We start from the raw sequence: 101,779 nt of genomic DNA on the forward strand, positions 1-101,779 counted from the left end.
CACAACTTGTTCAGTTCATTACTGGTCCAATCAGTGGTGGAGCGGCAAGAAGACGGGGGGTGCGCTGTGCACCGGGTGCATGCCGGGGGACGGGAAATTGCCCCTGGCCCCTCCCCTTTTCCTTGCGACCCCCGTGACCGTCCCCCGCGCAGCCCCCTCCACCCCTTCTCACATTTACCTTAGTTCCTTTTCTTTTTCTAGTACTTTTTCAGGCTGAAAAAAGCGGCCTATTTACAGTTCAGGCTCAAAAATGGCCTGAGGAACTACAGTTCCCAGGAGACCTTGAGGCTCACAAGGTCTCCTGGGAAGTATAGTTCCTCAGGCAGTTTTTAGCCTGAACTGTGAAGAGGCCACTTTTTTCAGCGTGAAAAAGTACTAGAAAATGAAAGGGAACTAAGGTAAGTGTGGGAAGGGGGGGGGCGGGGGATGCCATTATGTGGTGGTGGAAAAAACACACTGCGCAATGGGCATCCAGTAAATCCAGTAAAAAACCCTCCCCTTCCTTGCATGCCACCCTCCCTTCCTCCCCTCCCTCACTCCCCTTTCTTTGCATGACACCCCTCCCCTTCCCTCCACTAGGGCGAGTGGGCCATGTCCAGATGCTTCAAAGTGCATTGAAAGTGGATTGGAAGTGCATTATTCTGCATGTGTAGAAGGGACCTCTGTCCTGATTTTCTTAGTAGTTGATCTGTAAGCATTCGAATTGGTTTGGATGCGGTTCTTCTGCACATCTGCTCTCCCTCTGTAATACAGTCGTGGCATTAGTTTCTTTTCTTCCACATGTGCCTTAAATAATCAGGATTTTCAAGTGAGTTCTGTCATCATCATTGGCATGACTGCATGCCCCCCTGTTTTGCATGTTTATAGCGTTAACAAGTCTGCATTTTTTTAAAAATTGTAATTTTCAGCTATAATTAAAAAACCCACCTATTTGATGGAGATATAAGGAAAATTACATACAGTATATACTCGCATATAAGTTGACTTTTTAAGCACATTTTTTGTGCTGAAAAAGCCCCCCTCGACTTATACGTGAGTGAAGTGTATTTTAAAAAATATTTTAGGGTTTTTACTTTGTCAATCTCCAGGGGGCGCAGTTTTAAAGCTAGTGGCACCATAATTTCAGGCTATCATCAGGTGACACTCCTGATGATACCAGCCAGGTTTGGTAAAGTTTGGTTTAGGGGGTCCAAAGTTATGGACCCCCAAAGGGGATGCCCCCATCCCCATTGTTTCCAATGGGAGCTAATAGTAGATGGGGCTACATTTTGAGGGTCCATAACTTTGGAACCCTTGAACCAAACTTCACTAAACCTGGGTGGTATCATCAGGATAATCTCTTGCTGATACCAGCCAGGTTTGGTGATGTTTGGTTCAGGGGGTCCAAAGTTATGGATCTGCAAAATGGGTGCTCCCATCCCCCATTGTTTCCAATGGAAACTAATAGTAGATGGGGCTACCCTTTTGAGAGTCCATAACTTGGACCCCCTGAACCAACCTTCAACAAGCCTGGATGGTATCATCAGGGGGGTCTCCTAAAGATACTCTGAAATGTTGGTACTGCTAACACAAAGGCACCCTCAAATTTTCCCCAGATTCTCCCTTTAAATCACCCCCCCCCCTTCTGAGTGGATTTAAAGGGAGAATCAGGGCTTACCAGTAGCTGCTGCATTTCCCACCCTTGACTTATACGCGAGTCAATAAGTTTTCCCAGTTTTTTGTGGTAAAATTAGGTGCCTTGACTTATATGTGGGTCGACTTATACCCGAGTATATACAGTATCTCTCCAAGATAAAAGGGCTACTGACTTTTTAATTTAGTTGGGAATTCAGAGAACTTGCTTGGTCTGTCGTTACAATACTACATCAATTTTGAGTGAAGAGACCTGGGTTCAAATCTTCACTCCGTCCAAAGCTCGCTGGGTAACCTGGAGCCTGTTACTGTCTCTCCGCCTAACCTGTCTCGCAGACTTGATGGGAGGATGAGATTGTCAGGAGAAAAGCCCCGCTGTCTATGCTGCCTTGAGCTCTTTAAAGGTGGGATAAGAATCTCGTCATGACTGGATGGAAGTGGCTCACTGTCAGACTGTCACAGCCGATTGCATAACAGGCTGCTTAATCATATCTTCTTCTTGTTTTGCTCTCTGGCGAAGCGCTGAAGGAGCTGCGCATCGTTTTCCTCTCTTCCATTTTATCCTTACAGCAGCTCTGAAATAGTTTGAACAGAGAGAAAACGAGAAAGCAGCCCAAGGGAGTCCACTGAGTTTTACAGCCGAGTGGGGACTGAAGGCTCTGCCTGGCGCATAATCACAGCACCATGCTGGCACTAGCGTGGATGCCGTGCCACAGTTCCGAGGGCGTAAGGCAAGCATCCCCAACATGATGCTGGTGAGCACCATGGTGCCCGCCAAACTTTTTCTGCACCCACCAAGTGTTTTTAGTAGGTGGGTGGGGCCATGTAAGGCTGGCTCCACCTCCTGTGGCAGCCATTTTGTCGCTGTGCCCACCAAAATTCCAAATGTGCCCGTGGGCTCAGAAAGATTTGGAGACCCCTGGCATAAGGACAGGTTCCGTAAGACTTTTTGCAGCTCTCCTGGCTGAAGCAGCCTGAAATAGCCCTTAAAATCCTAATCCTAGAGTTTATTCCTTTTCTCTCAAGGCAGCATTTTGGGGGGTATTTTGGGGTGTGAAGTGCAGTGTTGGATCCACCCCACTGTCCTGCAGAGTGTGGATTTGCTAGCAATGGGTTGTTTCTGCTCTGCCAGTGGTCATGGATCAGAAGAGACTCACACGGTTTTGCTTTGGACTTCTTAGTCGAGGTTTCGTGTCAGCATGCAGTGTAGCTGCGTCTGATACGTGGACCTAAATTAATTACGTGATTTGGCTTAAGGCAGGGGTGTCCAACTCTGGCGCCTCAGATGTTCATGGACTATAATTCCCATTATTCCCATGCTGGCAGGGGCTGATGGGAATCATAGTCCATGAACATCTGGGGCGCCAGAGTTGGACACTCCTGCCTTAAGGCATATGACTGTCCAGGAGCCCTGTGGCACAGACTGGTAAGCTGCAGCACTGCAGTCAAAACTCCGCTCACGACTTGAGATTGATCTCGACAGAAATCGATTCCACGTAGTCGTCTCAAGGTTGACTCAGCCTCCCATCCATCCGAGGTCAATAAAATGAGTACCCAGCTTGCTGGGGGTAAATGGCAGACTATCCTGTAAACATAGCCTGCCTAGTAAACGCCGTGATGCGATGCCACCCCATGGGTCAGTAATCCCCCGGTGCTCGCACGGGGGAATACCTTTACTCTTATACAACTGTCTGATCATTTGCGATCTGACTCCATTTTGCAGCCAGAAGCTTCAGGCCTGCCACAGGTGAGCAGAGAACGTAGCACGCAATGGAAAGATCCCCTTGCAGAGTGACTGGGTGAATAATTGAGTTTTTAGCGAGCTATCTGTGAGCTGGAGATGCCGCAGCATTTTTCTCACGAATCTTACCGTGTTGTGGTCTTGGCTTCCTCAGAGACCGCTTTGAGGGCATTTTCAGCCAAAGTGGTCAAAGCCCCGCTCTGAGCGGGGGGGGGGGGGGGGCGCACAAATTCCTCTCTTTGAATCCCTACTGCCAGGAGAACTGGAGCGATCCTGTAGCATGAATCGAACCATCTTTGATCCGACATTACCGGGAGCCATGAAATTTCTCTCGAGAAAAAGGGATTCATGCTGTTAGCTGCTCCGTGGGACAGCAAGGTCTGTGAATGGGACGCTTTCACAAGGAAAAACAAAAACTGTTGCCTCGGCAACGGCATGCTGGAAAAACAAGCGCAGCGGAAATTTCCTCCCCAGCTCTATCCAGGAGCTGAGGCTGCAGGTGCTGCAAAGGGGGTGGAAATCCCAGAAGACACTTAACTGCCCTAGAAGGTTCACTGTGACTGATTTCCACCACGTGCCACATTTTGGAAGTACCGGTGTACCTACTGGATGTACAAAAGTGAAAGGCTACATTCACCAGCAGATTATGCGTATTGTAGGGTTGGTTTTCAGTCCGTATGAGAGAGAGTCCTATCCCAAAGTGGTGGAACCCTTTGAAATTGCTTTGTGTCTCAGTTATTTTTGGCAGGAAAGCAGGACCCAATTAATTTTTTTTTCATTAGGCTGTTGTGGGTTTTCCGGGTGGTTTGGCTTTGTTCCAATAGCATTTTCTCCTGACATTTCACCTGTATCTGTGGCTGACATCTTCAGAGGATGCCAGCCACAGATGCAGGCGAAACATCAGAAGAAAAGGCTCCTGGAACACGGCCATACAACCCAGAAAACCCACAACGTCCTAGTGATTCCGGCCATGAAACCCTTCGACAGTACATTATTTTTACTATTTTGTTTTTGCTGGTCTTCCGATCATTGGTATGCACATTAAATTGTGTGTCCTCACCCCTTCTGGTTTTTCTATTTTCCCCATTCTCTGACAACACCTTGATAGAAGGACTTTGTGGAGATGGAGGAAAGTGTCTAGTGTAGGCTTGAGTGTTGTTTCTTGCTCACCATCTGTGGACGTTTTTAAGTTTAGGGTTTAGCACTTGTCATTGGATTCATTGTAAAGTTTTGCTGTACTATCTCAGGTTTTAATTTATTTGTCAGCTGCCCTGAGCCCGACTCCAGTTGGGGAATGGGTTTACATTTAATAAAATAAATAAACAAATAAACAAAATAATAATAATAATAATACTTGGATTTATATCCCCCTTTCCTATAGGAGACTCAAAGGGGCTTACAACTCCTTACCGCCCCCCCCCCCCCCACAACACCTTGTGAGGTAGGTGGGGCTGAGAGAGCTCCGAAGAACTGTGACTAGCCCAAGGTCACCCAGCTGGCATGTGTGGGAGTGCACAGGCTAATCTGAATTCCCCAGAGAAGCCTCCACAGCTCAGGCGGCAGAGCAGGGAATCAATCCCGGTTCCTCCAGATTAGAGTACGCTTGCTCTTAACCACTATGCCACTGCTGCGGTATATACTGCATTTAAAGTGTAATAACCCTCAGAGCAGTTTGTAACAATAAAAATCCGCAGAAGGGTAGCAAGTAGAGCTCTGATGCCTGACGTGGATGGCCCAGACTGACCCAGTTTTATCAGCTCTTGTTTAGCCAAGAAATTCGGCCGGTTAAGCTAAGTGCTTGGATGGGAGACTGCAAGGGAAGTTCAGGGTTGCTACACAGAGGCAGGCGATGGCAAACCACCCCGTTCATCTCATACCTGGAACTCAATGGCGCTTTCCACCACTATTGCTCTGATCATGATGGAAACCTCTGGAATGTTTCTGAGCATGGGGGAAATTACCTTCTGTAATCACACTTGCTGAGTGGAGTAAGCTTTTATCTCAGTGTCACGGCGATTAGACAAGCCATCTCCTTATGGGATACAGGCACTCATGGCGGTACCATGTTGGGAAGCGCTAGTCTACAGATTATTTTATTTATTATTTTATTGAATTTGTATCCCGCCCTTTTCCCACAGGGCTTAGGGTGGGTCCCAACATAAAACTTAACAATCAATTAAATTAAAAATATGACTTCGCTATAAAACCAATTAAAACAGTTTCAATAATATTAAGTGCCCAACTCATGTGAAAAACATCTGTCCGTCGGTCTGTCTCTCCCATCTATCCATCTGTCCATCCTTCCATCATCCTTCCATCATCCTTCCATCTTCTATCTTTCTATCTTCTATCATCTTCCTTCCTTCCTTCCTTCCTTCCTTCCTTCCTTCCTTCCTTCCTTCCCTTTTCCTTTCTCCCTTTCCTTCCCTCTTCCCTCTTCCTTCCTTCCTTCCTTCCTTCCTTCCTTCCTTCCTTCCTTCCTTCCTTCCTTCCTTCCTTCCTTCCTTCCTTCCTTCCTTCCTTCCTTCCTTCCTTCCTTCCTTCCTTCCTTCCTTCCTTCCTTCCTTCCTTCCTTCCTTCCTTCCTTCCTTCCTTCCTTCCTTCCTTCCTTCCTTCCTTCCTTCCTTCCTTCCTTCCATCCTTCCATCCTTCCATCCTTCCTTCCATCCATCCATCATCCTTCCATCTTCTATCTTTCTATCTTCTATCATCTACCTATCACCCACCCATCCACCCACCCACCCACCCATCCATCCATCCATCCATCCATCCATCCATCCATCCATCCATCCATCCATCCATCCATCCATCCATCCATCCATCCATCCATCCATCCATCCATCCATCCATCCTCCATCCATCCATCCATCCATCCATCCATCCATCCATCCATCCATCCCCCTCCCCTCCCCTCCCCCAAGGCTGAAAGAGATGGTCTATAACTCTCAATCCGGTTTGGGCTGATATTAGTCATTTTGACTCTTTTAATCAAGACTTCTCCTTTGAGGAAATTCATCTGGGAGTTCAGAGAGTGTTTAGGGGGTGTTCTGAGAGATGTCTTACAGAGGTCCTTGTCCTCCTTTCATTAACAGCCTTTTAATTTATTTTATTCATTCAGGTTTGATTCTTCATGCCTTCCTCTTCCTCCTCCAGCCCTCCATTTCCAAAACACTCCAGAGGGGACAAAGGAGCCCTGCCTGCTCTAGGAAGCTGAACAGCTTTTGCAAGACAAGCACGCCTGCACCAAAATTATTTATCGGAACTGTTTGTTCAGATCAGACCTTGGGGAGCTTTGCATCACCCCATGGAGGAAGCTGGTAGAGGCGATATCCGCAACCCAGTTAAGGCTGTCTTCCTGGAAAGCTGAGCATCTGGAAGCAGAGCGATGGAATCCAGGTATCACAGCTGTTTGCCAGAGAAGTCTTGGGGAGGACGTTGCATTTGCAGGAGAGGGGAAAGGTTGGGAAACTCCCGGGAGGAGACAAACAGAAATGTCTGTAGCACTAAGTGTGGGATGCCCTTGCGAGGAATGCCAGTAACACATTTCACTTGTTTTAATGATGTGTCGAATGGTTCTTATTTCTGTCAAGGGGTGAAACCAGGGTGTAAAGGGATTCTATCTCTGCCTCTGTGACCTGGGAGGACCAGAATTAGAACATAAGACACCCCCCCTCCCTACGGGCACATCAGTGGATTTTGCCTATGAACATGTTGTAAATTACTGCAGTTGTGATGTTCAGTCCCACACTTGGGGATAGCTAGATTCAAGTCCAGAAGCACCTCCGAGACCAATGAGATAAACAAGATAATCTTGAGGGTCTCTAAGGTGTGCCACTGGACTTGAATCTAGCTGCTCTACTTCAGAGCAACACAGCTATCCTCTGAAACTAACTTGCTTGGGGACATCACAGTGTGCCACAGCCTCTCTTCTTAGGGCATGGATTCCAGACCTTTTACCATTTTGGTTGCCCTCCTCTGGACACGTTCCAGCTTGTCAGTATCCTGTGAGCAGGGATGCTGTTTTTGTAGTGAAAGATAAAAATGAAGCCCGTGGGTATTTTTTAATAGTCTCATGTTCTGCTGTTTCCCTGTAAATGGAAGAAGAATGTGTACTTTCATAGTGGCAGACCTTAAATACAAAGCCCTGATAGTTTTAATTTTTAGACGTTCTGTACAGCAGCTGGGGAGAAGAGCCTGGAATTCTGCTACCCATCGAGTACTGGACTAGGCAAACTTTACGATCTGCTTTGAGATCACTCCTGGTATCTGACTGCTGCATCACAAAAGTTACAGGCTTACCACCAAACTCTGTTCTGAATTTCCCTGCCACAGCTGAGCTGTGTTTCCCTTTCATTCCTCTACAGTGCTGCAAACAAGCCCCTTCTACAGGGATATATTTCTCAATACTTAGAGCCCAAGTGTCTACCTTCTTAGCAATGTGCGAAGGGTATAAATATTTTAAATAGATAATTGGTGGAGCTCTTGTGACTTAGAACAATAAGCAAAGGATCAGCTTTCTGGGGCAGGGTGGGTTTACAGATCCCCTTGAGCTTTCCAGCTGAAGACACCCCTGCCCTCCCCTGACGAGAAGGGGCTAAACTAATGGAGCAACCGAAGCCATGTTAGCATGGATGCCTTGTCTCTCCCGATGCAGGCCTGTGTTCTCCAACCTGGGGAGCCCCTTTTTGGAGGCATCCGTCTCCCAGAGCCGTTACCACCCCTCCAAGGCACAGCAGTTGGGAGCCAGGAGAGGAAGGCGATTGCCTGGTGAGGATGGGCAGGGGGAGACAGTGGTAGGGCAAGGGGATCGGCTTTGGAGAGGGAGAACAGAAATGTTGTGGCAGAAGCGTCGGGAATTAATCTGATCTGGTTGGATCTCCTGGTTCTGTGGGGATCCAATTGCCTTGAGGCCATGTGAAGCTGGCAGCTTTGCCTGACAGATTACGGATGCTGAGCAGCCGACTTTTATTCTTCTTTACTTATTTAAAACATCCATCAGCCCCCTTTCTTCTGTACGACGCTGAAGGCAGCTTACAAAATAAAGGACAATATATAAAAATACACCGAACCAAAATTTGAAATCACAATTTAGGACTGCTTTAATCAAATGCAATCCTAAATAAAGCGGTCTTCACTTGCATCCTGAAGATTGAAAGCTGTGTACCTGTGGATTGTGAGCAGCAGTGGCGTAGTGGTTAAGAGCAGGTGCACTCTAATCTGGAGAACTGAGTTTGATTCCCTGCTCTGTCACTTGAGCTGTGGAGGCTTATCTGGGGAACTAGATTAGCCTGTGCACTCCAACACACGCCAGCTGGGTGACCTTGGGCTAGTCACAGCTCTATGGAACTCTCTCAGCTCCACCCACCTCACAGTGTTCTTGTTAGGGGGCGAGGAGCGGGAAGGGAAAGAAGATTGTAAGCCCTTACAGGAGTCTCCTTACAGGAGAGAAAGGGGGGTATAAATCCAAACTCCTCCTCCTAGTCAAGGGCTGATGGGAATTGTAGTCCATGAACGTCTGAAGCACCGGAGTTGGACACCTTCTTCTTTTTCTCCTCCTCCTCCTCAGCCCCACCCACCTCCTAGATGAGAAGAGGCATCCCTGGTGCAATAGGGATATGCGGTTGTATCCTGGCCAGCTTTGCAGGGTGCTTGAGAGTCTGCACCAATCCTTTGGGTCAGGGAAGGTGCTCATTTCTCCCCTCCTTTCTCTTAGGCTCTGAGCCCATCTCGTCTGCAACAGAGAAACCGCCCCACCTCCTCCAAGGAGGAAGAAATTACCAGCCCCCCGCTTCCGAGTTTCCTACCCGACTCCAGTTGTCAAGAGGTAAAACCTCCCGACTCGGACTCTGCAAGCCCCTACAACGAGTCATGGCCTTCAACTGAGCGCAGTTCATCCTCCCTGACCCCGGAGGGAGCAACGGCCCTTCCCTTGGAACAAACCTCTGGAACCAAGGCACTGGCCTCTCCAAAGCTCCAGGGCTCCATCGCCTCTATTTCAGAGGAGTGACTCAATTATTGGCAGGAGTGAGATCAGGCTGAGCAGAGGTCCTCTTTGAATTGAGAGGGACAGGAAGCCTGCTCCTGAGAGCTTCAGGGGAAGGTCCAACCCATTCAGTGGCCGCTTCAGGATCAGTGCACCACACCTCAGGAATTCAGTGCTTGGTTTTCATGAGTCGCTTTGCACTGGTTCAGACTCTCAAGACGAGCCCTGCATCCGGGGCAAGAGCATTGTCCGTGCATGTGATGTGACAGCACGTTTCCGTTGGCAGGTACATCGAACGGTTCCGTTACGGGCAGCCCACTAACCGCAGAGAGCGCTGGGCACCTGGTGGCCATTCTACTCCGTTTTGGTGGCTGGGCCATTCCTCTTCCTCTGAAGGTGACATCTCCAAGACGGAGGCCTCATCATCTTTGAGAGCCAACAGGAAGGATGTAGACAGCGTGAATGCTGGGACAGGTTGAATCCAGCTGGGCTCAGGGAGGGTTTTGGTTGGCCACGGTGTGAGACAAGGTGCTAAACCACATGGGCCACGGATCTGATCCAGCAGCGATCTCCTTATGTGAAAAACATTATCTTAACTCATACATACCCCCAGTTTTCTAGCATATTTTATTCGCCCGGGTTCTAAAAAATGGCAGTCCTTTGATGCGTTAAGTTTTAGTGATGGGGTGAGATTTGCATTTGACTGCAGCGAGGTTGTCGAGGCGTTAAGCTCTGAAGGCAGAAGCGTTCAGCTACTAAATCAACGCGTTAGTTCTGGGAAATACTTCTCAGAATATCCCAAAAGAATGAATGATCGTCGAAGTGGTAGCGGCTTCAAAAGCGAAGGGAGCAACCAGAAGTGTATTTGCAGCAACCGAGACGTCGTGCTCGGGTGAATGCTGAACTTGATTAAAAACCCATAACCCAGGCAGCTCCTTTTCCGAAGCCCTGGGAGAAAGCGCAAAGCATGTGCTTTGTACATGATAACTGCTTTACCACTGTTCATGCGTTCTGTGAACGTGATGAGCTGCAGATAAGAATATTGGAAATAGATGCTATTCCTGGCACCAGCCGGCTTTCCAGCCAGGAAAACTGGAATTTAATGTTGTGTGGTCTATAGAGGGCTTTGTGGCGTGCCATGGTTTTTGTGGGATCATAGGAAAAGCGTAAGATGTGATAGCAGGTGCAGAATTTAGCTTCCTGGGAATCTTGGCTGCCATTTACTCAAAAAAAAAGAGCACGTTGCTAGTTTTCTGCTTGCCGGAATATGATTGCAGAAGTTGAACAGTGTCTGCCAAAGTCTTGCAAGTCAGAGGGGTTGGCTGAGTAAGATTTTCTGTCCCTAGGGACAAGGCTTCAGTGCCCTTACCTCTCTTTTGATTAAAAAAATCAGAGCAAGTTACTAAAACAAGAGACATCTGCTTGGCTTTTATGAAGGCTGCGGAGGTGTGTTTGGATTGTAACCTAGTCAGCTGTTCCAAAGGTAACTGTGACTAGTTTATTTTTCTGTACTGCACTGAAGGTGTTCATGATACTGCTGAAACAGTGTAGATTACATCTCGCCATAAAGACACAAGCAAACAAATCGCCAAAGGGCCAGCGTAGTGTAGTGGTTAAGAGAGGTGGGCTCAGATCTGATGAATCGGGCTTGATTCCCCACTGCTCCACATGACTCTAATCTAGTGAACTGGACTTGTGTTTCTGGTCCACCACATGTAGCCTGCTGGGTGACTTTGGGCTACTCACAGTTCTCTTCGAACTCTCTCAGCACCACCTACCTCGCAAGGTGTGGGGAGAGGAAGGGAAAGGAGTTTGTAAGCCCCTTTGAGTCTCCTTGCGGTTGAGAAGAGTGGGGTATAACTCTTCTTCTTCTAAGAAAACAAGCCAAACTTCAGAAAAATAAAACAATAAGCCTTCTGACCACCAAGGTATGGGAGAGGCCCAGGGCATCGCTCCATATACCGATCCTGGTAACACAGCAACAGATGCTTAGACCTTAAAAGAACACAGTAAAAATGACAGCCTAGTTACCGACTGAAGGAGGCAAAACTAACTGGTGGCCATTCTGCACCCGTGCTGGCTAGTCTTTCCAAATCTATATACTGTCTTCAACGAGATGTCCGGGAGGTGCTAACGCCTCCAAAGACCCCGGCTGGGGCATTAAGAATTGTGATTACTTAAGCATTATATTTTAAGAAGATATTGTACTTAATTTGACGAATTGGAGCAATTAATGCGACTGGGAGATACCAGTATTGAAAATTTATTTGTGTACTCGAAAATGGTCAATTGTTTGGGTTTATTAATATGCATGAATATATAGTATACTTATATTACATGAAGAAAGATTATATGACACAATACTATTAGCTATGTTACATATGTGAATAAGGAATATCTGGAGCAGTGGGGTGCATGTGTGGTTTTCCGGGCTGTATGGCCCGTGTTCTGTAACTGATCTCTCCTGACGTTTAGCCTGCATCTGTGGCTTGGTAGCATCTTCCAGAGGATCTGAATCCAGATCCTCTGGAAGGTTACCAGCAACAGATACAGCAGCAACGTCAGAGGCGAATACTATTTAAGAACACCACTTACAGCCCGAGCTACACATACCAGCTAGTGATCCCGACGTGGAAAGCCCAACCCGACAATACAGAAATATTGGAGTTTAATTATAAAGAGCATTTAAGAAGTTGCCAGCCAGTGTATTACGCGTGTCTAGTTGTATATATTTCAGTACGTAGTACACGACCCTTTTTTTGTGTTGCTTGAAAACCCTACAGCCATGGTGGCCAACCTATATTCCAGACATGGATTCATAATCCTTCTCGCGCCAGCATGTTCATGGACTTTCGGGGACTGCCAGGAATCCCATGTGTAGCCCCATGAACATGCTGGCAGGATGGCCATATCCGCGGGTATCTGGAAGCCACCACTGTCCTATGGGATCACCATCAGCCAGCTGTGAATTAACTACGCTTTTCACCACCACCCCTCCACTCCCAGGAAGCTGAGCAGACATTTCTTGAGAAGGGAGGGGAGAAACAAAGGAAGCCAACTGACCACTGGGAACTGCTCAGCCCTCTACTGACTGTCTCTTGCACAAGCTGTCTGTGGAGAGTTTTAACAATATCTGGCCATGCCCATACATGCCACTTTGGCAGAAAGGGATGAGAAGAAGAAGAGTTTGGCTTTATACCCCACCTTTCTCTCCTGTAAGGAGACTCAAGGTGGCTTACAAGCTCCTTTCCCTTCCTCTCCCCAAACAAACACCTTGTGAGGCAGGTGGGGCTGAGAGAGTTCCAAAGAACTGTGACTAGCCCAAGGTCACCCAGCAGGAATGTCGGAGTTTGGAAACACACCTGGTTCACCAGATCAGCGTCTGCCACTCAGGTGGAGGAGTGGGGAATCAAACCCAGTTCTCCAGATCAGAATCCAACTGCTCTTAACCACTACACCCTGCTGGCTCTCACCACCACGCTGGATGCACTTGGTCGGGTTTCTGGGCTGGGTAGTGGACAGAAGCTGCCTGCGCACATGTGCCAAACTTTCTGTTTAAACCTGGTATTTCCTGTGTCTCTTGCTTTGCCGCTAAGTGGGCTTGTGCTTTAGAACATTTTTTCCCTTAAAGCAGCACAGCACGGGAAGAGGGTTCTAACAGGCCCTTTGTTAACTGCAGTGCAATCCTTTACGGAGCTACTCTGATGCAAACTAACGGGCTCTGACTGGAGTAGCTCTGCCTAGGTTTGCACGATCAGGGTCACAGGTGGCCTCGGCACTCACCTCCTGGCTGCAGGTTTGCGCTGACCTGCTGGGAACTCCTGCCCCACATGTTAGGAAGAGGCTGATTTGTGCTGGGGAGTGGAGCTTTACAGACCCACAGATGTTGTAGGAGGGAGTAAAAAACTTCCCGGACTGTGAGAACATCTTGGGTGAAGGCTAGTTTCTTTTCAAAGCTGGCAAAACTGTCAGCCACATTTCATGAAGATGTCTCCTTGCAGACTCTGGCCGGCGTGAAGGGGAGCCGTGTTCCTTCAGTCCCATGCTGGAACATTCTGCTTCAGTGAGTACATCAATGCTGCTTGGGAGTTTGAGGGGGCTCACTTCCGTTTTCCTGGGGAGGCTGTGATCTAACCTTATTCCATCCATTGTGGTTTCAGGTTCTGGACTGTTACATCCCTCACACTTGAGGACTGTTGGACCTGGGCCCAGGTGGTCTGGGTCCAAGTCTCTGCCCAACCACAAAGCTCACTAGGTGATCTTGGGACAGTTCCGATGTCTGGGTCTAACCTTATAAGGCCATAACCTTATGAACGTTGCCTTACATGCCTTTTGAGTAAGAACAAGATATATATGCCACAACACTGGGGAGATACCCTTTATGAGCTCTCTGGCCTCGTGGGTTCACTCAGCCCTGGGTGGCAAAAGTGTGAGACTTCCTGGGACCTTTTCCACTTGGTGGGTCACTGGGTATCTGTCCTCAGGAAGAGCTTTGCTGTGCCTTGACTTCCGATTTTACAGACATGAAAAACCTGATTTGGTCGTACAGCAGATGTCAGCAGGCCTGGCTTTGAGCGCCCAGCAAGCTGTCCTTGATTTTCCCAGTCACAAGAGTTCTCAAAAAAAAACCACTTTAAAAAATCACAGTGGATCTGGTTGGCGTAGTGGTTAAGAGCAGGTGTAATCTAATCTGGAGGAACCGGGTTTGATTCCCTGCTCTGCCGCTTGAGCTGTGGAGGCTTATCCGGGGAATTCAGATTAGCCTGTACACTCCCACAAACACCAGCTGGGTGACTTTGGGCTAGTCACAGCTTCTCAGAGCTCTCTCAGCCCCACCTACCTCACAGGGTGTTTGTTGGGGGGGCGGGGGGGGAAGGGAAAGGAGATTGTAAGCCCCTTTGAGTCTCCTTACAGGAGAGAAAGGGGGGATATAAAGCCAAACTCCTCCTCCTTTTCATTTGCTGTCACCCAATTCTCCTCCTTATTACAACCCTCATCCCATGTGGCTTTTGTCCACGCAGGCCCCGTGATCCCCAGCGCAGTCTTTTTGGGCAGACTAAGAGAGCCCTTTCCTTTCTTTTTACATGAGCAGAAAAGCTGGATGGATCCGACCCATTCATCTCAGCATGTCTGTCCCACCTTCCTCCAAGGAAAGGCGGCTTGCAAAGGTCGCTCTAGATGGCAGAGGGAAAATATCAAATCCAGCAGTCTCCGCCTCCAACTTGATCTCATTGATGGAATCCTCACATTTACTCCTCTCTTGGGCAGGTGGGAGAATATCCCCATTTAGAAGAGAAGAGTAGAAGAGTTTGGATGTATGTCCCCCCTTTCTCTCCTGTAGGAGACTCAAAGGGGCTGACAATCTCCTTTCCCTCCCCCCCCCCAACACCCTGTGAGGTAGGTGGGGCTGAGAGAGCTCCAAAGAACTGTGACTAGCCCAAGGGCACCCAGCTGGCATGGAGTCTACAAGTTAGTCTGGTTCACCAGATAAGCCTCCACAGCTTAAGCGGCAGAGCAGGGAATCAAACCCGGGTCCTCCAGATTAGAGTGCCCCTGCTCTTAACCACTACACCACTGCTGCTTTATTCCTGTATTTAACCGTATGCATATTTTTTTGCAGGGAGAATCCCAGGACTCTTCCACAGTGGATCCCGACACAGCGAGTCTACAAGAGAGAGCAGCCAGGCTTTTGCACAGAAGGTAACTTGCTGCTGTGTCTTGACTCATCTCCTAGCCTGCCCCAGTTTCCAACGGCATTTCTAGCCCTGTGCTTCTGCTCAGCCTTCTTGGCCCGTTTTCTTCCCTTGTCACCAGTTTGCTAACACCCTGTCTTTCCCATTGTATCTTCCTGCATGCAGCGTGTCCCCTCTGAGCAGCTGCAGGCACATGAGTTCCGAGGGACTCGGCTCCACCCCCACAAATTCTGATGCAGATCTGATGGAGCAGGCCTCGAAGCCACTGGCGGGGCATTATCATAAAGGTAACACCCAGGATCCAGGGTCTGTTTTCTCTTGGGCATGTCTACACTTTCTTGAGGACATGACCGTGGCAGTAATTGGGATATAACACAGAGTCTTGCATTCTGGAAATGTCAGCTTTCTTTTTTTTTTTAAAGCAAGACTTAAATCCCTTAAGGCTGCAAAGCTAGACTTGGAAAATGTCTCACCAATGCCTGGCAAAATCTCTGAAATCTATGGGAGAACTGAGATGGATTTCCAGAATGTACGGCAGTGGCAGGAGGGGAATAGATTGGACAAATAATTTATACGAGCTACAAGATTCAACTGGGTGAGGGGGGAGCTGGGTTACAATTTGGACTATCTTAATGCAACACTGATTTACTGTTTTAAAGCGTACAGACATGTGATGGCTCGCCTTGTTCTGCGGTCTGTATCTACCATCCCAGGGATTTGTCCTTGCAGAACAACGTGTTTCAGGGTTGGGTTTCTACGTTCTGCGTCACTGTCTCCCAACTTTTTTCCGTTGAAATGAAAAGTTGAGAGGCGAGGCCCCACATCTTTCCCTGTGCAGGAAGAGGTTGCAGGATGTTGTGTGCAGTTAGTATGCTGTAGAGTAGTTGTGTAATATTAGTTGTGGGTCACACGACTATCTGTGATCCACTTGGAACTGTATGTGTGCGCGTGGTCTCAAGTCACAGCTGACTTGACGGGGACCCTGTCGGGTTTTCAAGACAAGATATGTTTACAGGTGGTTTGCCATTGCCTGTCTCCGCATGGGCTGAGAGAGTTCTGAGAGGACTGTGACTGGTCCAAGGTTACCTCCACAGGCTTCATGTAGAGGAGCGGGAAATCGAACCCAGTTCTCCAGATTGCAGTCTGTCCCTCTTAATCACTGCACCATGCTGGCTCTCCTGCATTAATGTTGCTGTTCCTGAGCATTAATGTCTCTTTCACCTCCAGCACACCTTGATGCTGTCTCTCGCCCCATCCTCCAAATATCACCATCCCGTTCCTCTTTGAGGCCAGAAGACGACATCCTGTTCCAGTGGCGCCTGCGTCGGAAGATGGAGGAAGCCAGCAAAACCATCGCTGTGCTGCCCTCTGTAGGCTGGAGGAGTCAATCTGCTGAGCCCGCCTACACACCTAGCATGGTAGGGGTTTGAGATGGATGAGCGAGCCGGAGTTCCAAGCTGGAATTCAGGAGCTCAAGGAAACCAATGTTGTGGCCTTCTGTTTTGGGTGTCATTCTGAGCAGCAGCAGTTCAGGTGCCAATGTGTGACAGAAGCAGCAGCAGCAAAGCTGTTGCATTTGTGGCGATCTCTTGGCTCTGCAGATGTCTTTTCCGCAGACTCCCGGCATGCACCACAATCTATTGCTGCTGACAGCCGAATGTGGTTCTTCGGGATCTGCGGAAGGCAAGCTTGCAAACACTGAGCACAGAGATGGGCCATTTCTGAGAAAAGCATATTCCTGCAGCCGTGGGTAACTTCTCAGTTTGCACCATACAGTTGCAAGGTGAAGACCTTCAAGGGGAAGCAGATCCATGGTTTTTAGGCCAGGGATGCCTGAGCGACTGGCAGAGTACAGGACGTAAGAAGGACAAGGTCTTGCTAAAGATGAGTCAAAAGAAATGCAGAAGCCACCCTGCTTTTTTGGAGCAGCCGAGTCTATTTCTCACCGCTGTGGCCTTCTTAAGGGCCAGATGAACAGCTTCCCCCTGCTGTTGTCAATGTTCCCATTGTCAAGTCTGCGCTCCTTTTTTCCCCAGTTTCCCCAGGAGAGAAAACAAAATGCCTTTTATAAAGGAGTGAGGAGATGCCGGGTGGGGGAAGCAGTTGCTAATTTATGTGTGCTGTGAATGTCTGTTCAGTTTTAAAAGCAGCCTGAATACTAAAGGATCACTCCGGTTTTCAGCAGTCCATATATTAACTGCGTGTTACGTGCCCACACCTCTGCATAAAAATAGCAGCCTTGATGGGAGTGGGCAAATATACGTGAAAAAGAGGGACAGTGATATTTCCTCCCTTCTCAATGCCAGAGATAACAACGCTGATTTGCTCCCCTGTCTTGCATATCCTTCAGCTGGGAATTCTAGTTCCGTTTAATAATTATTTAGTACATTTCCATTTTTCTTTAGTACATTTCAAGCTACTGAAAGTTCATTTATCATCTATTCTTTTAAAAATCTACTTTAAAAATGCAGCAGAACTGTTTTAGGAACAGCTGAGTTCTTCGTAACACAGGCGTCGGCCAGTCAGTGCTGTGCGCTTCCAGCCTCTGCTGTGAAAACTAGCCGCCCTGATTTCCCTAAAGCTCAATCCTGGAGATGGAAATGCACTTCCAGTGTTCAGCAGCTGGACAATTGGACTGTATGCTTTTCGTGGACTATTTGCTGCCCTTTTCTGTGTCCCCAAAAAGCTAGTTGTGAGTCTGACATAAGAACATAAGAAAGAGCCTGCTGGATCAGACCAGAGTCCATCTAGTCCAGCACTTCCAGATGCCTTTGGGAGCTCACATGCAGGATGTGAAAGCGATGGCCATCTGCTGCTGCTGCTGCTCCTGAGCACCTGGTCTGCTAAGGCATTTGCAATCTCAGATCAAGGAACAGCAGATCAAGGACATAAGATGCTCCATGCTTAATATGATCTGTTGCAAATTTCTTTTTGCCCCCCCCCCCCCCCCCCAAACCTTACTCTACACCATCAGGAAAAAGAGGGGCTGTTCTTTGTGATGGGATCGATACGTGGGGCTAGACCTGCATGGTAGACATGCCCACTACATGTCAGGAGGTCAAACCAGGTGCACACTGGGCTTTTCCACATTTTGTTATTGTTCACTTCAGATGGACGGAGCAGTTCTGAAGCCATCAGAGCCCACCAGCTGGAGGAACAAAGACAGAGAAGTGTTTTGGACATCTGAGGCCGAGAAAGGATTGACTCTAGAGAAGCCTCCCTGCTGCTGCACAAACCATACAAGAACTGGGCCAGCCTCCCAGCCGCTCCTAGAAGGCACTTCGTTCAGTGACCAGAAAGCGATGCTCGGAAATTCTGAGCCGAGCAGAGAACAGGGAGCGACAGAACTGATCCCAAGAGAGGATCCTGTTGTTGCCTGTCAGGATTTTCTTCCCCCACCAATGCCTGCAGGGGCTGCCAACCCGTTGGATCCGAGCCCATCAGACAGCTCCCAAAGGATAACCCCACCTGTACAGAAGGTGCAGTCTGAACCCAGAGGAAAGCAGAGGCCCTGTAGGTTTGAACATGGCAAGCTAAAAGCAGCCGGAGATGCTGCAAAGCCATCCGCCAGTCCTGGAAAACATGTTCAACGTGTCTTGGGAGAGGTATGGATGCAGAGTCTGGAACTCTGTGCAGCTTTCATCAGGCAGCATTCTTTTTTTAAAAAGAATTTTTATTGTATAGTCTGAAATTTCATTACACTTATACATTATCCATATACATTTTTATTACATATTCCAAACCATACTTTTCCCCCTTTCCCCCCTCCATCCCTAATGTTTTCTATCTCACTTATTTAAGTTAGCAGCAGTAAGTTCAGTCTTTGTACTCTCTTCTCCCATATTTCTTCTTTGACTCGCTTCTTTCATCCAATCCACGAACTGTGTCCAGATCTTCAAAATTTCTCTCTGTTTATCTTGCCATAAATTATTTCTTGCCATTAGATCGAAAATGTATTTGTTCCCAAATATACTCTAACCATTTCAAAATAGTCCATTTCTTATCCTTCCATCCCGATGCTATTACTGCATGTGCGGCTCTTATCATCATTTTATACATTAATCCATACCTCTTTTTCTACCTTATTCTCATCAATTATTCATCAGGCAGCATTCAGAGCGCTTTAAATCTGGCGGCGTTCTAGTCCTTCTGGTTAAATATAACTTTGGCTTGTTAAAGGCCTAGAAACAGGTCCTAGACCGGGTCTTCCTGTAATTCCCCCAAAGGCTGCTTTTCTCAGGAAAAGTCCCGCCTTAATTCTCCGGATGCCTTTTCTGCCCTAAACACACGTTTCCCACCAGTTGTTCATATGTTTCAAACCTTTTTCCACTGTCCCTGTTGATAAAAACAATTGAATTCTCTTTGACTTCAAAGAGGGCAACAGGGAGGCGAAAGAGGCTCAGTCGCTACCTCTTATAAATGTTTCCTGATTTCCCCTCCCTCCGGAGCACTTGGGTGGTGGGGGTTGGGTCTATGATAAGGGATTCATCAGCAGGCAAGTTGACACAGAAAGGGTTTCTTGGGAGGTGGCAAACTGGAACTCCCTCACTCTAGAACAGAGGTGTCCAACTCTGGTGCTTCAGACGTTCATGGACTACAATTCCCATCAGCCCCTGCTGGCATTGTAGTCCATGAATGTCTGAAATGCCAGAGTTGGACACCCCTGCTCTAGAATCTAAGTATGCAAATTCAGCCCTAGGTTGCTTCACTTCTGGTACTGCTTAGGGTGTGATACTGTAGTCCACAAATATTCTCTTCCAGGTGGTCGCTGAAAGGCTCTTCTCCTCACCTCAATCTCCAGCTCCCCAGAGGGCTAAACCGAAGAGAAGCTCAAAGAAACAAGGCCTGAAAGACTCTCTTCCGAACACTGTGGCCACTCCAACCTATCCTGAGCTCCTCAACATGGCTGCTCAGCTTCTGGAGCAGGCTGAAGGTGGGCTGGCTGGTAGCCTCAGTTTCCTTTTTCCCCCTTTTTGCTGTCCGATCACATTTGATTCATGGCCCCTGGTGGGCTGTTCAAGGCAAGGTGTTCATAGGTGGTTTGTCTTTGCCTGCGGCCATGTCACAGCCCTGGTATTCTGTGGAGGTCTCCCATCCAAATACTTTTGAGGGTTGACCCTGCTAAGCTTCTGAGATCAGACAAGATCAGGCTAGCTTGGGCTACCCAGGACAGGACCTTGACTTTCTTGGAAGTCCTTGAACATGAGAGTTGGTGGCGTTTACTCACTTTCTCTTGCCGGCTCCCCCACCAACATCTATTAGCTGGTGTGCTGTAAGCTGTGAATGGGAAATCTGGGTCCAGACTCCTGGTGCTCTGGGTGCCCATTCCACGAGGAGATTTCTGAGTCCTTATAGCCCAGTATGAAGGTGGGGATGCAAAGGAAAGGGGACATAGCAATTAGCTTGATCAGAGCTGTGGGGAAATGCTTGGAGGCAGAAGATTAGAATCTGTGGCGAGATGCAGCTTCAGCTCTGCCTTACGTTACATACGTTAGCTGAAAAAGAAAAGTGCTGGGAGCCCAGAGAGAACATGACGTACAGAGGTCTCAAGGCAGGGCCTTTCACTGGTGGATTAGCACAGGGTCCCCAAAATGCATGCAAGCTCTGAGTTGCACTGCAGAGCAAGCCTGGTCCACATCCACCTGCAGCATGGAGTGAGTGCCAGTCACAACTCGGAAGCTGCCAAAAGCCACATTAAAGAAGAAGAAGAAGAGTTGGATTTATATCCCCCCTTTCTCTTCTGTAGGAGACTCAAAGGGGCAGGTGAGGCTGTGAGGCAGGTGGGGCTGAGAGAGCTCCGAAGAACTGTGACTAGCCCTAGGTCGCCCAGCTGGCGTGTGTTGGAGTGCACAGGCTAATCTGAATTCCCCAGATAAGCCTCCACCGCTCAAGCGGCAGAGCGGGGAATCAAACCCGGTTCCTCCAGATTAGAGTACGCCTGCTCTTAACCACTGCGCCACTGCTGCTCCTTGAGGGGGTGATCATGTGCTATGCTATTCTGCCTGTAACAGGACTGGCTTGCGATGCCCCTCTCCCCATGCCTGAAATTTTGCTTCAACCCAAATGGGTGAACCACCAGTCCAGATGCATCCCCAAATGGAAGCAGAATCATTCAGCTTGTGTGGACCAGAGAGTGTGGACGAGGGAAAAGGCTTATGTCAGGGGTGTCCTGGCCCTCCAGATGTGCATGGACTACGATTCCCATCAGTTAGCGCTGATGGGAATTGTAGCCCATGAGAATCTGGAGGGCCAGACATCCCTTGCTTAGGCAAAAAGGGAGAGAAGCATGAGGGTGGATTGAGCCCAGATGAGCGCATGGGAGGCGATATCGAGTGACCCTGATGGGAAGATTCACTGATCCAATAAGGGAGCCCTCTGGCTTGGGGCTGCATGGAAAGCTGGCAGCACTCAAGTAGAGCCAATTCTGTTTTGCAGAGTCAGATGGCACCGATTTTGAGGAGGATCCACTGCTGCAGGTGCTCAGGAGCCAGAGGGACCTGTTGCGCAGACAGCTGAGGTCAGTGCTGTAGGGAAGAGACCGACGGCGTTAGACCAGAGAGTCCTGGGTTTGAGTGCCTACTCAGCCTTGGAACTTCCAGGATGACCTTGCGCCAATCCATATGCATCTCTCACGCTAACCTCCTTTGCAGTATAAACTGAGAGAATTAAAAAGATGGAGGGGAGAGATGAATGCCACCATGAACCCTTTGGAGCAAGAGGGGATGAAACTAATGATCGCCCCTTCCAGCTTTTGCAAAGATAACGGGATTCTGACGTGCTTTATGTCAAGGGTTGTAAATCAGTGGGGTCTACAGCGGAGTAAAGCAGTCGGTGGTTAGAAAACCAGGCACAGGAATGCAGTAGCTTCACTTCCAAGAAGGGCTTTATTCCACTTGTACAAATCACGGTTCCAGCTGACAAAGTGCTTCGCAGTAACAGGTGTCCATAAGCACACTTTACAACTCACACCTTGTCTCGATATATACATATATATAACCAATAGCTAGGCAGCCTCTTATCAGTACAGTGGAACCTCAGTTTTCACTGCCTTCAGTTTTCATCAATTTTGGTTTTCATCGATTTTTTCAATGAAAAATTTGTCTCGGTTTTCATGGATTTGCCTTGGTTTTCATCAATTTGCAAAAGGTGCAGGAGTTTGTGGAGAAAAATCGCCTGGACAAAGCTGTTGCAGGCCGTGTCTGCAACATTATTATTATTATTATTATTATTATTATTATTATTATTATTATTATTATTATTATTATTATTATTATTATTATTATTATTATTATTATTATTATTATTATTAAATTGGGTTTATAGACCACTCTCCCCTGGAGGGCTCAGGGCGGTGAACAACATGTAGACAGAGCACAATATCGGTTAAAATACAATACATATAAATTAATGCGGCTCTAATAAAATAAACCCAACCCTATTAAAATGCAGCATTAGTTAAATTAAATTAAGTTAACTCAAGATGGCGCCTGCTATCAGTTCCCTCAAATAGACCCCAAACAGGAAGGGGCGATAGGATCCACATGATGTTCTAAGCAAAGAAGAAGGAGGGAGGGGGCCCCTATCAACGGCTAGTCTCCCCAAAAGCCCAGTGGAACAGCTCGGTCTTGCAGGCCCTGTGGAACTCAACAAGATCCCGTAGGGCCTGGACAGCTGGTGGGACAGCGTTCCAACTTTTTTAATAACAATGTCTTGCCCCATTTCAGACAAATCTTAAAGAGGCATCAGAAACAGACCTCTTTGGACAGCTTTCTGGTGTGACATTGGTCCACTGGCTCTGACGCTGGTCCTAGTGTTATTGCTTGTTACTGTTTTCAGCATTAAACACTATGTTTATTCACGAAAAATATGTTTTTGGTATGTTTTTTGGAGTGCCTAGAACGGATTAATTGGATTTACATTGATTCCTATGGAAAAGTTTGCCTCGGTTTTGATCGGTTTCGGTTTTCATTGATTCTTTTTGGACGGATTACCAACGAAAACCGAGGTTCCACTGTTCTTCCGAGCAACTGGTGGCCATGAGTCATACTCTGTGCTAATTGAAAGGTTTGGCCCACTGTTGGGGATGTTGCCTTTCACAGAGTGGGCTGGGTCACATATCTGTGGCCAACTCCACGGGGATGGGAAAATGTGTGTCTTCAGTGCTGCGATCCAGTCAGTCTGACTTTAACTCAGAACGTGGCATCGGGCAATAATTCAGCTTCTCGATGACGCGTTCTCGTTTGGAAAAACAAAAAGTCTCTGGTCCTTTTGACCGTGAAGACAGTCTTAAAAACATGGGAAGCGCGTGGCAATCTCACAAGTCTGGCAGAATGACTTTCCTTTTTTTTGTAGCCAGAGATATGCCTTGACACCCTGCTTACCCTTTTGGTCCATCTGGGAGGAGCTGAATAAATTAAGTAACACTTGCAAGATATGTAGACTTTTCCTAATTATAAGTGTAGAATTTAGGTTGCCTTGGTTCACTGCTGGGATTTTTTTTCTCTTCAGGGTACACAGCCCTGGCTATGGAATGTAATGCTCTCATGGGTGCCATTGTTGTCCGTCAATGGTGACCCACTGCTTTAAAGTACAGACAACTCTGTTACCCAGGCTTCTCTGTGCATTAGCTCTTAACCCCATGCTCTGTGTTGTTCTGGTGCCCTCTGGCCCTCAAAGGTGGTATGCATTTGTGCTTTGTGTTCTTGCAGGGCTGTGGATACTCGGGCGGCTCAGCTACAAGGCCACCATTCCGATCAGGACTTCTCCCATCCTTGACCGACTCTGATAGGGTCTTCCTTGCCTCTCCAATATGCTTTGGGGATCCCTTTCTCCAGGGAAAGGTGAACAGTGCTGGAGGCAAAGGGCTGAATACCTCGACAGCTTGCACACTTCAAGTGCAGTTGTATACTCTGCACCTACAGACCTGGTGTATATTCACAGAAGCAAACTGCACGTGCAGAGAAACCAGGCTTGGATATATAGCGATGTCCCTAGCACATAAATAGTGCCCTGTTTCCATGGTTTCCTTGTGTGTGGGGTTTTTTTTTTTGACAGAACTAAAATAAAAGTGTATTTTTGGATCAGAGGGAATTGTGATGATTTGTGAGAAGACAGCTGATTTGACATTTAACTGTCCAGTGGAGCAGTGGTCATTTGGGTCTAAATTATTACATCTGTAGCTTGGAATTCCTTCTCCACACAAGACCAAAAGAAGCCCCATTGCGGAAGATCGGTGGTTTGTGTGATGCAGCATCCTGTTTCACAGAGGCCAATTAATTGCTTTTGAGCAGGTGTCCTCAACCTTTTTGGGATTGCAGGCACTTTTTGGAATTTTGAGGCAGGGTGGCGGGTGCCACTACAAAATGGTTGTCAGAAGAGGCGGAGCTGAGCACAAAATGGCTGCCACAGAGGTGGAGCCAAGCATGAGGGGAAGATGGGTGGGGAAAACACACACACACCAAAGCCCAAGGGGGAATAACATGCATGCAGAAGATGACCAGTGGGGAAGAGAGAGGATAACACACACACACACGTTGACCCCTTCCGCACATGCAGAATAATCCACTTTCAATGCTTTTTGCAGCTGGATTTTACTGCGGAATAGCAAAATCCAGTTGCAAACAATTGTGAAAGTGGATTGAAAGTGCATTATTCTGCATGTGCGGAAGGGGCCATTGGGAAGATGACTAAAAGTGAAAAGGGATGTTCCGGTGCTTCCTAGCTTCCACCGCCTCCCAGCTGATTGGCAGGTCCTGTTTACAGGATCGTAGATCCTTTTCCAGTGTGGCACAGCCACGTGAAAAAGCCCCCTTATTTGTATGCAGGCAGTCAGGCATTAGTTCTGCCTTCCGAGTGGCTCCACCTACTTTCCAGAAGCACATGGTAGGTGCCTGGGAGCTACCTGCAGGAGCCATGTTGGGAGACCTGCCCTATAGTGCCAACAAAGCCCAGCCCTTTCCCTGATGCTGCCTCCCAGCACTGGTATTCAGAGGTTTGCTGCTTTTGGAGATGGAGGCTGTCTTCGGTCGCCCTGTCTGGGAGCCATCGATGGAATTCTCTTCCATAAATCCGTCTGATCCCTTCTAAAACCATCAGGATGATGGCGGGAAGGTAATAATCCCAAGAAAGCAGAAGATGCCCATTCCCTGCATTTTCTTTGCTTTAGCTGCAAATCAGACCAAAGATTCCCCCTGGCCCAGCATCCAGTGTCCAACAATGGGCAGCCAGATGTCCCTGGATATTTAGCGTCCGAACATGATGTAAGTGATGCTCTTTGCTTGTCTTGACCCCCACATCTGCTGTTGAGGGATTTTTTTTAAATTTCTGCACATGGGAGATTCAGTTCAGCCATCATGGCTAATATCCATGGTTGCACTTCTCCATATGTTGGTCTGAAACTTCTTTACAAAAATAAAAGCTATCCATCTGAGCTGGGAGTCATCACTCTGCGTGGCTGCTGATTCCAATATCCTTTTGTTGGCCCTGAATGCACTTTCAAGTCAGTTTCGCCAACAGTAGTATTATACAGTATTATGCAGAAAGGAGAAATTCCTTCTCTGGCACTCTGGAGTAGTTGCAAGTCATGAGAGGGATCAAGAAGCAGGTAACCGGTTCATAATTTGAACCTCAAGCAGAGCGAATTGAAGAAGAAGAAGAAGAGAAGAAGAAGAAGAGAAGAAGAGAAGGAGGAGTTTGGATTTATATCCCCCTTTCTCTCCTATAGGAGACTCAAAAGGGCTTACAATCTCCTTGCCCTTCCTCCCTCACAACAAACACCCTGTGAGGTGGGTGGGGCTGAGAGAGCTCCGAAGAGCTGTGACTAGCCCAAGGTCACCCAGCTGGCATGTGTAGGAGTGCACAGGCTAATCTGAATTCCCCAGATAAGCCTCCACAACTCAAGCGGCAGAGCTGGGAATAAAACCCGGTTCCTCCAGATCAGAGTGCACCTGCTCTTAGCCACTACGCCACTGCTGCTCCACAAGGAACAACTTGTGATGACAGTCCAGCCCTCACTCTGCTTTGACTGAAACGAACTGTTGCTTTAGAACAGGGGTAGCCAACCTATGGCACCTCAGATGTTCATGGACTACAATTCCCATCAGTCCCTGCCAGAGTTGGCCATGCCAGCGTTGTGCCAAAGTTGGACACCATTGCTCTAGAATCTTAAGTATGCAAATTCAGTGTAAATACGGTCACACGTGAGGGCCAATTCTGGACCTTCTGTCGGGCTGAGTAATTCCATCTGCGAGAAAAGGGAAGGAGTCTCCTTGTGGAGGAGCCCTCTCATAGCAGGGTAGCAGCAGTACGGGCTGCCTTGGAGCTCCAGGAAAAACAGCCCTAGGTTGCTCCACTTCTGGTACTGCTTAGGGTGTGATACTATAGTCCACAAATATTCTCTTCCAGGTGGTCGCTGAAAGGCTCTTCTCCTCACCTCAATCTCCAGCTCCCCAGAGGGCTGAACTGAAGAGAAGCACAAAGAAACAAGGCCTGACTCTCTTCCGAACACGCTGGCAGGGGGTGATGGGAATTGTAGTCCATGAACATCTGGGGTGCCATAGCTTGGCCGCCCCTGCTTTAGAATATAGGACCATGAATACATGAAGCTGCCTTACACGGAATCAGGCCGTTGTCCAATCCAAATCGGTATTGTCTGCTCCGACGGGCAGCATCAGGGTCTCAGGACTGCTGAGATCTTTCTCATGACTGTTTTGACTGGAGATGACGGGGGATTGGACCTGGGATCTTCTGCATGCCAAGCCGATGCTGTGCCACTGAGCCACAGGCCGTTCCCTGACGGCCTGTCTCCCTCCCCAAGAAGTATCTGCTCCTATCTCTGGGAAACCAGGCTGTTCCATTCACTCTCCTTCCCCCCCTCGGCTGAGTTTAATGTCTTGAAATTCTGTTTGGTTCCCCCTGCGCCTTTAAGGCACATGAGCCCATGTACGCCCGGACAAATCACCAGAGTTGCATGGGTGTATGCAATAAACCATGATTTTCTTTTACTCCACCCAGACCTACAGAATGACAACTGTAGGCGGGAGCCACAAAACGCTGGCAGCAGGGCAGAGAGAGTGGGTGCAAGCCCTCCATTCCCTTCCATATACCTGATAATGGGGATGATGCTTGAACTAGAAACACCTTAGTTGCCATTTCCCCCCCCCTCCCAATATTATGGAGAAATGTCCCTTGAAAACTGTTACGACTATTGGTTTTTGACAGGAAAGCTGCTCAAGTTGCAACATTCAAAAAGATAGGGATCGATGCCAGCGTGGTGTAGTGGTTAAGAGCAGGAGGATTCTAAGCTGCAGAACCAGGTTTGATTCCCCACATAAGTGGCAGAGGCTTATCTGGTGAACCAGATGTGTTTCTGCACTCCTGCATTCCTGCTGGGTGATCTTGGGCTAGTCACAGATCTCCGGAACTCTCTCAGCCCCACCAACCTCACAAGGTGTCTGTTGTGGGGAGAGGAAGGGAAGGGAGCTTGTAAGCCACCTTGAGTCTCCTTGCAGGAGAGAAAGATGAGGTATAAATCCAAACTCTTCTTCTTATCTTGTAAATTGAAGCTCATGCCTCTTGTTAAAGGCCCCTCATTTGTGCATGATGAAATCAGCGTTGGCTGCCTTGACGTGTTGGGAGGTGTAGCCAGATCTGTGGTAGGTGCCCAAACATCAACGGATTGGAACCGTGGAGGGTTCTCTGGTGTCTAGGGCAGAGTCCAGCCTGTGAGTTTGCTCGCACTACATTCGGTTGCTGGGCTGCAGCGGTTGTGTGAATTTCAGTGGCGCGGGCCTCTGTGGGAACAAGCTGGGCCGGAGGGATGGACAGTCACAGCTGTGAGCATTGCCTAGGTGGTGCCAGGCATTAGAGAGGGGTCATGTCTGGCAAAGAACAGGGTGCTTTTGTTGGCCAGACCCATTTGTCACTGTGTCTTCCCTTTCGCCATTGTCCTGCCTTCTGCACTTTTTTTCAAATGTCTTCCTGTCTTTCGGAGCAGCTAAGTTTCTGCTGATCTTCCCCAGACTGTGTCCCATTTCAGTCATTCTGAACTCCGGTGCCTTTGCATTTATAAGCTGGCCGCTGAACTCTGGCAACCTTCCTTCCTTGTCCGCATGCCAGGGTCTCGTTCCTTGTCACAATTAACCAAAGTGCTCCGCCAACTAAATTCCGCTTGCCCCTCTGAGAAGCCAGATGCCAACTGCTCAGGAGTTGCGTAACTAGTTAGCGCGCCCAGGGGATCAGCTTTGGAGAGGCAAAACTGACAAGGGAAATAGCGATGAAGGGATTCTGGATCCTGGAAATCTTGTGAGTCTTTAAGATGCCACTGGATTGGCTCTTCTAGTGCAGGCCAACATGGGTACCCAACCCATTAGGGTTGTGTGCATTCTCCCAAATTGGGGTGCTGTGTGGTTTCCGGGCTGTATGGCCGTGTTCTAGCAGCATTCTCTCCTGACGTTTCGCCTGCATCTGTGGCTGGCATCTTCACATGATCCTCTGAAGATGCCAGCCACAGATGCAGGCGAAACGTCAGGAGAGAATGCTGCTAGAACACGGCCATACACCCCGGAAACCACACAGCACCCCAGTGATTCCGGCCGTGAAAGCCTTCGACAATACATTCTCCCAAATTGTTTATTGTGGAATTTGTGCAGTGAAATTTGATGAGCTGAACTTTCTAAACAGAGATAAACTTGGCGTTCTCAGCTTGGAGCATGTGAAATGTTTTGCAATACGCTCTACCTGTGCATGCTTGGAAAAGAACATGGCGGGGAGGGGGGGCTTGAATTTCATCTCACCCTGGTCTTTTTCAGACTTCCTCACTTCTTTGAGCTTTTCATTGATACATACTCGCCAGCGTGGTGTAGTGGTTAAGAGCAGGTGGACTCTAATCTGGACGACTGGGTTTGATTCCCCACTCCTCCAAATGAGTGGTGGACACTTATCTGGTGAACTGGATTTGTTTCCTGGCTCCTCCACATGAAGCCTGCTGGGTAACCTTGGGCCAGTCATCGTTCTCTCAGAACTCTCTCAGTCCCTCCTACCTTACAAGGTATCTGTTGTGGGGAGATGAAGGGATTTTTGTTCTCTATATCGGATGGAATCAGGTAGAATTGATAGGACCTGCTCAACCGCCATCAGTTGACACATCAAGCAAGCGGCATTTAGTTGGCCATCAGTTGACACAAAGCCTCCGAGTTGACCCCTCAGTCCATAGATCAGTGATGGCGAACCTTTTCAAGACCAAGTGCCCAAATTGAAACCCCAAACCCACTTATTTATCGCAAAGTGCCAACATGGCAATTTAACCTGAATACTGAGGTTTTAGTTTAGAAAAACGGTTGGCTCTGAAGCATGCATTACTTGGGAGTAAGCTTCATGGTAATCAGTGGCTTTGCTTTGAAGCAACCGTGCAACTCTTCCAACAGGTGAATCACGACCTTAGCAAGCCCCATTGTCAGCAAACCAGATTACTCCCAGGTAAAGAATCGCGCTTTAGTTCTTCGCATGAAAACCAGTGGGGTTTAACACCACTTAACAGGGTTACCTACACTGCCTCCCCAAAACTAGGGCTGATTCTGCATGGGCCAAAAAACAGCAGTGTGAAAACGGTGTGAAAATGGTGTAAAAGGGTTTAAAATGGTGTAAAAGGGTTTATACTGTTTTCACACTATTTTCACACCGCTGTTTTTGGCCCATGCAGAATCAGCTTAGGTTTAATGCTAATAATCGAGCCCAGCGGCCCAGGCCAGCCTAGATATATGGGGGGGGGGGGGGACTCTGTTTGCGCGTGCCCACAGAGAGGGCTCTGAGTGCCACCTTTGGCACCGTGCCATAGGTTCGCCATCACTGCCATAGATGGAACTGTCAGTCCAAAGTATATGCACAGTTCCAATAAGTTTCCTGAGGATGTCTCCTCAAAGACTAAGATTTAAGCTGGTTGTGCTTGGGAGGTCAAGTCCAGCTGTCGTCTAGCGAGGGTTGTGAACTTCTTATAGGTGGATCGTTTCTCAGTGGGCATTCAAGATGTTAGTTCACTGAGAATCCCTGGCATCGGAGATTTGATGTACCTTAAACCGCTGGTGCCAGAGATTCTTCCTCTGGGATTTGAAAAGGCTCACGAGAACTTTCAACATTTATTTGAAAAGCTTCCAAATCCTCACTCAGCCTGTAGGAGGGGAATCTTATAGCCTGTCTGTAAGCAAGTTGCCAGCTCCCCATTGGCCTATACCAGTGGCTCTCAACCTTCCTAATGCCGCGACCCTTTAACACAGTTCCTCATGTTGTGGTGACCCCCAACCCTAACATTTATCCATTTTACAGATGGAGAACACTGATGCAGAGAGTCTTAGGCGACCCCTGTGAAAGGGTCGTTCGAGCCCCAAACGGGTTGCGACCTACAGGTTGAGAACCACTGGCCTATACCAGGGGTCTGCAACCTGCGGCTCTCCAGATGTTTATGGACTACAATTCCCATCAGCCCATGCCAATTTAATTGCAAAGGAGTTAAACCAAAACCAATAGGCCATGCTGGCAGGGGCTGATGGGATTTGTAGTTCATGAACATCTGGAGAGCCGCAGGTTGCAGACCCCTGGCCTATACCCTTCTTGTAGCATGGGCGGTTTGTGGTTCCTCTTTCCTTCCTCTGCTGGAATCCATGCCGGTTTGATCTGGAGCTGCAAGAACTCTGCAGTTAACTGGTGGTCTCCACCTCGTATTGCCAAGGTTCCTGGGGATGTGTCTCTACCTTCTGCCATGGCGACTTGTAACTTCTAGTTTTCTTGGACTGCTGGCTCTTCTCCAATCTAGCCTTAACTAGCCTAAAAACAATACAACTCTGCTTGGGTTGACACACTGCTGTATCAGTCACAGGAGAGAGAAAAACTCTTTTAAAAGCCCCTTCTTTATCCTTTAACTTTACTACTAGTTAGATCCCACAGTTCATGCCACCATGTGGTGAGCTTTGAGACTCTTATGGTTGAGGAAAGTGGCATTCAAATCCAAACTCTTCTTTTTCTTCTTTGGAGTATTTGACATTCTTCTTACATCAGGGGTCCCTCAACATCAATGGGACCCACCGTTCCTCCCCCTTAGGAGAGTTTTAAATTACAGGGTTTTTGCTGGACGCCGTTTTATTGCATTAATTGCTGTTTTAACGGATCTTATGTTTTTATAGCTATAGTTCGTGGAGCCTGTGCTATTTATTTTGTAATTGTGGGCCCTGATTTAATGCTTCATGTTTTATATTATGTTGTTCACAGCCTGGAGCCCTTCAGGGATCGGGCGGTATAGAAATTGAAATAATAAATAAATTAATAAAATAAATTTATTCACTTGTTTTATTTATTATTGGGTTTGGGTTTGGCTATATTTTGTGGGGAAATTCTGGCGTTGTACATCGCCCAGAGCCCTCAGGGGATAGGGCAGTATATAAATTTGAATTAAAATAATAAATAAATAAAATAGATTCATTGAAAATGTTTATGGTCTGTCTTTTCCTCCTGTAGCAGGATTTCCAAGGTAGTGAACATCATACAAAAATCAATGCAAAAGCACAAAATGATTCACTTTAATAGCTGACAATTGACACACACACCCCTCACCACAAACAGCCAGTTTTGCACATTAAAAAATCCTGTAAAACACACCAATACTGCACTTATTGGAGATGGGTCAAATCCACAGCATTTATTTTAAGAGATGTACATCAGAGGTGGGATCCAGCAGGTTCTCACAGGTTCCCGAGTAGGTTACTAATTATTTGTGTTTGCCGAGAAGGGGTTACTAATTGGTGATTTTGCCATGTGATTTTTGCCTTAGTTACGCCCCTCCTCTCAGCAGTAGCGCGCAGAACTTGAAGCAGTCTAGCAGGAGGTGCACCCGGCGGCGCGGGCAGCCTGTGCCCATGCGTGCATCTGTTTCCCACTCCAAGGACTGGTACAGCGAGCTGACTGTGTCCTTGCCACAGCCCCGCCCAGGAATGCCCCGCCCCCGTCATGCCCGGCCACGCCCCCGTCATGCCCTGCCCAGCCCCACTGGTGCTACGCCATAGTTTGAATCCCACCACCATGGGAACCTGTTACTAAAATTTTTGGATCCCATCACTGATGTACATCTCCTAAAATCTTCCATAAGAAGGCAACAGGCCAGAGCCATAGGCTTAGGAAGGATCTTCTTTAAAAGGATGGTTTTAAACCATCAGCAGGATAGCAATAAAGAGGAAGCCAGACAGACTCCCCTTAAAAGAATACAAAAGGCTGTCACCTGGTCCCGAAATTGTTTACGACTTTGCGTTAGATCACGCACAACGGTCTGGATTAGATCTGGAAGCTCACAACTGATGCAAGAGAGAGGAAATGGGAGTGAGATGCTCCTAGCACAGGGGTAGGGAACCTGCGGCTCTCCAGATGTTCAGGAACTACAATTCCCATCAGCCTCTATCAGCATGGCCAATTGACCATGCTGGTAGGGGCTGATGGGAATTGTAGTTCCTGAACATCTGGAGAGCCGCAGGTTCCCTACCTCTGTCCTAGCAGCTTGACCTTAGCAACAACTCAACCCCTTGGAGCAGCAATGGCGTAGGGGTTAAGAGCAGGTGTACTCTAATCTAGAGGTTTGATTCCCCGCTCTGCTGCTTGAGTTGTGGAGGCTTATCTGGGGAATTCAGATTAGCCTGTGCACTCCAACACACGCCAGCTGGGTGACCTTGGGCTGGTCACAGCTCTACAGAGCTCTCTCAGCCCCATGTACCTCACAGGGTGTTTGTTGTGTGGGGGGGAAGGGTAAAGAGTTTGTAAGCCCCTTTGAGTCTCCTATAGGAGAGAAAGGGGGAGGGATATAAACCCAACTCCTCCTCCTCTTCTTGATTGACCCAGCTGTGGTTTCCAAACACTCTTCATTGGCAGCTCTGTGTACCATGCGTTATAGTAATCTAATCTGGACACCACTCAAGTACTTGTAACCTGGGCCAGATCCCTCCTGTCTTGGAAGGGATGCTGCAAATGCGGGAGCCAAAACTGGTATCCCTAGCCATAGCTGCCCACCTTGACCACCCAGCAGCATCTCCAAGGTGTGGCTGTACAACTCTATCCACCTTGCACGCTTCACTGCCTTGTGGACCCTGATTTTTTTTTAGGAAAGGCGTCCTAAAAATGTTTTAAATAAGTAAATCCCCATCATTTTTGCCTGACAAAAAGCAGCTCCATCTTATTCAGTTGACTTTTACATAGATCACCTACAGCAGTGATGGCGAACCTTTGGCACTCTAGATGTTATGGACTACAATTCCCAGCATCCCCTGCCAGCATGGCCAATTGGCCATGCTGGCAGGGGATGCTGGGAATTGTAGTCCATAACATCTGGAGTGCCAAAGGTTTGCCACCACGGCCCTACATTCTTACAGATAGCTAGTCACAGTTCTCTCTAAGCTCTCTCAGCCCTACCTGGATGGCCACTAACCTGGATAGCTTTAAAAAGGACAGATTTATGGAGAAGTCGATTTATGGCTACCAATCTTGATCCTCTTTTATCTCAGATTGCAAATGCCTTAACAGACCAGGTGCTCAGGAGCAACAGCCGCAGAAGGCCATTGCTTTCACATCCTGCCTGTGAGCTCCCAAAGGCACCTGGTGGGCCACTGCGAGTAGCAGAGAGCTGGACTAGATGGACTCTGGTCTGATCCAGCAGGCTTGTTCTTATGTTCTTATCTCACAAGGTGTCTGTTGTGGGGAGAGGAAAGGATCTTGTAAGCCACCTTGAGTCTCCTTACAGGAGAGAGGTGGGGTATAAATCCAAACTCTTCTGCTCCTTATCAGGCCCTATAAGTGGAGAGCCCAGGGGTTGAACCCACGGCCTTCCTCTACCACTGAGCTGCGTCTCCCCTCCTAGTTAGCGAAGCAACTGCCTCATCTCGCCTGCAGGTTGGCTACCTGTAGGGGGTGATGGTAGAAGATGTCGTTGCCTATTAAAGAACGTCTGACATTATGTAACATCCCCCTCCCACCAAAGCCCAGCACTCCTTGGTATGTCATACTTGTGATGTTGGATTACGGGCGAGGCTTATTTTCAATTGCATGGACGCAAATCCCACTAGCTTATGCACAAAAAGCAGGGGGCTTCCATGCACCTTGTAATGGGGTGCACCTCTAGCTGTGGAGCACAGTCTCTTGTGGGGTCAGGCTGAATGAAGCACCTGCCTTTTTCATCCCAGCCCTACCTTGGCTCAGAGTGGAAAGGGGGGGGGGGAGGCTCCCCAGCCCCTAGATGCGCCTTCTGCTCACAGTAGTCCCCTGTAGGGTCTCTTCTGCCTTGCAGTTGTAGCAAAATGTACACAGGGCCAAAAGTCGGGGGTGGGGGGGCAGTTAGAAGAGAAGACCAGGCAGAGAGCACGGCCTGCCTCCACGGAGGGGGGGGGGGGATCTCCTCGAGGGGAAACAACACGCGGTCTTTCCTAACTCTCAGAAAAGGGAGGTGGTCGGTTCGCTTTGCAAGATTTCGGGGGGGGGAGGGGAGAAGAAAAGCCGACCTCCTGGGACTCCGGCGTGCTGTCTTCACGGGGGCGGGCGGGTGCCAAGAGCCACGAGGAGGCAGAGTGTCGCGCCCCCCTCCTCCATTGTTGGGAAGGAGATGGGAAGCCTCGATATAATAAATGGCTGGGTAGGGAGCCATCAATTGGGGGGGGGGGGCGAGATGGCCGGCTGCGCACACAGAAGCCTCTTTGTGCGCGCCTTTCCAGCTGCCCCTTTGTTTCCTGGCTTGGGCACATTCCCCCCCCCCCCCGTCTTGCACCCCTTTGCACCAAACCGAGGGGAAGCGGGTGTCTCTCCGACCGCCCCCGTGCACCCCCAAGCCCCGTGCACCCTCCTATTGTTGCAAAGCACCGATCGATCCCCATATTTCCCCCCCTCCCCCTCCGAGCGCGCCCCCGCCAGCCAACCAGCCGCCGCTGCCGCCCCCCCGCTCCCAGTTCCCGATCGGCTGGCTGGGGAGGAGGAGGAGGAGGAAGGAGGCCGGGCCGTCCTCGAAGGGGCCGGGCCGGAGCGGATCGGGTGGCGGCGGCGGCGGCGTCGGGCTCCCTCCCCTATTGTCCCCGCTCGGCCCGGGACTGGCTCGGGCGGCCGCCGGGGCGCGCTGGCATCGCGGCGCCATGGTGGTGAGTGCAGAGGGACCTCCGGGGTGGGGCGGGGGGGGAGGAGGATGGAGGGGGGGTTCTCCCTCTGATGATGCGGGGGGGGGGGGAATCTCCTCGCTTTGGAAAGGGGTGAGAGGAGCGGCTCGGGCGGGGCGGCTCCGGCGCCTCTCCCCAGGCATGCACCTGTTACCATCGAAACCCAGATCAGGCGCCCCATCAACAAAACCCCGCCCTGTGGGGGTGGGGAGCGGGAAAGGTGGCCTGGCCAGCACCCCCCTCCCCAACATTATTCTCCACCATGCTATCTATAAGCGTGGAGGGAGCACCATATGGGATTGCTTGAATTCCTATTGCTCTCACTCTAACCAGTTCCTCCTGTTAAGATCCCCCCCTCCCCGATTTGCAATTAGTACGGGGGGGGGGTCGAATAGGGAGCCGGTCCTTGAGCCCCCCGGTCGCTCTTTCAATTCCTGGTTCCTCCTTTCTGTGTTCCTGTTGTTGTTGTTCCTGGTTTGGGATTAGAGCCTGCTAAAGCCTGAAACTCAAAAGATCTGGTGGAACAAAACGCTTGGCTGCCCCAGAAACGCGCCCAGCGCTTTGGCACCGGACTCGGATTCCTCGACACTAAAGAGGGGTGGAAAGAAGGGACCGGTATCTCTCCCCCCAGCCCCATGGGGGGGGGGGGGTTATCCTTCCTCCATTGTAACGATCGGATCCCCCCCACTCTTCTCAGTCATCTTTCTGTAGATCAGTACCAAGCTGCTTCAGCAACCTCAGCTATGGGGGTAGCAGAATTCATGGCACAGATGGGTGGACAACCAAGAGAGGGGTGAAAACCCCATGTCAGGAAGAGAGCAGTAAAGAGTCTGGGGGCAAGGTCAGGAAGGATCTGGAGAAGAAGAGGTTTGGATTTATACGCCCCTTTCTCTCCTGTAAGGAGTCTCGAAGTGGCTTACAAACTCCTTCCCTTCCTCTCCTGGCAATTGACACCTGGTGAGGTAGGTGAGGCTGAGAGAGTTCTGAGAGAACTGGGACGGGCCCAAGGTCACCCAGCAGGCCTCGTGTGGAGGAGCGGGGAAACAAACCAGGTTCTCCAGATTAGAGTCCGCTTTCTCTTAACCGCTACACCAGGCAAGCTCTCCGCTCCTCCACATGATTATATCCATCCCTTGCCTGAGGCAAATGTTGTCTATTCTTCTCCATGGTGGCATCTCTTGTCAAAGCTAGGAATAAACTGTCCTTATTAATTCAAAGTAAATAGAGGCCCCTATAGGCTTTGTTGGGGCTGAGTTGCCCTTCCTGAGTCAGACCACAACTAGATTTGAAGAAGAGGAGGAATTTGGATTCATAACCCGCCTCTCTCTGCTGTAGGGAGAGCGGCCTACAGACTCCTTTCCCTTCCTCTCCCTACAACAGACGTCTTCTGAGCCAGGTGGGGCTGAGAGAGTCCTGAGAGAACTGTGACTGGCCCAGGTTCACCCAGCAGGCCTCAAGGTGGAGGAGTGGGGAAACAAATCCAGTTCACCGGATAAAAGTCTGCCGCTCATGTGGAGGAGTAGGGAATCGAACCGGTTCTCCAGATTAGCGTCCACCACTCTTAACCACTTCACCACACTGGCACCACATTCTACACCCCTTGCCTTAGCAAGGAGTACAGATCTAGTATCGTGTTCAGAAGTTACCTGGACGTGGACTTCTTGCCAGGATTTTAGTGTGAAGCTGTCTGTCAGGTGAATTAGAGCAGGGGTCTGCAACCTGTGGCTCTCCAGATGTTCATGGACTACAATTCCCATCAGTATGGCCAGTTGGCCATGCTGGCAGGGGCTGATGGGAATTGTAGTCCATGAACATCTGGAGAGCCACTGAATTAGAGGAACCAGGATGAGAAAACGGCTCTGCAGCCCCAGGGCAGTAGACAGAGAAAGCCTTGACCCCATCAGACTTTGAGGCCATGGTTTTGTGTACCAAGGGTTGTTCCCAATAGTTCTCCTTTACCAGTTGGTTTGCCCACCCAAATCAGCTTTCTCTGATGGCCAAAAGAGATGCAAAATACACAGTTTTAAAGAGAGGGGGTTTACTTCCTTTGGCAGGAACACATTTGTTCCGCCATCACCTCTGGTCAAATAGGTTTTGCAGGATTTTGAGACAGCGGGTTGGAACCAGATTACATTTTCCAGGGTCGAAAGGCAGCGGCCTCCCACCCTTCTGCAGCCTCCGGATCTCTCCGAAGTACTACTTCCGAGGAACAGGAGTGGGGCAGCAAGCGGGCAGTTGGGGGCGTGCAGAAGGAGAGAGGGTTATGGGTGGAAATCACACCTCTCCTTCTGCTAGCGGGAAATTTAGTCTGGATCCAACCCACTATGAAAACCTACCAGACCTGTTTGCCAGAGCAGGATGAGTGTATATGGCCGTCAGCAGAGAACTTTCTCTCTTCAACCTCCTTCCGTACTCTGGAGGGAACAAAAGAGTCTAGCTTTTAATTGGGAGTAGTATTTAAACCGCTGCAGGGCCTGGGCTGCCATGACGATTGTTCTTTCATTTTTGGGAACGGCAGAGTTTTCCTCAGCTAGTCTGCTGGCTTTGAATGCTTATAAGGTCACCCTTTTGAAACTAATGAGGCCTTTCTTCTTTAAATCTCATTGGGAAATGGGAGATTTATGGGAGAAAGGTCATGTTTCCCATTGGCTCCCAAGACAGAAATGAAAACCCAGAAATGCGAACGATGTGAACAGGTTTTCTAGCAATGTTTTCTTAAGGATGGCCTAATTACGTTCCTCCTTTTGCCTTCCCGACTTTCTTGTAAGGTGGGCTAGGCAGAGCGAGAGGTAGGGAGAGAGAGAATATGGCTGGCTCATCCAGAAAGGGTCTTTATTCAGGTCTTGGATGGGAGATTGTCAAGGGGAAGTCCCCAAAGGCCGGTGATGGCAAACCACTTCTGAACATCCCTTGCCTTGAAGTGCTGCAGGGTTGCTGTAAGTTGGTTGCAACTTGACAACACTTTCCAGGACAGCAGTGGCGTAATGGTTAAGAGCAGGTGCACTCTAATCTGGAGGAACCGGGTTTGATTTCCCGCTCTGCCGCTTGAGCTGTGGAGGCTTATCTGGGGAATTCAGATTAGCCTGTATACTCCAACACACGCCAGCTGGGTGACGTTGGGCTCGCCACAGTTCTTCTGAGCTCTCTCAGCCCCACCTACCTCACAGGGTGTTTGTTGTGAGGGGGGAAGGGAAAGGAGTTTGTAAGCTCCTTTGAGTCTCCTACAGGAGAGAAAGTGGGGATATAAATCCAACTCTTCCTCCTCCTCCTCCTCCTCCTCCTTCTCCTCCTCCTTCTCCTTCTCCTCCTCCTCCTCCTCCTCCTCCTCCTTCTTCTTCTTCTTCTTCTTCTTCTTCTTCTTCTTCTTCTTCTTCTTCTTCTTCTTCTTCTTCTTCTTCTTCTTCTTCTTCTTCTTCTTCTTCTCCTCCTCCTCCTCCTCCTCCTCCTCCTCCTCCTCCTCCTCCTCCTCCTCCTCCTCCTCCACCACCACCACCACATCTGGCAAAGAAACGGTCTCCCTTCCAGGACCCAAGGGGCCTAGTGATGCTACTCTATCTTATGGTAACCTCAAGGCTAGATGACTGTGACACACTCAACATAGGTCTGCCCTTGGAGACAGTGCAGAAGCTACGATTGGCTCAAAACACAACTGTTGTAGGAGGGGCGAAGCGTTAGGTGCGTGCAATCCCTCCCCCAAATCTTTGATCAGTTGCTGTTTCCAGTTCAAGGCATTTTAAACCTTGATTTAATTTAACGGTAATTTAAACCTTGAAAGCACTTCAGGACCCCTGGACGTTTGTATTTTAGGGTCCACCTTTTCCAGACACGTGGCAACTCCAGTTGCCTGCCAGGGTTCTGTTAATGGTCCCTACCTGTACAAGGCTGAGTTCTACTTTGGCCCCTGGCTTGGATCGTTTTCTGTTGCTGTGCTGGCGTTTTGGAGGAGTTTCCTGGAACAAGCAGGAGAGATTTCTCATTGAACAGAAGTTCAGGAAGTTGTGCAGAGCAGAGTGATGTCAATGAGCCTTGGACAATGTCTTGATTGTTCATCCCCTGGATGGTCTAAGTGCTTTGCTAGACGTAATGGTGAATTCTTAGGATGCTGGATCCCTCCTGTTTGTGTGGTCTTTTAACATGGGGGGACCACTTTTAAATGTTAAAAACCTTTGATTTTCAGAGGAAAGGAAGGTATGGATCCACAGGAACCTGCCTTATACTGAGTTAGATTGTTGGTCTATCAAGGGATCTATTGTTTACTTGGACTAGCCATGGCTTTCCAGAATTTCAGGATGAGATCTGTCACTTCACCACTTCTATGATCCTTTTAAGAACATAAGAAAGAGCCTGCTGGATCAGACCAGAGTCCATCTAGCCCAGCACTCTGCTACTCGCAGTGGCCCACCAGGTGCCTTTGGGAGCTCATATGCAGGATGTGAAAGCAACGGCCTCCTGCTGCTGCTGCTCCTGAGCACCTGGTCTGCTAAGGCATTTGCAATCTCAGATCAAGGAGGATCAAGATTGGTAGCCATGGAGAGTCAAAGCTCCCTTCATCAGATACAAGTGGGAATGGAGATCTTTGCGTACTCGTCTCCTAGTCAGAAAGTGGGAAGGGTGTTGTGAAGAAAGGAACCAGGATGCAAAGGGACAAAGCAAAATGTAACAAGCATGGTTAGAGGAGAAATGCTTCGGGGCAGAAAACTGCCATCTGTAGTGAGATCAGAAAGCCTCAGATTTTTTTTGCAAGATACTCAAGCTTGTACTGTGCACGTTTCCCAAATCAAGAATGACTGGCACAGCGTGAACAGAACTCCCATTACCCAAATTATATAGCTTATAACGCCGTGTACTGGCTCTTGTTATGATGAAAAGATTGTTTTGTTTTGACCATTATGTGCCAAACTATCCAATCCTTTGCAGAATTATACCAGTCTGAGCGTATTGTTTTAGCACTATGTTAGAAGGCTCTGAAAAGATCTCCTTTCATACTTTTCTGATAGCTGATGTGTTTGCTTACACAAGTAACAACTTTCAAGCTTACTGGGTGTGTGGGAGAACCGTAACCGTTTCCTTCTTCATAGTTGTTTTCCTGTTGAATTTTGGAAGAAAGATGCCTTTGTCCTTGCACATATTTTTCTGGAAAATGTTGGGTCATAGTTACATGGAATGGTAACTTTCCAGGTAGTGCAGAAGTAGTTGAACCATTTCAGCGTATGTTTTAAGTTACAAATTTGATGGCGAGATGTACCATATCCCAATTTCAGACTCGTCACTCTATTGCTCCTTATTTTACAATTGACAGTGTGCCCTGGGAAAAAATTCAGGTTTCTAGGTGGTTTGCAAGTTGGCCTGCATGTCTGTATGTTGTCATGTTGGAAGTGACTTTTGGTGACCCCACCAAAGAGCTTGCTGGGCAAGTGAGAAGGTGGTCTCCCTTCCCAATACTGATCCTGTTTAGCTTCTAAGATATGACAAAGCCAGGCTAAGCTATGCTGCTTTCCCGAGAGCCAGCGTGGTGTAGTGGTTAAGAGCAGGTGGATTCTAATCTGGAGAACCAGGTTTGATTTCCCACTCCTCCTCCTCAGTGACAGAGGCTTATCTGGTGAACCAGATGTGTTTCCATAATCCTACATTCCTGCTGGGTGACCGTGGGCTAGTAGTTACAGTTCTTTCAGAACTCTCTCAGCCCCACCTGCCTCACAAGGTGTCTGTTGTGGGGAGAGGAAAGGAAAGGAGCTTGTAAGCCACCTTGAGTCTCCTTACAGGAGAGAAAGGTGGGATATAAATCCAAACTCCTCCTCCTCTCTTCCTCCTGTGGTACCCCTTATCATCATGTGAGTTTTTGAGGAAAACCTAATACTTCATCCGATGTGAAGTCTTTCCTACTGTTGACAGTAGTAATGAACACCCAACATTTGGTCAATATTGCTGATCTCAGATGCATTTTTGCAAACGCCTGAAAATATCCATCTCCTTTTTGGACGAATGGAAGTGAAGGGTGACAGACCCATTTAGTGACTCCCCATTCCCTGTTGTATTTCTCTGTTTTTGGACAGTCACAACATTTGTCTGCCAACACCCACATGTAACTGTCAACAGTCTCCAAATTTCACTGTAATGCATAAAATAAACAGCTTTGTACTGGGTTAGTCCTCCCGCCCATCTGGTTGAACACAATCTGTGCTGGTTGACTCCATATCTGTCAACCAGCACCTTTGTGACATGGGATCCTTTTTACTTGGAAAAGCTGGGCACTGGAACTGCGCAGGATTCAGCCATATATATATATATATATACATTTTGGCAGTATATGATGAAAGGCTGCTTTTAAGTCAGCGATACTGCAAAGGTTTAGAAACTGCTGACAGAGCAAATGATGATATTAAGCGTCGTGCTAACTCAGAGGTACTTTGATGAAATGCACAGTGTGTGTGTGTGTGTGGGGGGGGATAAAGCAGAGAGTTAGTTTCTGGAGATGGCAGGCTTCTTGCCATCTTTTGCTGCTAATTTGATGGCATAAAAAAAGCAGTTGGGGGTGAAGTAGTGTCATCATCTGTTTGTGCAAACCTGGGGCTTTAATAGGGGAACCTCTCTGTGGTTGCTGTCATTCCGTGGACAGCAATGTATTTCCTCTTCCTGATTCTCTGGCAAGGTTGAAATTTGATCGGGAATGCAAGGTTTGCTTCAGTCCACGATGAATGAACTTGAGTAGTCTTGAGTAGTCTTGAGTAGTCAAGAGGTGGTCCGGAGTTCTGTGATCAGATGTAGAACTGGGTTCTTTAAAAAGAGAGAGAGAGAGAGACCTAAATTGTTATTGGAATCCATTAATCTGGCTACAGACATACCGTGTTTCCCCAAATATAAGACAGTGTCTTATATTAATTTTTGCTCCCAAAGATACGCTATGTCTTATTTTCAGGAGATGTCTTATTTTTCTGTGTTCTGTTCTTTGGGCATGCTTCCAAACAAAAACTTTGCTATGTCTCACTTTCGGGGGATGCCTAATATTTCGCACTTCAGCAAAACCTCTACTATGTCTTATTTTTCGGGGGATGTCTTATATTAGGGGAAACAGGGTATTTACATATGTGTATTTCAGGCAATTTGGGTCCCAAATTTATGCTTTCCAGACAGTACTGAAGTACTGTACCCACTTTGTTTCTATGCATTGTCCTAGCTGCAAAAGGCAGGGCTCCCGTTTTTTCCGAAGAACAGACTGCTTTGCTTCAATAGCGCATGCTACATGTGGAGACATAATAGATCTGCATGAGATCAATGGAGACTTGAGAGGAATAGTCCTGAAACTGCCTAAATGCAAAAAGATAGTTTCCCGAACTGTAAAATTCCAACCCAGAATCGTCGAGGTCTTAAAACCTTAGCAGAGGCATGTATTTGAATTTTAGACCTCTAAGAAGTTTAGATGCTCACCTCCTGTTTAATCAAAATCCTAAAGAGTTTTTACACAGTTTTCCATCAGTGGAACAGAACTTTGCTGCCTGCCCCATCCCATTGCATCCTGATTAAGTGCTGCCCCAAGGAATAGGGGATCTCAAAGAATGACATGTGAGTGTCCGGCAGCAGGAAGGCAGAATCGGCAGAAATGTCCAATTTAGTCTGGATCCAACCCTGGGTCAGAAGCTAGACCTCCTCCTTGTGAGCAGAATAACCACGGGGTTCTCAATCACCTGGAAAATTGGTCCGCAAGAGAGGCAACTTTTGACAGCATCCAAACAGAAAATCTAATTTCTCCTTTCCTAGAAACCTTGAGGGAAATCGGTAGCCCTTTTTAGTGTTTGATATTTGTCGGGAGGTTCAGGATGTGCTAACCACCGAAAAGAACGCCCAAGTAATCCAGGAAGCGAGAAACTTGATTAGAGCCTGCCAAAACCAAAATACTTTCATTTTGACCCTGATCCACAGATAGCCACGCTCTAGGTGTGTTGTACTCGACTGTGAATTACCTGACAGGTAATCATGTACCCAGAACAGTGGCTCCAGGTAGGAGTCTCGGAACAGTAATAAGCAGGGTTGCTCGAAAGAAAGTCAGTGGGGCTTACTCCCAGGAAACTGGATACAATTGCAGTCCTTGTCTATGCAAGGATGACAATATAGACCAGTGATGGCGAACCTATGGCACGGGTGCCAGAGGTGGCACTCGGAGCCCTCTCTGTGGGCACGCGCCCACAGAGTTCGTCATGTGGGGGGCGGAAAATCACACACACACACACATCTAGGTGGCGTAGGAGGTTAAGAGCTCGTGTATCTAATCTGGAGGAACCGGGTTTGATTCTCCGCTCTGCCGCCTGAGCTGTGGAGGCTTATCTGGGGAATTCAGATTAGCCTGTACACTCCCACACACGCCAGCTGGGTGACCTTGGGCTAGTCACAGCTTCTCGGAGCTCTCTCAGCCCCACCTACCTCACAGGGTGTTTGTTGTGAGGGGGGAAGGGCAAGGAGATTGTAAGCCCCTTTGAGTCTCCTGCAGGAGAGAAAGGGGGGATATAAATCCAAACTCTTCTTCTTCATCATCTAGGCTGGCCTGGGCCACTGAGCATGACATGCACACACCACAGTGAGCAGGGAGGACTTGGCTGGTGGGCCTGGTGCCTGTGCTCCGGGGGGCTGCTGCCCAAGGGGGGGGGGCGCAGAGGAGGCAGAGATGCTAGAGAGGCACAGACCGGTGTGTGCGGGAATTGGAGGCTAGAGCAGGCTGGCCCCTGCTCGAGCGGGTGGGGCGAAGAGGGAGCCAACCGTTTTTTTCTAAACTAAAACCTCAGCATTCAGGTTAAATTGGCGGGTTGGCACTTTGCGATAAATAAGTGGGATTTGGGTTGCAATTTGGGCACTCAGTCTCAAAAAGGTTCGCCATCACTGATATAGACTCTCACCTCTTCTCATTGTTGTCTAGCCAATGTGCTTTCCAGCTGTAGTTTGCGCCTCACCTGTTTCCTGCCACAACATAATTCCCACAGTACGTTAAGGTAGATGCCTTACAGAAAAGTTCAGGACCGGTGGTTCTCAAGTTTAAATAATTAGAAAATGGCTCTGCTACCTGTCTAGGGATCCCCGCTCTAGAGGGCTGATAAAACTAAAACGTAGGATTCCTAGCATTCATAACCCAGCCAGATCATGGAAACATAAAACACATTATAAAAATGCTGTTAAATCATCAACCCCTTTTTCAAAAGAAACGTTGTGGCACCTACAAAGACAGTCGTGTGGAAGTCGCTCGGCAGCCTTCGAAGGAAAGATTGTTTCATAAATGAAGTGCTGGTACAGAAAAACCCATCTCTGGTTGCTGTCCACTTTACTTCTGAGGGTAAGGGCACTGAGAGCCAGAACTCACCTGGCAGACTGGCCACTACAGCAGGTGGCAGCCCTTCCAGGCCCTCAGCCCTAAAAACGTTGAGCCGGGGGCTGGGGCCATCTGAAGATAGCCGGCATCAGACAAAACCTGAACTTCTGATATTTACCGTATATACTCATGTATAAGTCGAATTTTTCAGCACATTTTTAATGCTGAAAAAGCTCCCCTCGACTCATATGCGGGTCATTAAATTTTTTTGTATGTTTTTACTTTGCCGGCCAGCAGGGGGCGCAGTTTTTATGCTAGAGGCACCAAAATTTCAGGGTACCCTCAGAAGACTCTCCTGATGATACCAGCCAAGTTTGGTAAAGTTTGGTTCAGGGGGTCCAAAGTTATGGACCCCCAAAGGAGGTGCCCCCATTCCCCATTGTTTTCAATGGGAGCTGTTAGTAGATGGGGCTACCCTTTTGAGGGTCCATAACTTTGGACCCTCTGAACCAAACTTCACCAAACCTGGCTGGTCTCATCAGGAGAGTCTCTTTATGATACCAGCCAGGTTTGGTGAAGTTTGGGTCAGGGGATCCAAAGTTATTGACCCCCAAAGGGGATGCCCCATCCCCATTGTTTACAATGGAAGCTAATAGTAGATTTTTCATTTCTGATAATATCCCTCTTAAAATCTAAGTTGGGTTACATTTGGACATACAGATGATGATGAGGAATCCAGTTTTGAAGGATTTTAACTCTTGTGTTTTAGCTTGGTTGCTGGTTGAGCTAAGGTTTTTGTACTTTTAAAGTTATTGTTGATACCATATTGTTCTTGTTGACCCTCTTTTCCACTTACAGAGCCAGTTTACTGTTTTTCTTTGAAATAAATATTCAAAAACATTTAACCTACTGATGCCTCAATTGATGCTGCATTTCCCACCCTCGACTTATACGCGAGTCAATAAGTTTTCCCAGTTTTTTGTGGTAAAATTAGGTGCCTCGACTTATATGCGGGTCGACTTATACACGAGTATATATGGTAATTGAAAACAGCCATAAGCTATTGTATGCTCTGGACACCGAGTGGCGTCTCTCTGACTCTAGGGTAGAATCCTTTGCACTGGAAAATAGGTGAAAAACAGTTCACTTTTACATCCAGAAATGTCTATGATTGCTCTATGACTGGACCTTCTTGGTGCCCCTCATCCAATTAAAGTTCCTAAGGCTGAGCTGTTGGATCCTAGAAACTAATCAGGTCATATTCTGGTCCGTGCTGTGAGGTATTATGAATGCTGGCAGGACTAAAGGCAGTGGTGGCTAAAGATATAAAAGACTGCATGGGGAACATTCAAGGATTTTGTCTAAGGCTTTCATGGCCGGATTCAACCGGTTCCAGTGGGTTTTCCGGGCTGTGTAGCCGTGGCCTGGGGGACCCAACCACCAATTGGGCCACACAGTATACAGAAAACCAACACACACAGACCGGTATCTACATAAAAACTCTGATCACCGTCCACAACAGAAAAGGGGCATAATCAAAACTCTGACAGATTGTGCAAAACAAATTTGTGAACCTCACCTCCTCCCTGATGAAATCAATCATCTAGACTGGGCTCTGCAGGCTAATTGTTACTCCACAACAGAAGTCATAAGAGCTTTAAGACCAAGAGAAACCCAGAGGACTGAGGAGAAACAGCCCACCACAGGAAAAATATTTCTACCATACATCACGGGAATCACTGATCAAATAGGGAAGCTGATGAAGAAACATAACCTACAAACCATCTTCAAACCTACCAGGAAAATACAGCAGATGCTACACTCAGCTAAGGACAAGAGAGACCCCCACACTTCTGCAGGAGTCTATCGTATACCCTGCAGCTGTGGAAAGGTTACTACATAGGAACCACAAAACGCAGCATTCAGACTCGTATTAAGGAGCACGAAAGACATTGTCGGCTTAACCATCCTGAAAAATCTGCAGTTGCAGAACATGTCTTAAACAAAACTGGACATAACATTTTATTTGAAAACACTGAAATTCTGGACAATTCAGAAGGTTACTTTGTCAGACTGCACAGGGAGAACACTGACATTCACAAACACCAAGACAATGTCAACAGGCAAGAAGAGACTTTGAAAATTAGCAAAGCTTGGCTACCAGTACGTAAAAACACCAAAAGCAAACCCCAAGGGCATGCTAAGTTCATGAACAGTGGACTCCACCCAAACACAGGATTTGCATTCACCAATACTACTGCTGCTGCAGGACATGAAAATGAATCACTCCCTGGACTCATAAGCCCCACCTGCAATACAATATTATCAACCACATCTTTGCATAACAAGTTCTACCCAAACACTTACTGATTGGTTCCCCACCCTGGGACACGGACAATATATACCCCAAACATTTCCTTCTCTCTGGACACAGTGTGTAACAGACTTCCCTCTGTGATACACCTCTGAAGATGCCAGCCACAGATGCAGGCGCAACGTTAGGAACAAGATCCACCAGACCCCGGCCACACAGCCTGGAAAACCCACCACAACCAATTCAAGGATTTTCCTCTCTTTTTTCCAAAAGAAATACTGAAAATTTTAAGAAGCAATGAGAAATGTTTTTATTTATTTTTACATCGTTTATTCCGCACCTTTCCACTGCGCGGATCCAAAACAGCCTGTCTTGTCTTATTCTCTTCCATTTTGTTCTCCCAACAACCTTGTGAGGCGGGCTAGGCTGAGAATATGTGATTGGTCCAAGGTCATCCAGCAAACTTCCATGGCAGAAAGAGGAACTGAGAATGGATCTCCCAGATCCTAATCCAGTACTGTAATCGCTACACCGTACTGGCTCTACTAGGAAATATTTTCTGTCTTGGAAAGTCCCGCTCATTCAGAATGTGTAGTACTATTATTTTTATGTAAGACAATTTGCAGCCTTAGGTAATGATTCATATGTAAGTGCTCTCTCTAGGTCTTTTGTTCAACAGTGCAATAAAAAACCACAACTTGTAGAAAACCAAGCTGTTTGTACTCTTAAAAGTGCAAGCACCGGGTCATTACTAATCCATGATTCTGTATTTGCACTGTGAAAGGAGAGGGAAGATAATTGCACTTGCAACTGAATGAATTCCTACATGTTACACATTTTTTAAAGGTAGACAACTCACCTGAAGCATTCAGCAGGATAGCATTGGCAATCGGGCTAATGAAGGATTGTTCCGTTCATCTGCATGGCTGTGTGTATCCCCCAGTTGTTGATATTTGCATGTTTGTTTGCTTTTGCTCTCAAGTCACAGCTGACTTATGGCAATCCTGCAGGGCAGGGGTGTCCAACTCTGGTGCTTCAGATGTTCAAGGACTACGATTCCTTGAACTGAGAGAGTTCTGAGAGAATGGGAATCGTAGTCCATGAACATCTGAAGCACCAGAGTTGGACACCCCTGCTGTATGGTTTTCAAGAGAAGGGTAGAAGGTGGTTTGCCATTGCCTGCCTGCGTGTCATGCCCCTGGTATTCCTCAGAGGTCTCCTGTCCAAATACTAGATATGGTCAGGGCTGAGAAGTGTGACTGCCCCAAGCTCATCCAGCAAGCTTTAATGGAGTCAGTGGGGATTCGAACCTGCCTTTTCAGTTCCTAGTCTGGCACCTTAACTACTATACCACGCTGGCTCTCTATCCCCTTGTTAGCATGACAAAAATACAGGATTGGTCCAGAATATATAAAATCCAAAAGTCAGCGTTCAAGTAAGCCGTTCTATCCCAGACTCATTAGAGTGGCTGGCTGCGGCTCTGGCTACTTCTGGGTTATTTTAAAGGAGGAACAAAAGAAGAGCAGAATAAGAGTTTGGATTTATACCCCATTTTTTTTAATCCGTAAGGAGTCCCAAAATGGCTTATAATCACTTTCTCTTCCTCTCCCCACAACAGTCACCTTGCGAGACAGGTGGGGCTGAGGTCACCCAGCAGGCTTCATGTGGAAAAGTTCTCCAGATCTGAGTCAACTTCTCCAGATCTGAGTCCACTTCTCTTAACCAGGTTCTCCAGATCTGAGTCCACTTCTCTTAACCACTACTCCATAGGTGTCAAACTCGCGGCCCTCCAGATGTTATGGACTACAGTTCCCATCATCCCCTGCCAGCATCATGCTGGCAGGCGATGATGGGAACTGCAGTCCATAACATCTGGAGGGCCGCGAGTTTGATACCTGTGCACTACTCCATGTAAGCCCTTGAATTAGAGCCAACGTAACGCAAAGTGTTGCACAAGCTTTCAGGTTCTCCAGAACTTTCCATCAGGCTTAATGTTTAAATAAAGAAGTGAGGAGGTGAGAAAATATGTTTCAGGCCTTGATCGTGAGGCTTCTTGTCAGCATCTTGTATCAGTATGCCGGCTGATTTTGGTAGATAAAGCAGGGCTGGGTGGATCTGGTATCAGGTTGCACCTGGGAAAAAGGAACGAGAGAACAGGAGCCTCCAACTGAAAAACCAGTCATTAAACATTGTGAGCCGATTCTTTGTTTTGAGTCATGTGCTTATCCCCTTAGATCATGTTTGGGTTTTTCTGGCAATTCAAGCTCAGGCTGCCTGGCACAAAAAGGGTGTTTTTTTTTAATTTCCTGAGGACCTGAAGCTATGTCTAGAAATGTGGGTTGGATCCAGCTAGTTTTTCTGCAGAGCGAGAACCGGCATTATGTTGTCGCAGGTAAGAGTGGTGGTCTCTAATCTGGAGAACTGGGTTTGATTTCCCCACTCCTCCACGTGAGCGACCGACACTTATCTGGTGAACTGGACTTGTTTCCCCACACCTTTACGTGAAGCCTGCTGGGTGACCTCGGGCTAGTCACAGTTCTCTCAGAACTCTCTCAGCCACACCTGCCCAGTGGCGAAGGGGGGGGGGTGGCCCCCGGGGCAAAATGGCACCACTCGCGGGGCCCCACCCCCCTGCCCACTTTCCTTAGTTCAGCCAGCTGCAAAATCAGCCTGGCTGGGTGAGGCTGGCCTGGCAGGGTGGCGTGAGAAGGGAAGAGGGCGAGATGTAGGGGGCGATTTTCTGCCCCCAAATGACCCCAATGGCACGCACCTGGGGCAGGACGCCCCCCACCCTGCCCCGTGGTAGCTACACAACTGCACCTGCGTAGGAGGTTAAGAGCTTGTGTATCTAATCTGGAGGAACTGGGTTTGATTCCCAGCTCTGCTGCCTGAGCTGTGGAGGCTTATCTGGGGAATTCAGATTAGCCTGTACACTCCCACACACGCCAGCTGGGTGACCTTGGGCTAGTCACAGCTTCTCGGAGCTCTCTCAGCCCCACCTACCTTACAGGGTGTTTGTTGTGAGGGGGGAAGGGCAAGGAGATTATAAGCCCCTTTGAGTCTCCTGCAGGAGAGAAAGGGGGAGATATAAATCCAAACTCCTCCTCCTCCTCCTCCCTCCTCCCTCCTCCTCTTCTTCTTCTTCTTCTCCTCCTCCTCCTCCTCCTCCTCCTCTGCATAGTCTGCCTTGGTGGTCCCCCCTCCAAGTACAGGCCTTGCTTAGCTTCCAAAACCTGACAAGCTCGGACCGCTAGACCGTACCATTCCACATCCCAGCCTGCTTGTTAGATAATCACAAATTTGGGAAGGGTTTGAAAAGAGTCTAGAAAGGCGAAAATGGCATGTTAAAAATCTGCCAGTAATCTAGAGGGTCGTGCTGGATAGCATAGCAACCCAAGGGCAGAAAAAAGTCAGATGGGCTTCTCTGATTCATGTTTTTTGAACATGAGTGTGTCCTTACAAAGCTGGAAGATTATTGCGTGTGTCCTTAGCAATTTTGAGATACTTGCTGTGCAAGGCCGTGACCTGGAAGGGTCAGACTAGTCCAATTTTTGTCAGATCTTGGAAGCTTAGCAAGGCCAGCCCTGGTTAGGAGTTGGACGGGTGCCACCAAGGAAGTCGAGGGTTACTCGGCAGAGGCAGGTAATGGCAACCCACCTGTGTTCATCTGTAGCCTTGGTAACCCTACGTAGTACTTTGAAGAAGCCTTTATTGCCATAGACATATTACTAAAATACAATCCATAAAATACAAAAGGGCTAAAAACACGTTGCTTCATCTGTAAAAAAACCCTATAATAAAACATAAACCATCAAATAAATAGTGTTATAATATTACAAGCCAATTAATGAATTAATGTCTAACTAGAGATAAGTCTATAATACTTACCATATAAACTCGTGTATAAGCCGACCCGTGTATAAGCCGAGGCACCTAATTTTACTGCCCAAACCTGGGAAAACTTATTGACTGGGGTATAAGCTGAGGGTGGGAAGCCAGGAGGCAGAGGGAGCTCCTTATTTGGGCAGTGACGGAGCTCCCTCTGCGGGGTTTGAGGAAGCCCAGCCAGCCAGGGTGCCTCAGGGTTCCCCCTTCACTCTCAACAAGCAGCTTCCCAGTGCAGGGAGGTTGTCCCGGTCCCGCCTCCAGCCTCCTTGTGATGTATAGAAAATGGTAACTCGCCTATAAGCCGAGGGGGCTTTTCTCAGCCTTTAAACAGGGCTGAAAAACTCGGCTTATACGCGAGTATATACGGTAATAGGAAATTAGCTACATTTGCGCGAACGGTGGGGTCAGCGTTATCTAAAATTAGAGGGATCTTTAGAGTATCAGGTAGTTAGTTATATGAGAGTGAGATAAGGGAAGCCTGGTTCAACCTAACTTTGGCAAATCTTGCATAGTGGAAGAGAGTGTGATCAAGTGTCTCAATTTGGCCCGAGTTAACATAGTTGCCACAAGTCGGCTGTGACGTGATGGCGCTTTACACACTCAGCTGTGTAAAAACACTATGACATATTGCTGGCAAAGGGCCCAAAGGTACCTGGCTTGGATGTAGCATGGCAGGAGACCAGTCCTGAGCGAGAAGAATTTGGCTTTGGCTGATAAAGAATCAGCCACAAAGTGCTGGCTTCCGGTATAAGCAAGTATTAAGGGGAGGGGAGCGATATGTCCTATTTTGGAGGCACTCTTTTATTTTTTGGTGTTGGGCGGTATTTATATATTTTATCTTGCCCTTCCTCAAAGGTTCTCTGGTCAGAATACACTGACCTGAGGTAACCCAGTGAGATTTAATGGCTTCTGGGGGCGGTGTGGGGAGTTGAACCGAGCCCTGTCACCACCACACAATGCTGGGTCTCTGTATGACAGAATTGTCCATACCTTCCTTGTTTTGACCACACAGGCCCGGAGCACTGACAACATCAACACCTCTGGAGAGGGACAAGTGCGCTCGTTGGGGAATGCATCCAACCACGTTAAGGGGAAGCCAACCAAGAGGTAAAACCTGTGGAGAGGACCAAGGCCAGAGGCGGCCATGTTGCTCATTTAGGGTTGCCAACTTTTGAGCCAGCCCTTGCGACTGTGCCTTTAACGAGTGCTAGATCTGCAAATAGTTAGCAAGTGGTTGTATATATTGTTTTCCATGCTGGGGAAAGCTTTCCCGAGTCAGAGGCGAAAGAACAGACTGGGCCATTTCTTCTCTGGTCAGGGAGCAGCCCTAAAGTTCTGGGAGTGGGGAGGATGGATTGTAGCCTTGTTTGCAAGGGACGGGGTTAGCATTTTCAGGGTAGGGTGGGGGTGTTGTTTTATACAGCTGTGGGTTGCTGCTGGCCCCTGTTCTCCCTATGGGTAGGCACCCTCACCCAAAGGTGCCATTGTGGGAAGCTCCCAGATGAGGACAATTGTGGCCACCATGAGGACCTTCAGTCAGAGCTGGCCTGGGAATGCCCCCTCTGGGGACTCAATTCTTAGGTGAACGTGGGCCCAGTTTTCACTTGGATTATGATACCTGGGAGGATGCCTGAAGAAAATGGTTTCTTTGGAGGGAACACTCCATGGCAGCGATGGCGAGCCTTTTCGAGACCGAGTGTCCAAATTGCAACCCAAACCCCACTTATTTATCGCAAAGTGCCAACCTGATAATTTAACCTGAATGCTGAGGTTTTCGTTTAGAAAAAACGGTTGACTCCGAGGCGTGCGTTACTCAGGAGTAAGCTTGGTGGTAGTCGATGGCTTTGCTTTGAAGCGTGCAACTCTTCCAACGGGTGAATCACAACCCTTAGGAGGGTTTACTCAGAAGCAAGCTCCATTGCCAGTAACCAAGCTTATTCTCCGGTAAAGGATCGCACTTTAGTTTAACAGCGCTTAACAGGGGCCCCTTCCGCACATGCAGAATAATGCACTTTCAATCCGCTTTCACAATTGTTTGCAAGTGGATTTTGCTATTCCGCACAGTAAAATCCAGCTGTAAAGTGCATTGAAAGTGAATTGAAAGTGCATTATTCTGCATGTGTGGAAGGGGCCAGGGTTACCTACGCTACTTCCATAGGTCTTAGGTTTAATGCTAACAATTGAGTTCAGCGACCCAGGCCAGCCTAGATGTGTGTGTGTGGGGGGGGGGGGCACTCTGTTTGCGCGTGCCCACAGAGAGGGCTCTGAGTACCACCTCTGGCACCCATGCCATAGGTTCGCCATCACTGCTCTTTGGCATTATACCCTTCTGAGGTCCCTCCCCTTCCTAAAATCCACCCTGTCCAGACTCCCACAGTCTCCAGGAATTTCTCAACCCGGAGTTGGCAACCATAGGGAAGGAAGAGACTTAAGTCTTCATACCGTGTTGTTTTTCCCCAATCTGAAAAGGCCAGGCAGCTGTTATTTGCCCCATTGAGGAACTGTACATATTCTGAGAGGCTACATATCTGCTTCCCCAAGGAGGGCAAACAGCAGTGGATGTGGACCTTTTCAGGTCAGAAAAACAGCAGGCCGTGTGTCACTGAACGCTTAAGATGGCTGCCAGGCCTTGACGTGAGTGCGAGGTCTAAGCAAGCTGGGAGAATTGAGTCCCCTTGTGGGGGGGATTTAGAACATGTCACAGGGTTAAAACAGGGCCGAGGTTTGAGGAACGAGTCCTGTTCAGTCTAGTACGGTGGAGTTATTTATTTATTTATTTCTTGAATTTGTAGACCGCCCCATCCCCGGGGGGCTCTGGGCGGTGCACAACAATATTCATTACAATCAGTAAAGTTATTAAACCAATAAAATCTATTAAAATCTATTAAAAGCAGCGGTCAGTACAAAGATATCAGGCGCCCCAAAACCCAATTTAATTAGAGGCCTCCCTAAGGAAAGGGAACGGCCGGACTCCCCTCTAAGAGGGTAGCATATGGTGTTAATCGAATATAGAGAGGGGCGCACATTTCCAAGCCGCACTGGACACTCCAAAGGCCCGGTCCGGAACAACTCCAGTCTTACAGGCCCTCTAAGTGAACTCCCACCAAGGTCCACTTAGAATGAGACCCGGACAGCTGGAGGAAGAGTGTTCCACCAGGCCAGGGCTGTGAAAGTCCTGGCCCGTGTGGAGGCCAGCCGCATCATTGAGGGGCCAGGAACCACCAGCAAATTGGCCTCTGCTGAGCACAGAGGCCGAGTAGGGGCATACAACTTCGCAGTTGTAAAAGGCATTTTGTGGCATTAGATAGCAAGGGATTGGGGGCTACTGTTCCATATTTTGCTTGTATATTTGACTTGTGGGCAAGTTTCTGCCTCAGAATAACGCTGTGTCCCATTTCCTCTTCGTAGACTTTCCATCACGCGGGGGCACTTCCCCAAGCTGACCGAATGTGCCCATTTTCACTATGAAGCGGTGGACTTTGGACACATCCAGGTATGTCTCCTTCCTTCCCTAACCTGGGATATGGGGGTCAAACTGGGACACCTGGATTCCTGAGGCAGGCTGGGGGAGGGATCCTTATGTTCTGTGTCTCCCCACAGCTACAGTTTGTGCCTGAGCAGAATGACAACCTCAGCAACTTGGACGAGGGAGAGCTGCTTTTTGCCATTCAAGTTACCTGCCAGGTGAGAAAAAAAAAACCCCTAAATGTTAGTTGGCAGAATGAGGTTGGATTTACTGGCTTTGCTGCTTCTCCTGAAGGCAGCTGTTAACTGATTTAATAGCTCTTAACCAAGATGTTAATTTTCAGGTCACCAGAACTGGAGGATCTTGTACATTTCCTTGGGTTTTGTTCTGTTCTTCTCCAAAGGAGCTTAGCGTTGTAGATGTGATTCTCCTCCCTCCCTCCCTCCCTCCCTCCCTCCATTTTATCCTCACAACAACCCTGGGAGGTAGCATGATCTGAAAATAGTGACTGGCCCAAGGTCAGCTAGTGGTGGGCAGGGTTTGAACCCTAAATCCTACACCACATGGAAACTCAGTTCTGGGAGGGGCTTAGAAATGGATGGTTAGATTGGTGTCACAGTCATTCGCTCTTCTCAGGAGACTCTGGGATCTATAACTCTGGAATGGATTATGCTTAGGATCTCTTTTAAAGAATTCTTAACCTGTTCACTAAACTTCAATTCTTAGGATTCCTTGAGGAAAGCCACAGTTGTTAAACTGATATAAAACCATATAATGTTGCAGTGTAGGTATGCCCCTTATGTCTTGTTGAGGATACCCAGGGAAGAAATTGATTTCTAATTGTGGATTAATTTACAATTTCAGTGGTAAATTTACAATATCCATGGAGTTTTGGTGCCTAGGCAGAGAAAGACGTTAGTGCTTCCCCACATTTAATATACATACGCAAACATAATGAAATATCATGCAGCATATTCTAAGGGCCGAAATCCTAATCATGCTTATCTGAGTGAACAATGCTGTTCATTGCTATACTCCCACAGAAAGATGATACTTGGGTCAGTTGAGATGCAGGGGTTAAGAAAATGGTATGCTTCCGCAGTAGAATATAGTCCCAACCAAATATGAGAATTATCATTGATTTTTGCACACTGCCTTTGTCAAAACCATTGTTTTGTGCATTATTGAACATGGCGCTTTCATACAAGAGCATTTATACCAAAATGTATTTTTCCTCTCAAACGGAGGGGCAGAGCACGGTTAGGTGGGCACTAGGATCCAGGCGGAGCATTCTACAACAAAGAGGATCTGGCATGCTTTGTTCTGTGGTTGCAGGAATATACAACCCTACCATAATTTTTCTGTGAAACACAGTATACTAGAAAAGCCTCTTAATATTTCCCCCCCTTTTTTATGTGAGAACCTGAAAATCTGAGATTTCCTACCACAGAAACACAGCTGATCCAAATGGCTTTCAAAAATAAACAAACCAGGAATTCCAGCAATCTGGAACGTCAACTTTTTCTGTTTGACGCTATAGCCCTGTTCCTCCATGGTCAACCGATCTGGGCGTGCTTGGATCACACCCGGTTGTTCCCCTCACTATAACCTGCATGCATTCATTGGACTTTTTGCCTAGAATAACCACACGTTTGCAAGTTGTACTTCAGACATTACCACCATTCATGCCAGCAATATAGAAGTGGTGAATGCAGGCTGTTCGTGGTGCCTCTGACAGTTATGGTTGCCGCTTTGTATGAAGAGCAACACGGAAAACAGCACTCAGTACAACAAAAAGAATCATTTAAGAGGCTCAAGTGTGTAAAGGAATTATTCATAAGCATGTCATAAGCGTAAGCTTAGAAAGCCTGAGAAACAGCATTTTCTTGTGCATGATATTGTGTGATTCCAAAAGGCCTCGAGAACTGCATTTTTACTGCAACATGTTTAATTACGTCAATGGAACTTTGATAAACTTAGCCTAAGAAACTGCATTTTTTTGGCTTTTATGTTTATGTCCCTGTTCCTTTAAGATTCTCTCAAATTGTGTTCATGGACTGTGGACATAGTTGTATGTTAAGGTAGAATTGTAAGTTTGCTATGTTACAGATTGGATTCTACTTTAGTAATCGTATAAGTTTACGTTTGAGAATTTGTACGCTTGATGCGATTACGAGAGTTTACACTTGAGAATCCATTTTACGATGTTTGCTTTATGGCCACAGTTGCATGCTTATGGATAATTCTTTTACACGCTTGAGCCTCTACACGGTTCTTTTTGTTGTACTGATTATTTTGTATGAAGAGGTCAACAAACAGATTTTCTGTGTGCATACAGCTGGGGTACATACTATAATAGGCTTACCAAGTGCCCCCTTTCAGTGGACAACACCGCATCACTCCACTCTCCTTCCTGCCCCAGTGATGTTCATGGTGAAAGAACGAAGTGGGGATGGCATCTGTGTTAGAAGTGAGGCAGCTTTTGGGTTACACTCTAGGAACCCCACCAATCTCTATAATTTTTACCATCAAGATTTGCTGGGATTCCTAGAGCCTCATCCAGAAGTGACATCACTTCCATGTCACATGTGGCCTTCCCCAGGAGTCTTGGCCTCCTTACACTACACCAGGGGTAGGGAACCTGCGGCTCTCCAGATGTTCAGGAACTACAATTCCCATCAGCCTCTGTCAGCATGGCCAATTGGCCATGCTGGTAGGGGCTGATGGGAATTGTAGTTCCTGAACATCTGGAGAGCTGCAGGTTCCCTACCCCTGCACTACACTGAACCATGCAAGGCATGCTGACATAAAATGAAGACCCTGCATATTAAGAGTATTGTTGGTAGCGCATGTTCCCGTGACACTTGGTTGGTAGGTTCCCAGTACTTGTGGCTGTGACATCTGAAAAGTGCTCATGTGAAGCCTTATCCATCCATCCATCCATCCATCCATCCATCCATCCATCCATCCATCCATCCATCCATCCATCCATCCATCCATCCATCCATCCATCCATCCATCCTTCCATCCATCCTTCCATCCTTCCTTCCTTCCTTCCTTCCTTCCTTCCTTCCTTCCTTCCTTCCTTCCTTCCTTCCTTCCTTCCTTCCCTCCTTCCTTCCTTCCTTCCTTCCTTCCTTCCTTCCTTCCTTCCTTCCTTCCTTCCTTCCTTCCTTCCTTCCTTCCTTCCTTCCTTCCTTCCTTCCTTCCTTTCTTTCCCTCCCCCAAAGGGCTCTGGGCAGTGAACAACACCATAATAGCAATTCAACAATTCACATTAAAACCCCAATTAAAACAGCGGATTAAACAAATTTATCGGCATCCAGCATAAAACTTCATAAAACTTCATAGGCCCGCCCTGGAGAGAACCAACCCAGAGAGTTGAGCCCTGTAAAAGTTAAAGGTCCAGAGTGTACAGAGGTAGGAAGAGAGTGGCTGCAGACATCAGCGGGTCGGTCCCTCCAAACGCCCCGTTGAACAATTCGGTCTTACAGGCTCTATGGAACTCTCTTAAGATCCTCCAAGAGGCCCATTTAGCTGGTGGTAAAGTGTTCCACCAGGCAGGGGCCAGGGCTGTAAAGGCCCTGACCCAGGTAGAGGCCAGCTGCATCATTGAGGGGCTAGGGACAACCAGCAAGTTGGCCTCTGCCGAACGCAGAGGCCGCACGGGGACATATGGGGTAAGACGTTCCCAAAGGTACGAAGGTCCCAGGCCGTGTAAGGCCTTAAAGGTAAGTACCCACACCTTATGAATGATTCGGAACTCAACTGGGAGCCAATTCTGTACCCTGGGCATAGATCCTGAATGTGCTTTATTCACACGTGCATTTCTATGGAAAATGTTGAAAGAGCAAGAACGGGATCGGTTCTTTTGCCACTGATTGAGTCCGCTGAGCTTGACGTTTGCCTCTCCCTCGTTTTCTCACGTCGCTGCAGGGGAAGAGCTGGCAGGTGCATCGCAGCTATGAGGAATTCCGCACGCTGGATGCCCACTTGCACTGCTGCATCTTTGACAGGCGCTTCTCCCAGCTTCCCGAGCTGCCTCCCTTCAGCCACATGAGGGCCAACCCAGAGGTGAGTGTCCTGGAACCACGTCAGATCCTGACGAAGAGGCACATTTCCTTGTGAGTCTCCACATTTTGCCCTCAGCCAAAGGCGTCTTTTGTCTACCTGCCAAGATTCTTGCCATGCTGGGCTTGGTTCCAAAAGCTCACGAGAAGCACATTTTTTGGCAAGACTAGGGCACAGTTGCACGCACCAGAGTTGCTGCCGTGGGCAGGGTTGGGCTTTCGGCATGCATGGACAAGCGTTGAGACGTTAGGTGACACAGCGCAGGTGCACGACTCCCCTCCTTGTTCGCATGACAGGGTAGGAAGAGGTGAGACACCTGGTGATGATGTGACCTATATAATGGCATCTTTTTAAAAACAACCCTGCGAGGCTGGCTTCTGTGGGTTTTCTGGGCTGTGTGGCCAGGGCCATCTTAACAGCATTATAGGCCCCTGGGCCAGAGGCATATCTAGGGAAATTGTAGCCCGGTGCAAAACCTGAGGGGGCCCCCCCCCCACTGCTCGTATGGGCAGCTGCCCTCCCTCACCACGACCAAACAACTTTTTTTGCACCAGGTCTTGAAATCAGTATATGGACCTGTGGGGGAACAAGGAGGGGTGTGGGTGGCGATTTTACGCCCCCACGTGACTAAGTGGCTACAGCCCAGGGACATTTGACCCCATATGTCCCCCTGGGTGGTACGCCTCTGCCCCTGGCAAAGCAGCGTGTGAGATACCCTGTTTCCCCGAATATGAGACATCCCCGGAAAATAAGACATAGTAGAGATTTTGCTGAAGTGCGAAATATAAGGCATCCCCCAAAAGTAAGACGTAGCAAAGTTTTTGTTTGGAAGCATGCCCGACGAACAGAACACAGAAAAATAAGACATCCCCTGAAAATAAGACACAGCGCATCTTTGGGAGCAAAAATTAATATAAGACACTGTCTTATTTTCGGGGAAACACAGTATGTACACATACAAGCACATGTGGTTGCAGAGGTGACCCCAATACTAAATCAGAGGCAAATATAAATGTCCCCTTGTTATTGTAAAAATTAACATTCATATTGTTCATTATTTTTAGTAAAACACATGCCAAATGTGCATTTTCCAAGAAGAATATTTATAATTTAGTATAGTGTTTATTGTCTGCAAGTCACAACATTTTTATTCATTTTATTATGCATACCCCGCTCATTCCTGATCCTAGCCAAGCTCAGGGTGGCTTACAACATTGAAAACAATACGTATAAAATTGAGTTTTTCAATAAAATTAAAATAACCATCTAGGACCATGGTGACGAACCTTTGGCACTCCAGATGTTATGGACTACAATTCCCATCAGCCCCTTCCAGCATGGCCAATTGGCCATGCTGGCAGGGGCTGATGGGAATTGTAGTCCATAACATCTGGAGTGCCAAAGGTTCGCCACCACTGATCTAGGATTCCTCCGGAGATGGCGAAGATTATGACACCTCATTCAGCCTATGAACAACATCCTTGGTCTCCCTTTTCTCTTTCTAATGGCATTGTAGTGGTGAATGGGGGAACAGGAGTCAGGTGACACAGGAGTCAGGTGACATTGGCTGATTATCCACTGGTGCAGAGACACGCGATGGGACAGCTAGCGTGTTGGGGCAAGAAATCTTGTCCTGACACGCTTCCTGTTTGGGGCGCGCGGAGAGAGGAGGTGCGTTGGGGCAAGATTTCTTGTCCCGACGTGCTTCCTCTTGCCCTGCGTGTGCGTCTCACTGTCCACGGGGAAAGTGAGAGCACGTCTGGCGTGACTTTTTGAGCCAGAGCAGGGAACCCCAGCAGTGGGTAAGAACATAAGAACAAGCCAGCTGGATCAGACCAGAGTCCATCTAGTCCAGCTCTCTGCTACTCGCAGTGATCCACCAGGTGCCTTTGGGAGCTCACATGCAGGATGTGAAAGCAGTGGCCTTCTGTGGCTGTTGCTCCCGAGCACCTGGTCTGTTAAGGCATTTGCAATCTCAGATCAAAGAGGATCAAGATGGGTAACCTGCCAATGACATAAACCGAGGGGGGAGGCACACAAATTAAGGTAAATAACACCAAGTAATCAATAATATCTGATGGATGTTGGATTAGTGATTGGGAGGCCAGTAAGATGGTACGGGAACAATGAACGACCTCAACCAAAAGCCCAGCAGAGCATACCTAGGTTAGCATGGGCCCTCTATATTTGTGAGCCCCCCCCCCCCCCCCCCCCGGGTGTTAAGGTGGTCTTGGGTGTGGCTGTGGTCTGGTAATTTTTGCCCTGGACGACCTGCGGGAGTTATGTCATGGGAGAGGGAGCAGAGCTTAGCTATTTCCTCTTAGGTATTTACATTTCCAGAAGAAAAGGTACAGTGTACTGCTAAGGAAGGTATATACTGCAAGGGGGTATATTTTTCCTAGAGATTCTCTTGTTTTTCTTTCAGTGTCAACTTGGGAGTACTGAAGGCAAAACAGAGACAGGGTTGGGCACAGCCTGCTTTTTTTGCTGACGGAAAAGGAAAGAGCAGTCCTCTTTGGCCACCGGAAAAGGGCTGTGCTGAGAATTGCGGGACCTGCATTGACCAATCCCTGTTGGGACAGGGCCAGTAGTCGAGAGGAGAATTGGTTGCAATTAAGTGAAAAAAAGCTGGCCAGATCCAACCCATGAGATTATAGCTTATTACCAACAGAACAGGGACTTCCCACGGAGACTGGACATCCTGCCCAATCTCACGCTGTAAAGTCCATCTGCCGTTAAGTTTCCTATTATTTTCCTTCTTGCTTTAAAAGATAGGAGGGGCAGAACTTCCTAGAAGAGTGTAGTCAGATGCACAAAGATGCTCGTGCTGCTCTTGATGCCCTGCTCCAAAGAGTTTTGACTGGCCCTGGAATCAAAGTGCCAGAACTGAGGTTTCTTGATTGTCGAGGTCAGAGGAGCATCCGTCGAGTGTGGCTTGTGGAAGCATGGCCTAGAAACAGTAAGGAAATAACTACATTACATGATAGCCTTTTGCTGCGAATCCTGTGCTATCTCCCCATAAGACCAGGAGCTGGATCCCACAGTTGAGTTGGACTCTGTGACGCCCTTCCGTTGAGACATCCTTTCACAGAGAAAGATTTTTGCTTCCGACAGAGAAAATGTTTGTCTGTTGGAAGAAGGTTCTGTTTTTTGTTTTACTGAGAGAAGGTACAGTGGAAGGGAATCGTAGAGTCCAAGCCAAGGAGTACTCTCAGGCTGAACTCTGTCAGAGATTGAATATGGCCTGTCTTGAGGAGGGAAGACCCACTACGGCTCATTCCGCACATGCAGAATAATGCACTTTCAAACTGCTTTCAATTCTCTTTGAAGCTGTGTGGAATGGCAAAATCCACTTGCAAACAGTTGTGAAAGTGGTTTGAAAGCGCATTATTTTGCGCGTGCGAAAGGGGCCTATGTCAAAAATTGGAAACCTCCGCCGTTTGCTGTAACTGACCTACCTTGGCTTCTGAACCTGGAAGGTGGCAGGTCAACGACTTCATGGGTTTTTTTGCCGTAACTGACTTCCCTTGGCTTCTGAATCCGGGAGGGGGCAGGTTAAATAACGCCATGTTTTTCCCTTTTTTTTAAACCCACCAGCTGCTGGTGCCCATGCTTACACAGTACTTAGAAAAACTCTCAGCCATTGTGGACAGCAACATCAATTGTGGACCCATCCTTACCTGGATGGAGGTAAGAAATCGGAATGCGTTCATAGGGTGGGTTTTGCAGCTGTTCGTTGCGCGGTTTCAAAAAGGTGTACTTTCAATCAGGATCCGAAATGACGCGCACTGAGGGGTGGGAGGAGCGGCAGAATCGGGGTGACTGTGTTGTCGCTGCGTTGTCACTGTTGGTGTAGTGGGGAGTGCTGCAGGACCCCGGGGTATTTTCCGTGAGGAGCGCGCATCTAATGGTGGGTGGGGAATCGACCTGTGAGGAGTCTCAAAGTGGCTTGCAATCCTTCATTCCCCCCCTTGCACACAACAGACACCTTGTGAGGTAGATGAAGCTGAGGGAGTCCTGAGAGAACTGTGACTAGCTCAAGGTCACCCAGCAGGAATGTAGGAGTGCGGAAACACATTTAGTTCACCAGATCAGACTCTGCCACTCATGTGGAGGAGAGGGGAATCAAACCCTGTTCTTCAGATCAGAGTCCATTGCTCTTAACTTCTACACTACTCTGAAGTTGTCTGGTGTGACCTGGAGCAGTCCCATATTCCTTTTTGCATTTCAAGTCACCTGTTGGATTCCGACCTGTTAAAGGCACAAGGACCCTGCCAGGCAAAGAGTAGCCAGCCATGCATCAGGTCGCTTGCCTTCTCTCTACCCCCGCCCACCACCCCAGATACCAGTTACCACTTCTTCTTGCCCCTTTGTGGATGATATCTACAGGAAATTGTAGGGTTCTGTCTCTTGTAGGGTTCTGTGGGAGCAGCAGTGGCGTAGTGGTTAAGAGCAGGTGTACTCTGATCTGGAGGTTTGATTCCCCGCTCTGCTGCCTGAGCCGTGGAGGCTTATCTGGGGAATTCAGATTAGCCTGTACACTCCCACACACACCAGCTGGGTGACCTTGGGCTAGTGACAGTTCTTCGGAGCTCTCTCAGCCCCACCTACCTCACAGGGTGTTTGTTGTGAGGGGGGAAGGGAAAGGAGAGTGTAAGCCCCTTTGAGTCTCCTTGTAGGAGAGAAAGAGGGGATGTAAATCCAACTCCTCCTCCTCCTCCTCCTCCTCCTCCTCCTCATAAGAACATAAGAACATAAGAACAAGCCAGCTGGATCAGACCAAAGTCCATCTAGTCCAGCTCTCTGCTACTCGCAGTGGCCCACCAGGTGCCTTTGGGAGCTCACATGTAGGATGTGAACGCAATGGCCTTCTGTGGCTGTTGCTCCCCATCACCTGGTCTGTTAAGGCATTTGCAATCTCAGATCAAAGAGGATCAAGATTGGTAGCCATAAATTGACTTCTCCTCCATAAATCTGTCCAAGCCCCTTTTAAAGCTATCCAGGTTAGTGGCCATCACCACCTCCTGTGGCAGCATATTCCAAACACCAATCACACGTTGTGTGAAGAAGTGTGAAGAACTCCTCCTCCTCCTCCTCCTCCTCCTCCTCCTCCTCCTCCTCCTCCTCCTCCTCCTCCTCCTCCTCCTCCTTCTTCTTCTATTAAACACCATCCCTCCCCGTTTAATTTCAGATTGATAACCATGGCAACCGCCTGCTGGTCAATGAGGAAGCCTCTATCAATGTTCCCGCCATTGCAGCTGCCCATGTCGTCAAACGGTACACGGCGCAGGCGCCTGATGAGCTCTCCTTTGAGGTGTGTCTGGCCCAGTGGGGCACGCTGCTCTGAGTTGCATCTTCTTTGGGGGCACCTGCCTCCCTGCCTCTGTCACACTATGGCAGGGGTCTGCAACCTGCGGCTCTGCAGATGTTCATGGACTACAATTCCCATTAGCTCCTGCCAGCATGGCCAATTGTAGTCCATGAACATCTGCAGAGCCGCAGGTTGCAGACCTCTGCACTATGGTCTTTCTACCCCTACTGCAACAAGAGCGCTATTTGGATGACAGAGAATTGCGGTTCTCTTTCCCATCTGAAAGAAGGCAACACCATGTGGTTTTCAGTCTCTGTCTTTGAAATTCTCTCTCCCAAGGACAGGATCTGCTATGGAATGGGCTTAGAAAGGGCTGCCTCTGCCTTAGGTTTGCATGGGGCCACTTTACTTCCATTATTTGCAAGATACATATCCAGTCGGTGATTATAATATCCCTTCTTTGATTGTGCTGTGATTGTGCATTCCTGCATGGCAGGGAGTTGGACTTGATGGCCCTTGTGGTCTCTTCCAACTCTTCTGATTCTACCATGTAGAGACATAAAAGTCTCTACATGGCCCTACATGGCAGAACTGGCTCATTGGAAGGATCATGTATCTGAAACATGATGGCCCTTGTGGTCTCTTCCAACTCTTCTGATTCTACCATGAAGAGACATAAAAGTAAGAATTTTAGCTAAAGTTTGGGTTTTAATCAGCACAGCCAATGAGGTGAATTCATGCCTTGTTTTTTTTAAAAATGTATTTGTAATTTTATCCTTCATCTACACAGTAGAGTTGTCAGCTCTGGCTTGGGAAATCCCTAGTGATTTTTGGTATGATACCTGGAGAGGGTTTAGTTTGGGAAGGGAGCTCTCAGTGGGGGGATTCAGTGCCACTCTAGGAGTTCCATATCCCTGGACTCTATGGTATATCATAAAGTCTGCCCTCCAAAGCTGTCATTTCCTCTAGGGAAATTGCTGTCTATAGTGGAGATTGACTGCAATTCAATGAGAGCTCCAGGCTCCTCCTTGGTTGGAAACCCTCCCCCATGGAGAGAAGAATCCCATATATATAGATGAAAGAGTTGTATAATTGTGCAGAAACAGAGATCAAAATTACTTCAGCCAGGACTGCAAACAGCAGGCCTTTGAATTAGATATGATTTTACATTTACAGACTTCCTACGATGCATCTGTTCTATAATTCAATTTCATGTAAGCTTTTGGTTTTTATTATTTCTTTGCAATGGCAGTGAAGGTTTACAATTAGCAAACTGGATAAACCATAAATCTTGGTGGCTTGACTTCTGTTCTACGGCGATAGCAGAACTGGCTCATTGGAAGGATCATGTATCTGAAACATTTTGGACACTCACGGAAATGCAGTGTTCATATGTCTTTCAGCTTAGCTTCTGTGTGAAGTACGCTTTGAATTTTGCCTACTACCTATTTAGGGAAAAATCCACAATATTATCCGTCTGTATGGTACTTATTCATATAATTATCTGTTTGGTATAGGTTGGAGACATCATCTCTGTGATCGATATGCCCCCCAAGGAAGACAGGAGCTGGTGGCGTGGGAAACATGCATTCCAGGTTGGACTTGGGGGAACAGACGCATTCATTAAGAAAATACCTCTTCGGGGCCAGAACTATGTTATGCACCCCATTTGTGTGCTAAACCTCCAATGGCTGCTGCTTCTTTGCCTGAATGCAGTGGCGTACTGCTAATGGGGACATGAGGTATCCCATGTCCCCGGGTGCACACAGTTTTGTCACGTGGGGGTCCACCGGGCTCCTGAGCCGCCCACTACTGAGCACGTTGTCTTCACACTATCCTTTTTTTATGCAGTGTGCTCCTGAACTGCCTGCTGCTGAGCCCTGCTCCCCTCCCGGCCTGCAGGGAGGGGGCCAGGGCTTGGCGGCAGGTGGCCGTGAGCTCCTACTCTCCTGGCCTGCAGGGGGGTGAGGCTCGGCAGCAGGCAGCCGCAGTGCTCCACCCTCCCAGCCTCCCTGCAGGCAGGTAGGGTGGGGCGCCGTGGCACAGGCCAGCCCAGAAGCCGGGCTACTGCCACGGCACCCATCCAAGCTGCCCCCGAGCCCCGCCCTCCTTCGGCCTCCTTGCTGGCTCCTGTAAGTGGGGTGCAGGGAGCCAGGCGGGGAGGCGGTCATTCCCTTGGGCTCCATTTAGGCCTGATACACCACTGTCTGAATGGGGTGCCTTTTGCCTCCTCCAACTCTTCCCCTTCCTTTATCCACCCCGTAGCTTCCTCTTCCATCCAGGTTCCAAGCTGTTATGGTTCCTGGCGATTGTTGTAGTAAATGTATAACCAGTATAAACACACCGGGGCCAAACTAGATGTTATAGTGGCTGCAGGTCTGACCCATGGCCACTGAGGCCATCTTAAAGAAGATTTTGGCCATGGGCCCGAACCTTATCCTGCCTGATTGAGCCTGCTGCACGCGGGGGGAGCAGGTGATCTCGCCACTTTCCCTACCGTGTGCACCTTTCGAATACAAAAATAGCCCTCGCAGCGCTCTAAAATGGCTACAATGTCTAGTTTGGCAGTCATTGTAAAGGTGATACAGGCTAGATCAGGGGTCTGCAACCTTAAGCTCTCCAGATGTTCATGAACTACAAATCCCATCGGGCTGATGGGATTTGTAGTCCATGAACATCTGGAGAGCTGCAGGTTGCAGACCTCTGGGCTAGATAAAGAGTATCCATTTCCCTCTACCCCTGATGCTCACCGTCTGCTTGTGTAAGGGTAAGGGTCTGTTACTCCAGTCAATCACTGAGACTCAGGAAAGATTCAAGAGCTTTATCGAACTTTGTCAGGACCTTCGCTGCAGAAAGCCAGAGCTGCAGCCGTGGCGCCCATCCAAACGTTGCCCGTTTGACTGCTTCCCCCTCCCACTAGTTCCCACAATAGCCTGCATGAGGAAAGGATAGTGTGAAGACAGTATTATGTGTTCAGCCCAAGGAGAGCAATAGAGCTCGCCCCGTTCTCCAGGGAGTGGTGGGAAGGAGTGAGGTATGCCTACGTCACTAGTTACAAACACAGCGATAGAAAACAGGATGGGCCCTCAGGCCTCAGATAAATGAAAGTGCAGGTGTGACCCTCGCTCCAGCCCGTTGATGTCAGGCTAGGCGGGAGTCAGGCCTGACAGCTTGCCACGTTTGCCAATTATTGTGGCAGCGTTTTGAGATTTGCTCTTTGGGTGTGCTTTCTTATCCAGGAAATGAACTGTTCTTTTTTCCCCCTACGTTCTTGACTGCATTGCTATTCCGGTTTGCTTGTTTCTTTTCCAGGTTGGCTTCTTCCCCAGTGAGTGTGTAGAGCTGTTCTCGGAACGTCCGGCATCAGGACTCAAAGCAGGTAACTCTCTTTTCCTGGACTTCAGGGCTGTCCAGTCTCCTACGTTTACCTTTGTCCGTGAATCTCAGGGTGAACTTGCATTGTTTCCCTGTAGTTTTTATCCTCACAACAAATCCTGCCAAGTAGACTAGGCTGAGAGACAGCAGCTGCCCCAACGTCCCCTCGCAAGCTTTGTGGAACAGCAGGAATTCATTTGTTTGTTTTGTGCGTGCGTGCGTGCGTGCATATATGTATTGGATTTTTACCCCGCCCATCCTTGATGGGCTCAGGGCAGCTATACAACAAGAAAACACAATTAAAACAACAATAAAATCCTTATTATAAAAGCACATCATAAAACATTATATAAATCTTTGACATAAATCGCAGGTTTGCGAAAATAATAGCCATCCCTGAAACCAATGTGTCAAATCAGAATAACACTTCCTGGTCTGGTACAAACAAGATTATAAAAGCACATTATAAAAGCAACATTATAAAAGCACAGCTGCAATATAATCACAGCTAAAGCAGCTAAAATAATCAAGATGACGACTTAATTCAGATATCCCCTGAGAGACCAGTAAAGATGGATATCAGCCCGGCTGGCTTCCCAGAAAAGCCTGGCGGAATAGCTCTGTCTTGCAGGCCCTCTGGAAACTACTCAAGTCCCGCAAGGCCCTGATCTCATTTAGGTGCATATTCCACCAGGTAGGGGCCAGGACAGAGGATGCCCTGGCCCTAGTCGAGGCCAGCCGGATATGTTTTGGGCCAGGGGTTTCCAGAAGGTTCCCCTCCAAGGACCAGAGAAACCTAATTGGGCCTGAACCTTATCCTAGGGAAAGGCAGTCCCTAAGGCAGACCTGGGCATTATACGGCCCGCGGGCCACATCTGGCCCGCCGGATGACCCTGACTGGCCCCCCTGCCATGCTGGGGAGCGAGGCGCCTTTGAAAGCCCCGCAGAAGCCGGTTGCCTTGGCTGGTGGCTTCTGCGGGGCTTTCAAAAGCGCCTTGCCCCTCTGCCTTTTGGCCCAGCCCTCCACAATATTTTCTGTTTCTTATGCGGCCCCATGGAAAAAATAATTGCCTACCCCTGCAACGTATGTGAGTCCAAGACCACTCACAGCCCTTTGGGGGAGGGCGGTATACAAACGTAATAAATAATAATAATAATAATAATAATAATAATAATAATAATAATAATAATAATAATAATAATAATAATAATAATAATAATAATAATAATAATAATAATAATAATAATAATAATAAATAATAATAATAATAATAAAGATCAGCACCAGAATCTTGAACATGATTCAGAACTCGATAGGCAGCCAGTAGAGATGGTATAGGACAGGTGTGATATGGTCCCTGCTAGGCTCACCCGTGAGTTATTTATAATCCACTTTTTTGACTGAGACTCAAGGCAGTTTGTACAGTACGAGTCAATGCAATCAACAGGTTAGGTCCTCGAATAAACAATGCGATCGGGTTGAATTTCAAGCTGGCTCCCCCCCAATCCAGGTTCAGTCTTTTAACACAGATTGTAAAATGAACCGGACCAGGAAGTGTTATTCTGATTTGACACATTGGTTTCAGGGATGGCAATTATTTTTGCAAACCTGCGATTTAGTTCGAAGATTCACATGCCACCTCTCTGGAGCCCGGCTCAAGGCAGCTGACAAAGTAAAAAATCAGTATGATGAACTCATGAAGGCAGTGAAACAGAAGAATTATCAATATTAAAAACAAGCCAACGGTGCAAAGAGATCATAAAATACCATTCTGCAATCTAAGCTGATATTCATAAGCAGAAGAGCTTGGATTTATACCCCACCTTTCTCTCCTGTAGGGAGACTCAAGGCGGCTTACAAACTCCTTTTCCCTTCCTCTCCACACAACAGACACCTTGTGAGGTCGGTGGGTCACCCAGCAGGAATGTAGTGGGGAAACAAACCTAGTTCATCGGATTTGACTCTGCCACTCGTGTGGAGGAGTGGGGAATCAAACTTGGTTCTCCAGATGACAGTCCACCTGCTGTTAACCACTGCACCATGCTGGCTCTTGGTTTACACCCTGCATCAGTTCACCGAGGGGCAGACTGGCTGTTTAACTTACAAGAAGACTTCCCAGTGGGCTGCTGCCCCAGAAAGCCACTGGAATCCAGCAGCAAGCAAAACCGAGCCTCAGCCAACACTTGGTTTAGAGGGGTCTGCAACCTGCGGGTCTCCAGATGTTCATGGACTACAAATCCCATCAGCCCCTGCCAGCATGGCCAATTGTAGTCCATGAACATCTGGAGAGCTGCAGGTTGCAGACCCCAAAGTCCCCTGCATCAGTTCGCCAATGGTATTTTCTTGCTGTCGGTTTTCAGAAGGAAGCAATGCGTGAGCTCAGACTGATTATTTACACCACTGCGCTGAGCGACCCCTTCAGTGCTGGCCTCTAATGCCAGAGGGATCTCTCAGCTTGGCTTGCTCCAAGACCACTTCTACTACCCTGTCTGCTTCTGTTCATCAACAATTCTCGGGCTACAAGCAGACCATTAAAAACAACTTTAAAAGATAGAATTGTTTAGTTTGAAAGCCTGAGTTTTTAAAAAAGGATGTATTGGCCTGGGGCCTAAAGGACAGCAAAGTCGACCCCAGGCAAACATCGAGGAGGAGGAGGAGGAGTTTGGATTTATATCCCCCCTTTCTCTCCTGTAGGAGACTCAAAGGGGCTTACAATCTCCTTGCCCTTCCCCCCTCACAACAAACACCCTATGAGGTGGCTGGGGCTGAGAGAGCTCCGAGAAGCTTGACTAGTCCAAGGTCACCCAGCTGGCGGCGTGTGTGGTAGTGCACAGGCTAATCTGAATTCCCCAGATAAGCCTCCACAGCTCAGACGGCAGAGCTGGGAATCAAACCTGGTTCCTCCAGATTAGATACACGAGCTCTTAACCTCCTATGCCACTGCTGGTGTCACCATTGAAAAGACACCAACGAGGTGTCACCATTGAAAAGACCCTGCCTCTAGTTATCATAACCCACTGCAGGAGGGGACACAGAGGACAAGACTGGGGGACAGAGTCTTAACTGGCAGCATAGGTAATCCGTGGCGGAGCAGCAAGGGGATAGGGAGGGGTGTGTTGCGCACCGGGCGTATGCCTGGGGGCCCCTGGAAAATTGCCCCTTGGCCCCTCCCCCTCCCCCTCCCCCTTTTTTTTGCAACTTCTGGGACCCCCCCCTTAACGCTAACCCCCTCAAGCTGGCGCTCTCATTCTTATTTCCACATTTACCTTAGTTCCTTTTCTTTTTCTAGTACTTTTTCAGGCTGAAAAAAGTGGCCTATTTACAGTTCAGGCTCAAAAACGGCCTGAGGAACTACAGTTCCCAGGAGACCTTGGGCTGCTTGGGAGAACTGTGAAGAGGCCGCTTTTTTCAGCCTGAAAAAGTACTAGAAAAAGAAAAGGAACTAAGGTAAGTGTGGGAAGGGGGGTGAAATGGAGAGTGTCACGGGGGGCGGTGGTGGAAAAAACACACTGCGCACCGGGCACAGTTTGACCCAGCTACGCCTCTGTAGGTAACCCTAGAAGAGAAGAGTGTTTGGAGGTGAGCTATACTGTATCGGGATGTATCAGCAGCTCAGAATAGATGAAGCCAAGAAGGGATTTGTTCTGGTTGCTCTCTCCTGAGTTTGTATCTTCCCCAACAGATGCTGAAGGGATGAGCTGCAGTATCTCCAGACCCCATGGCCTCCTTTCCCCCACTTCAGGTGAGATACATTCTAATCCAACCTCAGCTTCTTGAGAAACAGGCTGGGCTGCTACTTAGAGTGTTTAGCATGGAGGTGTCAACCCTTATTGGTCACTGTGGATGTTGCTACACTGGACATTTTACTGTTTGTATCACTTTATGATCGTAACGGGGTATAGTGGCTAAGGGCAGGTGGACTCCAATCTGGAGAGGAGTGTAATTCCCCACTCCTCCACATGAGCAGCCAACTCTTGTCTGGTGAACTGGATTTGTTTCCCCACTCTTACATTCCTGCTGGGTGACCTTAATCAGTCACAGATCTCTCAGAACTCTCTCAGCCCTCGTCTTGAATTCTGAGGTGACCGTAATATCTAACTTTGCACCCTCTTTTCAGTGTCCAAGAAGCATGGCAAGCTGATCGGGTTCCTCCGCACTTTCATGAAGTCCAGGCCCAGCAAGCAGCGTCTCAAACAGCGTGGGATCCTCCGGGAGAGGGTCTTTGGCTGTGACTTGGGCGAGCACCTGAAGAATGCTGGCAATGATGGTGAGGGCTCGGCAGTGCTTTCTGTGCTTACCTGATCACCCTGCTGTAAAAAGGCTGAGCCACCATTTAACCTGCTCACTGCTGATTTCCTCGTTGGTTTCCAAACTACTCTTTCCTCAAACCCCGCATTCACTTTCTATTCTCTGCGCAACAAGCAAGACCACCACTAGCATGAATTTAATTTTGCTTCGAAGCCAGAGTGGACAGTTGTCTGTGAGCACAGCTTTGGCCTGGACCTCTTCCCTCTGTCCACAGCCAGCCCACCTGGTCTCACCCTCCCCGCCCCCACTTTCTTGCATTGCTTTACACATTCCTCCCTCCTCCTCTCCAGAGGCGTAGTGGAAGGAAATGGCACTAGGGGCAATGGTGCCTGATTTTGCACCCCCCCACAAGTGCCATCCTTTCCCCCCTCGCACTGACCCGGCTCGGACAAGCCTGGTTGGCGCAGGGAAAGAGGGGTGTGGGGGTGATTTTTCACCCCCGACAGGCACCATCCACTCCTCCCCTGCAAGTGGATGAGCCAAGTTAGCGTGGGGGGGAGGGGTGTGGGGGGTGATTTTGCACCCCTCGATGTGACAGGATGGCGTGTGCCTAGGCACATGTCCCGTGGCCGGTACGCCACTGCGCCTCTCTAAATGCTTGTATCAATACATCAACAGGAACAACATAAGCAAGATCTCTTTCTGCTCCACCCCACCCCACCTCCCCTGCTCTGCTTCTATCCTCTCTGCTGATTGGGAGTGCATTTTAAAAACTTTATTTCAAACAGGACCGTATTTTAAAACAATTTTTCTGGCTGCAGCAGCAGCAGGAACAAAGAGAGAGAGCGTGGAGGAGAAGGGAAGAGGATCTAGCACATAGTCCCCTTCTTCAGCAGTGTGTGATCCAGGGAATGGCTGCGCCACATTTTTTTTTTGGGGGGGAGGGGGTTTATGTTGGGAAAGGGGCTGCAGTAGCCATATACTTGCTATCACAGGTATATTGATATAAATTCAATTTAAAGGGCTTTAACAGAGCACTTTATTTTGCAATTACAAGTGTGATTAGCTCTTTGCTTTTAAGAGGATTTGATGGGTGGAGTTAAGGGAAAGTTGCAGAGGCCCATTGGGACCGGCAAGGTAGCTTCAGGGCAAGCAGAGAATTGCTCCTCATATGTTAAGAGAAAAAACGCGAGGAGACCCCTCTGCAAGCCTTACTCATGGCAACGGAAGCTGCCTCCGGCATGCATTCTTAAGTAATGAGCTTCTGGAGTAGTACATTGCCGGGTTGCTCGAAATCGTTCTACTTTTCAATGCGTTCAGCCAATCCCCTTTTATTGCACTGTTATTATATTGCTCTGACTGCTTTTAATTGTGCGAACTGCCCGAATCTCCGCATAAAAGACGGACTGTGAACGATTTGCAGAGAGCCAGCCTGCCGTAGTGGTTAAAAGCGGTGGACTCTCATCTGGAGACCTGGTTTTGATTCCCCGCTCCTTCCCTTGAAGCCTGCTGGGTGACCTTGGGCCAGTCAAAGTTCTCCCAGCCCGCATGGAGGCAAACCCCTTCCGAACGTCTCTTGCCTTGAAAAGCCTATGGTGTTGCTGTAAATCAACCGCGACTTGATGGCACGTTCCACCACCGCACCATAAGTAAATGGCATTGTTATTCTAGTCCCCCAGGTTCTGCGCTCCTGCTCTGAGTTCATTGAGAAGCATGGCGTTGTGGATGGCATCTATCGCCTCTCGGGGGTCTCCTCCAACATTCAGCGGTTGCGGTAAGCCCCAACGGGAGGACTGCAGGGTGCATCCTCTCTCTCTTTTTTTAAATCCTAAAATAAAAGACAGGCTTGAATAGCAAGGAGAAGGGTCGTTCGGCTAGGGAGGTAAGCCGCTTTCTTGTAACCGCCTCGTCTTTCTCCAGGCACGAGTTTGACAGCGAGCGGGTGCCCGAGCTCTCCAAGGACGTGTACCTGCAGGACATCCATTCCGTCAGCTCTCTCTGCAAGCTGTATTTCCGGGAACTGCCAAACCCGCTGCTCACCTACCAGCTCTATAACAAGTTTGCGGTGAGTCTCCCGATGAGTCGGGAGAAGGGACACCTTTAAAGGGTTCGGTTTTAAAGCCCTTGAAAGAGTTCCTTCCCCTACTAGTCAACAGCGCAGGCACACAGCCTATAGGGCAGTGATGGCGAACCTATGGCACGGGTGCCAGAGGTGGCACTCGGAGCCCTCTCTGTGGGTACGCGCACACAGAGTTCATCATGTGGGGGGCGGAAAATCACACACACACACACATCTAGACTGACCTGGGTCACTGAGTACAACGTGTGCACACTGCGGTGAGCAGGGAGGACTCGGCTGGCGGGCCTGGTGCCTGTGCTCCGGGTGGCTGCTGACTGGGGCGGGGGCGTGCAGAGGAGGCAAAGATGCTAGAGAGGCACAGAGCGGTGTGCATGGGACTTGCTGGAGGCTAGGGCAGGCTAGCCCCGGCTCGAGCAGGTGGGGCGGAAAAAGGAGGAGCCAAACGTTTTTTTCTAAGCTAAAACCTCAGCATTCAGGTTAAATTGCCGGGTTGGCACTTTGTGATAAATAAGTGGGGTTTGGGTTGCAATTTGGGCACTCGGTCTCAAAAAGGTTCACCATCACTGCTATAGGGACATGGGGTCAACCATGTTCCCGGGCGCACGCCTTTTGGTCACATGGGAGTGTTCCAGGTACCCCTCCCCCACATGACCAAACGGCATATGCCCAAGCTGCACGCCATCAAGCCCCGCCCCCTGCCTCCCTGCAGGCCAGCTGCAGAATGCGTAACTATAGAAGGTGTAACTGTAGAACTGTTCAGCTGCATACCCTTTGTGTGTGAAAGTACCACCAGTATTCTAGAGACCCGGTTTGCATGAACTTTGATACTCTGTAGTTTAAGCCCGGTTGGGCAAACTTCCCCACGTGTCATTATAAATTGACCTTCTCCTACACCTCTTTCTTTAACTTCTTATAATATTTATACCTCACTTTTCCTTTGTGGTTTAGGATGGTGTACAGTTCCAGATTTTAATAATGTGCAGTTGCCGGCCACTTTGCAGCAAGGTAGTTCTCCAGGTGACATACAATCCTATTAAGAATTGTAAATTCTATAAAAAATCATTCCAGTAACATCTGTTTCCTTGCTGAATCTATCTCTGTATATGATGTACAGAAGGTTGTACGTTCCTATATTGGTCCAAAGCAGAATCTCAAAAACAAAAGCCCTGTGCTGCTTTTTTATGACAGTCAACCTGAATAACACAAAACAACGTTCAAGCTTTTGAGTTCTCTTAGGGTTTCTGTTTCCCATGTGACCCCTTTCTCACCATTGGCCAGTCTTGCTCCAGCAAGCAGCAGAGGAAAATGCAGGGGCCAGAGTGACACTCTTTTGCGTAACCAGAAGTGATGCCACTGTACTGCCGGACACTCTAGCATTCATCCAAAATACTCATGACATCGCAGGATGCTGTTCTGTGAGTCTCAGTCTCCTCAAAGTGTCCCAGAGGTTGCCAAACATGGGCTGACGACCTGAAGGTCTCTGGAACTCTTCATCAGGAAAGATATTTTTTAAAAAGAAAAAGTATTTCAGTCCCCGATTTTAAACGCTCTTACCTGCACCCTGTGTAGAATGACATGCAGATTTGAACAGAGGTGCCGGGCGGAGCTGGTATCAGCTTGCATGGCACAATACAACATTCCTTCAGGGACCAACGCAGAGCCTGGGAGCAGGTCAGCTGTTGACATTTGATCGGAAAGCTTCAAGGAAGCGTTGGTTGCTTACAAACTGCAGACGCTGTTGGTCTAAAACAGAAGTGTCCAACTCTGGCACTTCAGATGTTCATGGACAACAATTCCCATCAGCCCCTGTTGGCAATGCCAGTAGGGGCTGATGGGAATTGTAGTCCATGAACATCTGAAGCGCCAGAGTGGCCATGCCAGTAGGGGCTGATGGGAATTGTAGTCCATGAACATCTGTGGTCTGAAGTGGTCTGAGCACCTGTGGTCTGAGCACCTGTGGTCTGAGCACCTCCAGGTGCTCGGGAGCAACAGCCGCAGAAGGCCATTGCTTTCACATCCTACATGTGAACTCCCAAAGGCACCTGGTGGGCCACTGTGAGTAGCAGAGAGCTGGACTAGATGGACTCTGGTCTGATCCAGCTGGCTTGTTCTTATGTTCTTATGTTCTTAAGTGTCGGTTGAGAGTTGGCCCAGAAGCTTAGAAATAAGCAGCCTCCCGGTCTCTTCCGTGTGCCTGTTCCCAGGCTGAACAATGGGAGTGGGTGTTGCAGAAAGGAGGGCTAAGAAAAGGAGGGAGGACAACAGAACGCAATTAAATCGTCCTCCTGCACTGCCGCCTACACAATCATCTATGCAGCTATTCCACCCACTTCCTTCTTCTTTTGTCCCACCTGCTCTTTTGTGCTGTGTTATTTTCAGCTTGCTTAACTCCTTTCCTTTCTCTGCTCCTGTTCGGTTTCATTTTAATTACTTTTGATTGTCTCAGGAAGGGCTCTGTCCAGGCACAGCTAGTGATGTATGAACCAGCCGCTTCAGCCGATGATGAGGAAGGGCTGTCACTCAATGGAAGAACCTCTGCTGGGCGTGGGGAAGGTCCCAAGTTCACTCCCAACATTTCCAGTTAAAAGGACCAGGCAGTAGGCGGTGTGAAAGACAGTTCTGACCGAGGCCCTGGAGAGCCACTGCCAGCCTGAGTAAATAATGCTGACCTTGATGGATGAACAGCCCGATTCAGTATAAGACGGAGCGGAGGGTGTGGCGAAGTAGTAGTTCTCACAATTTGCTTGTAGAAGATCCTGTACTCTGTCCCTTTAGTCACTGATTGAAGTAGGTATACTCTGTTTCACAGAAAGATGATAGTTTGGTCGGTTGAGAAAGTGGTATGCTTCCACATCAGAATATAGTCCCAACCGAATATGAGAATTATCATTCATTTTTAAACACCACCTTTGCCAAAACCATTATTTTATGCATTATTGAAGATGGTACTTTGATACAAGAGCATTTATGTCAAGATATATATTTTACTTTCAAATTTTTGCTTTCAAATGGAGCAGGGCTAGGTAGGCACTAACACCCAGGTGGAGCATTCTACAGCAAAGGTCTGGTGTACCTTGTTCTGTGGCAGAGGAATATACAACCCTACTATCATTTTTCTGTGGAACAGAGTGTAGAAGATAGGACATATCTTTCTGTGCATAAGACCTGTAGGGTGGCACCATCAGTCAGAGTACATAAAACATGGCAGCTTCCTGTTAAATCATTAGCATAAAATTATCCGTTTAGCTACCACATGCCCCCAGATTCGCTCGCAGGCCTGACAAAAAATATGAACGTTCCTTCCTGGAGAAAAACAGTTGCTGTAATTGACAAAGGAAGTATGAAAAACCCGCCCCCTTCTCTTTCACTGAGTGGAAAGCAATGCAATAGGACATCAGGGCTTCTCGCTAGTGTCAATCATGATGGTCCCTATGGACTTATTGGCCAGAATACTGAAAGGTGGGCCCATAGGACAGAAAATTGCCGGCAAGATTTTCCCCCTCCCCTTTTCTCTCTCTGTAGAAGAGTTTGGATTCATGCCCCCCCTTCTCTCCTGTAAGGAGACTCAAAGGGGCTTACAATCTCCTTTCGTTCCCCCTCCAAAACAAACACCCTGTGAGGTTGGTGGGGCTGAGAGAGCTCCAAAGAGCTGTGACTAGCCCAAGGTCACCCACCTGGCATGTGTTGGAGTGCACAAGCTAATCTGGTTAACCAGATAACCTTCCACAGCTCAAGTGGCAGAGCGGGAAATTAAACTTCACACAACACAGACATTCAAATCCAATAATCCTGGCAAATAAGCAAACCTTGCAGCCCCATGGGATCCCAAAGCAGCTTACAGTTTCCCTCCCCTCCGTTTTATTTTGACAGCAACCTTTTGAGGCAGGCCAGACAGAAGAAGAAGAAGAGTTTGGATTTATACCCCCCCCCCCCCCCCCGCTTTCTCTCCTGGAGGAGACTCAAAGGGGCTGACAATCTCCTTGCCCTTCCCCCCTCACAACAAACACCCTGGGAGGTTGGTGGGGCTGAGAGAGCTCTAAATAGCTGTGACTAGCCCAAGGTCACCCACCTGGCATGTGTTGGAGTGCACAAGCTAATCTGGTTAACCAGATAAGCCTCCACAGCTCAAGTGGCAGAGCGGGAAATTAAACCCGGTTCTCCAGATTAGAGTGCACCTTCTCTTAACCACTGTAAGTATAAGGCCATTCAGGAAACTGCCTAGATTATTTGGGTGCTGTGTGGTTTCCGGGCTGTATGGCCGTGTTCTAGCAGCATTCTCTCCTGACGTTTCGCCTGCATCTGTGGCTGGCATCTTCAGAGGATCCTCTGAAGATGCCAGCCACAGATGCAGGCTAGCTTAAACGTTAGGAGAGAATGCGTGCTAGGAACATCGGCCATACAGCCCTCGGAAACCACACACAGCACCTAAGTGATTCCGGCTGCGTGAAAGCCTCTAACCGACTAATGTCTAGATTATTATTTCTTGAGAGGTCTGATTTCTGGATGCAGCCGTACATGGGAACGCACCTTAAAGCTTGTCTGAGAGGAAAAAGTGAGCATCTTTTTTTAAAAAATGCAATATTTGTATATGGATTATGTGCCCTCAGGTTGCTTCTGACTTAAAGTACGCATCCGATACATTGCCATTAATGTTCCCTCCCAAAAACATCCACTATTGTTTAGCACAGCCTCCACTCAGGATCCTTTCAACTTGGGGTGTGTGACTTTTTTGATTGAATCAATTCCTCTCATAGTGTTTTTCCCCTCTCCCTGCTGTTTTCTGCTTTTCCTAGCATTATTGTCTTTTCTAGTGACTCTTGACTTCTCAGAGGACAATAGCTCTCTAGTTCCAGCTCATTTCTCACAGCTTCCACGGAGGAAGTTCAGTGGGCTTCTGATTTTTAACCTAAAAATTCCGCTTCTTAATCTTTTTTTCAAGGCTTCCACATGGTATCCATAATATCTTCCAACTCCTTACATTTCAACCTGAATTCCTACACTTTTCTTCTAGACACACACACACACACACAGATGTCTTCATTGTCTGTCTTTCATGCTAGGTAATGGGGAATACTATGGTATGGATTATCTTGCCAGTAACACACCCTTATACTTAAGAATTTTTTCTAGCTTCTTCATGGCTGCCCTTTCCCATCTCAATCTCCTTCTAATTTCTTGGTTGCAGTCTCCCTTTCGGTTGATGATGAAATTGAGGAATAGAATATCTATAACAAATTCAGTTTCTTTATCATCAACCTTAAAGGTGTACAATTCTCCTGTAGTCATTATTTTTGTCCTTTCAATGTTCAACTGTCATCCTTCTTCACTATTTTCTGAGGATAGTGTGGTGTTATCTGTATATAGGAGCAGCAGTTGCGTAGGAGGTTAAGAGCTCGTGTATCTAATCTGGAGGAACCGGGTGTGATTCCCGCTCTGCCGCTTGAGTTGTGGAGGCTTATCTGAGGAATTCAGATTAGCCTGTACACTCCTACACACGCCAGCTGGGTGACCTTGGGCTAGTCACAGCTTCTCGGAGCTCTCTCAGCCCCACCTACCTCACAGGGTGTTTGTTGTGAGGGGGAAAGGGCAAGGAGATTGTAAGCCCCTTTGAGTCTCCTGCAGGAGAGAAAGGGGGGATATAAATCCAAACTCTTCTTCTTCTTCTATATCTCAAATTGCTGATGTTCCTTCTCCAAATTTTCACTCTACCGTCATCTAAATTTAATCCATCTCTCCTTATAATGTATTCCGCAAATGGATTAAACAGAAAGGAAAATAAAATATACCTGGGGTGTTGTGGGGTTACCGGGCTGTATGGCCGAGTTCCAGTAGCATTTTCTCCTGACGTTTCGCCTGCCTCTGTGGCTGGCCTTAGACAGTACATAAAATATATCTTTGCTGAGACTTTTAGCAATTGAAAACCATTCACTTTCTTCATGTTCTAACAGTACCTTCTTGTCTAGATTATGGGTTGCACATCAGAACAGTTGGATGCTGTGGCAAACCCATTTCTTTTAATACCAATCATAGCTTTTCATGATCCATACGTTCAAAAGCTTTGCAGTAATCCATGAAACACCAATTGATTTTCTTCAGAAATTCTCTCGTATGCTCCATTAACCACGGTATATTGCAATAAATTCTCTAGCGCCTCTTCTTTTTCTGAATCCAGCATGAGTATCTGGTGAACTTTTATTTGTTTTTACTTGTTCCTTTGAAACATTTATTACCCACCTTTCTTCCGCATGGAGGTCAAGGCGGCTTGCAAAATAGATAACACACCTCGAATAAAATCCATTGAAAGGAACAAAATTTAAAATTACAGTTTAGGATTGTTAGTAAATTTCTGTATATACTTTAGTATAAGCCGACCCGATTATAAGCCGAGGCACCTAATTTTACCACAAAAAAACTGGGAAGCTTATTGACTCAAGTATAAGCCTAGTGTGGAAAATGAAGCAGCTACTGGTAAATTTCAAAAATAAAAATAGATACCAATAAAATTACATTAATTGAGGCATCAGTAGGTTAAATGTTTTTGAATATTTATTTCAAAGAAAAACAGTAAACTAGCTCTGTAAACCCACCTGGAATAACGGCCAAAGTAACTTGAGAAGACTTTGCCAATATATAAGCCCTATTTATCAGCCAACCTGTATGTACTTGCATATAAGCCGACCCGTATATACTTGAGTATAAGCTGACCCAAGTATAAGCTGAGGGGGGCTTTTTCAGCATTAAAAATATGCTGAAAAAGTCGGCTTATACACAAGTATATACAGTAATCAAATGCAGGCCTAAAAAAATCTTCACCATGTCTCCCAGTGTACCATAAACAATGACCACCAGGAAGTTAAAGACACTACTGAGGCAGCATTGAAGGGACACCCGGCCTTTCTTTCCCTAAGCACATTTTACCCCTGCTTGCATTCAACCTGCATCCCTGCTGAAGGGCACTCTCTCTGCTTTCTCCATCCTGCCCCGCCTCCCAACCCCATTATTTTACTTCTCTCCCTTCAGCTTCGGTTCGCCATTTTTTGGCGCTGAAGAGAGAAAACGTTCCCACTCGCCTGCTGACTTATGGCTCTTGGATTGGCCACACTGACCGTTGGTCGGGCAGGAAGTAGGAGATGCGGATGAGTCTTGCCTGTGCTCAAGTGAACTGGCTGCTGTTTGGCATGATTCCTGTCGACTTGACACAAAAGGGGAAGAATTGCATCCTGTTCTGGCTTTGGCTTCCAACCTCTGCTGTGATCACCATTTTTTTGAAATGCCAGTGAACTTTGCATGACTTCCTTTGCTTTTCTGAAATCAGGTGGGCTTGTTCTAGCACGATTGTACTGGAACCCAGGAAGAATGTGCAACCCAGGTTACTTTTTTGTGATGCCTGAGACTGATTTGGCCCCTTTTTGGGCCCAAGCAGGTGGAGGGAAGAGTCTCTCGTCAGTGGACGGGAGATCTCAGTTATACTGATGGCGTTCAAAAGGGATTAATTGAATTCGAGGAAGAAGGTTGATCCGTAGCTATTACCTGGGGCAGGGGTCTACAACCTGCAGCTCTCCAGATGTTCATGGGCTACAAATCCCATCAGCCCCTGCCAGCATGGCCAATTGACCAATGCCAGTGCTGGCAGGGGCTGATGGGAATTGTAGTCCATGAACATCTGGAGAGCCGCAGGTTGCAGACCCCTGACTGGGGCAACTAAGGCTAATCCTTACTCGCAATAACTAGAGTGGGAGGAAGTTGGATGTTGGAGTCAGCGGATGTTTCTACTGAATAAGCATACCGTACTTGGGATCAGGCTGCTAGAATGGAACAGATAAATGGCTGTCTGGAAGTAACAGATAAATCACTGTCCGGAAGCAACAGATGAATTACTCTGGAAACAGGGTCAAGTTTCTCTTTATGTCTCACAAGCCTTTCAAAGCATCTGATTGGCTGTAGTCAGAGATAGGATTCTGAGCTAGGTGCCCCTTCTGCTTAGTTCAGACAGACCTGGCGTTCTCAGTCTGCGAGGTGTGCTTCCCTTGGGGTGTGTGGACAGACTCCAGGGGAGGTCTGAGTGGCTTCTCAACTTCAAATTGTTTTATCCCTATTTTACATTCGTAAAATGCACAAAATACATTTCCACAAAACTGTTTCATTGCTTGCGTTTTGTGGCTTGCCTAAATTTTAGGCTCTGGATGCAAAAAAAGTGTGCGAAAAAATGCAAACTCACCCTGCCTAAAGTTTAGGCCACATTCACGGGAGATGTCGGTCACAAGATCTTTCCCAAGGGAGGTACGACAGCAAAAAGTTGAAGAACCACTGAGCTAGACAGTCCTATTGTTCTTAATGGGACTGAAAATTGATGTTTACAGCTTGACTCTTGAGTCTGTATCGAGGTATAGACTGGAAGAATGGCACTTTTTGTACTTTCAAGAAGCCACCTATTTGTAAAACTGATAGGGCCCTAACCCACCCAAAGCCTTGTTACCGAACTGACCTCCCCTTTCCCTTCTTTTGTCCCCCATCCTTGCAGGAGGCTGTGTCCGTCTCTGGGAATGAGGAGCGCTTGGTACGCGTCCACGACGTCATTCAGCAGCTGCCTCCACCACACTACAGGTACAGATTGTGTGAGATGTCTCTAAAGGTAGCCCTGAAAAGTGGGCAGCGTGGGCAGAGAAGTGTTGGGAGGTGGGAACGGGGCCACAGGGTGGGCTGCGAGGGAGGCTCATGGACGCAAGCTGTAGCAGTAGCCGCTTCTGCTCTGTCCCAACAGGACCCTGGAATTCCTGCTCCGGCACCTGGCCCGCATGGCTATGCACAGTCAAAACACCAGCATGCATATCCGCAACTTAGCCATCGTTTGGGCACCCAACCTGCTGCGGTGAGACGCCCAGACGCACTATGCCTTCCCTATGCTGCCAAGACACTGCCTGGCACCCTCTCCGGCTCTTCACTGTGCTGTTTGCGAAACCATACTTGTGCTTCCCTGGCCTTTTCCCGGTGCTAACCCCAGTCCTTACCAACAATCCTCTGGGGCAGGAAACTCAACCTTTCTTCTGCCATCCGATAGATCTATAGCTCCTGGACTTAACTCAACTTCCCGAGAGAGCTGGCATGATGTAGTGCAGTGATGGCGAACCTATGGCACGGGTGCCAGAGGTGGCACTCGGAGCCTTCTCTGTGGGCACACGCACAGAGTTTGTCATGTGGGGAGCGGAAGCACACCCCCCCCACACACACACGCACATCTAGGCTGGCCTGGGCCGCTGAGCACAATGTTCGCACACTGCGGTGAGCAGGGAGGACTTGGCTGGTGGGCCTGGTGCCTGTGCTCCGGGTGGCTGCTGCCCGAGGGGGGGGGCGGCAGAGGAGGCAGAGATGCTGGAGAGACACAGAGTGGTGCACGCAGGACTTGCTGGAGGCTAGAGCAGGCTGGCCCATACTCAAGCAGGTGGGGCGGAGGAAGAGGGAGCCAACCGTTTTTTTTCTAAACTAAACCTCATCATTCACGTTAAATTGCCAGGTTGGCACTTTGCGATAAATAAGTGGGGTTTGGGTTGCAATTTGGGCACTCTGTCTCAAAAAGGTTCGCCATCCCTGATGTAGCGATTAGGGTGCTGGACTATGATCTGCGTTCAAATCCCCACTCTGCTTAACCTACCTCACAGGATTGTTGTGAGGATAAAATGGAGGCAAGGGGAATGATGTAAGCTGCCATGGGTCCCCATCAGGGAGAAAGATGGCATGTACATCAAGTAAATAAATTAGTCATTCTTCCCCCCAGTTTTGTTCCTTAGAAATGATGCTGTTTGACTTGTCCCTGATGTTCTACTCTGGGATTCTTACGAGCCTTTATCCCTGTCCATCCCTCCATTACTCTGTTCCTGACCCTACCCATAATACCTAGGAGTTTTTGCCACACCAACCCAATGCCAATTTTGCCACACCAACCCAATGCCTCCAGTGTTCATCATGATCTAATAATTTGGTGTCCTGGCCTTACTTCCATATTTAACCTAGGTGCGTCAGGTCTGTACCACACCCCTTACAGATCAGAAGCCCATATGTGTGCTTGTGCCCTTCACAGACCGTCCTTGAGTCTTTGAAATTTCAGGCTGCCTCATAATTGCTCCTCCCCTTTTTCACGGCAGTTCAATGGCTCTAGAGTCCGTAGCGCAGTGTGGCGCCGATGCCTTCCAGGAAGTCCGGGTTCAGTCCCTTGTGGTCGAGTTTCTTCTCAACAACGTTCAGGTTCTCTTCAGCGACACCTTCACCTCTGTCGGAAAGGACAGTGCAGGTACCTCACCAAACCGTATTTCTGTCAGGGTGCAAAGAATTCTGCTCCCCCAGCACCTTCCTACAAAAGCCAGAATTCTCGACTTACATTTCTGTTATAGCTGTAGATGTCTCTTCCCTCTACCTCAGGCGAAGAGCCATGAACATTCTTTTTCTTGGCACAGAATGTCCAATTCTGACAAAATTGGCCACTGGGAATTCAGCCAAGGGACTTTATTAGGAGACAGTCTTCTGTAATTGCTAGCCCTGTGCTGCAGCAAGCATGAAGAAGTCTCTTTTGAGTCCCATATATTCCTGTGATGTGTGTGTGTGTGTGTGTGTGTGGCAAGAAGATAGCAGTGAAGTCTTGTCACAGTGTTGGCAGACTCCCGGGAGGATTTCAGAAAAAAATATATGTATCCGCATTAGTCTCTGAAGTTGTTTATATGCTTGGTGGTGTCCAGTTGCAGCTGACTTGTGGTGATGCCGTCGGGTTTTCAAGGCAAGAAAGGTTGAGGTGGTTTGCCGTTGCCTGCAGTGGTGGGATCCAAAAATTTTAGTAACAGGTTCCCATGGTGGTGGGATTCAAACAGTGGCATAGCGCCAGTGGGGCTGGGCGGGGCACAGCTTGAGGCAAGTGTAAGGGCACAATGTCTGGGGCATGGGTGGGCATTCAGGCGAGGGCATTAATAATTTCTCTGTTACTGTAAAAAACTCTTACTGTAAAAAAAAGTTCCTAGTTTCCAGCTGGTATCTTTCTGTCCATAATTTAAAACTTCATTACTTAGCAAGTCCTATATCGAGTCTCACTGCCAACAGAACCAACTACGCTTCTCTCCACTCTAATTGACTGCCTGTCAAATACTTAATACTTTCTAAATGCACTTAATTTTGTTTCTGAGAAATCAAAAGAAGGGATACTTTCCTTAAACAAAGGAACTTTCACCATATTTCTAAAACATGTTTTTTAAAACAGCCCAACAGGGAGAATTATCCCACGTTTTCTGCACCTTCAGCTAACCAGCCACATAGGAAACAACAGGACTTTTATGATTTTTTGGACCTAATGGAATTTCTAACAGGAAGAAGCAGACCCCATTAGTAACCCCCCCTCTCGGCACACACAAATAATTAGTAACCCACTCTCGGGAACTGGTGAGAACCTGCTGGATCCCATCTTCTTTGGCCCCTTCCGCACACGCCGAATAATGCACTTTCAATCCACTTTCAATGCACTTTGCAGCTGGATTTTACTGTGTGGAATAGCTAAATCCACTTGCAAACGATTGTGAAAGTGGATTGAAAGTGCATTATTCGGCATGTGCGGAAGGGGCCCCAGTGTAGCAACCCTGATTTCTTCTGTGCCAGATGTAGACACAATTAAAAGTTTATCGCTTGCTCTCTAATTGTGTGGGAAAGTATAATTCAGTTAGATCTTGTTGATGATTCCTAATCAAATTGGGTTCACACTTTTCTCTAGTACATAAATTTTCCTATTCTCCTAGTCCTCAGACCTACAAATCGTCAAGTTCAATTTTTTTCCATTTTAAGCAAAAAGACCATCAGGGGTTTCCTGTTAATCAATTAATTTAGACAAGCCCTTTCCTGTAATCAAAGAAGTGCCGTTTCTAAGAGTTTCTCAAAGGCAGCTCTACATGGAAAACATTGCAATAGATTAAATCTGGAAGTTACACTGCCTCTGCCCCATTACTCCAAAAATTTTCACCAGAGGTATATCAGCCTATATCCGTGATGGCGAACCTTTGGCACTCCAGATGTTATGGACTACAATTCCCATCAGCCCCTGCCAGCATGGCCAATTGGCTATGCTGGCAGGGGCTGATGGGAATTGTAGTCCATAACATCTGGAGTGCCAAAGGTTCGCCACCACTGGATGGAGCCAACGTGGTATGGTGGTTAAGAGCAGGTGGACTCTAATCTGGAGAACCAGGTTTGATTCCCCACTCCTCTATTTGAGTAGAGGACTCTAATCTGGAGAACCGAGTTTGTTTCCCTACACGTGAAACCTACGCAAGGGTGACCTTGGTCTACTTAGCTCTCTCTGAGCTCTCTCAGCCTCACCTACCTCACATGATGTTTTGTTGTGGCGATAGGAAGGGAAGGCAATTGTTAGCCACTTTGAGACTCCTTACAGTCAAGGAAAGCGTGGTATAAATCCAAAAGCGTGGTATAAATCTTCTCTTCTAAGGCACCTCTTGCTACACCTACCGCTTGAGAATCCAGAAGTTAAGGCAGAAACAGAAGTACTTAGTTGCACACATGGGTGTATGGAGGAAGCATAGTTTGGATTGGCCCTTTGGATTGGCCAAATCTGCCACTTTAAGAACCTCCAAGTTTAAGCATCCATCTGTTTACTCTCAACTCCACCACAATAATATAGGAATTCCAGCATAACATCGGCTTGTATTGCCATAATGTATTTCTCCCACTGGATTATACTCGTCTCAGTTGAAGATGTTAGTACGGTCAGCAGAGATTCAGCGATGGAGAAAATTGTATGCTTCTGCATTAGAATATAGTCATGAACGAATGTGAGAATTATCATTCATTTTTACATGCTGCCTCTGCCAAAACCATTACTTTTTGCATCCTCGAACATGGTACTTTGAGACAAGAGGATTTATAGTCCGTTGAATGACCATGGCATCTGCTGCACAATGGAAGCAAATGTGCGTCGATACAAGGTTTCTTGTGCAGATGTATTTCTTCAAGGCCCGCTTTCACTTTATATTCTCCCTGTAGCAAGAGAGACCACTTTCAGCAGGGGCTGATGGGAATTGTGGTTCATGAACATCTGAAGCACCAGAGTTGGACACCCCTGATCTATAGGAACAACACAAGCAGGGTCTCTTTTTACCCCAGCCCACCTCCTCCGCTCTGTTTCTGCCCTTTCAGACGATCAGGAGGGCATTTTTAAAACAAACAAGCTCCTATTTTAAAAACAAGCCTGTCTCTTTGGCTTTTGCAAAGTAACAACACAAGCAGGGTCTTTTTTGGTCTCCCCCCCACCTCCCCCCACTCTGTTTCTGTCTTCTCTGATGATTGGGACAGCTTTTTATAACTTTATTTCAAACAAGACTGTAATTTAAAACAATATTCTTGGGTGCAGCAGTTGCAGGGGGGGGGGGGAGAGAGAGAGAGAGAGAGAGAGAGAGAGAATGTCTGTGTGTGCAGGGGAAGGGTCCCCTTCTTCAGTGGCATGTGATCCAGGGAATGGTTTTGTCTCTTTCTTGTGGGGGGGTGGGTTATGTTGGGAAAGGAGCTACAATATTGATATACCTGCTGTCACAGCTATAGTAATATAAACACAATTTAAAGGGCTTAAACAATTCTGGTGATTAGATCTGCGCCTTGAAGAAGAGTTGATGGGCAGAGTTAAGAGAACTAGAAAAAGCTGCAGAGGCCCGTTGAGATCAGCAAGATAGCTTTGTGGCAAGCAGAGAATGTCTCCTCACATGTAAATAGAAAAACACGAGGAGACCCCTCTGCAAGCCCACTGTGCTCTGAAGAGCCCCTGAAGAGCCCCAGGGTAAGAGTTCTATTCGTAATGGGCCTATACTTGCCTTTTGCCTACTGGTAGACTCTAGAACCCAGGCAGAGCATTCTGCAACAAAGAAGGTCTCATATGTTCAGTTCTGTGGTGGAGGAATACACAACCCTACTAACATCTTTTTCTCTGCACCACCAATTTCCTGTCTCCACCAGGACGTTGCTTCCTTCCCCGACCCAAATCTCAACTGGTGAGCTGCCCTTCCACCCGACTGCTGTCTCTGGAGGAGGCCCAGGCTCGCACTCAAGCCCTGTGCAAGATCACCAAACCTGAGGCCAGGGACGAGTCCACCGATCTGCAGGCACAGGGGAAAGTCTCCTCCATACTGGGATCACCTGACACCAGGTAACAAGGGTGGAGACTGTAAGACTAGGCCCTATAAACCTCCATGCAGCGAGCCAGGCCACAAACTGGATTGGGGGGACAGAATACCCCTACCGTTGCTCTCCGTGGGAGCTCCTGACGGTATTGGGCTGGGTGTTGCTGAAAGTGAGACTCTGGACTACACAAATCTGATCCAGCAAGACAATCCTTATAAAGATCATTTTCATTTGTTTTGTTTTGAATCACAGAGTTGGAAGAGACCCCACGGGCCATCAAGTCCAACCCCCTGCAATGCAGGAACACATAGGGGCTTTCCCCACTACAGAAGGGAGCTAAGGTCGACTCGGTTCCCTTCAGTGGAGGGCGATTCCAGGCTGTCCCCACAGCAACTGAGTTGGCCCCCTGGAACTGAGTTAAGTGGGCGGGATCATCTTGATGCCTGTCTCGCCCCTCGATCGTGATTGGCGCTTGTGTTACGGCGGGAAACGGGAGCATTCTTTTGTTTTTTTACAGTTTTTACAGTTTACAGTTACTTGCGCTTTCTGCCTGCCACGACTCTCCCATTCTGCGCATGCCACAAAAGTGGCTCGTGATTGGTTGAACGGATGAGGTGTCGTTTCGATGCTTCCCCACTTCGAAGCATCGCAGTGGTATCGACCTTGTTCTGGCAGAAAAGTGTAGTTCATAACTGGGGGGGGGGGGAGGCTGAGACAAAACAATGTTGAGCTCGGTGGCAGTGGGGATTCACTGAGGTGAACCTAGGTAGAAACCAGTTCAACTCTGTCAGTGGGGAAAGCCGCATAGTCAATAATTTGTTGCTTTCAAGTTTCAACCAACTTAAGGCGGCCCCTTTGGGTTTTCAAGGCAGGAGATGAACAGGTGGGTTTCCATGGCCTGGCTGTGCATAGTATATCCTTGGCCGTCTCCCATCCAAGTGTTAAGCAGGGCAGACCTTGCTTACGTTCCCCAGACTGATGAGATCGGGCTAGCCTAGGCCATCAAAGTCAGGGCAAGGTCTTTTAGCAGCCAGTTCATCAACTGAGGTGCTGGATTTTAACCTGCAGCAACAGTGTGCCCTTTAAGGGACAATTTGAATTTCCTCGGAGGGAGCGTGTAGTTGTCTGTAATCCAGGGTGCTGGAGATGTTTTGTACGTGGCTGACCCATGTGTCCTGCCTGCAGGCAAAAGGCAGAAAGCAACGGGAGGCTTCGCAAGACCTCGGGCCCAAGCTGGAAGGCATTCTTCGCCATTGGTAAGGCACCTGTCACATTCCGCAAGAAATCCCATCGGCTCGGTGAGCTTTCTGGACTTGGAGATCCTCTGCCAGGTGAGAGGCCCGACAGATGCTGACCGTGTGGTCTTAAACTGCTCTGCTCCCACGCTATCTTCTTTCGTTCCATAATGGATCTGTAGCTACCCTCTCGTAGGGTATATGATACGGGTCTGTGTGTTTCCTCCCGCCCTTGCAAATTCCACAGCAAGGTGGTTCAGAAATCTTCAATACTGATTTGCTTGAATACTCACTTAAGGGAATTGTAGAACTCCTCGTACATTTTGAACTAGAAGTTTGCCTTTCGAGAAAATAATTTACGGAAGTTATTAACATCAAGGATAAGAAGTAAAAGCCATAAAGATTGTCTTTTCTGGGTGGTGTCGTAGTTAAGAGCGATGGACACTAATCTGGAGAACTGGGTTTGGTTTCCTGCTCCTCCATATGAGTGGTGGACTCTTATCTGGTGAACTGGGTTTGTTTCCCCGCTCCTCCACATGAAGCCTGCTGGGTAACCTTGGGCTAGTCACTGTTCTCTCAGAACTCTCTCAGCCTCACCTACCTCATAAGGTGTCTGTTGTGGGGAGTGGAAGGGAAGGAGTTTGTAAACTGGAGAGAAAGGAGGGGTATAAATCCAAATTGTTCTTCTTTTCTGCCATTCAACTATCCAGTTATAGGACAATATGCATTTCGAAAGACATTCTGGAGCCAGCGTGATGTGGTGGTTAAGAGCAGGTGCACTCTAATCTGGAGAACCGGGTTTGATTCCCCGCTTGCCATTTGAGCTGTGGAGGCTTATCTGGGGAACCAGATTAGCTTGTGCACTCCAACACATCCCAGCTGGGTGACCTTGGGCTAGTCACTGTTCTTCAGAGCTCTCTCAGCCCCACCACCTCACAGGGTGTTTGCTGTGGGGGTGGGGGTGGGGGGAGGAAGGGAAAGGAAATTGTAAACCTCTTTGAGTCTCCTTGCAGGAGAGAAAGGGGGGATGTAAATCCAAACTCTTCTTCTTTGTATTTGTTTTTTGTTATCACTGGGTGTTTGTTTCTTCTGGCTGAAATATAAAATCTATACCAAAACCCCTGCACAATTTGAACTAGAATTTTGTCTTCAGAGGAAACAATTTACCAAAGTAATTAAGATCAAGTCCAGGAAGTAAATACCATAAATGTTTTCATACAGACTGTCCTTCCTTTTCTACCATTTAGCTTCTCAGTTATTTATTTATTTATTTATTTATTTATTTATTTATTTATTTATTTATTTATTAAATTTATAAACCGCCCAATCCCCAAGGGGCTCTGGGCGGTATACAACACTATGTATACAAAACATAACAAGGGTCACGACAGTGACCAAATACACTAAAATCCATTAAAACAATTAAAACCATTTAAGCAGCGGACAAAAACAATAACAATAGTAATGATGGTGATGGCGTCCCGTAGCCCAATTCCTTTAAACTACCCCCAAAAAAGAGAGGGAGCGGCCAAACGCTTCCTTAAAATAGCAATAAATATACAAATAAAGTATAAAATAGTGAACAAAAGCCCAAGGAGCGAAGCTAAAGGAGGGGGGGCGGGAGCGACCTTCAGCGACTGGACACCTCCAAAGGCCCGGGCGGAACAACTCAGTCTCACCCCAGGCCCTGGCAGGAATTCACTCAAGGTCCCGCAGGGCCCGGACAGCTGGAGGGGAGAGTGTTCCACTCAGGCCGGAGCCAAGGAAGCCGCTAAAGGTCCTGGCCTTCGTGTGGAGGCCAGCCGCATCATTGAGGGAGCCAGGAACCACCAGCAAATTCGCCTCTGCCTTCAGCAGAGGCCGAGTAGGAGCATATGGGGTAATGTGGTCTCTCAGGTGGCACGAGGGTCCCAGGTCAGCGTAAGGCCCTTTGGGGCAAGGTCAAAACCCACACCTTGAAGATGATTCGGAATTCCACGTCGCTGGGAGCCAATGCAGCTGGTGCAACACAGGTTGATATGATCACGTAAAGGCGCCCCCTGTGAGCAGGCGTGCCGTTTCAGATGCTGGACCAGTTTCCAGTTTCCTAAATCAACCAAGCAAGGGAAGCGCTCCGCGAGAGCGAAGTTACAATCAGGTCCTCAACCTGGAGGTGACCGCTATGCGGATCACTGTGGGCTAGGTCCGGCTTCTGAGAGAGGTGAAGCGGGGCCAGCCGCCTGGCCTGACGATCGGTTGCGGGAAAAGGCAGTCCGAAAGTTACAAGGCGGGGCCACCTGGGTCTCCATTGAGAGAGACGAATCCAGGTGGACCCCTGCAGACTGCGGACGGAGGTGAGCAGCCGGGCGCCTAAAATGGCCCATTCGGGCGGCTGGAAAATCCTCCACCTCTCCCCGCGTCAGTTTCGCCAAAGCGATCTCCGCCTTCGATGGATTCAGTTTCAGCCTGTCTCCGCCGCGAAATCCAACCAGCAACCGCTTCCAAACAATGCTGCTGTAGAGCTGCAGGGGCCGTGACAGCTCCCCCCTCCATCAACAGAACATTGAGTGTCGTCAGCAAACTGATGACAGATCAGTCCAAAGCTCCATACCAGCTGAGCAAGTAGTCGCATATAGACGTTAAATAATAATGGGGATATTAGCTCCCCCTGGGGTACACCACAATGAAGTGGGCACTTCCGGGAGGTTTGATCCCTCGCATTCACACTTGTTGGCGTCGGTCCCGGAGGAACGAGACAATCCATTGAAGGACAATGCCCCGCACTCCGGAAACGGCTAGGCGGTGGGGCCAAAAGGTCGTATTCTTAATTGCACATCAAACGCTGCTGTGGGTCTAACAAAACCAGCAGCGCCTGAACCGGGCCTCGGTCAAGCTGCATATCGGAGCGCATTCTGTGACGGCGCGAAGAGCTGTCTCTCATTCCATGCCCAGCACGGAAGCCGGACTGGAAGGGGCTCGAAAGTCGTATGTGTCATCCAGGGAAACCTCCTGAAAGCCGCTCTAACACCACTCTCTCAATTACCTTCCCCAGAAACGAAAGATTCGAGACGGGGCGGTAATTGGCCAGATCCCCCGGATCTACCGATGGTCTTTTCAAGAGTGGGCATGGACCATCGCCTCCTTCAACCCATCCTGAAAGTTCCTCCTTGCTCAAGGGAGCCATTGATGATATTCAACAGATGGGCTCGTAACTCCGTACCGGTGGTTTTAATAAGTCAGGAGGGGCACGGATCCAGGGAGGGACAAGGGTAGTTCCACCAGCAGCCAGGGCCCTGTCAACCGCGGGCTTCTGGAGAGCAGGGAGAACTGGGCCAAACAAGGGCCAGAAGATCGCAAGCGAGTTTCCAGCTCACTTCCATTGTAGCCAATGTAGGAGGAAGGTCATGGCGGAGCCGACGTGACTTCACCTAAAAAAAAGCCTGGCATAAATGCCTCACAGCTAATAGCCAATTGATAGTTTGTAGAACCTCTCCGATAAAGAGGTTAAAGACCGAATGGTACGATGTTACCCAGTTGGGCGTGAGCTTAGATGCGAGAGAGGAGGAGAAGAATACTCAGCCTCCTTCACGCCATCTCTTCATAGGCTTTCATAAACGTCCCATAAGATGCTCAAGCGCAGCTCCGCCAATGATTTCCTCCATACTCGCTTCTTAGTCGCCTAAGCGCCTGGCTTCATCTCATGAAGCTCCTCCGCATACCACCGGAGCTCGGCCGGTCTGGGGCGTAGAGGACGCCGGGGGGCAACAACCTCGATGGCATCGGAGAGCCGGGAGTTCCAGTCCTCCACCTGCTCATCGAGTGTACCGAAAATTCAGGAACTCCGCAGAGTATCTTAGGAAACCAAGTGGATCCATAAGTCTCCTGCTGTATGGTGAGTAATTGGCTCACGGCTTCTAGACGGGCGTGTTGTGGCAGGTTCGAATTCGGACCTTCAGGGCTGCAATGGTCGGACCATGGCACTCTGTCGGCAGAGGATAATGCACACCATATCAATCCCCAACCCAAAGACTAGGTCCAGCCTATGGCCGGCTTCGTGAGTGGGGCCAGAATTTACAAGGGAGAGGCCCAGCGTCGCCATGGATGACACTAGGTCCACAGCCGCTGCACACGAGGCGGCGTCGACATGGACGCCCAAGACAATAAGTCTAGGGAACCGCAATGCCCAGTCTGCCACCACCTCCAGCAGGCGTGGCAGGCTGTCTCCCGGCGCGCTAGGCGACCGGTACACCAGAAGAACAGCCAACCTCTCCACGGCCAACCACTCAAGACCGACACATTCCATGCCGGGAATCTCTGGGACTGGGGCAGCCCTGAAGGGAATAGAATCACGGATGAACATTGCCACTCCACCCCCCCGGCCCCGGGTTCGTGACTGGTGGAGGCACACGAAACCTGGTGGCGCGACCTCGCCTAAGGCAACGGTCTCGCCCTCACGCACCCAGGTTTCGGTGACACAAGCCAGGTCCACCTGCTGAACCCCGAGAAAATCTCGGAGTATGGCGGTCTTATTATTGATGGACCTGGTAGCCACCAACACCGGAGGGACGAAGCGGAGTGTTCCTGAACCCTACCATCCTCGTTCCTCGAGATAGGTCGGAGGTCAGAAGGTGAACGAGCATATCCGTATCTCGTCCGCCTTCTATCAACAGGCCACCGCCTACCGCTATATTTACCCCGCCCTATCACCACTGGGATTCCCAGTTATAGGACAAAGTACATTTTAAAAGAAGTTCTAGAGTTCGTCAAGTATTTATTGGTATTTTGTTTCTTCTGGCTGAAATATAAAATCTATACCAAGGAGTAAAAAATTCACAATTCATGTCCTTGATAAATGAAGTAAAGAAATCAAAGGAGCCTTCCGTGTGCACAATTTTGTATAACCTTTTCTTGCTTGATAGCCATAGGGCTATTTAATAGCTATAATAGTTATAGGGCCATGGAAGTGTATACATGGCAATGATGCCTCTCCTTTGGGTTTCTCGGGTCTAATCAAGCGATTCCTGTGTGCTTCTAAACTTATTAGAGCAGCCATAGGGACTAGAAACGTTTTTTAAAAGTAAATAAATAATGGTGTAAATAATGGCTGCAAGTGCAGATAATAAAGTTGCTGGGATATAGAGACTTCGAGACAAGCTAGACAAGATTTTTTTTTCCTGGACTGGGTCTGAGTTCCTGGACCTGATTTTCAGTCCAGCAGTGATCGTGTTGGGGACTAATTTCCCAAAGGTGTTGGATCCTGATTCGGAATGACGCTGCGGCACTGTGGGAGAAATGGCTCAGGCAGGGATGCTATTTGCCCCATGAAGGGATGGGTGCATATGTACTGATTGACCACACATCCAGCCCCTCAGGACAAATAAACACCTGAGGCCATTTCAGGTCATGAAAATGGTGCAACGAGAGAAGATGGAGGCCCTTATCCTCCCATGCTGTGTTCCCGGTCTGAATCGGGGGCCCCTACCCTTGGAAAATTAGTTCCCGGCAGTGTGACATGTGGAACCACGGAGTGAATGAAGTTTGAAACGAGGTGGAAGATTGTGAGCTGAGGCCTTTTCAGGGAGCTGACAATAACCTGGCCTCTTGTTGTTTTTTCGCCCTAGGGGGCCAAGCTGAGACTGTCACCCTGAGGTCAGCTAAGAGTGAGGAGTCCCTGACCTCCCAAGCCAGCATGACAGGTAAACCTTGTGGGCTGGGAGCTGGGAAGGAGAGAGCTTGGAAGAGCAGATCTGTTTTTGTATAGGCTTTGGCAACCTCATGGTGACTTCGCTGTAAAAAGAATCAGTTGCACAAAAAGTCGCCTGTATAATCACAGCGGGTGACTGCCTCCCCAACTGCTCCGCTTGTGATGGTCTCCACCAGCCTCAAATGAAAGGGGTGGGGACAGTGGCGTATCTGCAATGGGGACAGGGGGTGTCAGATGCTCCTGGGCGCAACAGTGGTGGCAGCGGGGGGGAATCACCCCCACCCCCCTCCTACCATGTGCGCCAACCTGGCTCAGAAGCAGGACGCCTGGCGTCGGTTCAAGGGCATGGGGGCAGGAGGTGGCCTGCAGGGATGCTGGGAGGGGGCGGCTCTGATGGGTGCTGCAGCAGCAGGTCATCCCAGGAGCCAGCCTGCCGCTGCGGTGCCCGTCCAAGCCGCCCCGCCCCTGAGCGCAGGGCAGGTGTTGTCCCTCGGCGGCATTCCCCCCTGATATGCCTCGGGTGTGGGGAGGGAGGAAGTGGTGGGGCAAGTCCCTCGTACTCTCAAATACACAGACTGTCGGGAGGGCTCTGTCATTTATCCGTGTGCCTTTGGCTCTTCGGCCTAGGTCTCCCCAAGCTGCCCTGCCTGCGACGCCCGCACTCTAGCAGCGATGCCTTCCCCACCCTGAAGCCATGTCGTTCATGCTCGTCTCTGGGCTCCTCTGTGTCGGGCAGGGGGGACGGCCCAGCCGGGCCAGTGGACATGATCGCACGGCGCCGTTCTTCCTGGCTGGAAGCTGACTCGGAGCTGGACTCGGAGCTTGAGCTGAGTCCTCCCGGCCTCCGCGGCTTGGACTTTGACCCGCTGACCTTCCAATGCAGCCCTCCCGCTCGGCGGTCCTCGCTGTCCGACAACTCCAGCACCCCGAGCCCCCTCAGGGCCCTCTCGCCCAGTTCTCCCCCTACAATCGGCCAGGATACATCGGAGCCTTTGCCCGTCTCCCTGCCCAACAAAGTGCTGGAAATGTTTGCTGGCGGCGAGGCCAAGGGGCTGGCTGTGCATGCCTCGCCCCCGCACATGATCTCCATGCTGCTGAGTGCTGCTGGGGGGCAGCTCAGCGACAGCTGCAAACGGGAAGTCCGCTGCAAGCTCCTGCATGAGGCGCAAGAGGCCGTGTGGTGCCTCTGGTGGGTACCAGGGAAGTTCTTTGCAGCGTACTGTTCTTGAACGGGCATAAGCTCGTGCATTCTGTGAAGGAGGAACGCTGCATTTCAGCCATTCTGAACTCACAGTCCGTGAGTTAGACCCCCTTCTTTGTCCATCAGTGTGTATATGGATGGGGTTGGAGAAGTCCACTCTGATTGTGAGCATAGCTGAGGTGGCCCAGAAGGGGAGACCGCAGGGCATCTTGCTCAGAGCGCTTTGGAGGGTGACACTGAAATCTAATAAATAAATCAAATAGGTTATAGGATAACTGATAAGAGGTAAACAGTTTGAGTGAGAAAAATATTTTGCAAACTCTTAGTGCTAAACATGTGGTTTTCTTTCCTTCTTTCTCTCTCTCTCTCTCTCTCTCTCTCTTTCTTTCTTTCTTTCTTTCTTTCTTTCTTTCTTTCTTTCTTTCTTTCTTTCTTTCTTTCTTTCTTTCTTTCTTTCTTTCTTTCTTTCTTTCTCTCTCTCCCTGTCTTTCTTTCTTTCTTTCTTTCTTTCTTTCTTTCTTTCTTTCTTTCTTTCTTTCTTTCTTTCTTTCTTTCTTTCTTTCTTTCTTTCTTTCTTTCTTTCTTTCTTTCTTTCTTTCTTTCTTTCTTTCTCTCTCTCTCTCCCTTTCTTTCTTTCTTTCTTTCTTTCTTTCTTTCTTTCTTTCTTTCTTTCTTTCTTTCTCTCTCTCTCTCTCTCTCTCTCTCTCTCTCTCTCTCTCTCTCTCTCTCTCTCTCTCTTTCTTTCTTTCTCTTAACATAATTTCAGAGATTACACCCTGTCTCAGATAAAGATGCTAGTGCAGTAAATTGAAGTTCGGCAGTTCAGAAAATTGTATGCTTCTGCATCATAATATAGTCCCGAAAGAATATGAGAATTATCATTCATTTTTATGCACTGCTTTTGTCAAAACCATTTTGTGCATTTTTGAACATGCACTTTGAGACAAGAGCATTTACTTTGAGACAAGAGCATTTACACTTCATTGAATGACTTTCAAACAGATGGGGTGGGGGGAAAGCAGGGCTGCAGGCAGGAAATTTTGAACTCAGGTGCAACATTGCTTCAACACAGAAGATGTCATGTTGGGCTGGTGGAGGATTCATCCCCACCGCTAAGCCCATCTTTTTGTGAGACAGAGTATAGTTGTGTTGGTCTGCAGTAGAACAGCTAGATTCTGGTTCAGTAGGATCTTAGTGACCCGCAAGCTTTCTGGGATATAAGTCTCTGAGAGTCAAAGCTTCTTTGTCAGATATCTGATAGCTTTGCCCCTCAGACCTTTATACCCCCAAAACCTTGTTGGTCTCTAACATTTCAATAACAATTTTCAGGACAAGTATGTTAAACTGTTGACAAGAATAAACAGCCAAGTGGTTTTCACAGCAAACTGAAAAGTGGAGTTTCAAAAGCAAAATGTGAAAAAGTACGAAAGGTCAGACATTTGATGTCTAGCATAAAAATGATAAACAACAAAATTATCTAAGTCCCGTATCGTAACCTTTTTGGGAGCATCCTAGGCGGATGACTTGCTGGCCTGTCCCAAAATATTTGAAAGTCCAGTACACCAGAACTTGAGTGCTGCTTGAAATGACCATAACAAGGTCCATAAAGCTCATCAAATACAGCTCATTTAATAGCTGGGCACCCAGATTGGCCACGGTGTCTGTGTCTGAATTACTCTGCCAAGTGATAAAGAAGATTTGTATACACATCAGGTGCTGGCGGACGATTAGATGGTCATCTGAATCTGCCTGAAGCAGATAACGTTTGAATAAACGTCTACCATCCCAGGCTGTAAAATTATTATGCTGTGAAGCTGTACATCCCTCTGGCCAGAGACTGTATTCATTGGCACAAAGGTCCTTCTGGTTTTTAGCTAAGGGGCAAATGGGTCAGAGATGGCAGTGAGAGATTTATAGCTCCCTACTGCAACACAGACTGTTCTATCCTTCCCACTAGCCAAACCAGCAATATTTTAGCTTTTTTTTCCACCTGTCATTCCATAACGTTGCAATCACCATTGTTTTAAGTTACAGAGGTTTCATGTAGCAGGGAGTGACATGCCCCCGCCCTTTTTTTTGCACAGGGTTACTTCCACATAGCCACCAGTGCAACACCTGGCTGGTTGCTGGAATTGGCTCTGTGGAGTTCTTAGCGTGATAATTAATCCAACCCTAGGTGGTGTGATGTCAGAGTCCCCATTCAGACAATAAAACGCTTGATTGGTTCAAGGCTTTTATTGAAGATGTGTCAGGAACACCGAGAGAGGGGACCGGAAGCCAGAACAAAGATCCCCACCCAGTGGTGGGATCCAAAAATTTTAGTAACAGGTTCCCATGGTGGTGGGATTTAAACTGTGGCGTAGCGCCAATGGGGCTGGGCAGGGCACGACAGGAGCATGGCCAGGCATTTTGGGGGGGGGACATTCCTTGGCGGGGCTGTGGCAAGGATGCAGCCGCTGCGCTGGTCCTTGGGTGGGAAACGAATGCATGCAGGCACAGGCTGCCACGCACGCTGGTGCACCTCCTGCTAGACTGCTTCAAGTTCTGCGCGCTACTGCTGAGAGGAGGGGCGTAACTAAGGCAAAAATTACGTGGCAAAATCACCAATTAGTAACCCCCTCTCGGCACACACAAATAATTAGTAACCTACTCTCGGGAACCTGTGAGAACCTGCTGGATCCCACCTCTGTCCCCAACCAAACACAAGAAGCAGACAGTTCGCATTGTCCGTCCCGGAGTCTTTTCCCAGCCGCAGAACTCCAGGGCCGTGACTGCTGTCCATGCTACGAAAGCGAAAGCAGTCCCTCCCTGGGCTGCTCCATGACATTTGAGCAGATATTGAGGAGGGGGTTAGAGACATGATTAAGGGACAATTGCTGGATATAGAATTACAGAGGCTGAAATTCCTTGCATCAGGAGTATGCTCCCCCTCCCCCGTCGCTGGGCAATTTGCCACCTTACGGATCAGTAGCCCTTTACCTTACCTTAATAATTTAATTTCCTCACAACAGCGACATGCCTTTTCATTCGCCAGAACGGACACATTCTCTTCCGCTCTCCTCCAGGGAGGATTTAACAAAATCCCACTCAAAAGACAGACTCTGTCCTTGATCCTTGAAGGAGACAGAAACATCCGGCATGTGCACTCTGCTGCTGAATGCAAACATTGGGAAAACTGAGCTAATACTCTGAGAAACTAAATCTAGCAACTCAATGGTGGGAACAATTGTGATCGATTTATTGGCTGATTTAAAGCCAATTGTTACTAATACAGTCGCTAAATTTCTTGCCTTCGCTGCAAGGTTGAGAAGACGACAGTGTTCGTTTAGCTGATTTTAAAGTTTTGTATTTAACATTTTTATGCTGATAAAGCCGATGATGATGATGATGATGATGATGATGAGTGGGAAATGACTTAATGCAGTGGTGATCCCCAACATGGTGCCCATGGGCATCACAATGCCTGCCAACATCTTTCCTGGCACCCTCCAAGCATCTTTAGAACATGGATGGGGCAGGTTAAGACTCCTGTTGCTTCCAGCTCTGGCTTCAGGCAGGAACAGGGTGGGATACACTCTGTAATGGATAATTTGAACAAGCATGGGCCTTTATGCCAAGGCGTGGTGCGACCGCACTTGGGAGTACTGTGTTCAGTTCTAGTCGCCACATCTCAAAAAGGATATTGAAGAGATAGAAAAAGTGCAGAGAAGGGCAATGAGGATGATTGAGGGACTGGAGCACCTTCCTTATGAGGAGAGGCTGCAGCGTTTGGGACTCTTTGGTTTGGAGAGGAGACGTCTGAGGGGGGGATATGATTGAAGTCTATAAAATTATGCATAGGGTAGAAAATGTTGACAGAGAGAAATTTTTCTCTCTTTCTCACAATACTAGAACCAGGGGGCATTCATTGAAAACCTGGGGGGAAGAATTAGGACTAATACAAGGAAACATTTTTTCACGCAACGTGTGATTGGTGTTTGGAATATTCTGCCACAGGAGGTGGTGATGGCCACTAATCTGGATAGCTTTCAAAGGGGCTTGGACAGATTTATGGAGGAGAAGTCGATCTATGGCTATTAATCTTGATCCTCCTTGATCTGAGATTGCAAATGCCTTAGCAGACCAGGTGCTCAGGAGCAGCAGCAGCAGCAGAAGGCCATTGCTTTCACATCCTACATGTGAGCTCCCAAAGGCACCTGATGGGCCACTGCGAGTAGCAGAGTGCCGGACTAGATGGACTCTGGTCTGATCCAGCAGGCTTGTTCTTATGTTCTTATTGTTGCCTGGGAATATGATTCCATGCATCCTCACAGTAGGACCCGCCCTGATCTTGCTCTCTCTCCCCTCTCCCCATTCAGGTCCAAAGGCCGACGTGATCCCCACATCTCCCGGTGAGCTTTCAGTGTTCCGGCATATCCCCCCGCCTCCTCCTCCCAAGAACCCAGCTCGGATGATGGCGCTGGCGCTGGCCGAGAGCGCGCATCAGGCAGTACTGCAGCAGCAGCAACAAGCCGGCCGCGGGAAGAGGGAACCGCGGACGCACTTCCGACGCTCGCTTTCCCTGGAGTGCAAAGCAGGGGAGCTGTCGAGTGGAGCGCGGGCGCTCTACTCCATGGTACGCCCCAGTCCCAAGGGCACAGGTCCCGCATCGCTGCACGGTCAAGCCAGAGGCAGGAGCGCAGGCAGCCATTGCCGTGACCGCCAGGGCCGAAACCAGGTGAGGGGACAGGGGCCGGTTGAAGAGCTGTGGCAGGGATGGATGGCCCTGACGTTAGTCTGAGGAGGTGGTGGATGTAATGAACCAGTAAACTCCAGTCAAAAGCAACCATGTTAAGCTCTTTATTTAGCTGGCATTCTTAGTCAGGCACAGGCAATGCGAGAACTGACACCCAGATCTCAAGTAGCCGCCTATACAGGTCATCAGACAGGCTCCCGCCAAAAGAATATAAACAAGGAAAGTTTCACACAGTATTTCACACAGGCAAAGAAGCGAGTAGCAAGATAACCAAAGCCGCAAATCCCCCTTTTCCGGGCATTCAGCCAAAACGTCCGGCGAGAACCTCTCCAAGGTCGAACTGCAACTTTACAGTGGATATCAGCAGAGTAGAGCGGAGCAGCCCATAGTAGACAAGGAGGTCTAGTAGTCCAACTGCATACACTCAGCAGCCTCTCACCTTCTTAGGAATAAGACACTTCACACGAGATGTTCTTTCCACAGGAAGGCTTTACTCGGTAGTTGCAGCATACAGTACTATGCAAAGTTCTCAAGCTACACAGGACTAAGCACTAAGATAACTAAGAAGCCTAAAGATACATACAGAGTTCTATACACTGCCTTTATAATGTTCAAGCTGGCACTTTGCCCAGCAACAGTCTTCCAAAGGAACAGAGTCACAGTCTTTTGCACCAATCGCGTTAAAAGTTGACTATCACAAGTTGCTCCAGACTCTCTGGCTCCGGCTCTGTTGCTGACCCAGCTGCCTGCGACCTAGGAGATGAACCCTATTTTTTTTCACATACCATAACAGTGGAGCTGTTTAGAGCCGGGGTCTGCAACCTGCGGCTCTCCAGATGTTCATGGACTACAATTCCCATCAGCCCCTGCCAGCATGGCCAATTATTATGGTGGCGAGAGCTAATAAGGACAATTATGAATCCATGTTTATCTGGAAGAGCTTTCCACCAGTTAGGCTCAGACTACGAACTGCCGCCAGTTTCTCGGATTCTTTGAGTGTATTATTATCTTGTGTACTACAATGGAGGCCTTTAAAGCTTCCAAAGGAGGTGGACAGAATGGAGGGAGTGCAGAGGAGAGTAGCGGCGAGGATGATCATTGGGCCTACCAGACCAAAACCACAAAGGAAGACCCAGGAACTTGAAATGTCTGAAGAGAGAGAGAGATTCTTGAGGAGGGATCACGTTTGCTCTAATAAGTATTTGAAGGACTGTCACTTAGAGGAGGTCAGGGAGCTGTTCCTGTTGGCAGCAGAGGATAGAACTCGCAATAATGGGTATAAATTACGGGCAGAAAGGCTGCGACTGGATTCTAAGGAAAAGAATTAAACGTTTACTTGTCCAACAGCGGAATCAGCTACCAAGGGAGGTGGGTGGGCTCCCCCTCACTGGTAGTCTTTGAGCAGCAGCTGGACAAATACTTGTCAGGAGTGCTCCAAGCTGATCCTACATTGAGCAGGGGGTTGGACTAGATGGCCTGCATGGCCCCTTCCAGCTCTGTGACTAAGGACTCAA

General features: G+C 48.3%; 2 protein-coding genes across 3 annotated transcripts; both read left to right on the forward strand.

The window, feature by feature from the left end:
* Positions 1-2,378: 2,378 nt before the first annotated feature.
* Positions 2,379-24,129, forward strand: PROSER3 (proline and serine rich 3). The gene is given in 15 exon segments (XM_048501639.1): positions 2,379-2,387; positions 3,356-3,379; positions 6,737-6,769; positions 8,023-8,138; positions 9,086-9,362; positions 9,364-9,395; positions 9,643-9,752; positions 13,358-13,419; positions 14,977-15,056; positions 15,215-15,336; positions 16,277-16,467; positions 18,160-18,654; positions 19,811-19,982; positions 21,485-21,566; positions 23,758-24,129. Coding segments are annotated over 15 exon segments (1,872 nt in total). The 3' UTR covers positions 23,825-24,129.
* Positions 24,130-35,031: 10,902 nt separating this feature from the next.
* ARHGAP33 (Rho GTPase activating protein 33) lies at positions 35,032-100,054 on the forward strand. 2 transcript variants are annotated; one of them, XM_048500861.1, is made up of 22 exons: positions 35,032-35,196; positions 51,718-51,812; positions 54,114-54,198; positions 54,306-54,389; positions 58,108-58,245; positions 61,840-61,932; positions 63,434-63,556; positions 65,071-65,148; positions 66,866-66,932; positions 70,612-70,671; positions 71,047-71,196; positions 72,849-72,951; positions 73,098-73,242; positions 81,779-81,861; positions 82,019-82,126; positions 83,397-83,542; positions 87,247-87,436; positions 88,597-88,742; positions 94,247-94,321; positions 94,957-95,512; positions 99,836-99,842; positions 99,889-100,054. In XM_048500861.1, exons 1-22 carry the CDS (start codon positions 35,191-35,193, stop codon positions 99,904-99,906), a joined length of 2,556 nt encoding a protein of 851 aa, XP_048356818.1. In that variant the 5' UTR covers positions 35,032-35,190; the 3' UTR covers positions 99,907-100,054. The 2 variants fall into 2 exon arrangements, with proteins under 2 accessions (XP_048356818.1, XP_048356819.1); XM_048500862.1 differs by lacking the exon at positions 70,612-70,671.
* Positions 100,055-101,779: the final 1,725 nt, after the last annotated feature.

Source organism: Sphaerodactylus townsendi, linkage group LG06, assembly GCF_021028975.2.
Source record: "Sphaerodactylus townsendi isolate TG3544 linkage group LG06, MPM_Stown_v2.3, whole genome shotgun sequence".
NCBI classification, from domain to species: Eukaryota; Metazoa; Chordata; class Lepidosauria; order Squamata; family Sphaerodactylidae; genus Sphaerodactylus; species Sphaerodactylus townsendi.

Coding starts and splice junctions, on each gene's coding strand:
- ARHGAP33 (XM_048500861.1), top strand. Junction 82,127..83,396: donor TGGGCACCCAACCTGCTGCG/GTGAGACGCCCA, acceptor TTTTCACGGCAG/TTCAATGGCTCTAGAGTCCG. Junction 87,437..88,596: donor CTGGGATCACCTGACACCAG/GTAACAAGGGTG, acceptor TCCTGCCTGCAG/GCAAAAGGCAGAAAGCAACG.